Source organism: Larimichthys crocea, chromosome XXI (assembly GCF_000972845.2).
Source record: "Larimichthys crocea isolate SSNF chromosome XXI, L_crocea_2.0, whole genome shotgun sequence".
NCBI lineage: Eukaryota > Metazoa > Chordata > Actinopteri > Sciaenidae > Larimichthys > Larimichthys crocea.
Window position 1 is genome coordinate 5,968,021 of NC_040031.1, and position 114,552 is coordinate 6,082,572.

Sequence of the window (114,552 nt, forward strand, 5' to 3'; positions counted from 1 at the left end):
AGTGATTCTCAATGACCGGGTTGTAACCCTGTACTAGTCCGCAAAATGTTGGCTACCAGGCTGCATAGCTTTTATCTGACAAGATAAATGTGTGTTTGTTTTGTTGTAACTTCACTTGGAAGTTTGAGCTTCACTGTGTAGAATGATGGATGTGCAGTGTTTGTTATCACATTCATCTTCCAAAAGGGGGACGTTTCATCTTAAATCTCTGCAATTTAGGGGTCTGATGTGAAAATTTGAAGCCTTCATTGAACAAAAGAAAGGACTTTTCAGTGAAGCAGGAGATATCTCGTGTCCAACACATTTGCATATTCATAAATAATGTTGTGTTTGTTTGTTTTTTATGTGGTGGAATAATTTGCGAAACCACTATCAGAAACTGTTTGGAGAGGATCTTTTAAAGTAGACTCATTCTGGTGACCCCATACCGCACCCTCCCGCTCCCCCTACTGGTCCACAAGACCAAACTTTGCCAGCTTGCCGGTCCACACATCCACAAAGGATGAGAACTGCTGTTGTAAGGTGACCAACACATAATCTCACTTAGATGTTTCCTCAGTCAGCTGCTTGAGATCTGGGGAAGATCAGTCACAAGCCCACGCAGATGTAAGTCCTTGAGGAGGCCGTGAAAAAAGGCAGCAGTATTTATCCCACTTGTGGCTGTTTTCAGGACTGGGAACAATGCTGTCTTTATGGTGTGGTTTTATCTCTCTCCGGCCACAGCCAAGAATGGTTGCTGTCTTGTGATGGCCACTGCATAAATCAGTTTTGGAGCTCTCACTTGGCAATCTTGCCGGGCAAGAGTTAGATAAGAGGAGGACGAGGAGGGAGAGGGGAGAAACAGACCTGGGGGAGGCCATGAAGACAGACAGAAGACTTTCACAGAAAAATTGATATAAGAGGAAAGAGAAGCAAAGAAAGGGGGGCAACAGGAAAGAAGAGGAGGCCTTGCTATCAAACAGTCTGAACAGAGTGTGCTTTCAAAAACTCCGGTCCCCTAAGCTCCTTTTAAATAACTTGCCATAAATACAGGTTTCTGATCGACTTATTCATTGCGGGGGGTGGGCTTCATTATATGGGCCTGTCAGTGAGGTAGAATGAGGTGTTCCTTCAGATTATAACTCCTCAATTTGGTCTTTGAAGATTACGGGGAGTACAATAGAGTACAGAGGAGTCAGCCAGGGTGGGTGCTGCACAGATAAGTACTTATAGGAATCAGTAGAGGGGCAGATGAAAACAACATGTTTTCTTGCCCATGTATTTCTAGAGAGCCTCTCCAAACCAAAGCTGAATATTACTGTCTGAATATATGAACAGAGATATTTAACTGGGCTAAGAAGATTACTTTTCTAAACGACGTTAAGTGGCTCAGTCAACATTTAGACTTTTTTTTTTGTTTGTTTTTTTACTTCTCAGACAAACTGTACTGACTCAGATAATAGCTGTTGATTAACATCCAAGAGCTGAACAAAGCGCATTTATCAGATCCATTCACAGAAACGCATATCATAACTTGTGCGCATGCTTGTCTCTATGCGCGTGCATGTGTGTACACACACAAACACAGACACAGGGGCCTCCTTGATGCCTCAGTAACCCTTCATTAAGGCTAGAAAACACAGGCAAAGTGAGGAGACAGGCCATGCTTTGTTAAGCTGCAGAGGGAGTTAAGTGATGCTGCCGAGCGTGTGTGCTCAGTGGATTAGTCTTAACTGTCTTTGGCGTTGATGAGATTTATCATAAAGGCGTAATGTCATAACCATATCATCAACACAATGGCTCCTCAGCCACGATTAAAGGAGATTTGGTGCACAGAGATCTTTGAAGTCTCAGACGAGGTACACAAACACTGAAACATTATCCTGACGCAAGTGAGACAGAAATACTCCAATTCACAAGCTGTCGAAGAAAACAATACAAAGAGAGAAAGGTATGAATGGTAAATGGGGAGGTACATGTTGCGGACGCCCACAGGAACCCAGGAGGTGCATTCCCATTCACCTTATTGCGTGAGTGTGTGCATTTATGTGTCTGTTTGAAGTTATGTCAGAAAAATGTGACGTACGTGCAGCTGTATTGGCAGCAGTGTTATCGCAACCTGCTACACTGCACTACAAGGAAACAACAGCTCCTTTGTGAACATGTGTGTTTATGCGAGGTAGAGGGAGACAAGGGAGAGAGCTTTTTGGCAGGCCTTATTACCATACAGCCCCTCTCTAATCCTGCCCTTCCTCTCTCCACCTATAATATGGCTGCATATCCGTTAGCCAGGCTACAGACGGAGAGGCATCTGCAGATGCGGAGGAGAGGGCGATCAGAGGGCGCGTAATTGAAAACACACAGAAAGCACTCAGAGAGCCCAGCTACCAAGGGAAGGTGCAGTGTGTGTATGAGTGTGTATATGCGTGCCTGTGTGCCTGTGTGCGCGCGCGTGTGTGTGTGTGTGTGTGTGCAGTGCATTGAGTGAGAAAGCCCTGATGAACAAAGGTTTAAATTGCGAAAGAGACAAACTCACTCTGCGTGACATCTGACGAAATGCTTTCATTGTTTCTCCTGCTGAAAACAAGTATCAAGTATCGCAGCCGGGAATGCAAAGAGACACTGTTCTGAGACCTTCCTCATTAACGTCCTCCGACGTAAAAAATACTTTGCTGCAAAAAAATACACACTCTAATATGTCACTTCACATAATATTAAGTCTTAAGACATTTGTCTGCCACTGGGTTTAGATATGTCCAGCTGCTGCAAACCAACTTTTACTTATTTTCTTGATATGAGCAGAATCTTATTTGCGGTTTGCCTTGTTTTTGAGACGGATACTCTGAGAAAATTACTTAATTTTCTAAAAACAGTACTGAAATTGAAGGAGAACTGCACATAATTATCTCAGCTTGCTGAGTAAAATCTCGACTTGTTTAAGATTCTCAGATTCTGAGAATGAGTTGGATGCTAAGGTGAATTTTCTTGCTGTGTGTACACACGCTGTATGACCCTATGTGTGTATTTGTGTTCCATCGTCTTTTAACACCAATTCATCAATGGCAAGGAGAGAAAACAGTGTTTGAAGACTGTTTATTTGTATGAAAGGGTAAAACAATGTAACCCTGTGCACTACTACTTGGAAGCATCCTGAGGCCTCTTGGAAAGATTTAGTACTCAGAAAATGCAATTTATACCGGGGAGAACTTGAGGTTTCTTTCACCGAGGTCTGAAAAAATGCTCCCGGCATTCAAGCCATGAGGATGAAAAGCTATCGGACCAGGGAGCTAATTTAAATCGAAAAATCTGTGGCTATATGGTTGAATTCTATACTACCCGTATCACATTTCAAATGACTCCAGTGCTTGAGTGCAATTCAGCGTGTGGATTGTTTGATTGTTTGGGGCTGTCTGGGCTCTCAGTCATGTGGCAGGGCTCCTCGGGACACAGGCCAAACTCATAGCATATGTTGGAAGGGTATGACAGGAGTTCAGTGAGTATGTGTTTTTGAAGTGTACACACACAGACACCCACACACTGAGAAATGGCCTTTGTTTGAACGATATGTTTTTGGCAAGCATTCACACACATTCATGAATAATGAATGCATGTGTGTGTGCGCGTCTGCACGACGACGCACGCGCACACACTCGCTTTCACACACTTTCTCCTTTGTCTGTGTGTTTTACACGTACCTAAGCGCACACTAAATTCAGCAAATAAACACAAACACTGAGGGTAATTTGTCTTGATTTTTGAGCTCGCCTCTCTAATCGTTGAATAGAAAGGTCAAAGATTTTTTGATAGGTTGATCAGGACGTTGATATCTATCTACATCATTTTGTGTGAGCTGGGTTTTGGATGTGTGTGTGTGTGTCTATGTGTCTGTGTCTGTGTGTGGCTTTCAATCCCACATTGTTGCAGACTTCTGCCAAACACACAACCATGTAAGGTAATTCATTCGTCCTGGATGTGTGTTTTTGTGAACATTAATATCTCAAACATCTGTGCACGTCTGTGGTTCAGGGTTGGCAACGTCTCCAAAGTTTGCTGTGGACCCTGCGACACGATCAAAAACATATTTGTGCCAACCTTATCTTAAGAGTGGCTTTTATCCGCCATGCTGACTGCTGCTCTGGTATTTTTCTGTTTCTCATTCTTTCTTTCCCTCCCTCCTTCCTCCTCTTTTCCCTCCATCACCGGTCTCAAGGATTTCCTCTATTATTCACTTGTTTTTCCCCCCTTTTTCCCTGCTTTCCCTCTCGCTCTCTCTCCCTTTCTTCTTCTTGCACCCTGTTTTGATTCAGGATGTGCCAGTTTGGGTGGTGAGGATGGAGCTCCCCAATGTACCCTGGAGGGGTATTGGAGCCGTAGGAACACTGGTCTCCGCCTCTCCATGCGTCGCCATTGTGAGCGTGGGCTAATTGTTAGAGCGAGGCCTCAAAGAGAGAGGACAAAAGGTCATGGTGGGTCACTTTGGCGTCCTAACATGAAAGGAGCTCCCAGTTTCAATGAGGATTAAGCAAAAATTCCATTGACTGCAACACTATAGGAGCTGCCAGCATCTTATACATGTGAATTCCCTACCCATATGAAAGTAGCCTCTCTCCTTTCCTTCTCTTTCGTCTCCTCTCCTTCTCTTCCCCTTTCCTTCTCTTTCGTCTCCTCTCCTTTTCTTTCTTATTCTCTTGTCTTGTATTCTCCTTTTCCATCCTCTCCTGTCCTCTCCTCGCACACGTACAATCACACACATGCACACAGACAAACACACAATTCACACAACATTCAAGAGGGAGTTAAATGAGTTCAGTGTCGGCAGCACTAACGGTCAAACCCTGCCCCTTGACCTCTTGGGTGCCTTTCATTGAGTGTGTGTGTGTGTGTGTGTGTGTGTGCATGTGTTTGTTTGTGAGCGTGTGTGAGGGAATTAAAGTGTCTGTGTGGCCAAAGACAGATTAAGGGCCCCACGGCAGAGCTCATTTAGAGGTTAATGTGTCAGTGAATGAACTGAATGTGCATAGCTCGATGGTGCTATGAGGTGCGATCCCCAGGACTTACACATTAGCCTCCCTCTGTGTGCTACGTGGTGAAGGATGATGAACTGGTATCAAAATTCAGCCTTTTGTCTCACACCAAATGATTACACTAAGGGTGAAGGATGGAGAGAATGAGATGAGTGAATGAAACGGGTTACTGAACCATGGCTGTGCCCCCTGTGTAAATCTGTAAACTAGGGGGGCACAGGCAGCGACTTTGTGACCTTAAGGTGACATAAAATACACTCAGTTCCAATCATATGTGTTGCAGAGGCTGGCTTGGCACCCACTTTATGTCATGGGCAGCTCTTAATAGCTACATTCCTGCCTGACAGTCAGGTTCATGTGCCCTACATCCAGTGGGTCATTATGGCAGGGGCAGATTTCTTATTATCTCCTGCGTCACAACACCCCAACATGAACTTGAAATGGTAGCGGTGTTCAGCTCAGTTGGTAGAGCAGCCACCCCATGTGCGAAGGCTTAGTCCTTGCTGCGGAAGCCCAGGGTTCGAATCCGACCTGTGGTTCTTTCCTGCATCCCGTCATTCCCCATCTCTCTCTCCCCACATTTCCTGTCACTCTTCAGCTGTCTATCAAAATAAAGCTTGTAAAGGCCAAAAAAATAATCTTAAACCCCCCGCCCCAAAAAAAAAGGCCAAAAAAATAATCTTAAACCCCCCGCCCCAAAAAAAACATGAACTTCATTACATTACATTGCATTTAGCAGACGCTTTTATCCAAAGTGACTTACAGAGGAGGACATAAGCTGAGAAAGGTGTAAAGGAGCACAGAATAGTTGTTAGTTTTGTTTAGTTTTGAAGTTTTTTAAAGGTCGAAAGGGATGTTGCTGTTCTAGTAGCCGTTGGTAGGTCATTCCACCATTTGGGGACGACCACGCTTTGCGAGAGGCGAGGGTACAACTAGACGGTTTGTATGAGCGGAGCGTAACGCCCTGGTCGGGACGTGAGCCTTTAGTAAGACGTCATAACTTCAAACACGTTCCTCTGACTCGATGGGTCGATCATGCAGAGCCGAGCCCCATTCAGGTCCATTCCTTGAGCTGTATTGTTTATGACATGTTTTTTCATACTTGGTGTAAAAGAATAAGTTCTAGTGCATGTAATAGTGCTGACTAATGACTCCTGTAATCAAACACACACAAAAAAGCTACACACCTCACCTCTTCTTTCAAAGTGGACTCATGTGACTATTGGGAAATTTCACACACAAAATGAACCTTTTTAATATCCCAGATGTAAATTCATGTGTCATGAGTGTGATTTCAACTTGCAAAATATTGTTAATAATTGCAATTTTGCTGTCATAATTTCTTCTTTATCTGATAATGAGTGATTCATATTTTCACATCATTTTTAACATTTAGCTGGGTTAAGTAAGAAAAAAAGCGAATCCTCAAAGGGGCACTCAAGCATTCAAAAGTCCTGTACTCTAAATGAACACTACACAGACGTTAGAATTGACTAATCTTGTAACAGTAATAAATTGTTTTCTCCTAAATTTCCATGCAAATCAGAATAAAATCCTGGAAATTCTTTGGTAAGCCTGTTGACCTAAAGGCTCCGGGGAGCCCTGCTCACATGTGTGTCACTGATTAATACTGCAGGCTTTCCCAAAAAATGTGAGGCTGAGGAAAAAAGAAAACACCAACTATCAAAAGGAAAACAAAGATTTCCCATTAAATCCTCAGTCGCAGGCCAATGGTGAAAGTTCTGGGAAATAAGTCAACAGTAAAGCTGGTAGTCATGAATCAGTGGCCAACACCACATCACAGACAGAATCATCGTTGGCGACTGATAGTCATTTACTAACACACGTGGACTATGCGTAAACAGCCGTGATAATGGCGATGATAATGCGCTTTTTACTTTCATGCCAAAAGCTGTTATTCATGCAAAGCAGAACATACTGGCATGCAGAGTCACAGAAATTGAGGGAAATGTGTTCCCTCTGATAAAGTGATGGACAGGAGTGATACTGTGCCCCCTTTGTGCACTCCCAGGCTGTGTCGGGTGCAGAGATAGGGAATGGGGCCCAGTGAATCGGTGGCATAAGGGCAGGCAGGCACAGAGGGTGAAAAGAAGGGGGTGTCGGCATATGTTAGAGAGAGCATGGTGATAATCAGGACTGGGCTTTGATGACTGACATTCTTACAGGCTAGTCTGTGAATGCTGTATTATAACATGCATTATGTTCGGTTGCTTTAAAGTGCCATTCATGCCTACAATTTCTCCCTCGTCAGCTCTTGGTGCCCAACTCACTCAACTATGCAAGACCCCTGAAATATTTGTTTGTGCTTTTCTATTCTCTGTTTTCTATAACAGATTTCGCCTGCAAGATGCAATCTGCTGCTTTTTACGATCCTTACTGCTGTCTTTGTATTGCTTAATTGAATCCCCCTTGTCAGTCTGTCTGCACCGGTTTGAAGTTCAATTTACCACAAAAAATAGTGAAAATAAGAACAGATGAGTGGTTGACAAAATACAGAGGCATTCAATTTTTTACAAAAGTAGCTGAAATTTTGACAGAATATTGGTAAGGATTCAAAATGACTTTTAAAATACCTTGGATGTTTTTATGTTTATTTATTTTGACTAAAATGGTAAAATGGCATGCTGTGACAATATTGTGACCCCCAAACGGAGACCAGAGCAGCCTCCTTCTCGAGTGTTAAAAGTAGCGAGTCATGAGGAAAGATTTTATTGAGCGAACACAGAGAGATAAAAGAATAAGAGAGGGCACAAATTGAAAGAAAGAATGGCAGACAGACAGACACACACACACATACTCTTTCTCTCTCTCTCTCTCTCTCTCTCTCTCTCTCACACACACACACACACACACACATGCACACACACACACACACACACACCAATCCCCAAAAGGACAAACAGCTTTTGTTTCTGTCATGCGAGGCTCGGAGAGGCAGAGAGAGGCTTTATTGGAAAAAGGGCTGTGGTGTTTTCCTCTCCAAAATCACTAGGGCTCATTAGAGAAGACATTTCAGAGCTGGAAAGGACCACATGACACATCACACTTCAGACAGCTGACCTATTTACGGGGTGACTTGTAGCATATCTATAAAACACATTACAGCCCCGTCACCAGGGACCAGTCCATACAATTGGGGGAAAATATGAACTAATCATCTTCTGAGGTTATATACAGGGAAGGGAGGAGGGTGATGATTTAGCTGTCAAAGAGAGAATAACAAGAGCACTGCTCACACACATTAAACACACTTCAAATTCAAGTGACGCACATATTCACACCCACTCAGACAAACACACAGTTATTTGTGTACTGAATATCCATACACTTTATATGTACGCGTGTATGAGTCTGCAAACGGTCTCCGCACCACAAGCTTCTAGTGCTGTGCTGATGGCTTCCATGTGTTGTGTATCAGTGGTGAGAATTACCTTTTCCATGGTAAAGGAAGGGCAACCCGACACAGTGGCATCCCCCCAAAATGGCTCCTTCTGCGAAAAGCCACCATAGAAAAAGAAACCATAAACCATTCAGTTAGATGAGGTCATACATTTTTAGTATGGGTTACCCCAGTGGGAAACACAATATTGCTGTGGATCATACAAGCCTGTCAGCATTTCTGCAATCGTACCAAACAGCGTTACTCCAAATTGACATTTTCTTTTGGGTTATCATGTGGATCTGACACTGCCCAATGGTTACAAAAACACCTTTTCAAAGTATTTTTCAAACACTCTCTCATTTAAACGATATGGCTGGTCAGATTCTATTTTTTCTTACTGTCAACAAATCCCCCAAAAAAGACCAAAACCAACAGTCTCGGCCTCGCCATACTTTCCAACTTCCCCAGCATTGTTTTCAGCCCCTGAACCCATTGCTTTAGAAAAAAGGTGGAAAAATTTCCACAAAAGACTGCTGTAGTTTTTAGCAAATGTTCCGCAAACAGGAGTACATTTGTTGGGGATTAACACAAATGTGGTACACATGTATTTACGCCAGCAGGACTGTGCCCGATGTAGGACTGACACAACGTAAACTACAGCGTCCATGTTCATCATGACGAAGGGACACGTCACCAAGAGCAGCGTTGTGGCTCATTAACGTGATTTTAATCATTTTTAGACAACAATGGACTAAATTGTATCAGGCTTTGGATCCACAGACAAGTACCTGGTTGTAGGATGCATTGTAGGTTGTGGTCTATATAAGAGAAACAGATAATATCGTCAGACTTTAACAGCTACTGGTGAGGTGGCCTTGAGTAATAACCTCAAACTATATTTGCTCCAGTGGCTGACAGTAAAAGAGTGAACTGGGCAGGTCCCATGTGTGAATATGTGTAGCAGTGTAAATGTGAGGCAGGGTGTTGCCTATAAAGGGAATGCATGATCAGCCAACCTTTTCTCAGACAAAGTTTTTTAATATCATCTTTACGCGGCAGAATATTTATGTGCCCTTATGTTCCCACAGCACAGAAGCAAGTACTATATGTTCCTATCTTTCCTTGTATCAGCAGTGAAACCCCATCCCTTCCTCCTGTCTCGTTCCCACCTATCCAGTTCAGTCCAGTTGTGTTTTGAAAGGGTGGTTATATTCGCTGTTATTGTATGATTTCACAGAACCTCTCCTCCCAGCCTTTGAAGCGGGGAAGAGCTGACCGAAGCTGAGAGATCCCTGCTGTAAGCCCCAGTCTGGGCAAGACCTGAGTCCTACCACCAGGACTCTTCCCTCTCTCTCATACCCATCCACATTCTTCCTGCTTCTTCATGCAACTGGAACAAATTTATGTGAGCTCAACAGATTTTCAGGGCACTTCTGAGGCACACACAAGGCCGCTCGCCTGTTCAAGTTGACCTGAGGGTATTTGTCCAGGTTGAGGCCTTTGAAAATAAACAAGAGGACAGAGGCGCTTAGTCTTGTGAAGCGGTGAGATTTCAGGGGCAGAGGAAAACAACAATTACCCAAGGCGTTATGGACATTAAGTGCTGAATGAGAGCTGTCCAGAGGTAGGGCTCTCTGTGTAAATAAGCAAAATGGGGATACTATCTGCCGTACCGTGGACATCGATGAAAGGGAGTAATGGAAAAACATGAATAAACTATATCTGACTCTGTACTGACCTTCTTTGTCAAAGTGCTACCGCTGGGTTGGAGGTGTTGAATTTCTGTCAGCTAGACGCTCTCTCTCTCTGTGCTTCACACTATAATTAAGGCCTCATACTCTCGTATAAAGCCTTAATGGTAGAACGAAGGCCTCTTTTCTAGTCAACAACGACCTGAGGTAGCTGAAAACAATAGTGTGTGTGTGTTTATAACGCTGTGCAGCTGCAAGGCGATGGTGTATAAGTTCAGCAATGTGCACCAGGATTGCAAAACACTCTGTTTACTCTTCTTCCACCCACTTGTCTTGGCTGTTTAGTTCTTATACTCTTTCGAGGATTTGGCAGCTGATGGGCCTTCCAGTCTAACCTCAAATGGTACAATGACCTTCGACTGATGAGTTCCCACAAGCTTTAAATCCTCTGCAGTACAGCAAAATAAAGTGCTTTTCTACATACTGTATTTCTTCTCTTGAACTCTCTTGTCCTTAACTTGTTTACTTTTCCCCCTCCCTGTGTTTATCCAGGATCAGAGCTCGCTAGAGCACTCCCCAATAACATATGTATCCTTCAGCATGAACATACGTTATTCTCCCTGTGACCGATTTGACTTCGTTTATAAAAGAGCGCCATGAAAAACCTGTCTTTATGAAATAGGAAACAATTAGTGCAAGGCTGTGTTTTTGTTGTTCCTAATTAACACCACAGTTAATGACCTCACAAAGGTTTGTTTTCTGCACAAGACAAAAAAGCTGTTATTCACCCCCTAGGTGCCCCCTATGACCATGTAAACAAACTACAAGAACACAAAGAACTACAAAAGATTTGGCAACCTATAATTTCTGCCCACCACCACCACAAGATACCTAACATCAGAGCAATGCAAAAACATTTTTTAGGTTATTTTACGATAACCGCTCAAATTATGCCTCATCAGTATCCAACAGCCCTCACTACTGCTTTTTGCATGCAAACAATTGTTGTGATTCTAGGAACTGGGGGGATATCAGTGCAGGGCAATTGGCCCTGCACAGACACGCACATTTAGCACAGCAAGGAAGAGCACTGGCCTTGTCACTGCTATAATGTTGTGGCTCACTGGATCACCATGAGTTCCTAATGACCCAAACAAATCTCAAACGTATCTTCTATCCCCATGTGCTTCCTCTGCCTGCTGCTATTGATTCTATTCTCCCATTCGTGCCATTGCATGTGCCAGTGTTGATAGGGGATGTTTATGAGCAATTACCAACAATTAAGACTGTCAAGTTTGCTCCATTTGCACGAGAATGTTTACTTAATTGTGTTTATGCTAGCACCCAAGCATGACAAGGTCTTAGTCACAAGGTATCCCAAGGTGTGTGTGTTCTACAAATACAAAGACGATATAAAATGTTATTAATTAATCAGAATTTTTGTCATTTAAAGGGATGCTTTGGGTATTTTGAAGTGGGGTTGTATTAGGTACTTATGCATAGTCAGTGTGTTACCAAGAGTAGACGGCGTGGCAGTTTGGAGAAGGGATGGTGATCCCGGCACAGTAGCAAAGCTAGGTACTGCTGTCAGCAGAGAAACACATTTCTAGCCAGAATATTTATAAAGAATATTTTCACTGCTTTACCTTGCCATCAGGAAGCCTTTTTCTTTGGCACTACCTGAACATTGACCAACATCTACTATGGGTAATACACTATGCACCCTTATAAACGGGGCAGCTGTGGCTCTGGAAGTAATGTGGCCTCTAATCAGATGATCAGTGGTTCAATCCCCAACTCCTCCAGTCTGCATGTCAAAGTGTTCTACTGAATACCAAATTGCTTCCTCTAAGTCGCTTTGGATAAAAAACGTCAACTAAATGTAAATGAAGGAAGATGACCCCCCCCCCCCAACACACACACTTCAAAATCCTTTTAAAGTTTAATATTATTCTAATAATGTTCTTAGTAACTGATTACTTTAAAATTTCAAATGTAACCTGACACACTGGGAAACTGAAAATGGTGTCTGTTAATCAAGTAACACCAGCTGTTTTTATCATTAACAAAAGGAAAATTTCCACTAGTAGTACTCAGGGCTGTCAGACAGAGCTTGCTGCCATAGACGTCTTGGCCAGGAATACTGTAACTGATAATGAAAACAACATAAATCAGGTCTGGAATTTACTACAAATTCCTCCTCAGACAGACTCAAAATGACTCGTGTGCATCAGTCAGAGTTTTATATGAAAGTTCTACAATCTCTATAAAAAACCACAATATGTTTACTGTATATCCATTAAGCACTTTTTAAGTTTTTCATAATTTCTGGACAAATCTTGTTTCATTGAATGGGAATTTGATGAGTGACTGTCAAAGCATGCAATTACATGTTTGCAAGCAAGTAAGTTTCAAATGCCTCCAACCATTTTGGCAAATCAAAATAAGACTGTAGCTTGCTTGTATGTAAAGTTTTACCATTGCTCTCTCACGCATGACCGCTTACCTTTTATTTCCCTGTTTCTTTCTTGTATTGGAATAGAATCAGGTTTTCTTCTCACTGGTTGTCCAATCGTTGATGCTATTTCAGAGAAGCAAAATCCATGTGAAGGCACTCACTCTAGGCCGCACACAATCCCACATGCACATACATACTGAGACCTGCTTTTCTAGATAACCAGTTATATGTAGATACACACCAACTTGGACACACACTCACAGGAACCCACTCACCTTAGCTGGCAGGACTGCGAGTTCCCCTCCAAAGCACGCACATTGTTGGCTGGTGGAGGAGTTGAGGAGGAAGGGCAGACGTGCTCTGGCCCCATCTCCAGTCTCCTTCAATATTTCATAAGGAACCTTTCTCCTGTCCCCTGGAGCCCAGCGGCCCTTTGCCTGCATGCAGCTTCAGTTCTTTATTCTTCCACTGCAAACAGCTGTCACTCGTACCCCGACAGGAAATAAAGCAAGTTCCAAAAACCCTTTTGCATACTTTTACTAAACTATTTGCCCTGATCATTAATTTCCTCTGGGCTTCCCTCAGATTTACGCTTTGTGCTGCCTTTGGAGTCAGATAAACTGGTCAGAGTCATGTTTAGCCTTTTGGCAATGGACACTGTGGTCAGTAAACAGGCACAGAAAGCCAGGTAGCTTCATGCAGGATTCATACTATTCCAGATTAATGGGTGAAATCACTAAAGAAAAAATTAAAATAAAAGTATTTTAAGCACCTCTCTCCACTATACTGAATCAAAATCAACATGTAGATCCCTCTTGGGAATAAAGGAAGTAACTGCAGAGCAGTCATGCCATTCAATTGCACATAGGCTTACTATATTTAGATGGTAATGATGGATTAGATGTGTAATGCAATTCAAACTGTATTTTATATTTGTGTAAACACAACCTCTAAGCACTTCCTTGAAAAGCTGCACATCTCTAAAAGGCACAAAAAGTGTGGAAAGGCTGTGGGAACAACAGCCAGAAAAAAAAGTTCCTTGCTGTCACTGGGAAATATGAATAAACATATAAACACACAGAAAACACAGATTGAAAAAACTTACTAGGAAAAAGTCAGGGTCCAGCCAGAATATTCCCACAAAGTATAGTTTCTTTCTTTGTTGTGGATAATTTATGAGTTTCCCCCCCTTTCTGTGATTGTAAGCAATGATGTCAACCAGCTCCAGCTTGAAAAGTGTCTAGCACAGCTCCCCACCTACAAGTTGAACTGATTTAGACTAAGGAGGAGCCATTAAAGGTAAGTCAAATTCAATATGGTTCTCCTCAAAAAAGTTGGCTTTCAACTTAATGTCTACTTTGGAGCAGTTTTGAGTATAATTCTTCCACAAAGATGATAGACTTTTATAAAATAAAATTTTAAAAAAGCACATTTGCTGCTTTTCTTCACCCAGGCTTTGTCCCCTTTGACCAACTTTTTTTTTTCTTTGGCTTCAGGACCTGACTAGACAGCAGTGGTTGTTAAAACCAAATCCAGGCTTCAAAGTGTTCTCATAAAAACCTATTGGTGTCACAGATACTGTCCTTAAAGTTATGTAGTGTGCTGGGTAAAACAGAGCAGGTACTGTCTACTGATTTCTTTTATTAAGTATTTAGAAAATCTGAATATTTTCTGAACAAAAATATAAACGCACCACTTTTGTTTATGCTCCCATTTTTCTTGAGATAAACTCAAAGATCTAAAACATTTTCTATATACACAAAATAACCATTTCTCTAAAATATTGTTCACAAATCTGTGATAGTGAGCACTTCTCTTTTGCCAAGATAATCCATCCCACATCACATGTGTGGCATATCAAGATGCTGACAGCATGATTATTGCACAGATGTGCCTTAGGCAGGCCACAATAAAAGGCCACTCTAAAATGTTCAGTTTTATCACACAGCACAATGCCACAAATGTCGCAAGTTTTGAGGGAGCGTGCAATTGGCATGCTGACAGCAGGAATGTCAACCAGAGCTCCAGAGCTGTTGCCCGTGAATTGCATGTTCATTTCTCTACCATAAGCCATCTCCAAAGGCATTTCAGAGAATTTGACAGTACATCCAACCGGCCTCACAACCGCAGACCACGTGTAACCACACCAGCCCAGGACCTCCACATCCAGCATGTTCACCTCCAAGATCGTCTGAGACCAGCCACTCGGACAGCTGCTGCAAAAATCGGTTTGCATAACCAAAGAATTTCTGCACAAACTGTCAGAAACCGTCTCAGGGAAGCTCATCTGCATGCTCGTCGTCCTCATCGTGGTCTCGACCTGACTCCACTTCGTCGCTGTAACCGACTTGAGTGGGCAAATGCTCACATTCTATGGCATTGAGGTGTTCTCCAGGATGAATCCCGGTTTTCACTGTTCAGGGCAGATGGCAGACAGTGTGTGTGGCGTTGTGTGAGTAAGCGGTTTTCTGATGTCAATGTTGTGGATCGAGTGGCCCATGTTGGCGGTGGGGTTATGGTATGGGGAGGCGTGTGTTATGGACGATGAACACAGGTGCATTTTATTGATGGCATTGTGAATGCACAGAGATACTGTAACGAGATCCTGAGGCCCATTGTTGTGCCATTCATCCACGACCATAATCTTATTTTGCAGCATGATAATGCACAGCCCCATGTTGCAAGGATATGTAAACAACTCCCGGAAGCTGAAAACATCCCAGTTCTTGCATGGCCAGCATACTCTCCGGACATGCCACCCATTGAGCATGCTCTGGATCGGCGTATACGACATTTCGTGTTAATATTACTACGATTGCACAGTGTAACGGCTACAGAATAATGCAGCCTGGAATCACCAAATTCAGTACCATGCATTTTTTTATTTTCAAGTTTTATCAGTAAGACAGCGTGTCATTTTATGTCCCAATGTCATAGAGAAATATAATTTTATTCCCATATCCAGAGTGAAACCAAAAGACAATACTTGCATAACGTACGTGACATAATGTCTTCCTAAACCTAACCAAACTCCTACCATTTCACATTAACCACATATTAAAAGTTACCCTTTTCTGCACATTCAAGTTCAATTTTGAAAACCTAAAATACAGCACCTGTGACACCTGAAATGTCCTTCAAAGTGGTTTGATACTTATATGCCGTGCCATGATATGACGGTGAATAATGACACAATCCACGTTTAGAATATTGGTTTCTGGAGCCGCGCTTTCACTACGGAATTCTGTCTGCCACTGAGTATTCACCAGGAAAATGAAGGCTTCATTTCCAGGGACTTGTATATAGACAAATTGAATTAGCACACTTTTTCTCCATGTCTTCTTCTAATGTTAACGTTACTCCCCTTCCACCCTGATGCCTACTCCTGATGTAGTTGCTTGTTTGTGCGAAGCAATAACATTGCTCAAACTGTTACTATGTAATGCGCATTGTTATAATAGCCTGTTTTATCTGCCCAAATTTAATATAGAATTGAAACCATCTCAATTTGCCTCTTCAATGAATATGGTTATCTTCTCTCTTAATTTAATAACATTCACAGAGCTAGTCTTTGTGGCAACCAAAAGCATCCCGGTGTTTGCAACAGTGGCACAAACAATAATAGCACTTGGAAATGCTTCAAATGAAAAAAAGATGAAATATATAATATTGAAAGTACTAGTCTTACTTTAAATACCAGTCTTTTTGTGATTATGACAAACATTTTGCAGAATCATGGTGTTTTTATATTTGTGTGTGCGTGTGTGTAACACATAGTTGTGTGCGCACAAACACACAACCACGAGCTTCAAGAATGTCAACACAAATGTTAAAATTGTAACTATGCTCTTGGCTCAAACAGAGTGGGATGACTCAGCAGTTAGCACCATGCCCTCCCAGCTGGAAGGTTCTGGGATTGTAGCACCAACCTTTTTCTGTGCAATGTCTGTGCATCTCGACTTAACCCTCTCAGTCCAAAGACATGAAGATCAGAAGGACTGGAGAGTGAAGAACACGCAAAGGACCAGGTGCCTGATTCCCCTGCTCTTCACCTATTACATGCTGAGATAGGCTCGAGCACAGCTGTAATTTGTCCTGCCAAGAAAGGGAAGCCACCTATCACACATTCGTTGAAATAAAAGTTGTTTTTTTTACTGACAGAGTGAGAGCACATTAAATTCATGATATACTTATGACAAACATCTAAAGGCAGAAACTTTATGACACCTGGGTTGAAGTAGAACATCAGCAGACGTATTTCACTTGATGCAAAAACAACCTCTATTGGCCTCTGTATAATTATTCACAAGATTTTTACCCGCCTTCATGAGTATGTTTGTGTTTCTGACAGCTTCATCTATTTTGTAACAGAAGTTAAGTTTTGGATTACATTTGTCAGGCAGCAATGGGAGCACATTTACGCTAATACTTTTTATTTCAAACTGAACAATGTGTTTTTTGATCCTGTTGTGTTTCTAGACACCTGATGAATGTAATATTTACCCCCCTTTAAGCTCAGGCTTGGTTTCAACCATCTCTTGTTAAATATCTTGATCTTTATTAAGCTTGCTAGCTGCTCAACTGTGTGAACATAGCTTGCTTTGTGTTTGACTAGCCTGCAGCTTACCTGGAAGTGTTATCACCAATAGTTACAACTATGCTTAAACTTAAAAAAATAGCAAGGTTATGTGTTATAAGTTGTTAATGGTTTGTTAGAACACAGTAACTCATTGCTCTAATCCCATAGTGAAAACAAAGCTTCACAAAGTGTATTTTTAAATATATCATAGGTAACACCAAGGTTTCATTAAACAGACAAATTTTACTTGGTAATAATCACTTGTGATGCTACACAGATTTGTTTAAATACATGAAAATGCATTTACTTAAAATCAACAATGACAAAGTGTGCAATATTATAGATGTACCAATATATACTTCAGTTAATTTAGCACATATAATGATAACCTATGACACTGCATGGACTGCTATAGTGTACTATGGGTTGTACTTTATAACTTTTGACCAAACTCATAAATGATTATGACATTTTTGACACAGTTATAATTTATTATGTCACACCTATATTGTTTTATGGTTGCATCAGAAAGCATGAGTTTAGTCGTAAAGCATCATTTACAACTGATTATAATACCCCCATAACACACTATGGATGTGGTTTTTCATTAGCTGCTGTTGAAACATGAGGGTTCAATGGTGGGTGGATCACTCTTAAGCAGTTCACAACAACACTTCCTTGTTGTTACTAACTCACATGTGACTGAACTAACCAACTAGAAGCTAGGAGGCCTTTGAGGTAAATGTGAGGAAAACAACAGAGGTAGATCCAGTAGATTTTTTAAACATGCTGAGATGCAAATATGTACATATATTTTTGTGAATGATCTCAAATCTATTCATTAAAATGTATGTTTTCTTTGTAAGATGGATCTTTCCACTTCCATGTTTTACACAAAACGTGATGCAAATCTTGAAGGATAAAGGATAAAGGAACGTACTCTTGGAGACTGTCTGCATGTTTGTCATCTCGCTTATTTCGCTGGTCTGTCTCCCCCAGGCTTCCTCTCCTTTGAGGCAGAGGAGGATGAGACACAGATATGCCGTCCCATTGAGGACCTGATCACAGAGATGAAGGAATGAGAGACAATCAAAGATAAGAGAATAAAACAGATGAAAAGATGAAAGGAGGTAATCACTGAGTCACCAGTTGAATCGCTCATTAGATCAGACCACATTTTCAGAAACGCCCAACGTTACGAGAAGAAGACCGCGTGGTGTGTGTCTTTCCCAACCAACTTCTCTCCCTGTATTTGGCGCCACTCACTTTATGCATCCCTGCATTCTCAGTGACCAATGCATTTCCATGAGCTTCACACAGGCCAAGTCACAGTATATGAGGCACACTTGTGGCTACTGGAGTATTCTGTGACGTGGATGACAGTAGAGAGGCATATATTACGTTGTCATTGTCTGTCAGTCATCCAGCTCCTCTCCCCACTCGACACACTCCAAGCTAAAGAGTTCTGTCACACTCAATGTGAGCAACAAGCCTAATTGTTTTAAGTCAGCATCTGTGGTTACAATCTATCTGGAATTTGAACTCACAGAGTGACAAGGTCGCAAGATAAGATGTAGTGTGCTTGTAAATAACAAATACCATTGGTCTCAAGATGAGGGATGAGGTGACTGTTGACTGTGCGGCCAAGGAGAGGAAGCTATGGTTCAACGTCAAATCACAGCAAACAGGCCCTCTGCTCTGGAGTAAACCTTCAGCCCCTCTGTGCGGAAACATGAGTCCGCTTCTGCTGAGGCACGCCAGATTCACAGAAATCCTCACAGAGCGAAGGGATGGGTAAGTGAAAAAGCAAGCAGGGAGTGAGGAAAAAAATGCAGGAATAAAATGGATAGAGAAGTGTTAGGGGAGAGGGATTGATTTCATAAACCCTTTACCCCCTACTGCATCACCCTGTGCAACCCTTCAAGGTTAGATCTGTCCATCTGGCATGCCGACTATATAGGCCAGAAGGAAGGAAATGGCAGGGGATGGAGGATGAGAGTAAGATACCTTCACCGCTTAGCTATTATTCTTTGTTAACCAGTTTTTAGCACTGCTCAGCCTCTCTGGTGGTTTTCATTAAGAAAGGAATCACCTTGGTTTTGTCAGGACCTCTAATCAAAACCAGACACGTTGGAGTTTTTAATTGAAGCAAGATGGACCTCCACGTTGTACACAACTGGCTTAATGTGTCAACTTATCCCATCACTACAACAGTGTTTCCCAACGGACCGGAGAGAAAAACATCCCTTCACTGAGGGAAATCTAGGGGGTTTGTTAATATCCCTCTGATTTCAGAGGGCTGTTATTGTTGAAACAACTCCAGACTGCTATTTACTACCACATCAGCCTCTCCTTCTGCGTTACATTATTTGCATTGTGTTTTTAGCCTTGCTCTTCATCGTCGGCAAATGTTATGACCATTAGTACAGTTCCGTGGCGGCATGTGTCTGGTTCTGGCTGTTTTTGAAGCCTGAGCAGAGTGGAGTTTGCCAGTGGGAGAGCAAGGAACGCATTGTGTGACTGTGTGTCCAGTGCTAGCCAGCTCTCTGGCCAGGGGAGCTTGCTTTTAGCTGAAAGAAAACAAGAGTCTGAATGAAAACGACAAGCTCAGAGCTGAGGATGTTTTTTTAGCTACAGCCAAAGCACCAGTTCCAGCTCTTGCTGTAACCCTGCCATAAAGATAGTGTTTCATTCAGCTTTAAGTCTTTATATAACCAAGGCCACTACTGGGTTTTTTTCTTTTTCTCTCACATGTTGACAGTTCAGCTGAACCAAAAAATTGCACGGGGACAGATATTCTACCTGCTTCCTTCTCTCTCCCTGCCCCCTTTACCTAATCCCCTGAGAGTGTTTGGATTACTTTGAAAAACAATATTAATAATTTGGAAATGTGGCTCCTCTGGCTCCTGCTGTGTGCTTTTCTTTCTTTGCTCATTTCCTTCTCAAAGCTCCCTTGATGTGGGGCTTGTTGTGCTGTTCTCAGAGGAGTGTGAGACCTCTGTGAGTTATTACCTAGGCCCCTCACCATACACCCTCTTTAACCTCTGAGACCAGTACACACCGACGACTGAATACACCTGGCTTGAATTGAATTATGTTTCAGCACCAGGTCATGGTTGATGATAAACTTCCTATGAGAGAACGTAAAGTCCTACTTTCTCCATATTGCTGCGTTAGGTCAAAGCATGTGGAGGGCTGACAATAGGATAGAGATGTTATTGGGGGGAGAAGCTGAATGAAGTTGGTTTGATATGTAAATCCGGCGGGTGTGTGTATGTGTGGTGAATGTGCGCAAATGAACGCAAAGAACATGTCAACGGCCACAAATCGTTTCCCACCCAGGCAGATTTACACAGGGCAAGTCAATGAACTGTCTAGCATTTAGAAACCAAAGTCACCAAAGCCATGACCACAGGCATGAGCAGTATCCTCTGAGGGTTCAAGATAAGAGGGAGGAAGTGGAAGAGACTCTGCATATGAACAGTAATCCCTCCATATCAATGCATATTCAATGTAATTACTGATCATAAATCAAAGAGGCAGCTTACCCTGTCATCAAATAGCACTCTTTCATCTATTTGCTCTAGATGTGCAGCGTTTAATTTCTCCTCCTGTCCATCACTTCTTAATCACACTTCCTGCTAAATATCTATCTGTACATCAGTCTTTTTATGCCCTCCTCCTCTCTATTGCTCTCCTCCTTTTCCTCTCTGTGTGCTGCAGTGCAGCTGTGAGCAGGGACAGTGATGGAGGGTCAGATGGAAGGATGGAGGGAGGCCCAGAGGAGAGGGGCTAATTATTAGTAGGATAGAGAAAACTAAGGGCTTCAATATGTCCCATAGCATTTAAAGTTGGAGAGATTGGGTTAGAGAAGCCAATTTAGTCAGCCACAAGGAGAGAGTGTTTGCGTTTACAGATTGTTATTCTAACCACCCACTCTCACTAGCATCCTCAGACCCTCCTCACTCTCCTTTGCACACAATCTCCCATTCCCGCCTCAATTATTTTACCCTAAACCAATGTCCTGTGTATGACATGCAACAAAAACATTATTTTCTAGGGAAAGAAAGTTTGTGATTCACATCTCACTGGAAGCTGCACATGTGGGTAAATGTTTTATTATGATTAGCATAGCATGCAAGTAGAAGATCCTTCAAGGCTAAAGGTACTGAAGCAGTCAGAGGCAGCTGAAATACTGCAAACTCTCACTCAATGAGTCATTCAAAACAGGCGAATACTCCACATGCTTGTACCACACACACATTATCTTAGTGGTCCACCAGATGACAACAGGCACTTTTCTCCCCATGGTCCAACATCCTTGTACTGGTCCCTTTAGGGATGGGAGGGGAGCGGTCCCGCCATAACTCCACAACATCATCCTACAGTCCGCTCTGATATGGCAGCGGAGGACCTTTCAGCGCCAAAATGAGATTGGGGCTGCACCTACAGTGATAAGTGCATAACAGACATGAGCGGTTTGATGTGCATCCAGATTCATCTACAGTCTTGTGAGATTTTGATCAAAACAGGGAGTGGTGGAGAAGAGTTGTTGATGGCTGGCCTCCCTCTGAAGTTGATAGGCCCAAAACAAATAAATCCTAATATAATCCTAGTTGTGGTTAGACACAGCATGAAGAGACTTTTGATCTACCCCTGAAATAAAACACTACTGTACATCTGCCTCAGCGAATGATCAAACCCCTTGAGTTGACTAAACGCCAAAAATATCACGCTGACCACAAAAAACGCCTTGTCCGTTTTTGGATGGTATGTTATCCATAGTGGAAGAAGCAGACAGGACAGCAGACTGTAGATGAACAACCTTTCGTGACATGAAACACCCGTTCAAATGTACTGAATATCTCTTGTTAGCCTAGATTCCTTCTGCGGCTAGAGAGACCCTTGCTAACTCGGAGCCGTTAAAACAAACAGGGAGGTCCCTGAGCACAGCGCTTTGGACAAAGGTTAAAGCAATATCCCCCAGCACTATTCATTTCAGAGAATCCATCCCACTCACCGGCTTTGATCCTCTCTCTCACTCTCTGCCCCTCTTTCTCTTTTTCTTACCCTGAGCTGGTGAGGAGGTGGATGTGTGTGTGTGTGTGTGTGTGTGTGTGTGTGTGTGTGTGTGTGTGTGTGTGTGTGTGTGTGTGATGAGAAGCAGAGTTCATTGTGAATCCTTGAAAACATCATCTCACCGACTGCAACAGCCATCGGCGCCTGTGTGGCACCACAGGATCGTTCAATGCCGAGAAAAAAGCCCGGAGCTGAACCGGCAATGATAAATGCAAAATAGGCGTGAACAGTTTGATCTGCACCCAGATTCGAGGGCGTACATGTATGCATGTGGATGAGTGTGTGCGTGTGTGTCTGTGTGTGTGTGTGTGAAGTTCAGCTGCTGAAGGCCCCAGAGGAAAGCCTATCCCTCAGGCTGTTTACCTCCACCAGAGCTGTTTACTTGACCCCTGATGATTTAGATGCATAACCAAATAAAAACAGCCTGAGAAGTTCAAACAGCTAGTGACGCATAAAGGGTCCATGAGGTGGGACAGCACTGTGTTAGATGATGGCTCACAGCTGGACCTCCCCACGTCACCTACTGAGATGAGACTGAGATGAACTAAGTAGACCAACTACTCATAATCTTACATCAAGCCCATTTTCAAACACTTAAGAACTACTTGAGAACTTTATAAATCTTCATAACACATAATTCTTAACATGTTCAATGGAAGTTTGTGGGTGCCGGCCAAAAACTTAATTTCATTGAAGTTCAGCGTTCATGGGAGCGGACCATGATTCATACATTTGCAAAGAGGAGCTTTTTGTAAACCAGCGCAGTCTTCCCTTATGCGTGTACGTATAATCATGTATACCACCCCTGGGGCGGATTTCATCATATTTCAGCATTGTGAACATTTGGCCATTTGTACAATGTTGTTTATGTTTTGACAGGAGGAGCATTGTTGTGTAGCAACGGATCCATTTACATAATTTCTCGATGTTGTAAGCACTTACATAATGCCCCCATTCATTTGGATTGAACTGCAGCTCCCTTCAAGGCCCCTGGACCTGTAGCCTACGGGACACACACCCATACGCTCACTCAGGTCTGTGAGCTCATAGAGTTTCACACGTATTAACGTGCAGATACTTAGATTTACAGTGCAGTGGGATCAAGTTTTTTTTTTGTGAGAAAGTGGATGCAGAGAACAAGAATAAAGACAAGGAAATGCAGAAAATGAAATAAAGGAGCACAGACCCCAAATTGCCCTATAGGTGCACACAACTTCAGAGCATGTTATAGATCATGTGATGTACTGTAGAGTCATGTTGCTGAACTTAGCCGAGGGAACATATGCCAACACGTAATTTAGTTGTGGTGACTACTGCAGCAAGGGAAATATCTGGGACGGTATAGTTTAGATCATGTTCTCACATAGGATGATGTCATCCCCTTTAAACTAGCAGGCTTCACTTTACCCAGGTCACTTGCACATTTGATCACAGACCCGCATATAACCACACATCCAGTCATATTGGAGTGTAAATCCTTTTTGAGCACATGCACAGATATTCATGTATGTAAACATACAAACACACACAAAAGCAGATATCTTAAGCCGGATTTATACTTATCTCCGTTAAGCTTTAAATGACTGTCGGGTATGAACTGATTTATGGTCAGCGTTGAATTTCGCTAAATGCAGTAGCACCACAACAACACCAGGTGGATGCGTTGTACATTATCAGGTCATGTGGTGCATTTAAGAAATTGTGTTTATACACTGACTGGTAAGGGCAGAAAAACCCGACTGTAAGTCATATCAGCCTATAATCAAGCAGCAGCGTTTCATGGCGAAGCTGTGACAAACTTAAATTGTCTTTTCACAGATTTCAAGTGTTGGCAGATAAAATAAAGTACATTTTCCATTTTACAACAAAAAAAAAACCCATGTGGAAAATGTGTTTATTAGTCTGTATTGGTTAACAAGTTGTTGCTACACGTGGCATTTTGTTTAGATGCCGTGCAGAGCCATTGATTGAGGTTGTCATGATTGGTTTTTGGTATTTTGTGTACCAAATTGAAATGGAGTGGAAACCACACCCACTGTGCCCTATGATAGAGAGTGGGAGCAGTGGGTTCACTCTGGAAATTCCACTGAATCACAAAATACAAATTTGTCCAGCCACCAAAAAAGAGACAATTACTGAGCTATGGATTCTTTATTTACTTGAGGTAATCATGATTAAATGTTGTCCTTCACTTTGTGATAGAGAGAAATTGTCAAGATGAGCCCATGTTTTGGAATGGAAATTGCATCGCTACTGTATATCACAAAAAGATTAGTAAACTTCATATTGACAAAGCAGCTTATTTTAGCCAATCACAAATTTTGTGCTTGTCTCCACATCTGTGTGTCCTTCAGCCTCTACATGTAGTTATATTTTTGAGGAGGTGTAGTACATCAACACCATCAGCACCAGCAGCACCTAGCCTCTGCATCACCCTGACACAGACACATAAAACCGGCTTTACACCCATCCGGTGTTTCTCTCCCAGCAGCGGGCCCACGCTGTGGTAAGCTGTTCGAAATAGAAGAAGGAAAGAAAAGAAACAAGGAGAAGAGGAATAAGACAAGGAGGATACGACAAACACATAGTTACAGATGCATTTACCAGCCCAAGGTAGATCCGCTTCACTCTGATAGTAACCCACCATCAAAAATTATCAGCCAACCGTAGCAGGTGGCTAAATTTGGACATGCATGCGGTGGACACTGGCACAATGAGAACCATCACAGACATCAGGTAGAGGAGATGTACAGTGAACATCATGAATATGAATCCCCATAATCCCATTAAAGACCTCACAAAACTATGGTAGGTGATAAAAATGATGTGAAAATTGATATATAGTCCATGCTTGGCTGTTTCTAATGTGGTGATTGGAATACGAGGAGGATGGAAGAGCCACTAAAATGGTTTTGAGCTTTAAGTGTGTTGAGCTGTGTTCCATGACTGAAGCGGTGACCTTACGGCTGAATCCTGAGTAAAATCTGTCTGACATCACTCACTGAGGCTTTTCCATCTCACAATCTGAGCACTGTTTTATTTGGAGAATGTGATAGTCTCGCACTCTATTTTACTTCCACACACTCACTCTTTTATACCATAATGTGCAATCACACAAACACATGCAGCCTTGTGCATGCACTCACACATAGTAAGTGTTCTCAGACAGGGCGAGTGAGTGATATTCCTGGTGTGGTTGAAGGGTGGAGTGGGAAACAGTGGACCAAACCTGGTTTAAAGTTAGAATCATGTTGCCATATGAAAATGATCTCATTTCTAAATTGAGGGAAACCCTGATGGATACTTTGGAACACAATACAGTGGCAGGGCACCCTTAACGTCTCTGTCATGCATGATAATAATCTCATAACACTGAGTGATATGATTTTACAAAGACTTGGCAAAGAGGGATGCCACATGATGTCAGCTTGTGACTCCATGGCTCCTCTTTGGTGCCTGCGGGCCCGCTAATCACATGACATTGATGGATATAAGCAAGGATTTCATTGCAGGGCTCCTATCAAAACACGTCTTACTATACGTACAGTGCAGCATAGATGTCTCATGGCTGTTTTTACTCAAACTATATGATGAAGGAAGGAACATCTTTGTAATGGCTGTCATGGAATAAACCAAGAGTAATCAAGCAGATTACTTGGCTCTATATTGTCTTCGCCTTGCCAGCAGTGCGGCTTTTGTGCTGGTAAATATTTGCTGTGAGTTGAGTAGCATGGCATCGGCACATCACAGGGACATTTTGTGTTTCCCAAACATTAGGCCGGTGACGTCAGGAGGCCCTAATGATGTTTAACAAGCCCACCCAGTCCAGGATCACCCCATAAACAACCCTGATATACCCTTAGTCCCCTGTCCAACTTTTTGGGAGAACAATAGAACCCAACACCCACTTAACCTGGCCGTCCTCCATGTTATTTTAAGGTAACAAAAACAGACACTTAGCTCTGTGCAACTTCATTCTGATGTTCTCACCTTCACCAGGTTGCAGGCTGAAGGGTCTGTTCAGTGTTGGCCTACTGAGGGATATGGCTCAGCAATTTTGATGTGGGGAAACCCGATTTGATAATTACAAAACAAGAAAAATGACTGACTGACTGGAAAACCCACAACATTACCACTCCAAAGTGAGAAAAAAGAGAGGTCGGACACACCTTCGAGAAAGAACCGAGCAGAGGCAAATAGGAAGAGGAGGCGGAGGAGGATGGAAAAGTGACAGTAAAAAGTCATAATTTGTGACTGATTAGCAACCGTTTCCAATTAGAACAGCAGAGGACAGGAAAACCAGAGGGAGGGAGGGACGGGGTCGGTGGGGTTCATTTCCATCCGGCAAGCCTCAAACATACACACACAGACACACACACGCAAACAAGAACTCGCATAGAGCAGAGTTTTCCAGCAGGAGCCCAATTTGTGTTTGGGCTCACTTACACTATTATATTGGTCCAGTATGATCTCAGCTCAGACTGAGGCTAAATGTCTGTGTCTGTCTGTTTGTAGGTGGGATTTTGTGTTTGCGTGTGTCTCTCCCTGTGTATGTGCGCCTGCATTTAAGTGCATTCATGCATGCAAAATGTGCATGTGTGATATCCCCCCGTTTGCATGTGCAGCAGCAGGCATGCATATCTGCGAGCATGTGTGTGTGTATTTGTGTGTGAGTGCGTGGGGCTGCCAGTGTGTCTGACAGGAGAGCAGAGGTCATGCTAAGGTTGGGATGAAGTCAGAATGTAATTATGCTTCAATGAACCAAAGGGGAAGTAATAAAGACCAGCTGCATGTTGTGTGACTCTTAAAGTTCCACTTAAAGCAAGCTGCACATTCTCTCTGCTCTCCCGCGCTGTGAAGGGGAATACGCGGTATGTTAATGCTCCTGCCTCGAAAAAGGGATCCAAGGAGAGTTTAGAAAAATACACACATGCACGCACACACACTCACAAACACACACACACACACACACACACACACACATTATTAAAAAGCACAGTGTCAGCAGCAAATAAAGAGATAATAAAAATGGGCAAAATATTTCCTCTCACATTCTAATGGGGTGGGGTTGCCAAGGTGACCTGGCGTGCAGCCAGGGACGGAGATGGTCACTGAGTGCATATATGGGAGGAAAAGGGGGTAGGAAAGGGAGGGCGACACACCAGGTGGTTTCACTCGGGTGATCCAGTCTCGACTGCCTGTGTCAAAAAAAGAAGGGAAAGGAAAGAAAAAACATCAACTGGCCCGTCAAAAACAAGAGGGAAAAAAGGGAGAACTTTATCTTCCCCTGAATGAGCCTCTCTCTTTTCTCTCTCCCTCCTGTGATTTTCCCTCTCTTTTCCCTCCCTCTCTGTTTCACTTATATCCTAAATCTTTCTCATTCTCTTTCCTTTCTTTTTTTTCTCTCTCTCTCATCATCCTCTCCCCATCTGTCTCACTCAGACATGTTTTCCAAGGCCTGCCATCCATAGATACCGTATCCACCAACAGTAGCCCGCCAGTGCCTAGTGGAGAGCCCCTGGGGAAGGTGGAGAGCTGGGGGAGGGCCTCCCGGGGAAGGCTTGCTGGGTACAGGGTAATACGGGTGAGTTGGAGGGGAGGTCATGGTCATAAGCCCTCCTACCTGATAACCGCAGCAGCTCAGAAGTCAGGCACATAGAATTATGTTGTCCAGTACAACAATAGAGACAGAGACTAATGGGTCAGGAGTAGTTGAGTTTAAAGTTTACGAAGGGTAAAAACAATAATAATAATTCATGTATAGATAGCAATTTTCTTTTCACTCAGAGGCGCTACACATTGAAAGAAAAAGAGCTTAAAATCCTCTAAGAAAAATAAAATATATCAAAGCTAATTAAACCAGGATTGGTCAGAACTTCAGATGGTGTATCATGTACGCCATAATAATCTGCAAATATATGTGGTGACATTGTAACATAAATACATTTTATGGCCAGACTTTTCAAAATCTGCAATGTATCACTTGTCTTTGTATTTAACAACAAGCTTCAGACGGCTGCTGGACAGATCTAATCAGAGTAATTTGCTCTCTTACACATTCTTTTCCAAAATAGTTGTTTGTTTATTTTGAATTTGATTTGCATATATATAATTGTACATGACAACTTTTCAAACAAAAACATACATTATGTTCTGATTTCTCTTTGTATGAAACTTGAACAAACTCCATAAAGAAAGAAGCAGTGGCTTCTACTGAGTTCATACACATGCTTACATTATTGTATAAAGTCTTCTCGTAATGCGAGGCTTATGGGGTCCCATGAAAGTATTTATGAGTTATTGGGAACTTATATAATGGAGAGCGAGAGGTACAGCTTGGCTCTTAAAGCTCAGCTTGCTGGGAAAAGGACGACTGGATTCCATGAGCTTCCCGGGAAAAACAAGCAGGACTTTATCAGGGAAAGTACAAGTCACTGGGTCCTGATGTGGCAACTGGAGGCTGCTGTCAAAAGGGAGCTATGTTAACAGATACTCAGCAGTCACCAGTCATCCCCAAAACATGTGGTTCCTGTAAAAACAACCCCCTCCTAGTGTATGAACCCCTGCCACTATCCAGTCACACTGCCCAATCGACAGGGAGCGAGATGTGTTTTTTCCTGACGGTGTCCCCCATGTGTATGATGTATGCATGAGTGAGGATATGTGTGTGAGTGTGTGCATGAGTAAGACAGCGGCTGTTCATTACTGTGGTGTCAAGGTCCACACCACAACACTGCGACTGGTACTCATTTAGATCAGACTTAGTCAGTGAGGGGTACTGCTACTCAGACGAGGCTTTGTGCTAGTCTTGTCTAACTATTAAATGGAAAAGTGTAAACATTAACATTATGGTTTTGATTTTTCAGGCATTTTCCTTTTGTTCTTGATACTTTACGGAAAGACAGGGATGACTGGAAATGAGAGGGATAGCATGCAACAAAGGTCGTACATGAGTCTCTCAGCCAACAGACCTACCAGGATGATAACTCAATAAACTTTTTCATTTTTGTCTTTTAGCTGATGTTCTTATAAAACAGGGCTCTCATGGCGATTGTAATAGTATGATATAACTTTAGCCCCTTCACTGGAAATATTACAAGCAACCAACCCCAGTTTGTGCCTCTTTTGTGTATTACCATTCGAGCTGTAGAACTCAGCATCCAGTTTTCTGGGGGAAAAGGCCCCAGAGTGTTTGAAAAGACAGTAATTTAACATTTACTGCTGTTCCAAAGATATTTCAATACTTCACTGATCATCTGGATTAAAAGTTGAGTCTTCTCTGCAATAACATGTAGCTTTGACCAGTTTCCTATCCAGGTACCTAGAAATGACTCCTTCATTGTTTTGTATAGCACAAAATTATAGGTTATATTTGACTTTTTCAAATTTCTTTCTATCATTTTTATGCTAGATAGAAAGATATATAAAAAAGTCCAATATAGCACATACTAATGAAACCACTGACATATGAGTAAGGTCAGCCGTTTCATGAAGATGAAAAAACATAATACTTACATTCAAAGTGACAAATGGCCCCTTAGCAGCTGTAGTAGTTATGACAGCAGTAGGCTGATGGTACAAGCCTGCCATTGGCTGATTGTTTCAGACGGGCATTCTCCTACCATTCCCCCCTGATCCCATTGGACCCAGCTCCGTGACTTTGCGGCCGCAACACTGTTTTGGTCCGTTCTCCACCCTGTCAGACTTTGTTAACTTGCTCAGATTTGGTCATTTTCTCTTGGTTTTTGTGCTTCTACAATGAGTAAATAGGCTACAAAGTTAAATAGTTTCCATTTTGGCTGTTTTTACAATCATAAGTTTGCACAGGGTGTTTTATTTTAGACATCTGGACATGTGACAAAGAGCTACAACAACATTTATGATACTGAAGAGGCTGAGAACCAATGCTCTTGAACAATGTGCTTTATCTGTGCGATGTAGTGGGGTACTGGTATAAAATAGCAGAACAACGCTGATCATGATGGCAGCGCTGGAGGAAGCTGGAGGTGTGACTCTGTAGCCCTGAATACTTTTTGAAGGTCATCCCAAATATTTAGGAATCAGGAGGGAAAATATGTCAAGGCCAGAGGAAGGTGACCGGGTCGCTGCGAGGAAGTGCAAGCTGAGTGTCAATAGTTGCAACATGAACTCAGCAAGTCTTGTTCTTCCGTGATTTTCCATTCAACCTATGACACTACTCTGAACAGGGAACACAAGGGCATAAAAATCACAAAAAATAAATCCCATAATTAGTTTTGGCAGTGATGTTTAATTTCACAGCTTCTCTAACTATGTGAGCCACAAACTAGTAAACACATCCTTTTGGAAAACTCAACACCTGTCCTCACAATAGATCTATATTAGAAAAAATAGACAATCCTGGAAACCAAAACAACGGACTGGAGCAAAAAACACACAGCTCCTGAAAAACACATCAGGCTAAAAAAGAAAAACTCTGGACAAAAACACATCCTGTCTCATATTTAAACCTCACTGACCCAGCGGCTGATAAAAGTACATCCCGAATAACAGGCAGGTTGGTGTCAGGGTTGGCATCCTGGAGAGTATGCCCAGGGAAGAAGAGGGGGAGAGCGGACGCAGCTGGGTTCAAGGTGGGCCTCTAACCTCTGGTCCACCTTATACCAAAGAGATGTCTGCAAAGCGGAAATCCTCTCTAATAGGCACAGGAAATCAGACCATCTGAGTGAAATAAAAGTACATTTCCAAGTCTGCATGCAAGAATAGCTCTTTCAGACTGACTTTTGGCACTGCAGCAAAATGCATAGGTTTGCCAAATTAATTTCTCTGCAGTCCAATTAGTAACTTGATATGCAAAAATTACAATAATTTTTCGGCTAAGATATAAGTATGAATGCAGATTAATGTTTTAAAAAAGCTCATAGAAAGCTCAAATGTTGTCAGACAATAGCCACTGTGTTCTGAGATTGCATTTTGGCTCGTGTGTTCCACCTCTTTTGGTTTCCACACAGACTTTTAAGACAGTTTATGATGGACTGTGATTGGTCAGAGTTACTCGGAATACAATCGGAAACCAGAACATGTCCAAGTCCAAAGTACTGATCCCTTGTCTACAGATTCATATGCAGATAGAGGACAAAATATTTGCTGCTGTGACAACTTTCTAGTTGTTCAGTCTTGTCTTGTCCCACCCAAAGTAGGCTATAAATAATTGTGTTGTGTCATTTATAAGCCTATTGCATATTTCATATCCTTTACCTGCACCCTATAGCAACATGCCCACAACAACGCTGGCCCTTGCATTGTGTTTCCATGGTGCTATTGTTGGTTTAAATGCACCCTAAAGGCCATTATATAGTATGCTCTCTCAAAAGTGCTATTCGGACAGTCAGTGGAGATCATTGCCTGGACAGGAGGTTCAACTAACATGCCATGCAGCTGCACTGAAATCACACAGGTAGACCTGGAAATGTAGATTTTACCTTTTTCATCTTGGTGGACAATGCAGTTCTGAGCTTGTTTTCAGAGAGAGAGGACAGCTGAGTTACATGAAACATGCAAGGACACACCAAGGCCAGACTGATGGAGAATCAGACTGTCAGCCAGGCACATACAGTAACCATTGACGCACAAATCACACATGGTCTGTAGGATTGGAAAGACCCAAACCTGAGGCTAAAAGTCCTTTTTGAACCTTAAACTAGATGCTGGGATTCAGTACTAAACATAAGGTATCCACAGAACTGATGCTTATCCACCTTCTATCTATTTACTCTATGTCACACAAACACATTCACTCGCATATACAAATGTATTAAAACATACACAAAGGCTAATAAACCCACCCTCTTGTACTTAATGGCACACATTAATCAAGAAGACCCTGTGAGTAAAACATGTGGACATTAATAAAATCAGGGCCAAAAAAAAAAGAAAACGTAGCTAACAAATGGAGCATGTGCAAAATGTTTTCATCAAGCTTTCAATTCAATGCAGCCTTGCAGCTGAAATGTGTTTCTTTGCATATATCAAAAATGCAGGCTGTATAGATTTGTTAGTACTTTACTTGATAAATGGAAGTACACTGAGAGGTGGTCCACACTACAGTTGCATTTAAATGAGGACACAGAGTGACAGAGGCCTAAAATCAAACACGAAACCCCGGAGAGTCCCCCAACTCCACTATAAACTCTGTCAAAGATCTGTTTGAGGAGTTGTGTGTGTGTACATGTGTGTGTCCCATCCCACATTTTGGAAAGTTCTGCCAAACACAGATCCATGTAAGGTCATGAGCCCACCTCGGACGTCTCTGCTTTGTGTCTTAATGGCAACTTCCCAAACACTCAGCTCCTCTCTGCCAGGGCTTCCCACAACTCACACACTCTGTCTCATGTACACACACACACATGCTACACAGACACACGTACAAACAGAATACAACCTGGTTGCCATAGTGTAGGAGGCCTAGAGGAGCCCAGACATCAGTCTATAAATAGTGGCTGTTCTGATTGTGTGGTGCCCGGGTGAGGTGAAGTTATTTAAACTGACTTTATCTAGTTACTGGCATTATTTCCTCTACTGTAGCCAATGAGAGATTATTTCAAATGCAGCATTTCCTTTATAGCTGTAGTCTTGCGATACCAGATGATCAGAGGTCTCTGCGCCTACCAATCATCTGGGGACTTCTAAATGCAAAGCAGTTGTTTGTGAAAAGAAAGAAAGAGCAAGAGAGAGCAAAAGGAGTGGACAAAAGTGAAGCTTATTTTTTTTTTAGTCATCTTGTAATAGCTTTTGTGTACATCTATAGTGGCTGTGGTTTATATGTAACCACACTGCAGATGTGTGTAATGGTTAGGAAAGCTTTGTCACCTTAATTGGGCCAAATGCAAATGAGTCGACATTTAGCAAACCCTCCACCCAGCCACTGGTTTTTAATAGCACTGTGACAAACCCACTGTACACTGTCTGGCCACGTAATGGCAGACAATTTCTGATGATGATTCTTTGCCGGATTGCAATCGGGCAGAATATTAGCGCAAACATTTGACCGCCAAAATATAAAACTAAAACATAATTCCCTGCAACCATTTTAGTGCCAGCAGCTTCCTCAGCCGTCATTTTCATAATGGCAGCGGTCCCTCCCCTTCAGCTACTGTACATAGCCAAAATGGTGACCATTGGGGATGATAGGTCAGCTGTTCAAGTTAACCATTATAAGTACACCATCCAGGTATTCACAGTACACTCAAAATAGCAAGTTTAAGTATGGAAGTACACAAATTGAGACAGATTGAAGGCAGCTAGCTTGTGAAGAAAGTCAACCATCTATGAGTTGGTGGAGACCAAAATAGATCAAAAAAAGACATGAATACTCAACTTTCATTTGTCAGCTAATAACAAACATGACTCCATTGGGGCAATAATGTTGGTCAGTGTAGGCAACTGTTAGTTAACCAAACCAATTTTAAAGGGCTATAATAGTGTATGTTACGGCTGTATAATTATTTTTTAACCTTTAGTGTCGTGCTGGTGAAGAATGAACCGATTATTCTTTTCTACTGGTACTTTGGCCAGTTCAATAGGTACCAAACTCTTGTTTGATTTGTATTGATTGTACACCAAAGAATGGCAAAGAGACAGATGAAAGCTCACACAGTAAACCCAGTGCTCTGTTAGCCTTTGAATATTAAGCCTTTGTTAGGACTCCCTGCTCCAGTTTGGTTGATAGATCAACCACTTTTAGTCCCCTGTGGTGTTAATATCTGTCTTTTATCAACTGTTTTCAGGTGATTTAGCAGGTTTTTGTTCATTGATTGTAAATTACATCAATACAATTATAACAGTAAGAAAGGAACAGTTGATGTCAAAATGATGTAGCCTACAGCCCAATATTTTAAGACGGTATTGAATCCCATTGCTTTACTTGATAACCGCAAATCATTTCAGTGTGCCCTGCACTCTTGTGGCCTGAAGCAACATGACACTCAAACCTACAAGTACTACTCTAGAGGCCAAACATTCGTCACTATAGTTATAGGCAGAGGTTCAGCAGATACCAGATTTAGTAGGCTGACACTTGGAGACAAATAAATATTAATCTTAAAACATACACAGTATTTATTGTTTGAAAATACAATAACCCTGCACTGGAGACAATACAAATCCCTTTATGTTTGTTTACTAGACTTACCCTCTCTGAGGCTTTGAAAAGGGCAATAAATAGGGAACTTTTTGGCTCTAAACGGAGATGACCATCTTGCCTTTGATGCCTTCTCAACTTGCCTTTTTTGCCTTCAGATCTATTTTTCAGAAATACAGAACCTCAGGGAATACATGAACTGTGTGATAATGGACTGACCAATGTAGGCCAGACCAGTTCTTCTCACCTGCCACCAAACAGTCATGAATACTCAGAGGAGTCCAGTAAAAAAAGAAACAGGACAAGCATTTGGACAGTCTTTGTGTGTGTGGTTTAAGGTCTGTGTGTGTGTCCTGTGGAATAGGGTGCTGTAACACAGCTCCATCTCATTCACTATTGTACTGCTCCTCTTGTTATGTAGTAGGAGCTGGCCACGTCACTATCGATAAGACTATCTACTCTGAATAACAGATAGACGGAGATGAGATCACCTTCTGATGAGGCTGTGGGAAGGTTGTGCTCTTCTTTGGAATTAGACTATCGAGACAGGAGCCTGCTGTTCCTAAAATTCCTTAATGTTCACACCTCCTTCCCAGCACGGGAAGCTCTTTCTTCCACGTCAGAAGACGGATGTCGCTGATGTAGCTTAAGATTAAATAGTATTATTAGTACTATACTGAAATATCGCTGCGTGTACGGTGGGAGTGCATATTTTCATTTGGGAAATGATTAAGATCTGATCCTTACAAGGATACACAGCATGAGATTATCCTTGATATAGAAAGTCAACCAGTTAATCCACCAGTCTTAACAACATACCTATGCAATGAAACCAAATGGCAAAGTTGTTTTCGGGTGTTGCTGTTTTAGAGCGCAGTTCTACACTCATCACCTGCAGTGAATTTATTAGACCCCTCCATGGATGAGGTCAGCGTGTTTAAAGGAAGGGATATGCTGGGTATTTTAGTAACTGGAATACACACACAGACACACAGTCACGCACACATGCATTTCCACACACGTTTTTTTCACAGACATACACAACATGTACACACAGAAAACCTGCACACAGGCAACTCTCATTTGTGCTTTCACACGCGCTCTATCTCTGTCTCTCTCTCTCACACACACACACACATGCACGCACACACATACGCAGTATGACTCAGGCCAGCAGAATGTGTTTGCTGCCTGCTCAGCTCTCATCTGGAAGCACCAGACATGAGATAACATGGATCCAATGATGACTGTCTGTCTGACCGAAGGAAAACGACCCCCTGAGTTGAGTCCCGTTACCTACTCCATACTCTCTCTCTCTCTCTCTCTCTCTCTCTCTCTCACACACACACACACACACACACACACACACACATATAACTGACAGAAACATAGAAGTAGGCAAACGACCCCCAGCCATCTCCACGACGTAGTCCATCTAATACCAAACAATCACACAAGGCGGCGTGCGGGTGATCTCTCGCATATGGTGGAGTGGAAATTTACACACTCCATCCATTCATTTACTTAGCTGTTTATCTGTCCTGTTATCCTGTCACCCGCCTACAAAACAAGTCGTAGATCTGCAGGCTAATGGTCCGGCACAGTATTGTATAATGTTTAATGTCTGCTTCAATGGATTTATATATGTATAGATGAAGGATTTTAAATGAGAAACGTGTATGAAAGTGGATTCCATGAAGAATACTGGACCGGTGGATGACTTGGAGGATGTGTTACACCAAGGAGAGGCCTCTGTTACATGTACATGGCATGTAAGAAGAAGTTATATGTGTAATTAATGCACTGGTACATGCATGTCAAGATATTTTAGAATGTTTTGCTGTGCATGCCCTGCAGTACAGAGCTGCTGCAAAAAATCACTGATATAGATTGGATTTCACCTCAGAAGCTTGTTATGCCTCAGTCAGTACGTACACACATGCACACACACATAAGTAAGTACTTTTGGTACACTGCAAGTCATAGCTACAGTATATACTGTAAGACTACACACAAGCACCTGTGTTCTTAATTCACACACATACTGTATAAACTACGTATGCAAGTATCCCATTACAGATATATCCATGTTATTTTACCCCTTTGCCATTTTCCTCGCTGGCCAAACGCAACACTAGTTTGGAAACTCAACATGGATCGATTCCCATCATTGCCATAGTTGCCATTTTCATAGCGTTAGATTTTTCCAGAGTGGAGAACTTCTGTTTGTTTTTACTGCTACTGTCAAACATTCAGCTGCCCTGCAACCTGATTCATACTGCCGAACCTGACAGAGCTTCTTTGTATCATAAAACTGGCTCAAAAACTGTAAATAGTACATATTTTACACAGACATGAACACACACCTTTACCTGAACTTATGGAAATGTACCTTCTCATGCACTAATGGCAGATAACAAAGGCATCTCCTCAAACACATACACAAACACCCTCCTGACAGTAAGAAGGTAAGCTTTACATCAGAGTTTCCTCCAGTTGGGGAAATAATAAGTAGCATTTAACAGGCACAAAAGGAAACAGAGAGAGAGAGAGAGAGAGAGAGAGAGAGAGAGAGAGAGAGAGAGAAGCCACCGTGTCCACTCACACAAAGAGTGTGTTTGAGCGCCAGCTTTGCAGATGGAGCAAGTGAGTGCGCAATAACAACGCTGATGACTGATATTTCTTCAACACTGGAGCCTATTCCTCCACATGGAAAGAGCACGAGAGGAGGAGGCCGGGGAGAAAAAAACACTGTATTCACCTGATGCCAGACCATAACATTATGACCCAATCCCTGTTATATTTACTGGTGGGGAACACTTGGTGGTGCAGGAAGCAGCTATAACATTGTTTTTCCCTCCTGTTAAAAAGCCTGTGTTCTAGTAAAACTTTGGGGGGCTCAAACCCACAGCTCCCCTCACTCTGCTTCCAGGGGGAAAGCTGAGTCACCTGAGCCCGCCTCTGCCCTCTAGCTCTCTCCATCTATCTCTCAATCGTTCTTTTTTTCTTCTTCTTCTTCTTCTTTCTCTCCATCACTTCTCTCTGCCTTTGGAGGTAACCACAGAGTACAGAAAAGCCCAGCCAAAAAAAGAAGGAAAAAAAAGAAGACATTTTTATTGCAAATGTACCAACTGTAATGAATCCATAATGTAACCCATAGAAGAATCTGCTTTCACACACTGCACTGCCTTTAAATGGACCAGAAGAGTATATAGTGGATATATACATTGAAATACAAGCCAGGGCCTATTGTAATTTTGTAAATAGTCCTATTATGTAAGCCAGTTTTAAAGACTTGGAGAGTGACAGAGAGACAGGTCAAAGAAATACAATAGAGTCCCTTTTTTATGAGTCATTTAATGGGTCATGGGCTGCCTTCTCAAGATGTCATCAACACAACAGAGGGATCTTTCACACACACACACAAACAGATATTATGTTACAGGAACAACAACTGAGAACAGAAGGGGAAAGGAGAAAAAAAAACAGGCCATGATCATAACAAGGCCAAAGCAAGATGGATGTGTTGTTGTCTGGATGAGGACATCGCAGAGCAAACTTTTTAATTACAAATAGATTAGACCACTGTGATGTTGTTGTGTGGTCTCTGTGTAAACTCAATATTTTGTTTTGAGACTTGCGTGGATTCCTTCCCTTTTGTTTGTCTTAAGGAGACCCAGGAATCTCTCCCTGCAATGAGGGCCAGCACCACTTTGTATACAGAAAAGAGAGGCAGAGAGAGGGAAAGGGAAGGTGGGCCAGTGCTTAGGCCTGAGTGCACATCCTAAACTGCACTTTTGAGCAGCGAGACTTGCCAGGATGTTACACTGACTGTACACTTAAGCATTGAGTAAGGCGCCAACAGCAGTTCCAGTCACTTCAGAACCACAGATGAAGTGTCAGACAGGAACCACGGCGTGCAACATTAACAGGGCATCCATCCCCACCCCTCCCTCCCTCAGACTGCCTCTGACTCGGGTCCAGCTCCCAGGGCTGTGGGCTGATGTTATTATTGTTGTTTTTCGTGCTGAGAACAGGATCCCTAGCCAAAACGGACTCCTGTTACAATAACAAGACCTGGAGGGCCCTTGCTCTGCTCTACGCAGGGCTTTATTGGTACAGGGGTGCACCAACTATGATGTCTGTGGACAATCAACAACCAATTTGCTAAGGGGCGGGATGGGAGATCAGCCAGAGACTGTTCTCTTTCTTTGTCTTTCCTCAGGCGCTGAGTCTGTGTCACTGTTAGACAACCATCTCTGCTCACTTCCTCTTGTGTGTCATCGACCACCACAAGAGCCATATGGAAATGTTACTGGGTATTTTTAACATGTACAGTGCATAAGAACATTGTGGCCTGTCACAGTCAAACATAAAGAGGTGGATGTAAAGAAAAACATACACAGAGTAAACAGACATGAAATGCACCAAACACACATAAACGTGAGATTGGGTTACAAACACCACATATGCATACTCACTGTGTATGATTCACAGTTTGATATAATGAAACAATGGCATATGAAGCAATGCAAAGCATAACATATATTTTTTATTTGTTTTGAATCATAAACATTAGTGGCTCTTAGCTTTAAACTCAAGGCAGACATTGCATATGTAACAAACAAACTTCCACAGTCATGTCCCTGTGAAGGATCATAGAGGTGTCAAATCAAGTCAGTTTTATTTTTTTTTGTGACAAACTTTTTTATTGAACAGTTTGAACATTATATTACAAACATAGCGCCATTGTCTTGCCATTAGGGCCTTTTAAAGGAAAAATTGACAGCACTAATATATATATATACATATACACATATATTCATATAGATAGTACACCTAGGTAAATAGCAAAAGGAGACCTAAAGGATAGGAGATGTGCTGACCTACAAAGATAAAATAAGGAGGGGCATTTTCAGAACTTACTGCATTAGAAGTCAAAGTGTTTTGCAGTCAGACAACATAATTCCCAATAACACCATATACAAGCAAGCAGTGTTATATCAGAAAGAACCAATAAGAGCATCCCAGGCCCGCACAGTCAATGCTCGTGCTTTATGTATAACAGCCAATGACCTTTCTAAAACAGCAATGTCTCTAAAATGATTTAGCCATTCCTTTGCCGATGGGATGTCCAGGGAAAACCATGAATGTATTATAGTCTTCTTAGCGGCAGTCAATCCTGCAAATATAACTTTCTTCTGTGCCAATCTGATATTGTCACTAATAGCGGAGTCATCATTGAATAGAAATGGGAGGGGGGGTGCATAGGAATGGGAAATCCTAAAATATTTTCAAGGCATCTATGCACCTTGGACCAGAGACCAGACACAGAGGGACATTCCCAAAAAATATGAAGGTATGTGCCAACAATGTTCTGATCACATTTTGTACAGTTGGGATTGTCCGTCAGTTTCATTGTAAAAGCACCTGTATGGTGTGGCATAAAATTTGTGCACAAACTTATAATGAATAAGTTGGTGTGCTGGGTTCCTTGATGAGATGGGTATGTTGGTCCAAATATTGTCCCAGTCCAGATCACAACCCTGACCCTCAAGGTCACGGTTCCAAGAACTAGTCACTCCCAATGGTTCAACACCTTTAGATAGCAGTTCATTGTAAATGACGGACACTAAGCCTGTAGAGGGTGTTCGAGCGGAAATCCAAGTGTCCAACAGATGAGAGAAATAGGGGACCACAATGCTGTAATAAATTGTAGTTGTGCCAAATAGGAGAGCGGTCACAGAGCTTTACATTACATCGCATATGTTTCTGGACAGCAGACCAAATTCTCAAGGAGTTGCCTATAATTGGCCCAAACTTTCTACACACAGATCTAGGCTTCAACCCACAAAATAGTATGTCTTTTATCCAATGTGGTTTTACCATCTCCTCCTCTATCTGACGCCAGGGTGTGACAACGTTCTCTATACACCAAATTGTCAAAGTCAGTTTTATTTTTAAAGCCCAAAGTATTTAGTATTTATCCCAATGGGCTTTACAACCTATGGCATACGACACCCTCGATCACAAGGCATTCTATATGGACAAGGGAAAACTCCATTAAAATAGAAAAAAAGGAAGAAACTTCAGCAATAGCGACACATTAGGGATCCTTTTTCCAGGACATGCAGTAGTTGCATGTGTACATGCCATGTACACCTGTCTGTATGCAGGCAAGTACTCAGTAAGGACTCAGATCAGGATCAGGCCTTTGATTGAGCTCTTTGATGATCCAACAAGATGCTCGTTGGTTCTTAAGGACATCACATACCGCTGGTGTATGACGCACGTAAAGCCACTCACCTATCGTTTTCTATGTGCGTCCACACACAAGATGACGACATCTTGATGTTGAGGCACATCGTTGTGTCAGTATACGTCACTGTCCTAGTTTCCCAGCATTGGAACTGCACATCTGATGTGTACTGTGGGCATCAAGTGATGCAACACTACCTGACACAGCTATTGTGTGTTGGACTACAATGTCTGTTTGGCTGAACTGTTACAGGAAGGTAGGAAATGACATGCAGTAGATGGTCACAGGTCGGATTCAAACCCTGGACCGCTGCGGCAAAGACTGAGCCTCTGTACATGGGGTGCACACTCTACTTACTGAGCCACAGTGCACCAGATACAAAGTTTAAACCCTGCACCGAATGCTTTGGAAGACATACAAGCACCTCTAACAGAAGCTCAGGTATCAATAGTCCCTTGAAGACAGTTACAGTCCCCCCGCATCTAATTGATGACTTTGTACTGCAACATGTCATTATGTGGATACATAACTGTTAGGATAACTACAATAAGTGCAAGCTTTCAGCTAACATGGTTGACAAAGGGGTTACTGATGCTGAGGTTGAGGATTAAGGCCGCAGTGGAACCCCTCAGACCCTGCTATGCCCCCACATACTGGGGAAAGCCCACTCATTCCATCAAAACTATTTACATAACTCCATGGAGAAAATTGGCCCGTAGCAGTTAGCTTTTCCATGTGCGGCACACAGTAGAGACGCTGTTACGATAATTGTCCTCTTACACGAGCAGGGGGCATACGCAGTACAGTATTTACAGTAAGAAAATAAAGACAGGAGGGATGGTGAGAGACAGAGAGGAAAAAGGGAGAGAGAGGGAAAGTGAAAGAGAGAGAGAGAAAGAGAAAACTGCTGATCAGGAAACAGAGTGGGGTTCCACGGATATTCCCCCAACACAAACACATCCAGTGTTGATTTTTGTCATTTTCTTGGCCCTGTGAAGTACAGTAGTTGGCAGAACAGTAAGCTCTCTGATGGTTTGTATGACTGGCTGTCATGGTCTTAGAGGTGGCTTCCCGCTGCCTCAGCGTATGCCCTTCCCTCCCTCTGTGGCGACCCTCGCCTCTCTTCTACCTACTCTCTCCTCCATACTTTTCCCTCATTTGCCTTTTCTTCTGTCTCTCCCCTCCAATCCAGTTGAAAAAACAAATCAACCTGGGCCCAGTTGTGCTGCCTGCTACACCTACTGCCCAGCTGGCATCCATTGTTTGCAATTAGTTCCAAGGCATGTGTTTGACAGCATGCCTACTTGTATACGTGCAAACTTGCTTGTACATTTTTGCAGGCGTGCACATGTGTGTCAGGGTGCAAATGTGTGCACACATCTGGGCATAAACACATTTTCTGCGCATTTTATGATCAGCAGAAAATCAGGCAGCTTGGGAAAAACCATAGAAGGACACAGGTCTGAGCAAGTCCAATTATTAAGAACAATCCATCAATATGCAGGGCAAATCCTGGAGCAGGCTCAGCAGAAAAACATGGCAAAAAAGTGAAAGCAGAAAAAAAAAAATGTGGTTCTTACGAGGAGAGAGAGAAAAATCTGTCTTTACAATCCCCCTGTTCGGCTTGCCAACTTTCTGCTGGCTGTTGGTAGTGCGGAAATGAGAGCGTGCTACATTCTCCCCTCTCGAGAATAACACAAACCCCTCAAAGCTCAAATCAAACACAATCCACGTCACAGGAAACCATTTTGAAGCGTAAAACCTCCCAATGGGAGCACCATTTGAATGCTGCGGGTATGCGCTGCCTTGCTCGCCCCCTGCGCCTCCCCCTCTCTCCCCTCCCGCTCTCTCAAGGCTTCAACCACAACCTAACCCGAACCACACCACCTCTCAGACGACAAGACTCCCTTTCTCTCACTCCCTGTCCATTTCCCCCTTTATTCCTTCCTTTCCTTTTTTCTCTGTTGTTGTTTTTCTTTGCCTCTCTGCTATCAACATTTCTAATTTCATCATCATCAACAATAGACAGACAGACAGACAGACAGACAGACAGACAGACAGACAGACAGATAGATAGATAGATAGATAGATAGATAGATAGATAGATAGATAGATAGATAGATAGATAGATAGATAGATAGATAGATAGATAGATAGATAGATAGAGCCCCTCTCTGTTGAAGTACTCAAGTGACCTCTACTGCCACCAACAGCCCCCTGATCCACCCCCTTCGTCCATCTCAAACCCCAACCACAACCTCTCATACCCCCATCCTGCTCTCGTCAGTTCTCTTCCCCTCTCCCCTCACCCCTTTTTTCCTCCTCCTCTTTGCCTGGCAGTTGAAACGCAGAGGTCAGGAGGGCATAGGGGAGGCAATCACAGTAGTTTGTTTTGGCTCTCTCACCCCCACACCAAGTCCTTGGCTGTGCAGGAGCAATGCCGCCACCTTGCCTGCTTGCTGCCTGGGAAACAAACACATCCTTAATCACCCAGGCCCAGTATCCGCCAAGGCCACACTAGTTGAGCCCTGTCTGACAAGCTCAGGCCAAAAAACTCCATCTGATGAACTCAGGCCATACAAGTCAAGCTCTGTCTACTGAACCCAGGCCACATTAGTGGCAGCCAGACAGTCAAATCCAGGTCGCACTAGCTGAGTACCCTTTGTTGAAACAGAGCCAGCGAGGACATACTCTTGAAGCTCAGTGTCTGCTCAACTCATGCCACTCTAATCAAGCCCTGATGGTCAATCTCAGGCCACGGAAGTCAAACCCTGTTGAGTGAATCCAGGCCACAAAAGTCCTGCCGTGCTGGTTGAAATCAAGCCAAAAAAGGCTGATCTATCTTTGGCTGGGTGAGCAGTTCTGTCATTATGTTGGCTAAGTATTGGCTAACAGTGGGATCGTCTGACGTAAGCACTGCGCAGCTGAGGGCTGGCAGTGAAACGAGATGGAAGACAGGAGAGAAGACGTTTTAAGTAAGAGCCAGTGGCCAACAGCCATTTAGACCAGAGATGAGTTAGGCAAGTTGTCTTACGCCATCCATCCCATCCCTCCTAATCCCCCCAAACCAAAACCTACAGCTTCTAAATCTCACTCTGTTTTTCTCTCTGTCCATCTGTCCCTCACCAGTTCACGTTCTCAGATATTTTCCTAACTCCTCTTCCTAACCACTTACTGCCTTACCGCACTTTCACCCCTTTCTCGCATCTTTGTACATTAGTCACAGACGTGCTCAACATGAATGACCGGCATCAACAAAATTAACATATTCAAGTCTGAGAATGTGTTTGTGTAACTCTGTTTGTGTGTAAACAATAGGGGTACTAAAACCCAGGCAGCATTTTTGCTGCTCCCCCCACTACTGTCTGTTTGACAATGAGAGCTAAGGCGGAGCCTCAGATCTGTGTTATACTGTAAACCACAGCATTCTCAGACCTTAAAGAATCTCTCTTTTGGGATTTCTTATTAGCATGTATTGTATTAGTTTCACACGCACACTTTTGTCACCACATCCTCCACGTTACACTATGTCTCCATTGGGATTTCACACAATTAACCTCAAAGTTCTACTACCTGGGTGACATAAAGAGATTAGAAACCTTGGTTTGATTGTGCACAATGAGAAAAGACTTGTGTTAGGGTACATGAGATTTCATTGCTTGGAGGAAATGAATCTCTAAGGCTCAGCCCATGCTCAGTTCTCCTCTGAACAGTGACCTGCGGGCAGGCGCAGAGCAGACCCACTGATCCCTCATCCAGCCCACTGTGCAGCGAGGGAAGCAGCTGGAGTGCTGAGCAGGTACATGAAGCGCTGAGACCAGCCGGGTGTTCCAGGAAGTTCAGCATCAGGGATCAGCCTGTGTTATTGACTTGGCAGAGCCTACAGCCAGTACGATTCCACCATTGAGGGGTTCACTGACTGCACAAGTGCACATATGTGTATGTGTGCAGACCAGGACTCAGTGCTCTGTAGTCCAGATGGGTGGCCAGGCCCCAGTTGATTTCTGTTATTCTGTTTTGACAATTGAACCCATTTGAACCATTCAGTCTTTCTCTTTCTCTCCCTGAAACACACGCACACTGTATCACCAAACCAACTCCCCTCTCGTACTTTGCTCTTCTTATGTACGTATCACTATTATTAAGTTGTTTAAAATGCAAATGTGAGTGTTGAACAGCTGGTAAGGATAGGGACCACCCAGCCAGTAGAGGAGCATTGTGTTGATAGCAGATAAGCTGAAATGGAGTGTCAGGAGAAATCCTTCCGCTCTTTGAAACAGACGGCTATGAGTAAGCCTCGCAAACACTAACACTATGCAACGAAAAAAAAAACAAGACAATGCCAATGGTCCCTCCCTCTCTTGGTCACCACAAATAAATCTTTCAGCACAAACACAGATCAAAGAGAACCCACCATTGCCGGTTTAGTGATGAAGGCTGGCATGTGCCATCTTCTATTGTCAGGACTTCTAATTGATCCTAATTGATGTTGTGACAGGCAAAGACGGGAAGGATCTCTGGAGGAGCACGAAGTTGGAAAACAGCATTCAGCTTTTATTAAGCACCAGTACTGCTGAAGAAACCAGAATGCGACATGGCTGGCTTTACTGATTGATCCTTTGTGTTCCACTGAAAACCAGTGGACGAGCATGGAAGCAATAAGATGCTTCACGCAAACCAGACTAGGACAAGATGTTGACAAATTCTACAAACAAACAGTGGTGGAGAAACATTCAGCTCTCTAACTGAAGTAGAAATACCACAATACAAAGTATTAGTTAGCACTTATTATATATTATACAGAATGGTTATTTTATCATATAATTAATCATTATTAAGACAACATGTAACAAACAATTTAATGTCAGCTGGTTGATACATTATATCAACACTTATATCCTGTTGCATCAAATGTTTAACATATTACCATATGTTTTATATCTTAAATGTTTATCTGCAAAGCAACTAGTGACTGCCAAATAAATAAATGTGGTGGCACAAAGAGTATAGTATTTCCCTGGTGGGAAGTGACACTAGTTAAGGATTAACTTTAAGCCTAGCCTAACCCTAACTCTAATTTTGAGGTACCTGTATTTCTGTTTTATACTTAAACTCTGTTACATGTCAGTGGCAAATATTGTATTGTACAATTTTCTTCACTACACTTATCAGATACTTGGTTACTTATAGTTATATTAGAGATTTTACACACAAAACATGTGATCATTCTATATATAAAATCCAATGCATTGTTATAGATAAATGTTATAAATGCTCAAGTACTAAAATGCTGTTTAGATGTTAATACATCAATACTACTACTACTACTACTACTAATAATAATAATAATGATAATGATAATAATAATAACTCAGTTTATATGTTTAATTATTATAATTTAAGTTATTTTTAATTTTCATTATATTTCCTGCTTTATATTTTAAATGCACAACTTTTCGTGCACTAAAGTATTTTTCATTGTGGTTTTGCTCATTTTACTGAAGTAAAGGATCTGATTAAGGTATAAGTACCTCAAAGCTATGTTAAGTACAATCCTTTAGTCTTTGATCAGACATAATAGTATTAAATAAAATATAAAAAGAATAGAATAAAACATAAATGTTGCTATTTGTCAAGAGGCTTGTAATGTTAATGTAATTTTAAGAATGGAAACAAATATATCTAATTATGTACTTTATATAAAGTTATCAAATGAAATCCCATCCTTTTCAAGCTGATTTAATTAACTGTTTAATTCTGTTTAATTAACGGCATGTGTAGTTGCAGTATGAAGTAAAGTAAGAAAGTAAACCGTACTGACTCTTTGAAATCGAAGTAAACAGCCAGTCCACACATTTTCTACAGTGTCCTCCTTCAGTTGTTGCTCCTGGCACTCAGCCAACAAGTGTATAGACGTGAGTACAGTACAGCCGTGTATATACATGAGGGGCCACATCAGGGTACTTTTTATGTATGTGTGAGTGGTTCACAATGAGGCATGAACACGAGCATGATGTGTGCATGTGTGCCTGTGTGTGTAGTATTCTTGGAAAAACAGAAGACATGGACTCACAATAAAACAGACACACACATACACATATATACACACACTTATGGGGTGACAGAGTGCACTGGCTGAGCTCAGATGAACCAATGGCAACCTGGGGAAGGAGGAATGTGTATGGCGCTAGTCCAAGAGAGGCCGTCAGAATCCTCAGCAGGCAACCCCGGTTGTCTTAGTGAACACAAGTGTGAGTGCGTGGGAGTGTGTGCGCTTGCACAAGAGACTGGTAGGGGTAGTAACTGTGTAACTATATGAGTGTGTATAATTTTACAGACGGTTGGCGACTAATTGTGTGAATGTGCGCAACAAAACTTTCAGTTTAAACCTTCTTTTGTTTTTAGTTTAAGCAGGACACAAACTATATGAAACCCTCTCTTCATTTCTTGCATACAGTCATGCACAACCATCCCCTCGCAGGGAGGGCCATCACATAACAATGAGATAAAGTACAACATTATCTTATCAGCAGGGTTACTTGATCTGAATTCAAACAGCTACAGGATGCAGGGAGGGCATCTGTAGGTGAATTGTTCCCTTGCAAGTGAGCAGTTACTACAGCCAGCAAAGAGGAGATCTGCCCCCTAGGGAGGCTATAGAGAGCCAGGGAGGACACTCACTATACCGCCACTCATCCCACTAATCCCAAAAATACAGCATGATGTCATGCAGATTCCAAGTGTGGACTGCAGTAGCAGAAACAGGGTCATGTGTGCACTTGACTAATGCACAACCAAAAAAAAAAAAAAAAAAAAGGAAGGGAGAGAGGAGTAAGGAGGGAAAAAGGAGGAGAGTGAAGGGCTGTTTAAAATATTCAACCCCCCTTCCATTAACTAACCGTGTAGGGATGGGAACACGACCTGCACTGTACATCTCATGAGAGGGAGAAAAAAAAAGAGGGAGAGAGAGAGAGAGAGATGGTGCACTGTGGGAGTAGACCTCTTTCATCCAGTAGCCCTTGAATCGAGCTCAGCATTTTCTCAGTGATGTCATCTTTTTCACTCTCACTTCACCCTCTTCACTTTCTCCCTCACCTCCATCTGCTCTCTCACTCCATCCTTCCTGGGCTTTCTGCGTCTCGCACGCACATGCTCGCTTTCGCTTGCGTGTGGTGCATTACAATATGCAATGCATCTTGTTCAGCACAAAATGATCCCTATAAATCTGTGCCTGCCTACAGTCATCCTGAGTTCAGCTGGAATAGGATGTTCAGGGCTTGCTCGTTTATTTCGCCGCATACCTCTCCATCTCCTAGTGTTCCTTCACACTACAGCCACACAGCATCATCTGACAGGCAGGGAGGACTCTGGATTAACAAACAGGGAAATGGCTGCCAGCTGCATGGACAAGGCCGGACGGAACGAGGGGGTGCATTGTGCTTGCAGATTTTTATTGGGTATGAGAAAAAGGAAGAAGCATGGGGAGAACATGGAAGAGTGTATGGAGCCCAGGCACAAAAAAAAGTCTTTGAAGCTATTTAGCAATCATTATTTTTTACAGCAGTGGAGTAGGGGCAGGATATTTACAGTGTACAGTGTAGTGTTTGGCCATAGTGAAGAAAAATAAAAGAAAACACTTCCATGAGGGAAAAATTTGCACTTAGCTTTGTTACTTTAGCTTTGACACCTCCGCAGGATAGGTCTGATCCAAAACAGTGCTCATTTCATTTGCTGAACAGTGTAACATCCCCAATTAAGCCTGGTCAGGGATTTTTGTGGCATGTCATCCTGCGTCTCTTTCCCTTAATTTCATGTCTCAAATACAAAAAAGAAGAGTTACAGTCCCTTTACAACTCTACCATACTATCTCTGTCTGGTGTCTGGTTCAGCATCTTCCATATCAAACTCAAAGGCGGTTAATTGCATTGGAGAGTGAGCGTAGCAAATTATTCAAATAAATGTACATTTTTCTGACTATAGTGATCTCTGCAGACTCTGCCACACAGTTCTACCATCCCTTTCTGTAAATGACTTAAAAGTTAAAGAGCTGCAATGTGAAGATCCTCAAGTATGATTCTTACTTATGTTCTGCAGCTAGAGGTTTGCACCATGGTCGGTCTCCAAAGTGACCACAGCTCACTAAATGGCAAGACATTTATCTCTACACTACAATAACACAGTTCATAATTAAGAATATTCCTAGCTGGTGTATGCAGTGAGATGGTAGGGAGGTCACCTGGCAAGTTTTAAGGTAAGTGTTGCATTTTGAGGTTGACCCAAAAGAGAAACAATCATGAGTTTCATTCACATCCAAACTCTACCCAGGTTCTGGCAGGTCCCTTCACAGATGTTATCACTTAAAAATGTCTAACCTTCTTTAGCTCATGTAACATTTTATTGATTAGAATAATGTCCCAATTTATCTTGTCAGCAAAATTATCATCATGGGTAAAAAAAAAAAAAAAAAATCGTTATAATTATATTGTCTTTATTTTATTTCCAGTAGAATATAAATGATTTTGCGAAACGCATTTCTTCCCGAAACATTTGGGGTCTGGCGAGAGAATATCATGTTACATTGTCTCGATCGTGTTCAAAGAAGACCAGGATTGCCTGACTTCGTTTGTTTTACCTCTTCCACCAAGAATATGTTTCTTTTTACGAGTTAAAAAGCTGTTCCTGACAAATGTACTTTATAAAGAGCTAAAATGACTAAGAGACATTTATCTGTTTGAGCAACAGATGAGCTCATTACAGTGTGTCTCAGTCTGTCTGTGCACTATAAAATGTGTCATATTTCTGTCTTTAAGTAGCAGTATCCAAAATGTCTAGAGCACTGCATACACATACACTGGCAGCTGGCCTTCAACAGAGTAATAATATCAGCACATAAGCGCCAGATTAATTATATAACAAATGGCTGCAGCATGTATGTAAGTGTATCTGAAAGCACGGGGTATCCCCGTGACAAGGAACAGGAGAAGAACAGGGACAGAGATTTTTCCTTGGCAAACACCAGAACTTGATTTCCCAACTTTCATGTGGGGTCTGTTCAGGCCAAGAGGAGAGCGAGAACAGGAATTTGGTCTCCCTCTCTGCTGGTTGAGCAGCTGTTTCTCTGGAGGTCCCGGCTGGGCAACAGAGACAGAAGGAGCAGGCAAAGAAGAAAATAAAAAGCAAGAGTGAGGCAGACAGAAAAGAAATTGAGTGGCTGTGTAACAGGAGGCTTGTTTTGTTCCAAATCAGATTGCTTTATAGCGATGCAGGGGGTGAGTGGTTCCAGGCAGCAGACAATGGGCCAACAGGATCAATATTGACATTCTCCGTAGTGATAGCCGAGTTGGCTGGGTGAGGTCAGGGACTGGACCTTTGTATTAGCCAGCCAGCATTAGTGGTCACGGCTGGGGGACACTTACTGTAACCTTGGCCTCTCAGCATAATGGAGGGTCTGAGCGAGCCCAGGAGAGGTCCCTCCCCTTTATGGGCCTTATTACCGTAAGAGAGCTCAGTCCTCCAGTGGCCCGATTCAAACACAGATCATTACTTTGTCAAAACAGCTACCAGACCACGTTGGCACACGCGCAGGCCAGCTTGTGTGGCGAACAGTGTCTCAAAGTGCCAGTTGTTGAGCGCAGCAGCCGTGGGAGATGAGGCGAGGAGAACACAAGAAAAAGTAAGCAGAGCACTTTTGGACAAGTGACCGTTTATTAGTTCTTATTCCAACAGCACTTACAATTAGACAGATTCACTGGCAAGTCCCGCGTGCTAGGCAAACACACACAAACACTGGGTACAATCCTCTCTCAGAGTTATGGCAAGAGGTGCTACCACAAAATAATAAAACACTCCAGCAAATTCCATATTGTTGCTTTGCTGAAACAACATCTCAATTGTTGTTTACCTAAAGTGGTCAATTAATCCAAGGCAAACTCATAAAAGAGGAAAGGATGTGGGTTGTCCAGGTAGTCTGATCCAGCTGGCTCAGAGTCAGAGCTACTAGGGATACCACAGTTTACCACTCCCCAGCGTGGCAGAGAAAGAGGAGTGTGGGAGAGGGACAAGGAGAAAGAGGGACAGCAGGGGACACACAGACGAGAAGGAAAGGAAACTCCTGAAGAAAGAGGAGAGACAATGAAAGAGGAGGTGCAGAGGTACTGGTGCCAAGGAGGAGGAGTTAAAGGAGAGGTGGAACAGGATGAGTGGGAGGAGGAAGGAGAGGAGGTCATCTGAGGTGATGGAGATTCTGTACGGTGGGCTGGTTTCATGAAAGATGGAGCCGAGCCACTCTCCTCCTCCTGCGATTCTGTTCTGGCTCGGGTTACTGGACTGAGGCCTCACAAACTCACTCACACACACACACACACACCAAACACATGTCTCCAGTCTTACACACACACGCTCATTCTTCTTTACTACACACTTGTGAGTGTTTTCTGACAGAAATAGAAGTGACATCACAACAGTCCCAATCGTAAATCAATACATGTTGCTCCCAATGAAACACCCACGCACACATACGAGCACAAGATTTCCCGGTCAGTGGGTTGTCTCATAGTCCGAACCACTCAGTGACCCCTCCTCTCCTGGGGTCGAGTTTCTGCCTCTGCTTCTCGTCCTCCATGAACTTCTCCTGCAGCTCGTCCATGGAGCCCTCTTCCACCGTCTGGTCTTTTTTAGGGAAGATGTCAGGGAAGGTAAATGTCTGACCTTGGGCCTGGGATGCAAAGAAAAAAAGAAGTTTCAATAAGCAAAGAAAGCATCGCGTTCCTACCTAATAACAAGATGAATTAGTTGTTCTACTGTTTGTACTGTAAATCATTTCACAAAACAATTGTTGGGTGCAAAAACAAAAGTGTCAAACAGCGTTTTCCTTTTCTTATGCAGAGGCGAGCAGTGAGATACTGATTTGGAATTCAGGACACCGTTTCACCCTCTATACTCCTCTTCCAGCTACACAAACGCTCTCTTTCTCTTTGGCATTCAATTTCTCCCACATTTAATCTCTCATCTCTCTCCATTTCTCTGGTCTTGATTTATTCAGAGGGAAAGGATGGTATCCATTATTTATTCCATACCAACCCATCTCTGGCCTAATGCATCACTGGTCCAACCATAGTCTGTGTCAGGCTCGCCATAGAGTACAGTACAGTACACACACACACACACACACACACACACACACACACACACACACACACACACACATATGCATGCTTGCACGCCCACACACAAAAAAATAACAGAGAAGTGGGTGCAGGCATGCACACATATCCATAGCCTCTCTCTCTCAGCCTCTCCCATGGACACCTGGCAACAAGAATTTACTGTTATCAATCTCTAGTGGAGCAAAATCTTTGTCATCCTTAAATGACTCAACTTCATATGAAGCCCGATCATAACTTTTGGAGATCACTAAGTGTTTGAAACTGCTAATTCCCACAAATGTCACCACAGTGAATAATGACGTTACAACAAACAACAGCTTCCACTTCATAATAACAAATAGCCAAATGTCATTTTATGACTCATTATCTTCCACATTATTTATAGAGGCCTACAACTATAAAAATGAATTGCTTGCTTGAACGCAATTGTCAATCAACTATTCTGTTTAAATATGTGAAATATTTTGTTTGGGGTCAGTGTGTAGGCGTTAAGGAATGGTCTGGCTCTGATGTGAAAGTTACTTTGTCTGTCTCCAACCCCCAAAATACCAAGAGAAACATGCATATAATTACCACATAGCATGGTTTAATTCCCAAAGGAAAAGACAACATCAAGCTCACTCAGCCAAAGATGCAGAATGGAGCGGCCGAGACAACCTACAGCAGGAGTCCCGGGGTGTATATTACTGTATGTTTAGACTGGTGGATGTATAAATGTGTATGCCCAGGTGCATGTTTGCACACTTTTTTGCTTTTGCTTGTAAGGTCATAACCAGGTAAGAACATGAAAAAACATCAGTTTATTCATCTTGCAAAAACAACAACTGATTTTGCAAAGCAGCAGACTTGTTTTGAAATGCATTTCCCCTGTAGCTTTACTTCACTTTATTTCCTCGCACGTCCAAATGTGTAGTCCCAGAGGACAGTGTTAATAGCAGAAATTTAAAAAAAACTGACAGCTTACAGTATGCTTCCAATGACAGAAAATGTAGAGAAAATGGGAAGGAAATGTAAATCAGCAGGTGATCATGTATCAGAGTGCCTTAAATTCAAAGTTAAGTAAAGTTGAAAAAAAAAAAAAACATTGACAAAGTTCTTCATATCAAACTGCAAAAAATAGTTTTTTCCCCTTCCATCTGTATAATGACGTTTGAAAACTGTCTCAAAATAAAGTGCAACAGATTAGCTAAAAATAATGAGCCCAAATAAGACACAGTATTTTCTCTTTATTTGTTGGCGCTTCCACCAGTATTTCTTTCTACTGCCTAATCTTAAACAAGACACCCTGGTGGGAGGAAACTGGCTGGGTTTTGGCCTACAAAGATCCAAAAGGTCATTGCATTTATTGCATTAAGATATTAACCACAACCCAGTCTTTATGAATGTGAACTATAGTCCAGGCATGACCAGGCATCTAACTACATCCAAAACACAACTATTATGGAAACTACTATTTTGGTATGATACTTTACACAGACTTGAATTCATGTTACTCTCTAAAACCTTGCCATTTCAGTTTAAACTCTCTGATACCAGCTTTGAGGAGCAGCTAGAGCAAAACATGCACAACCTTTAATCAAAAGAAAAAGCCACCCTGTTCTTGTGTTCCTGTCTTTTGGCAACGCCTGCATTGCAAACTACAGGAGGTTTTCTAGTGAGTGTAGTAATACAGGAAGAGGGACAAGAGTGCCGACCCAGTGAGGAGGAGAGGGTTTAGTCAGTCACAAGCAGAGAGCTGCCAAACACCAAAGAAGCACCTGGAAACCAACGGCACTGCCAAGACCCTTGGTGTCTCTGCACTCGCACACACTGCCATCGAGGAATGCAGAATCCAGAACACAAACACTGGACCAGGCCAAGGGAATGTTTGCTGCAGGAGTAAGAGGAGAGAAGGAGGCAACAGGGAGTATGATGTGGGTAGACGATGTGAGGAAACGATTGGGAGAGGAGGAAGAGGAAAGCAGGGGTGACGGAGGAAGGGGTCTACCACAGCACTATAAACACCAGACCTGGCAATGGAAGGAACAATGAAGCAGTGAGCCAAACAAGACTTCACCCAACTTGAACCAAACGTTGTCGCATGACAATTCCCAGTTATACAGCGTAACGCTGGACACCTTGTGTATACACACGGCGAAGATTAATACCGGCTTCAGAGAGCGCGATTCACAAAAACAACAAAGCCTGAGATTGAAATCAACAAAGAGCTGAGACTCGTTAAACAAGTCTTATTGTTGGCAGCAGGCCGCGCCCTGCGTGTTTGTGTGTACGCGTGTGCACACACGTATGTCAAACGTCTGCTGGACACATTTCCACAGTGAGAGAAAGTGTTGGCAGAAAGCGTTCATACTTTTGTTTAAAATACATACATTGCACCACAGCAGAGGCAAAGTCCATGTCCCTTAGTCTCCATGTGCTCCGAGCCAAAACGAAGTTTCCTGTGTGTGTGTGTGTGTGTGTCTGTCTGTCTCTCAGACTCTCTCTACTTGTGTATTTGCGTGTGTGTAAGAGAGAGGCAGTGTGTGTGTATGAGTGCATACTGAGTGATTTATGGAGAAGACAGAAGCCTAGCCAAAAGGGACAAAAGTGGAGAAAGACGGTCGGGCATTATGTGCCTCCAGGGCTTTTCTTTCTGTTACCTACTACACTTCTTAGACGACAAATTGTAGGCATGGATATTTTTCCTCACTCTGCCATCATCTTCACCATGCTCCCAATTGAATCGAGCTGCCATCCAGGAATATTAAGATGAGGCCCCACGCTGCTAGTGATGTAAACATACTCCTCTTACGCACATGAACAACCCATTACACCCACAGTTTCCCTCTCAATGGGAAAAGAAGGAGAAACACTGGAGGGGGGAGAAGGGAAGGGAAATGTTGTCATTGACTCACTACCAACCCGTCTCACTTTCCACATCTGTGTGTATGTTTCCTTATTAAGCTCTAATTCAATGTCTTGTTCTAGTCCAAAATGTGTGTATTTAGGGTGTGGGTCTGCCCTGTGTCATATTTGGGGACCACTGTGTTTTAACTGTTGATTGGGGACACCTGTTAAATTAGGGACAACAATCAGTGTCCCCGTCTTGTTTTCACAGCAGTTACATTCAGAAAATGCTTATAATTGGTGTAAGCCTCCAGGGTTCCAATGTACTTGAGTGAAATAGCCTCAAATCAAACCTAGGTTTATGTACGTGCACGCTCATGTGACAGAGTCATACACAAACCCCTAAGTAATCCTGTTTGTGGCCCCAGAGGGAGGAAAGGAAGGAAGGAAAGAGGAGAGTGAAAAGAGAGAAGACCAAGCGAGAGATGGAAAGAGAGACACAAAGGACAACTGTATTATATCTGACTGACCTTTGCTTCTGATCTGTGACAAACTAAGCATGCAGTCAAAAACTCAAAAACAGCCACATGGGGGGAAAAAAGACCTGGTGTGTGTTTGTCTGTGTAATAATTTCCCCTTCGGAGAAGAAAGAGAGAGAAGAATGTTGAAAGAATGGACAAATGTGTGTCCGGCAACCTTGGAATGCATGTGAAATCAATACAGGGAAAAATGTGAAGGGGGTGACTCTTTTTATTATTCAGAAACTTTGATTTAAATGAAATATGAAAGCCATAGTTGTTCTGGCTTGATGTGTTAAACTGTCTTTGATGAAAACAGGAAGGTGCCGGTGCTTGTTGCTTGAATAGAACATTATGGCACAGTCAGCAGCTGAGGACACAAAAGGCTGATTCAACCTGCTGCTCTGAGAGTTAAAACATACGAGACATGAGTGGACTGGACCGGGCCCGGACCAGCTGTGGGACCAGACATCGCCGTGTGACAGATGAGATACACATCAGCATTGCCTCTGAATGGGCTGCACAGTAAGAGCTACGCTACAAATCCGAAAATAAAAAACTAGAAGGTTACAAAGATGAATACTCAACTCCATTGTAGTAGGTTTGACTTCATTTTCCAATATCCCCAATTCACAGAATAGCCTTCATGGTATCAGGTTTTATGTCCTCTGGAATGAAAGGATCTTGGAGCAATATTTTATTACTTTGAAGACTGTTTAACAGCTGTAAAACTACTCTTGAGGTCAAGTGGTGACTTCAATTCAGATAATCTAGACAATTTAAAAATTCAATCCATCAGAAAAAGCATTCTAACCACTCTTTTACGACCCAGGATCAGACTTTCTTTTGTGCTTTTTTAAAACCTCGAGCACCTAGAGTTATTGTGAAGCTAAATAAGATGTGACTGAGGGGTGGGGGCCAAGTACACTGACTTCTTGAATGACCACACTTGACCGAATTAACGAACAGAGGAGCTCTCAATGTGGTAACAGAGACTGGAAAGTCTTTAAGTTGTTGGAAAATGTGAAACCGAGCCATTCACACCCACCCTAAGAGACTGTCAGACAAACTACACATCGCTTTTTCATTTGATGAGGGACAATCCAGAAGGCATCTAAAGATAGAGTCATTCACAAGGCAGTCAATAAAATGTTTTTTTTTTTTTTTTTTTTTTTTAAATCAACCAGATGTTGGTGGTTGCCATTAGACTACGGCCTAATCTGGGCCGCACACTGAAACAGAGAGGTGTTGACGACGCGGTGAGAAATCTCATAAGGTTGTGGCTCATGCGGCTGTGGTGGCAGTGTGGTGGGGTAAACTGTAGCAAACAAAGACATCTTGAGTACTGGTGGTGGTGGTGGTGGTGGGTCTGTGTGTGTGTGTGTGTGTGTGTGTGTGGTAGTGAGAGACAGAAATCGAGGTGTTCACATAGCGGTAGAATCTATTTTGACCGCATGGTAGGAGAGCCTGGCAGACTACAGAGGGTAAGACCACAGTGATGAGGTTACCAGGATTAGCGCTGAGGGCATCCCCCTGCTGAGTGTGTGTGAGGGATAAGTGTGTGTGGTGTGTGTGTGTGTGTGTGTGTACACCCTTTTTATAAAAGGAACTGTTGACCGAGCATGCATAATGCATGTTCTTTCAGCATCTCATGCAGATGTACACGTTGACACCTGAAGCTGTTAGAAGCACCAGTTCCTTCTGTTGGCCAGTAACCAGCTCCTCTTGTCCAGTTGAAGGAGGTCACATGCCTTGCTCAAGGGCAACTCAATGAGCGGGACGAGCATTTACTACACTCTTCCCAAATCCTCACTCTGGATTTTAAAAGGTGCTACCACACCTTTGTGAGTCTGTTTTCTTTGGTCTCAACCACCAAACCAAATTTTGTTGCATTTTTCTATTCGGTTCATTTAAGTTCACACTGCCTAATTACAAGTGAACCGGGGCTTGTAAACGAAAGTCAGATGGACGCACAAGAAGCTTGTTTATTGGACAGAGTTTTGGCAACCTGTCATCCTGCAAGATTACAGATTTTGGCAGCCGAGGGGCAAGAGGGAAAAAAAGGGTTTAACTAAGCATCATGAATTTGTCTCCGATTTTTTTTTTTTTTTTCATAATTTAGCATTTCTGGTCTTCATACCAGATAAGAAGGAAATAGCTGACAACACTCATCCGTACAGGCTGTGGTTTGCCCTTGGTTCATTTTGTTATGCTAGGCTTTCCAAGCATGAGTAACTGCTGGCTATCCGATGTCAACATCCGTCTCCTTGTACCCATAAAATCATATGAAAAAATTACCAACAATGGACAACATGTTCATGAGAATGTTTTTGGGGCTGTTTTGTAGTTAGTTCAGATTACATTCCCTGTTCTAACAAATTGTAGTTCGTTTGAAAGCCGACCTGTCAGGTTTGGTTTGAATTATCCGGTTCTTCCTTAACTGAAACAGAACCAAAAGTAAGAAGGCTTTTTCACACTTGAGACAACACCAGGACAGTTTTCCCCAAGAGTTATGGATGTATTGATTATGAATGTTGCTTTCAGACTCTTGCAGTTTTATAGGGTGTTCTGGTGGTCACTCCAAAATGGTTGCTTCCAGACAGTTCTGGTGTTGTGCCATAACGTCCTCACATAATGTCAAAACCATCATTTCACTTTTTCTGAAATTATACTATGGTGATCATCTTATTATATTATAAAACAGTTAATAAAACACCATTTTTTTTGTTTGTGTGTGTAATTTTGCAAAAGCTGTGTTTCAATGGTGTCATGTTGCACAGTACATCCCCAGGATTTTTCTGTATACTAACAAACCCACAGTAATGACTCCCCCCTCTGAATGTGGGGCTGGGACAATAACAGATGAGACTTTTCTTGTTCTTGAGAAGCTGCAGTGTTTATTAATTGACAAACTGTAACCTACACTGTACATTTACTGCCAGATAAACAATTTACTGCCAAACTTTACCTCTACTCTGCACACTTTCACTGTCTGTCTCCCGCACACACAAATTACACAGTGCACTATGTATGACTGTAAGGATACACTGCTTTTTCATCATGGTAAGAATGAATCCATGTCGTCACAGCCCTATCTAGATCTCTAGCTCAGCCTGGTACTGTATTATCTAGGAGTGCTTTTGTATCTGTAATCACAGAAAGAAAGTCAAAGAAAACTGGGAGAGGCAGGAAAGACGATGGAAGAGGGCAGAAGAGGAGAAGAGATGTAGCCTGATGACTGTAAACAGCTCCCACTGCCAGGCCCCTGGGTGGGCCACACATTCACTCTCACTTTATCTCATTGACACACACACGCACACACACACACGCACACACGCTGCCTTGTCATGCCTGTCCAGACCTCCTGGTACAAACCATTCCAGGAACTGAAAAGTGAGAGATGGAGATGAAGATAACAGGGTTCTTGCACAGTTTTTTTTTCAAAGTCAAATTCAATGCTTTTTAAAACCTTTTAAGACCTCAAACAAATATATAAAGATAGATAGATATATTAGATATAAAAGAATGCATTTTATATCTTTAAGACTATAAATAGTTTCTTTGATCGAGAAGAGACCATTTATTGAGTCCTACCATACGTTATCATTCAATGTGAAAGAATGGTGCGACATGTGAAGAACCCAGAACCTCAGCCCTTCGTGTTTGTGGCACAAAGTTGCTTTATGCTGGATGTTGTTAAGAAGTTGCGAGGGAGCCAGCAAAAGTTTCAGGTGTGCTACATGAAAACAATGCAAGCATTAACACAACTCTCACGAGTTGTTGCTGCATACCGCTGGTGTTTCCCAGATTTCATGTTGGATTCAACAGCTTTCTCCCACATGGTGTCTAACAAGAAAAGTCCTTCAGAATAAATTGCACCAAGATAACTGAACTGTTGTTTTCACAGGAAAGCGTGAGATGATTTTGCATACAGCGAAATAACAGCTGAGAGAAAAAAACAAAGTGAAATCATCTCTCAGTGTAAAAGACAGATAAGTGGCAGTGAGAGTACACCACTAACCAATAGCATCCTGCTGCGGGTTTGTTCGGGGTCATGACCCTGGGCCCTCCCTCCAATTACAATGACATCTCCTCCACAGCCTGACAACAGCCAAATAACTTGGTCAGCTTTGGCTTGCAGCAGTGTATGTTTGAGTGCGTCTCCATGTCATTCATTAATATGGTTGTTATAAACCCATGGTTCTCATGATGGAGACAGACAATGTTTTGTGTGCACAGATGTGTATGTGCATGTGGGGGTTATTAATTGCTTGCCATGTGACTCTAGATTCAGCAATGACGCATCAACTTCTTCTGGTTTACTCCATCGCCCAGTGCCGGCTATATAATCACCTACTCACCTCTGACTGGTGGCCACTTTTATATTTTTAATATGCTGCCATGACATCAGACTGTCTGGGCAAATGTCTAAAGAGGAAACAAGATTATGAACACAGCGTCACATCCAGCATCTGCTAATAGATCTTTTTTAGTTAACCACATTTAATTAACTAATCTTAACAACTACGCTATATACTCTGCAAAACCGCACGTTTTATTCTCCTTTCTGACGCAACAGTCATTTCTTGCTCCATGAAGGAACTTAGTGCAATTAATATACTTTGGTTAAAAATCTAGACAAATTAACATTTATTTTTTATTATGTGGCTGTCATTTCTTAGTCGAGCCAAACATATGGGGCTCCTATGCACATGTCGAGTTAATCCAGCACTCCACTTTGAAACCAGCATGTGAACAGTGGACTTCCATCTAGAGAGGTAATTACTGAATTGAAAAACCTTGGAAGGCTATGGAATAAAAGAATGCCAACCATGAATAACATCATCACTAGGGTGTGAGTTCATAAAAATCGGAAGGATTATAACATTAAAACCTTGTTTCTGTAATAACATAAAACAATTAAAATTATCTCACAGCTAAAACAATGAAGCATGAACCAGCTTTAGCTAAGAAGATGTGAAGTTGTTTGGAGGTAATCAGTTCATCTCATTTTAGGTAAAGTTATTATCCAGTACCATATCGAAGTACTGAGTTTATATTAGATTTGTATCGGCAGTCAGAAAAGGCTGGTTGAGTCGAAATAAATTCATCTCATATTTTTGTGATGGATAATAAACAATTTTGCTCTTAAAGACAAAGTACTTAACGTCAGATGCATGAGGTTGTGAGACTGCTATCTATTTATGTGGTACCTAGAGATTCCCAGCCCGAGTATGTTTATGCTTTGTGAGACAAAGAGCAGGAGTCAGGCAGGTGGGAGAACAGCGGCTCTGGTGTCAACTGGAAATACTTTAAGATCTATCACATGGACCCTCTGGGATACTAGTCTAAGGCGTCCAGTGATACATACACAAATATTTCTGCCCAGAGACAAACAGAGTGAGTGTGAGTGTGAGTGTGTGTGTGTGTGTGTGTGTGTGCGTGTGCGTGTTTGTGCAGTTTTCATGTCTGGGCATGTCTGCTCCCAGCCTGCTACTGGAGACATTGGATCCTGGTAACAGTTCTCAGGAAAAGATCATCACCATCTAAATACACACCCAGCCACCCACAAAGACGTTTACATCCATCTGGTCTTGAACTGGACACTTTGAGGATATGAACGACGACGACGGCGACAACAACAACAATGACATCAATGACACAAACAGCAACAGCCAAGAATAACACAACCAAATCTGTCCACGTCAGCAATAATGACTGACAAGCGGTGAATCATATCGCTTTCGGTTGCTAACCCAACCTCTGTACCTTAAAATCACACCTAAACCTCACCAATCTCAGCCATCCACCCCCATTACACACACATACACACACATAAACAGCTGTTCACTATCATTATCCCCTCCATCTATGTCATTCACCCCCCAACCCCCATGATGTACCCCATTTCTCTCTTCCCAACGCATGTAAACAACCATCACATACACTCCCCCACTCAATTTCAAGCATCCCCTCCATCCACCCTGCCCCCTTTCGGCCCCAGACCCAACTATCTAGGCTACCAAACAAACATACATACAAACAGTTCAGACCCATGCACACACAAACACACTCACCCCTACATGCACATGCAACATCCAGGCAATGCCCCTGCCCCCTCCCCAACTCTGAGGAATGCAGGGACCAGCTGGTGGAGAAAATAAAAAACGAAGAAGCATACCAAAACAGGAAATGCATCAGCAGGGGCCTATCAGAGGGCTTTATCAGGCCAGTGGCAGCCCCGCTGAGAACCTGGGTGGCGCCGCATGCTGATTGGCCGATCAAAGTGGCAGCTGTGTCATTACAGGTCAAGAGGTCAGGGGTAATCAAGAAAGGTTACGAGCATGCGTACTCGAATATGTGTGTGAGCACTGGTATGCATGTGTACACGTGTGTGTGTGTGTGTGTGTGTGTGTTACCATAGCTATCTAAATGAGGGGAACCTGGAGGAAATGTGGGAGGAAATGAGGGTGATGAGGGAAGATGCTGCGGAGGGAGATAAAGCAAGAATCAATCGAAACCGACAAAAAGGAAAGATGGAGGAAGAGATGGAGAAACAGAAAGAGGGAAAGAGAGGATGAGCTCTCCAGACCTGTGTGTTCATACAGCTGAACTGTGCTTTTCATCTGTTGCTACATTACGCTAGACTTCGGTTCTGATTTTCGATTTGTCCTGCTTGTCTCTCTAGATAAAAATCACCAGTGAACCTTTGCTGTGGCAATACATCTGCAGCACAGTCACGTCATTAAAGCCTGTGTCATCTGAACTGAATTGAGTGCAAAGAGTCAAACGTGTGAGAGAGAGAAACAACAGAGAGCCTCGACTGTAGCCATTCAAAAAAAGGTTTGCGTGTGAGATTCCAAACCGGATGGTTAAGACCCTGCTCGGATCTCTATAATTCATGTTCTCTCTCCACTAAGCTCTTACGAAACCTACACATACACACACACAGGATTTTACTTAGGAGTGAATTTTCCAAATCAGGAGACACATAGGAAGATGGGGAGGGGGGGCTTTCAGCGAAGCTTGATTGCCAGGAAAAGCTTCTGCTTTTATTAGGCTCACTAGCATACTCGCACGTCCGTGCACACGCATATATATGTACACACACTAATTAGTGTATCAGCCCATCCCTTCCTTCCAAAGATATATACGCCTAGAGTGCTGACAGATACATTTAAGTGAAAGTAGGGCTGCATGACTCTGGATAAAAAGGAGAACCGTGATTTTCTCACTTTGAAGATCAATTTTCTCTCCCAGCTTGTAGTTAAAATATTTAATAAAAAATATTTGCCTCTGTGAGCTCACTGGACATGACGGTGATGATGATGCCGAATAAGGCTCTCATTAAAGTGGCCGAAATTTGCTGTTAGATGCTCTGCCTTTGATAGAGTTCAGCATATTGTATTTTGTGGTGATTATATAAATCTGTGGCGTTTTACTATGGACAAGTGTGTTTCTGACTTTCATCAATGTCTTTCTAACCATAAGAGTTAGGCACAGCAGAATATGACCTGTTATCTACATATCAAGTGTGAGCACAATTGATACGTGATTTTTTCCAAGTCAAATTTGGCTGTGGGTATATAGTAATTGCAGAAAAACTTTTGTTAGACAATACGATTGTGCTTTTTTTCAGTAATGCTATCAATTCACAAAAAAATGAGGAACACTAATCAAAGAAAATGCAAAAGACAGAACATTATACTAAAGGACTAACTATTCTTGTATTGCTTCTTCAACTGAAGGAGAATGTCTCTGCTACTAAATAGGAAAAATGGGTGTTGTATGACATAACTGTATAAACCAAAGAAACCTGATTCGTACTGTACAGACTATGGATACCTGCAGCTGCTACTGTCTTTATTTATATTTTTTGCTCTGTTGTCTCTTTTTTCATTGTATATATGAACGAAACATGTATAGGAATAACACAAGGGGATGCTCTTTGCTGTGAAAAGTAGAGTTTCTGACTGTTGCATTGTCCGCTCCTCCTACTCCTCTATTCATGGGCATGCTTGCTTTGAATTACACTAAGATTTACAATATTTATTGTATTAGTGGCTACTGGAAAGCAGCTAGCTTAAAAGGAGTAACACTGTCGTGTAAAGAAGCACAAGCGGTATGAATTCAAATGAAAAATCTCATTTGATGAATCATCCAGCCGAAGAGAACGAATGAGACAAACTGAGGAGAAGAGAGCACTGGGAGAAAAGTGGCAGAAGTTAAAAATGTTAATTGGCGTGATAAGCAAGGGTGAGGCAGCACGAGGAAGGGAAGGAAGCAGAGCGGCAGACAGACAGACAAGGCTGTGTGAGGAAAGCCTGTGTTTGCGTGACAAGGTGGAAAGGAGGAAGAGGGAGGGAAAGAAAGCAGGAGCCATCATGATCCAAATGGTTGAAAATAATAAAATTCCACACAGATAAGCAAGATTTCCCCCTCGGTCCGACCGCCTGAATCAGCACCTCCAGCTTCAGAGAGCAGGGGCTCAGAACGGAGAACAGGAATGGGAAAAGTGAGGGGGGTTGGGATCATGGGAGTTTGAAGCCCCTCATCCTGTACCCCTCTCCACCACCACCAACACCACCACCACCACCACCCCCCCTTTAGCCCAGCCAGATACACACAGTCACATAACTACAACCCTGGAGGGTCTATTGTTAAGCAACACGGAGTCAATAACCGATAGGAGGTGATGGGAGGCTAGTGAGATAGCTGTACAGCAAAACGTTGCCATCTAGTGTCAGTCAAACAGAGAGGAGAGCCAGACTTGGCCACAGCTTCCCTCTCATAATCACTCTCAATACAGCTGTTTCTTTCTCTCTCCCTCCTTTTCAGCTGTGTCACAACTCCTCCATGTTTGTCTCTCTCTCCCTCTCCTTCTCTCTCCCTCTGAGAGTGATGCCTTCCCCGTGGGCCAAGCGGGGGTGGAGAAAGCGACAGAAAGAAACACGGGAAATGAGCAATTTGAATGAAGCTACCACTTATTCTACAACTGTTGGTCCAACCCCATATTTTGTTTTGTTCTGTGGTTGTCGGGTCGGGACATTGCTTTGGGCCATCGAGCAATCTGACTGGTGCAACTGGTTTGCTGCATTGTTGTTAGTGACCAAGACCCTGGAGAAAAACCTTGACACCTTATTAACTGCTTTTATGAAAACGTGGCCACCGGGCACATAAACAATCATAAAGAGCTACTAGTGGTGTGTGTGTGTGTATGTGTGTGAAAGAGCTTTTTGCTTTTAATCCATGCAAGACAAAATTACCATTTCCCAGACCTCCCTGGGAAACACACCGAGTGAACTTGTAATATTATAATATTCTGTATGGTTTCATTAAACTAAAACACATTTAAGATATGTGTAAATGATTCTAGGCTATCGCCTACTAGAGTGTGTCTACTCATCTAGTATAGTAGTATAGTGACAGCGTTGGTTTATGTGTAAACAAAACTGGCTGCTCGCTTCATGACAACTGAAGGTCGGTATCGTGACAACACCTCAGACCATCTGTGTGCCTGCTCTCCCTTCTGCTGCAAAGTTTTCACTCATCGTCTACTTTCACTACTTTCGCCCTTAGTCAGACTCTCCTCTGACTGCATGAAGTGATCTTTTGTCTACAGATAAAACTCTGTTGAATGGAGCTTGTGTGGGATTGTGCAACCACACCCCACACAAAAAGGACGGACTCACGACGATGCTTACAGACTCCCGACGAGTCCAGATGACTGCTGATGCACATGACTTTAAATCTCGGTGTATTAGGTGTAAACACAGTGTCAAACAACGGTTAGCTAGGGTGGTTGCAAGCATCCCACAGGTGCCTGGACGTGCCATGCAGTGGCCAACACGCAACAAAAACAAACTGCCGCTCCTCCCTTCTGACTTTCTCTGAACACAACTCCAGGAAAATGTCTGAGATTCCTTTCTTTACATGGATAACATCACAGTCTTTCAGGAAAATGATGGTGAACCTTCACCTAAAAGCTAACAAACCTCCCCATGTCAATTAGAAAACAAGGTTTTGAATACATTCTGAATTTGCAAAATATTCAGTTAGAACAATCATAACGCTCCCTTTAATGGAGGTTTAAACACATAATGCAAATGAGATTAACAAATAAAATGTTAAATGTTACAATTAAATCATGTCAGATTAACAATCTGACAATCTGCTGATGAGATAAAAAGTAGAAACGTTTATAGTGTGCATTTGACATTTACAGCACAATGTGCCACTAAACTGGATCATTCAGAAATGCTGAGACTGGTCAGGCATCCCATTCATATATTCACAGCGTCACCGTCCGGGAGCTTTCAACATGCACTCTGAGCACTCAGCTCACTGAAGTGCTGCAGCTGGCACCAGCCAGAAAAGCTCACTCGCAAACTAGCTGCCACTCCAAAGAGAGAAAATAACTCCTCCTCCGACCAAAACGCACCGCAGCCTTTTCATTTACATGCCAGGCAAGAGAGTACTTTATCGTAAATGTTTGACTGACAATAATGTTGCAGAACAATGACTGAAAACATTCAGAACTGACTATAATTTCAGGAGTGGAGCGCTTTCTCTTTTATAAAAAGCAGCAGAATGGGTTTTCGAAAGGTTTTCGCATTGGAAGCGAGGTTTAACTGGAAATGATGGCACAGTGCACTTCAGCTGTGAGATGGGCCAAGAGAATTTAATGAGGGTAAACCACAGGGTCAGACTGATGTATTACGAACATGATGGACTACACAAAAAAAAAAAAGAAAAAGAAAAAAAAGCCTTCTTCTCTAGCAGGCACATTCAAGGAAACTTTGAAAGAAAATTTGCTGCAAAAATAGATTTTGTCATAATAAAAAGGTGATGTGAGCTGCTAAGCACATGCTAGAATATTCTTAAAAACTAGAGAGAAATGTTATTACTCAAAGATACAGTGAATCTAATTACACCTACTGTACATGAAGTAATGTCTACAACAGAGGTCAAGTAGTGCAATGTAGAATTGGATTTCCCAACATCGAACCTTTACAGCGTCAAATACAGAGTTTTTAGCCCTTTTAGACTCAGCTAGTCGTAGCAGTGCATGAAAGCAAGTCTGACTCTATACACACCAGTCCCCCTGATGCGTAGCCAGACCTAAAAGTAGTCTGATAGACTGAAGATTTCTCATTTTGTACTGCTGTTTTTGTCACCCCAGCACCAGCCCCACACACACACACCCCCCAATTGCTTTGCCCCGTCTCTGGACCTCCCAGCTCTGGCATGACTCCATCATGCCCTTAGTCACCTCTCCTGTGTGAGCCCCTCTCTCACACACACACACACACACACACACACGTGTGCGCGCAGACGCTATCTCCTCCCCCCGTTACTGGGGTCCCCCACCCCCTAAGCCTGAGGAAAATGGCCGTCACGGAACCCCGCTAACGGGAGGCCTCCCCTCGACCACAAACCAAGAGTAAGGAATATGAGAGAGAGAGAGAGAGAGAGAGAGAGCAAACGTATTACTGCTGCAATATTAGCTGATGGAGGGAGTGTGGGGGCGGGGAGAGGAGGGTGAGGGTAGAATGGGGGGACCGCGGTGTGAGCATCGACCGGCAGAACACTCTCCCACATGTGGAGTCAATTAGGAACAATCTTGTTTTCTACCCACCGCTGCAAAGAAAGGAGGGTTTTCTGGGGCTCTGTGTGTGTGTGTGTGTGTGTGTGTGTGTGTGTGTGTGTGTACACAAGAGAGAGAGAGAGAGAGAGTGAGTGAGGTAGGAAAGGGGAGTTGAGAGAGCATGTTTTTCCGAAAACCTGCCAGAGAAATAGGCCGGATATTCGGTTTTATATCAAGCCATTTTAAGCACAAAGAGTCTGCATCTCAGTGTTTCTGCCCACTGTTCACCGTCAAATGAGCATGACTTCAGAAAACCGCAACGTGATTGTGACTACAGAGCAAATGACACTCGGAGGAGGGAGGGGGGGGCAAAAAAAACATCAGTCTTCTAGGGTTAAGCATGCATGAATGATGCACACATCTCATAGACTGCGTGTGTGTGTGTGCTGTTCCGCATTCTCACACCTATCATCGTTGTGTGCGTCTGGTGAGACAGAAGCATCACTACTGACTCCGCTAGGAATTCCAGACGCACACAAAATCACAGGCCACTTCCTTGGTGTCAGACAAGAGGAAGTCTCCCCTTTTAAAAGATTCATGGCTGCTTCAAGTATGTATCCTCTTTCAAATTGTCGTGTTTAGACAATTTTCATTATTCATCCGTTTCAAGATTGATGGCTCCCAGTCGGGTGGGCGGCGCGGCGTAAACAAGCGTCTACACCGCTGTTGATTTATCTGGGCAAGATCAAAACGGCAGGCACAAAACAAAGGCCCCTTGCTTTTCACGTCTGCATCAAAGGCGCATTAAAACAGTGACTTTTTTTGACATTTGAAGGGGGGGGGGTTGTTTGATTTCAAAGAGTAACAGACTTCAAACATTGGCAAGACGTGCAGGGAATGGGCCTTCCTGACCCAGAGCTCACCTCAAACACAGGTGTGAATGGCCGTGATGCAACGAGGGAGCCTGGGCTGACATGCCAACATCAGGAGTGTCCCTTCAAAACCTAAGTGCACATGATTGCTCACATTCCAGCCATGGCACAACACAAAAGCACAGAAAAAGAGAGGCATACTAGATGATAACCATATCTCAATATTTCCTGTAATAAGTCTGGCATGTAACCAAAGACAACCTCTCACCCTCAGGCCCTGCAAGAACCCAGACTGCTGCTTTCTCAAGAGGGCAGCCAGAGTGTGTGAACCACACCGGAGAGAGATGCAACGTGGAGCTGTGTGATTTGTGTGTGTCTACGTATGTATGTATGTGTGTGTGTGAGGCTTTTCTCATGAGAGCAGGGAATAACATGACAAACAGTGCTTGTTACATGTGTGTGTGTGTGTGTGTGTGTGTGCGTGTGCACAGTGATGTTCATTCTTGTTGTGTGTCTATTCATACCAGGGTGTGTGTCTGTGTGTGTGTGTGTGAGACCTCACCTTCAAAAGGCCGCCTTGCGCCTCAGGGCTCTATAGGGGGAACATCAACTAACCCGTCTCACCTCTCTCACCCAGCAAGCCCCCCCCACACTTCAAAATGACACAAAAGCTGAAGGCTCAAGGCCCCCAAAATGCCCTTTCCCCCTGTGTATTGTCTTTAATAATGCAGCCTCCACAATTAGAAAAAAAAAAAAGTGCTGCGTGTTCGAGAGAGAAAGTTATTGTGGAGAGGTCTCCACCTCCCACTGTGTACTGGACAGGAGTCAATGTGCTAATGCTCCTCTAACACACCAACCAGAAAAGACCAGGAGTAGCAGTATGAATGTGTGTATATGCGTGTGTGTCTTCTTACCAACTGAACGTAGGCTACTTTATAGTCAGGCTGCTTAACCTTCTGGTGTAGGTGATTCCTCTTCTTGTTGGAGCCTGAGAAACAAAGAGAACAGCAGGTATTGCATTTGTTTGCAGGAAGAAAAACATGAATGACTAAACATGAGTCAATTCTGGTTATGAGACAGCAGACAGTGGGACAGAGATGATGATGAGAGTGATGATGATGCTGGCATTTATGAATATGGTCAGAGTAGGGCTGGACAAACATTCACCATTCACACCTACGGCAATTTAGAGTCACCAATTAACCTATTAAGTGCATGTCTTTAGATTGTGGGAGGAAGCCGGAGAGAATGGAAACACTCAGCCGAGGTTCGAACCCAGAACCTTCTTGCTGTGAGGCCACAGTGTTAACCACTGCACCCCCTTAACATTATCGTAAATTAAATATTTTTGAGCTAGGAGACATATGATGGCATCACCTAGAGCCCTTGAAAACAGTGCTAATCGTTGCTTCTGATGTTATTAAGTGAATAAACGATTAATTGATTATGAAAATAATTGTTTGTTTTAGCCCTGATTACTGTTATGATTGCATAGGCTGTGGATCGAGGTCAGCAAAATGACTAAAACACCATGTTGACATATATAGCGGGTAAAGTAAGTATTGAACATGTCACCAACATATTTCTAAAGGTGCTATTGACATGACATTTTCACCAGATGTTGGTAACAACCCAAGTAATCCATACATACATGAAACTAAAACAAATAGGTTCAGAATGTGAAATGACAGGGAAAAAGCATTGAACACATGAATAAAGGGAGGTGCAAAAAGGGATGGAAAGCCAAGAAGTGAAATCTATCAGTAATTAGAAAGCAATCTTAATAAATTAATATCAGCTTGTTCAGTCCCAACTGATAACCTATAAAAAGGTGTCTCATGACCAAGGTGTCACACAAGGAACGTCTCTTCATGGGTGAAAGCAAAGAGCTCTCTCAAGACCTTTGCAACCTTATTGTTGCAAAACATACAGAAGGATTTTTAAATTTCTGAATGTTCCAGTAAGCACTGTTGGGGCCATAATCCACAAGTGGAAAAAACATAATTTCACCATAAACTGGCCACGACCAGGTGCTTCTCACAAAATTTCTCACAGAAGAGTGAAAAGAATTATCAGAAGAGTTGTGGTCAGCTGTGGAGAGCTTCAGAAAGATCTGGAATTTACCAAGTACAACTGTTTCAAAGAAACCAATAAGTAATGCACTCAACCGTCACGCTCACCACGCAAGACTCCATTACTGGAAGAATATAGTCTGGTCAGATGAGAGCAAGATTGAACTCTTTGGATGCTATAATACACACTGTGTCTGGAGGACAAAATGCACTGCACATTGCCCCAAAAACACCATACCAACAGTGACGTTTGGAAGTGGGAACATCATGGTGTGAGGCTGTTTTTCAGCATAAGGTACTGGCAAACTTCATATAACTGAAGGAAGGATGAATGAAAAAATGTGCTGAGATATTCTTGATAAAAATCTGCTGCCATCTACCAGGATGATGAAGATGAAACGAGGGTAGACATTTCAGCAAGACTGTGATCCCAAACACACAGCCAAGGAAACTCTCAATTGGTTTCAGAGAAAGAAAATAAAGCTGCTAGAATGGCCCAGCCAATCACCTGACACCTGACTGATAAATTTTAGTAAGCGTGTCCAATACTTTTTCCCTGTGTCATTCCACATTACTTATTTTTGCACTTATTTGTTTTGGTTTCTTTGTATGCATGGATTACTTGGGTTGTTACCAACATCTGGTAAAAATTTCATGTCAACAGCACCTTTTAAAAATATGTTTACTGAGAAAAATTGTGTGTTTAGTGCTTATTTTGCCCACTGCATTTGCATGCAGTGCATTATCACACTATCTATTTCATACCTGAATTATCTGAACAACTAATTTTTGTTCATTTTCCTGTACAGTAGAGAATATTTTGTGTGTACACATGAAGGAGCAGAGCTTGATCTTGTTGACTGTGGAAGGCAGGTTAACTTCTTCCCCAGCTGGAGATGATGATGATGATGACATCATCCTCTCTCCTGTCAGACCTTTCCAAGTCTGGAAGATAGGGGAGTGTGTGTGCGCGCAAGTGTGTGTATGTGTACAAGTGTGTGTATGTATGTGCGGAGACTGGCTTCAAATAAATCAAAAAATAATTTTATTAAATTTACAGTCCAGGCACTTCACACAGATATCTCCATCTTCACGTTAAGGCCTGACTATCATTGATGGATAGTGACCAGAGCATCAAACGGTTCATCTCTTCCTTAGAAGTCTAATCTCAATGAGACCCTGGTGGTCAAGTCAATAGGCCCTCTGAGAAACCGCCAGTGCCATGGGAACGGTTTATGACATGAAAAACAAGGGAAACATTCCGCTGTAATGAGTCATTAGTGTGTGTGTGTGTGTGTGTGAGTGTGTATACGGTGTGTGTGTGTCTATGTGTGTGTGGTACGTGTAGGTAGTAATCACAAGCCAGGCAGCCCACTGCTCAGGGAAAGCCCTGAGAAGGGTTATAAACCCTCCCTCCCCCCCGCACCCCTGGCTAACTGGAGGCCCCTGTGTGGGTGGGAGACAGAGGTAACGAAGAGTGTGTGTGTGTGTGTGTCTTTGTGTGTGTGTGTGTGTGTGTGTGTGTGTGTGTGTGTGTGTTTTGTGTTGTGTGTTGTGTGTGATTGCTGAGGAAATCCACAGGCAAATGCTACAACCTTTGAAACACCAAGGTAAGGCAGTGACCTGGCCCCCTGCCCAATGGACAAGAAATACACAGGAGACACACACTTGAACACCTTTAAAAAAAACAAGGTACAAAGTAGTGTTTCTCATAATTCACATGGCCCTTTCCTAACACATACAGACACACAGACAGAGCTTTCATACAACACTTGCAAACGCAAGCACAATTTCTCCCACTTTGAGATTGCGGTTTGGCAGCCAGCTATCATGTTACAAATCCCAGGCCGGAGGGGTAACCATGGCAACTTCTTCCAAAATACCCCTGCCGCCCATGGAGGGAAGAAAGGGTCGTTTGCGCCCCTCGCTCTCCTCTGCTGGTTCCCGTCTTTACGCTGCCAATGGAGTGGAACTCCTGACGTGGACAGGGATACCTTCTCTGACGCACCTCGGGATCACCAGGGCCCCCGAGCTGCCCTTTCTTCTCTATCCTCCTCTGTCTCCCCACAGCTCACTGCTTTCCTTCCACCCACCCTCCCCGAGGGGCTTTCCTTTTCCCCTAGCTTTTAATGACACAACCCTAATAAACAGCGTTAATGGGTCCTCCACACTGCAGGCTAGGCTAAGCTAGGCGCCTTTCTCCTCCTCCCTCCCTCCACGTCTTCTTCCCTGTCTCTCCTCCAGAGGTAGAGGGGGCTCCTCGTGGCCCTTCAGGCACAGCGTAAAGGGGGCTCGTGCCTCCTCTTCTCAGCTGTTACTCGGTGTCTCTCCAACTTAAAGCTACCCATATGTCCTCTCCTTCTGTTCTTCCATGAACTTGCAAATTCCTAAACTTGTGGGGAGCCCCCTAAATGGTCCATGCAAACTTGAGCTGTTTGCTCCCCCAATAAAAAGTCTTGGAGTATTACATCAATGATACAACACTGGTGATCATCCTTGGCGAGGGGGCAGGAGGGGATAGGGCACTTTGGGCCCTGAAGCTGCAAGTTTGTAAGTGAATAGTATGTGTTTGTGTGGAGGGAGCGTGGGGTGTCCTGGGACAGCTGGAGGCTGGAATGCTGCAGCAGCAGATTGTCAGATAAGCAGCTGTGTGTGTTAGGGGAAAGGAGAGCCAGGCACGCTAACCACTACCGCAACTAGCCGTTTGGAATACACTCCCGCTGCTGCATGTCAATGAGAAGATCGTCTACATCACGAGCTGAAATTGCTAATCGCTGCTAACCGCCATTTACAGTCTCTGAAACTGAATCAATTTGACTTATGCTTTCAAAAACAAAAAGCATCTTTCTGTGAATTCCACCAAACCACAACCAAAATTTTAGTTGCAAAATTGTTTTAAAGGGCCACTGGGATGGATAAACCATTAAGATAAGATGTTAATTCAATTTGGCACAGCAGCACAGAGGGTATGAGGTGCAAAATAAACCTTAATATGATGTCCATGTTGTTGTTATGTGGACAAAAATATTAATAAAACCTCACATTAAGTCCAGGAGGTTTATACATCAACCCCAACAGTCAATCTTCAGGATTTTTCTTCTTCTGCATCCATCAAAAGGCTCATAGAAAAATAAACCAATAGGTGGACAATGCTGCAGGAGTGGTAACAACTTTAAATGAATACTTTGGTAACATTTTCTGTCATAGTTCTCATTGCAATTTTCAATAATGGACTGCAGTGAGTAGTTTTGCATTTTACTTATGTAATTGTTTCATATCAAATTTCAACACGTCTTCCATGTAATGTAAAAGTATTGCATATATTTTTTTTATTTCATGAGTTTATGAAGTTCCCTTTTTTCATCAAGTTATCAATTTAACTATTTATTATTTTGTTGTTTTGTTAAATAAACTGTGGAAGTCAAGACGTACTGAGAACAGACATACTCACAACAGCTGCAGTACAGCTTTAGGATTTTAATTTGGGTGAAATGTTTGTGGCTTAGTATTGCATACCATGAATTAAGGGTTTTCACCACTGCCTTAACACACTCTCTCTCAACTGTATGGATGGGTTCAATGTCTTTATATAGATGTACAGTCATTGTGCGTGTGATGTGCTTCCACCACTAGCTCTCCACGCCATAAGGTCAGTGACTCAGGAAATGGTGTCTTCATTGTAGGTTCTCAAAGAATAGTGCACTTAATGTGATGTTACCAATGTTAATAATTCAAAGATAAAAAGTTCATATAATGATGATGCACAGACTGGGTAATGTTCATGCCAGTTGTTCCACCCACTTCAAGCCTGAGAAAATTAGGGATTAATACAACTGTGTAGAAATCTGAAATCTTTCATTAATTAATTTTATCTATCTGGAAATGTGTCTTAAGTTTTTGGAATTGATCCAAAACTGACCCGTGGATAGTCAGACCGGACACTGACCCGAAAAACCCCAACAGAGAGAGAATACCAGCCCTTGCAGCAGCATGATGCAGCAACAACTAAAGAACCGTTGCTGTCGATGTGGATTCATTCTGATATTAGACGGTGGACACATAGATCCTACATTCTTGGCAATAACAGGATCTGACCTGACTAAATCAGACTAAATATGGACCCGGCCCTTACTCTGGTTCTGGTCCAGGTCTCAGTTACTTGGACCATGTGAGGTACAGTGTGAGCTAGTGCTCACACGTCTATAAATCAGTAAGCCTATGAGAAATATGAAAATTTTATGAAGTAGGGTCAACCACTGCAAGTTCTGTACATGTAACAGCATTCTGTCTGTGCTCGTGCAAAGCAGTGAGGACACTCACCAAACTGTATCCTGGTACGAACAGCTCCTACAGGGACGTTATAGATCTTCTCCAGGTAGTTCTTTACGTCACACTTGGTCATTCTGTCCAGAACAGACAGAGAAGATACAAACACACAAACAGGGAGGGAGAAAGAGAGAGAGAGAGAGAGGAGAACAAGGGTTATGCAAGACTTTCCAGCATTAGTGTTTGCATGTGGTAAGGAGTGGGAGATGGAAGAGAGTGAGGAAAGGATGTCTGAGGTTGCAGTCCAGCACTTGTAAGGTTAAATGCTGGATGACTGTCCATCAAATAAAACCACATTCACTTAATTGACACAGACATAGAAATGATACAGCCTGTTTCCACACTGCATTCCCATAAACTCTGCTGTTATATTACCTACTGTAACAGACAGGACACTCCCATATGAACCCATATTCAGCTTTTCTCTGGACCATAAAGTGGAGAAAGAGAAATGTGAGTGTCAGTGTTCATCCAATTAACTGTCTGCATGTATTGATCGCGCCCGGTGAAACCCTACACAGGAAGTGGGCCTGGCACCAACTGATCCGATGGGCCAGCCGAGCTAAAGCTAGCCCACTGGGCAGCATTTGGAACGGATTTCTCCGACCAGAGGAAGAAAGGCTTTTAACGGCTAATCAATCTAGCCAATTGGATTAGCCTGGTAGAGAGCACTTCCCAAATGCGTCTGACAAAGTGCTTAATAGCGACGCCGTGGTCTGGCATGAGTGCCTCGGATATGGCGTCTTCTATCACCTCATATGTTTCTTTGATAGGACAGGATAATGTAATATTCCCTATTTTTCAGAGTAAACAGCACAATACCTTGAGCTGTTGTTACAATATTAGGTGAGGCAGACATTTGCATGAGAAAATCCCATCTGTGAATACAAAGACTCTTTGTACCCAAGAATGATGTAATATATGTTTCCATGCTGTACAAACAATTGCCTTTTCCTCTATAATACGCTAAATTTTGGCAAAGCTGACACTGATGTAGACGTACAACACTTCCATTTGACCTGCAAAGTTCTGTTTATCGAGAGAGGTAAGCTTACATTTACGATACTTGTGTAACTATTTCCACATTTGATTCCACCATTACAGAAAGCAGGGTGGTTTGATGTGGTGATCCTAGAGTATGATTGTTTTTTTTCTAAAAACACCAACTTCAGGCAACTGAACTCACTGAGTTTTCCCTCTCAGAGCCAGGACCAGTCCAGGACCACTTGGGGTGTAAGGTTAAATGAGTTTCTGCATCACTGTGCGAAGAAAGGTGTATTAATCTCCCCTGACCCAGCTGAAGAGAGAGATGTCTTTCTGGAGATGTGGCATGCAGATGCGCCATTCTGCTCTATTTGCACCCACCTCCCCCCATAACCTCTGTCTCAGTGTGTGTGCCAGAGGGCAGTGAAGCAGAGCGGAGTGACCGGGGTACTTGAGATCAAAAGAGAAAAAAAAAAGAGAGAGTGATTATACTGAGACGGGTTTCCTAGAAAGCAGGGGCAAGGAACTAGAAGAGAGGAAAGTGGCTTGGGGACTGTGAGGTCTCCTCTGGATCATTAGCCGGGGGAACACCGATCCTGATTAATGAGGAACATTTCCTGATCTAAATCCATCTGCTTTTACCACTCCAATTATTGAGCCTCCACGAGCATACATATGAATCATGTGCAAGCGCAATCATGTATTAGTCTGCACAAGATGCCCATGCATGCACACACACATATGCAAGGCTGAAAACACAAATATATGAATATATAAAACAATGAGAAAAAGGAAAGAGCAACACACATCAACCTAGGGATGAATCGTTTATCGATATCAGTAATAAGTCAAATAGGAAATATAACTAAGAAAATAATTTCTACATATATAGCTAGATTATGAATTTTCATATAGACACACTATATATTTATACTGCAGATTTACTAGGAATACACCCGCACAGACAAATACTGAACGCTAGATTTACAGGGGTTAGATTAGATAGCTGTTTTTTCTCTGACCTGAGTCAATACATGACTCCCATTTCAGCTACAAACTGGAATAGAACCTTGGGCTGAAAGCTGAGGAGAAAATGTCAAGTTAAGCGTCTACATAAACAAGGCTAAACTTAGACAAAGGGCGTGGTGTCTCCAATAGTGATGCAGGCAGCATCTGATCATCATCCCAGTATAAACACCCATCTGACTCCACAAGCTAACCTTTCACACTTCTGCCTCACAGGAAGAATGAAAACCTGTCTTCAGCAACTGCCAAGGCTAAAGGCATCGTTCCTCAGCAACTGGTATATATTTATACACAAACACACATGCTACAAAGATTCCTCACCCAAGATGATGAAAGAACTCCAAACACAAAACCTAGAAGGGCATCAGATGACGCAGGCAATGGATTAGGTTCAATTATGGTCCGTTGTTGCTGAGCAGTTTTAGAACTGGCACACTGGCATCATTGTCAGAAAACAATTATAAAAAGTTATATTGTTCCGCATTGTTCAAGGGGAGGTGTAGAACGGAGATATAAGACCTAAATCTGATATCAAGTGGTGCTAAAAGAAACAGGTCTCTGAAGGGATGCAGACATGGTTGAAGAAAAAGAGTAAACTTGATGCCTTTGTTTCGCCCTGCTGTGACATAGTTGTTTGTGTGTGACAATATAGCAGACTAGTCAATCTGCAGATTAACCCGGACACCTCTGTCAGCTGCTCTCAAATGTAATCCTTCCTCTGCAATCAATCTACATGCTCCTAGATATTTCCTTGTCTCAAATGTGGGCTAACTCACCCTGACCCAAAGAGATTTTGAGTATCAGTTCCAGTCGTTTCAGGCCATCCATTTACACCTGTGCCCCGAAAGCATACGAGAGAAGTAGGTGAAAGGGCATAGTCGGAAAAGTGCAAGACAGGACAGAGGCAGCTTTGACGGCCTTTGACAATAAGGACAGTGAATGTATTCTGAAAGCTGAGAGACTACTGCATGCCATTTGTCCATTAATGTGCTGGTGCTAAAAGAACATCTGCCAGGTGAATAGGTAATGCCTCTGTATGTACATAAAGGATGTCCTATACAGCCACCCACCTACAATGATCATCAACCACAAATAAAACCCAACAAATATGGACCAAAAAACTAAAACTTAGCAGAGCTAACTGAATAATGTTTGGAAATGGTTGAAAAGTGTCTTTATAACTAGCGTTAAAGAAAACAGGAAATTGGGACATCCTAGTGGTCTTAGATGCATCCCATAAAACCACAACATGATAGATACAGACAGACAGGTTTAAAGAAAAAAGAAGATAAGAGTTTTAACTAAGTGTAAAGTTATTTTGCAGCAATGTAATTACTAATTAATAATTGATGTACTGACTATTAACATGCTAATGTATGTCACTCTACGTATAATGCTCTGACTCAAAAGACTCATTTAGGTAAAGTACTCACAATTAAAATCTCTATGTATGCAGATGACTCAGCAATATAAATGGCAGCAACCTTAACTGGTAATTTGTTAATGCTTCATGAAGGGATCCATGTTTTATGGTGGAATGGGTTGTAATACCAAATTAATCCTAAATGTTTCAGCCAGTTTTGAATAAACTTTCTATAGGACACAATATGTTAAAATTATTACTACTGAAAGAGTTCATGAGACTAAACTTAAAAGTCTAAAATGGGATTTTTAAATGGTTATGACCTGGACAGGTTGATAAAATATGCAAAATGACAGGAGGTCTGACAATTGTCACATTTAAGAACAGCATTTTTGTAAAATACTTTAGTACACTCAACTATGACCATGTGACATACTTCACCAGTGCACATTATACCCCCAAAATGGCAACAACATGGTTTCAGTCAAACGATTCCTGAGGCATCAGTTATCTTCGATTTAATAACGTAATCAAATGTGTATGTATGAACATGTTAGTGCTACTGCTGTACTCAGTGTATTGCTGCCACCTGCAGGTTTGACCCATAATGACCTATTTTCACAGAGAGGAGAAGACAATGCTGATGTAGAGCCTTTTATCAGGGTAACAACAAGCAGTTCGTTTAGTGGCGGGAAAGTGGGCAATTGAATAAATGTTATGTGAAAAACTATGTTTATCTGGTAGTTTTGTTTCATCTTTGGGTTGGATGAGTAGTCATCATGGTGAGTCATGTTCCAAAAATGGTGTGTGTACTCCACTGTATAAACTGAATGCCGTGCCACAAGTCCTTGTAAATTAGTAATCGCTATAACAACATTTCATCCAAAGAATGGGGGTGTTGCTGTTGTCATGTCCTCCTTGTTTTAAAATGAACATTACTTTGTATAGGGATGATTCAGTGACCATCATGCTTCTTGTGGCTACCATGAATCCTCCTTGGAAAGGCTGCTTGTTTTAGCAACTTGACTTGGCAAACCACTGGAAAGCTTTTAATGTGGCTCCTTGTTTGATAGAAACTGGGCTGCATCTACATTTTGGGCTTTTTATGGTGCCTTCTCGGTTGGCAGATCAACTTTAAGTATTACAAGGGAATGGAAAAGAAGAGAAGCAGCCACACATAGGAGTGATGCAGAGTTGCAGGCGACAGGCGCTTACTGCAGTTTCGAGGAACCTCAATCCTTCAACACATCATCAACCATCTGGCCTTTTTTTTTTTCTCCTGTGTGTAAGTTACCTTATGTTGTCCTGAAAAATCATTTACAAAAATGGCAAGTGCCAAACCTCTAATAAAGCTGACACAGATGTTAATTTGTTGACAGAATCCCGTGTCTTGCATCAGCTTAACGCTGCAAAATTATGCAATGGCACAAGTGGAAAACATCATGATGACATACAGTAGATGCCAAACACCAGAAAAATGCATTAGTAAAGAGACAGGCAACTTTAAACTACAAATTGTGGTCTCATAAGAGGAGGAGCATTCCTCCGTAACACACAGCTGAATTGTCCCACTGTCATGTTAGCTATGTGTGTTCCAATAAGCCCCTCAGACATTACTTTATGCGTAACCTTTATTAAAACACACGGCAGGGTAAACATCCAAGGTACACCAAACAGTCCATACACACACACATGCGCACACACACAACATCAAAGTACATTGTGTCAGAGCGGCTTAGTGGTGAGAATGAAACAGGAGAGTTGTTTTCTGTGCAGATGAAAGGCAAAAGAAAGCCGCTCCTCATTGTAAGTCTGCCCCATTGTCAGGTTCGAGTCGAGATACGCACACTCACTACTTTAACCCTCCCATCTACACAGACAATACATGCACAGAAGTTGCTCAACACTAAGTATCAAGATCATAATAGCAGACTTTGTTTAGCGGGAAAGCCATTGAGGAACCTGAGACTTAGGGAGAGAAGAGACAGTTGAGAAGTTGAGAGTATAAGAGCAGCGTGTGAAGGATTAGATTTATTGTTCAGGTTTTGGTCTGACAATAGAACAGAAATAGATCAAAGAACAGGTCACCAGGAGTCATTAAACTCCTTCTAGAGAGACAAGTTAGTGAAGACTCGACAGCTAGTTACACTCCTCTACTGGCTCCCTAAATGACTTCCTATGACATACACTGAGGTTAATTGGCGTGAAAAATAACCCAGTTTTCAACTTGAGCCACACGTTTATGAAGTGGAACAGGCGCACGGAAACAGAGTGACTACCATGATATTGTTTGATCCAACAGGTGCTTAACAGTTGGTGCAGGGAGACAATGTGAGCCGCTGTGCAGCAGGGTTAGTTTGCTCATGTCTGATTACAATGAGAAACCACAGCATGGTCTGATTTCATAGCTATTAGACAGCGTCTTAGCATGAAATGTGACTGAGTAGTAGTGAATACAACATTCAACATTGTGGTCTTTTCTTTCTTCTGTGTGTGTGTGTGTGTGTGTGTGTCTCAGCGCTGGCCTCTAGCCATGCCAGGTGAGGCACAAGAGGTGTGTGTGTGGGTGTAAACCTAGAAATTTGATGATGTTCCTTCTGGAGCACAGAGGAAATACTAACATAGCACAAAAGGTTTGAGAACAATCAAAAAGACAAACAAATACTTCCCTCCAGCAGGTAGAAAGAGAATTACACGAACACAGGCCAGGTGTCTCAAACAACAAGTGCCAAAGAGGGATTGGTTTTGGACGCGTTGCAAAGCGTTTAAGAAAAGCACAATAAACAGCAGAGTCCAGGGTGGGACAGAGGGAGAGGACAGAGAAAGACATGCGCAGATTATAGCAAGTGAGTGATACTGCAAACAAGCAAGAAAACTAGAAAGAGAGAAAAAAAAAAAAGCAAGAGAGAACAAGACAGACAACCACAGATATCCAGCTCCCAGGTGTCATTGAGATAAAGGCCACCTTGTGTTATTGCCCTGAGAACGCCAACATTACCACTTCTCATTAACAGCTGCTCCGCACTACAACTTACCCACGCCAACACCGCCTACCCACGAGAGTCATAACTACAACAGCTTTCACTGTTGTAATGACTCAGACTCATCAATAAGCTGGGAGTGGGAGTGATATTTGTTTTGTGTCACTGTCTCTCCGTGTGTGTCAACCGAGTGTATGAAAAGTTAAAAATAACAGTGTTTCAAGCGCACACCGAGGCCCCAGCAGCATATCAATCAGCCATGCACCTCTCCCAGGCATCAAAGACTCCAAAAAAAAAAAAAAAAAAAAAAACACCTTACACACCCTTATAAACACACACGCACCCTGCACTTACCCACTTTTGTGCATATATACACAAAGACACACACCATTCTCACAAACTGACTCACCCACACTGACAAGCGTGCACACAGACACACACACACACAATTACATAAGCACCCTAGGAGTTTGGCAGAGAAGAGGCAAAAATCAGAGTGGGAGGCCAGGCACCTGGATGAACAGATTATCATCTAAACCCCACCAGAGACACAGAGATGATCTGCCTCAAACTTCAATTTTTTCTCCCTAGTGTGGGCTCTGGCCCTCTCTTCGCCTGAGGAGCACTGCTAACCTCAGTGACCTTGGCTCGTATTGGTAGTCAAAATCAGCTCATCTCTACAAACTGCTGACTGGTAAGGACAAAAACAACTTCATCAAAATTAGGAGGCAGTAGAGTGGCATTGTGTATAGCATACTCTATTGGACACGAGTTTTGGAGGATGAGCAAGATCAGCGTGCTTTCATTTTCTATGTAGATATTAATATTGGCTTTTTGAGATGGCGATAATGTTTGACGTCCTATTGTCTACAACAGGGCCCAAACCTCCACTGCAGCGCCAAACAAAAGCACTTTGGACCTCACCTCCCACCCCAGCTGCCCCTGTCAGCCTTTCACGAGTCATCACTGCAAGTGAGCACATTAAATACAGCCATAAGACGGCAAGAACTGTCTATACTGTTGAGGACTGGCACTTAAAATTTCTGTTCCTGAGGCTGGCATGCCACCTGGTGGCCATGTTGTGCAACTCCGGCTACGTAATACTAGTTCAGAAACTCTGTTACAGTGCCAGTAAAACCAAATTATTGCTTTCTAAAATGTGAAACATGCTCACAGTTTCATTCTCAGCAGACACACATTAGTCACATTATATGTGGACAGTTATAGCTTAGTAGTAATCTACTGAAATGCATATATGAATATACATAATGTCTACATCACATAAAGTCTGACTTCCCAAAGCTGCTATATACAAAACAGGGTTAAAATGACCCAAACTTGACAATATTCTGCTACGAAACCTCACCCCACTGTTAACATTAGAACTGCTGAAACAATTGCTTGATGACTGAGTATTTATAATTTAAGTTAATTGATTAAGTCATGGAGAATGTGGAGAGCAATTTAAGTTAATTGATTAAGTCATGGAGAATGTGGAGAGCATTTTTTATAGGAAAACTGATTCATCTGGTAATGAATAAATGAGGAGATTATGCACTCACCTGTAAGCTAATAAAAACAAAACATTTAATGGAAAGCTTGGCCAACAGTATATGATTATATAACAGTAAAATACTCTTTTTGTATTTCCTTCAATGCATCTCTACATGGTTACTGGGAAGATCTGAAAGTTAAAGGACTTACTCCATTGGGACTCGAAACTGGACAGTGTCAGGAGGCTGCTCTTTTCCCGGCCTCACAAGGGTCAGGAACCAGTTTGGTCTGAAGATCCTGAGCTGAGGGTTACCCAGCTGGTAGAGAGGGTATCTGAGAGAAGAGGCAGACTGTTATCACTGTACTGAAGCATGCTGGAGCATTCCCTGCAATCATGAAAACCCACAGTTTATGGAAATACTGGGCTTAGATAGATAGATAGATAGATAGATAGATAGATAGATAGATAGGAATGAAAGAGAGAGTTTATCAGATCTTTTTGCTCTCTTTCCGCTTGTGTCTGCTTGTTCATAACCTGTCCGAACTGCTCTAATCTCAGTCATACTTCATTGTAGTCAGTCTTCATACATGCCACATATGAGCAGTTAACCTGGAACTTGCTGTTATCGTTGTGTAATCATCACTAATAGAGACGACAGTCACAGTAAACCGAAATGATCAGTTAAGCTTCTGTTGAACCTGCTAAACTATTTGAAACATCAGATGTCGCAAAATCACAACAGTCATTAATAAAAAAAGGCATAACATCAACTCACTCTCACAATTCAAGTGTGCACTTAAACCCACCTGTTTATAATAGCCTTTTGCATCTGATTCAATTGCACTGTCCTATTTTAACCTGTTTTGTATTCTTGTAATCTGACATACTTTTATGGTTCTTTTTGTCTGTTTCTGTTATTTGCCGTCTACTTTTGTTTATTGTAAGGTGTCCTTGGGTGACAGAAAGGCGCCTATGAAATAAAATGTATTATTATTACAAATGTTGGCCTAAATAAAACTGAATATGGAATAACGTGGAGGTCAAGTGTTGCTGATTATTAGTCCAGCCACACACACACACACACACACCCACACACACACACACACACACACACACACACACACACACACACTCAGGTGAGTCATCGACGCCACGGGTGTCATAGTAACCCGCTCAGCTGCTGTACTACGACACTTGCTGCCTGTCAACGGCAGTGTGTTTTTAGCCTAGCTGGCTAATGCTGGTTCTCACATTCAAAGCAGGTCACAGAGTTAAACACTGACTGATAAGGACCGAGACTGTGTAAAATAAATAATAAAAATACAACAACAGCGTGTGTCAGGAGCTACATTCAGACAAACAGGTCCAGGGCTGGGACATGCTAACGTTAGCTGGGTTTGCCAGAAAAGATTCAATCTCCGGCTGTGGCGTCATTTTAACGTTTTTATTCCTACAAAGGGAAATAAAGGTTGAGATACTTACAGTAGTCTTGTTACTGGCATCGCTGTGACGCTTCGTTGCGAGACATAAGCTACAGGCTAGGTGTTTTGTAGTCTTTTCAAGGTTGTCAAATGCTACACGTGCATGGATGTACTTCCGGTAGCACTGGCACCGCGCATGCGCACTGGATTTGGTCCATGTCCTTGAGGACAGCTTCATGCTGTGGACTCTGCAGCATGGCAGCTGTGACACAGGGACTCACTGAGCCGGAGCCACAGCAGAAAAGTTTGACCTGTTCAGATTCAAGCTCTGTCACTGGCATCCGTCTGATTCAAATGCACCAGCGCACAATAATAAACAGCTTGTGGTAATAGCCAGTGAGAAGCTGTTTTATGATGCAGTGTCAGTCTAATGCCATTTAATCTTGCAATTTGAGATAAGCACATATGTAGAATACATACAGGATATATTTTCTTTCACTACATGAAAAGAGACATAAATTACTACATGGACAAGTACCGTCTGTATTAATTACAGTTGGATAGATGAAGGGGTAGATATCCATAAATAGACATTTAGATATGTGATAATGAAACTTTATCAGTGTCTTATCATGCTAAACATTCAACTGACACAGTTATGCATCATCAAACTCCCCGAGCGCTATATCTTTCAAGTAATAAATGTTTGCCATTTGGACCTGCTGCTTTAATCTCCTCAGTGGGTAACAGCAGAGTTCATACCCAAAAATGGGTTTACAATTTGGGAATGTCATTGCTGTGTGTATATTTTCAGGGCACATATGATGAGACAGCAGCAGAGGGAGACCTTGTCCCATGTCTCCTTCAGATCCTGTGCCCCGACGTCTGACCTCACACCCACTACGATGTGCATGCAGCAGGGGTAAGAATGATTGAAGGCCCCCTGAGTGGAACATGAGTCCCTGGCTCAGCTGGTTCAGACCTGGCAGGAAATCTACCACACTGACAGCCCACACTATGCCAGGGAGGGAAGTTTCCATCAGTTAAGATGCCATGGGGTGTGTGTATGTGTGTGTGTCTCTATGTATGTGTGTGGAGGGTGCTGGAGGGGAAGTTAGGCATTTGATTATTATGCAGTTGTTGTAATGTTTACCAGTTGGTGCAAGTATTTTTCACACTGTAACCGAACGTCCTGCCATGCCAATAATTGTCCAGTTGTGTTTCTTGCCTCAGGAAAGAGAAAAAGTTCTCTGCTGTTGGTTCATTGGTTGTTTACTTGTTTGTTTGGAACTGGTTCATCTGACAGCTGATATGAGAGTGTACTGGAGATTCATAAAGGCAGTGAAGTGCTGGTGGAAAGGTTTCTTTCAAAACATATACTGTAATGTTTACTGGCCACTGCATATTACAAATTTGATTGATGAGATTGTTCAGCTAAATAAATTATGAAGTTAGAATGAATTCCATTAACTCTAAAATCCATGACTCAACATTCGTAGAGGCTGTTTAAGAGAGCGTAATGTGCAAGTTGTTCCAGTAATATTTTAATATCATTTATTAATAGTATTATTGTAATGGTTCATGACTTGAGGGTTGATAGTTCAACCCCGGATCTACAAGAAATATTATTTTTCTTTTATAATGCAGCCATTGAATGTGCAAAGTAATTTCTGATACTAAAACCAATCCATTATTTCCAAAAATATCAGAACAACTATAGATGTCAGCATCCAAAGACACAAAAAGGTGACTGATCCTTGTAGAAATTTTTTTTTTTAATGAAAAGAAATAATGATGAATTATGAATTTGCTAATATGTGGTGATTTTTTTAACTGATTAATAGTTAATGACAAGGGCAAAAGAGCTGAATGCAACTCCTGCATTTTTGAAGCATTTTGTGCTCTGATGGAAGCCTGACTGGGTTTGAAGCAGGGATGTTGTGGTTCATAGTCGGCACTTTAAACCCAAGCTGGTAGAAGAACACTTTGTGTAAGTGTCTTTTTAATGGTTTTAATATTACCATTGCTATTAAGCTCATATGGTAAACAGTCTTTTATAAATTAGCATTTAATCTACTTAAAAGCAAGTTCGGGAACAAGTTGGCTCACCTTTTGTCCCAAACCCCAACTGGTTAATTCAGCTCTGACTATGTAAATGTGATTTGTGAAAAAGTGAGTAAGGATGATTTTCACAATCTTATATACTCTACCTTGGCTTCAGACCTGGGGTGCTGGGGTGCCAATGTTTAGTAAGGCTCCATCCAGTGCAGACCAGGCCAGGTCTAAGGGAATCGGAGGGGGCCAGCAACATGAACCGGTGCAACCTTCAGCCAAAGTTCCGGTCTCACACTGTTATCCAAGTGTGCCATTTATAGATGCGATTCAAGCCTTTTTGTTAATACACACAGATGGGTTCTTTGATGGAAAATAAAAGTGAACTATATGATCTAATTTCATTGGTTGCCATAAGAATACAAACCTGATTAATGAGGTTTCATAGCTTTTCAAATGGCCGGGGCAAATGCCTGCAAGAGTTCTGCTGCTCTCACTACTTTTTAAATTTGCTCTTTGTGAAAATTATTATTTTTTTTTTTTTTGCATATAATTCAGTTTTGCAGAAGTCATATTCTGGTTAATGGCCTGGCCACTTAACTGCCTGGCCTTTATAGCTACAGCACTTAGTGTGCAACACGCACATATACACAAAGCTTCTTACACACATACTGTATGTACAGCATGCATGCACACCCATACCTCTACTCAGTTCGACATGCAAGGTTAATTTTCAGCTCCATCACTGATATATTATTACACATTTCAATACAGGTTCCAATGATGTGTGTGTGTGTGACAGAGAAGGAGAGAGAGAGAGAGAGAGAGAGAGAGAGAGAGAGAGAGAGAGAATTGGAATGAAGGTTCAGGTCTGGGGCAGTGGAAAGTGGCTGTTTGTGTCACAGTACAAAAAGGGAGAAAGTGAGGGAGGAGGAGGGAGTGCTCTAACAGCAGAGGTGGATAGACGGAAAACAGTTCGGTCTACAGCGGGATTGTCCCGCCAAGACCGGCGCTGGGGCCGCATGGAAACTTTCCCCCTCCGACTCTCAGGCAGCCGGAGGAGAAGTTGTCGGTATTGAATATCCTAGAGAAGAAAAAAGGGAAACGGTAAATTGAAAATCCAGACATGAAGATGGAAAAGTTTGTCAGTGAAAGTGAATAGTTTTGCATGTAACAGGACTCACTGTCTTAGTGTTTCCTGCTGAAGCCAGTTCATCCTGCCATGAAGAATGGACCATCCTGATGCCTTCAATCTTTTCCCCAACTAGTTGAGTTTTATATAATTCTTTATGTGCAAAACACATAATCTAAAGATTCCATTACCAGCATCAGTAACACTTTACCTTATTGTATAAAGTTACAGAGAAGCAGATGAAGAGCAGGTACAGGAACATGACCAAAGACAGAGACAGCAATGAGTGAGAAAGAGTTTAGAGTCCAGATCAGATATAACAGTGGCCTGTTAACTTCTGCTCTCACGGGTGAGGCTCATACAGTAGGCTTGTGCTACAGTGTGTTATGTATGTTATGTACCACAGTCAGGGATGAAGCACAACTGTGTCCGGGGAGCCAATTATCATTTTTGGCAGCAGTTGTTTATAAAACCATTCTCATCCCCTGTTGACAATCTGTAGCAGATGTTTCATAGATACAAGACTGTGGACTGTGGCGTGTTATCTATCAGGAGTCAATGAACAAGTCAATCAGTAGGTTGGTCCACCACTTTGGTCTAGACCAAAAAATTGTAACACCTATTGGATAGGTTGACATGGATTTTGGTACACACATTCCTGGTGCCAAGAGGATGAACCCTATTGACTTTCCCCTGACTTTTCATGTAGCGCCACCAGCTGATCATAGTTTTCACTTATCCAGTCGAATATCTCAACTATCTCTATTAAATGGATTGGAACAGTTTCCAGATAATGCACAATGCGTAATCACCTGACTTTATATTTAGCACATGATCTGTGTCAACAAATAAGTGCTAATTAAAAAATCTTGGCATGTTAAAGCACTAAACTACATGGTAAACATGGTAAACAAAACCATCAGTGTGTTAGAATTGTCATTGTGAGCATGTTGGTTTTAGCATTTGCTAAAAGCACTGTGTGCAGCCTTACAGAGGTGCTTGCATTGTTTTGTAGGATAATTTATGATTAATCAGGACTTGATAAATGCCAGGCAGGGAATTCAACCTCTAATGACTAAATATAAAAATATGTTAATGGATCTAAAACCATTCTAAATTATTTTTGTCGTGCTCAAACAGCATTAACAGTGAGTTTTTAGTGTTTTTAAGTGTTGAAAGAGTATTTGGTTCATGAGATGTGAAACACCTGAGTGAACGTTGCCACCAACTTTTAACTTTCTCTGGCCTGAACATATCAGTAAGTCCACTTGACCAACAAAACATAAACCATTAGCCCCTCCACACCACACCTAATTAAACTCTTGCCCCTTTGCCAACACTAAATGAGTGGTCAGATGTAGTGGCCAGTTCAGGTCAGATTCCTCTGTTTTTTCATGTCCCATGTTCACACTCTCAGAGGGAGCGGGTGCATGCCACGCAGCAGTCTTCTGCCTATTAATAGCAGTGAGGGATGAGTTGGGGGCAATCTGGATGGCGTGTAAATTTAGACCCTCCCCCCTGGATGTTCCGTTGATGTCATCAGCTTGACCTCTGACCCGGAGCCTGGCTGCCACACGGCCCACGCTAAACTTGAATTTCAGGGGTCCGAATGCACACACAAACACTTGCAAACACTCTCTACAGCACATGCTGAACATAAGAATGAACATGAACATAACACATTCTGTGACTACACATCTTTGAGGCAAAGAGTTGTATAAACATGTCAACATGTCAAGATGCTCTGTGTTTTGTGCATTCATTCACTGTGAGAAACAAACAACAACTGCAACACTGACGGTGTATGTGTTTGTGTTTCATTCTCAAACTAGTTGCTGTGAGGATAGAAGCACTGTTTGTTTCCTGCAAGAAACATAGTAACAACAGGATAATCTGTATCATTCTATCCTGAAAGTTCAAATTCTCAGAAAGTCACACATGTCTGATTTCCGGAGATTCTGAAATCGGCTACAGTGGGAGCAGGGTGATTAGGTAAAGTGCTCACACAGGTTCCCACAGCCTTATCCAGTGTCTCTGCCCCTGCCAAAGTTATGCGATGGATCGGGGGGGCTGACATGCATAAACGGGGACGGGGGCAGCTGATCTTCAAGGTATGTCAGCCGACACTCTTGGGATATCTTGTGCACAGCACAGGAAGACCTTAACCTACAAACATAACAACATTGTTCAAGTGATGATTCCTCTTGTCTTATTTTTGGGTCTGATAAAGTTGTTGCTAGATACCAATAGAGCCATGACCATGTTAAAGTAACACCTGTGTTGAAATAAATGTATAGTGACACTGAATTAAAATGAGTTGACATGACGCTTATACAGTTTAGGTTTCAGAAAGGTATGACAAAAGGGTTGAGCATTGCTTTGTGTTGTACAACCACATTGCATGAAGATTGACGCAGCACACTCATTTATTGCAAACAGCATGAGTCAGTCCAGCTACTGAACGTTGACATTATAACTCCAGACACAATGGATGTTGACAGTCCAAATGCCAACAAATGCCACCTTCGACCAGTCACACCACCACCCTGCTACCCTTGAGGACCTCATAAACAACATTCCTGCCCTCTTCTGCACAGCACATGAGCCATACAACGTTAAACCTCACATAATACGTTTTGATATGTCACAGCACACGTTGGATTCACCACAGATTATTGGATGTGTTCACATTTTGTTTTTTTGTTGTACAATTGTACACACATTGTTATTTGTTATGCAAAATATGTAATAAAGTGCCTAAAATGTGCCTGGAAAACTAATAATGAACACAACACATATTATGCAGGCTGGGAAAATCTCTGTTGGTCAGCTATTTGGCTAAACTGCTGCATGTTTAGATCAAATTTTCGACTGAAATCAAATCCTAATCGTTTCGAACAGCACAGTCTCCTTTCAGCATCCATTTGGTTATTGGTACTTGGTTATGATGAGCCACAGGATGAAGGTCTGATCCTGGACAGCAGGGATGGATTCTGGATGACAGGTTTGTAAACTGAAAAAAAAAAAAATGTCAGTACGAACCGTCCAAAGCCATCCAATCCAAATCTTTAAAACCAACTAATTTCCTGTAAAATAATTATTTATCCATGAAAATATATTATTAACCTCTTGGTCAATTTGATTAACAAGCCTATTAGATGTAGCCAATTAAACTAAACACAGCCACACGCATGGAGACATGAAGACAGTTTCACTCCCAAGATCGGTGCACATGTGATTTCAGACATCACCCTCTACTCTCCATCACCAACACAGCAAGATCAAGACGAAACCTTATCATGCCAAACCGGATGACAAGTCTCCACAGAAACTTTACGCACGGAGAGCGCGCACAGAGTTTGCGACCACGCGTGGGGGTCCCTCCCTCCCAGGCTGTCCGTGGCCTGCTTGCCCCGGCGGGTAGCTCCAAGACTCAGTCAAACCCTCCTGATCCCCCATTTCCCTCTCTCTACCTTTCCTCTGAAGAAACAACCCGGCGTTACGTCAGAAAGTGCAGGGCAAGCAAGACAGCGTCTTAGGAGCTATTCGCAGGCATTGCTGCCAAACCCGGCTTGGGGCTGCTCACGAGCTCACTGCAGCCAATGCAATTGACAAATCCAACTCTTTTAAAACAGCAGCAGTATGTGGTAAGTCAATTATTCATTCATACTGTTTTATTTCCCCGCTGGGATTTTTTTCTCACAGCTTTCTTCACATGACAGGTCTCTGTTGCTGGCACAATTGCGCAAAAAAAATCCAACAGTGTAAACGGTGTAAAGATAAAGAGTAGGCTGGTTTACCCTGTAGCCTCACTGAAAAAACACCATAACATGATGAACCAACAGAGATTTTTGACGCACAAAGATTTCTGCAGCATTTTTTGTGTTTGATTCTTTGCTGATCTCAAAAAAAAAACAACATGCCCCACGCACGAAATAGGAACCCTAGCCCCATCCCTGAGGTAACATGGGACACGGGATTGAAGGAGATGAACGAGACCTGGAAGGGAGCAATAGCCTGTCTCGGAGTGGCCGTCTTCTTTGTCATGACCATCGGGATCATATACTGGCAAGTGGTGGACCAGCCCAACAAGAACTGGATCCTCAGGGGTACTTTTAGCGGACTTATTTGGGAGAGAAGAACCCATTCGCTGGTCATACAGACCTTGACGGAGGACAAGACCTATGTGGAGATAGACGTGGGGAACGTAGGGAACCCAGACATCGAGGTTCCCTTCGTGAGGAACCTGTGCTGGCTGAATAAAACGGAGTTCTGCTATACGTGGGACTCGGTGGCCGAGGTGAAGATCTCTCTGGAGGTGAACGAGGAGACGGAGACGGAGTGCTACAGTATGACTTGGGCGCCGGTGCACTGTCATGTGGAGTTGAAGGTAAGGTTTCTCACTCAAGAGCCAGTGAGTGTTATGAAAGGGTCATTTTACTTACTTTACGCGTCAATTTGCAGTCTAGGGTACTGAACTTAGACTACTGACTTAATTAGCATGTGATTGGGCATGACTGCTGTGATATTGCTGCACAATCTATAGCACATATGATAATGATCATGATATGATATGATAAGTAAGCCTTATATTCACATTTATACATATGGCCAAACACAATATCAACCACATTTTCTCATATAAATCAGTTTGTTGATTATGTTTCAGAACTACATTCACCTCATTTCAGTAAGCACCTGTTAATATCAAGTTGATAGAGAGAGAGAGAGAGTTAAACAAGTAGAATGCACATAAAATGTTTGATTTAATAATTTCAAACTGTTTCTGACATCCCACTGAATTATTTCAAACAAAACACAGTCATGATGCTTGAATGTCTCATTTGAGTTGACACAATGACCAAAAACATAAATGAGTTTGCGTGATTTCCTCATCCTCATCCTCCTTTTTTTAAAATTACAGCCCTTGATTTAACTGCACTCAGTGGAAAACATCCTGTTTAATCTGCCTCGTCACAGTTGTTATGCTAGTTGACGTGCACAATACTTACTGTACTTTCCCCCCAGCTTAATTATCAAAGGCATTTAACTATTGGGATGTTTGGGGAGGTTAATCTGTCCCCACTGGAACATTCCTCGCCATAACTCCATGTCATGTGGCACAGAAAATCTTTCCAAACTTAAGTCGCCTTAATTTGTTTTTTTTCTTCTAATTTCTAAAAACTCTCAGGTGACCACTTGGCACCTGTTTTCAAACTCTCTGACAGAGCCGGGGGTTTGCTGACGTGAAATAAATGAGTTTGCGCATTTGTCCCACATGCGTAAAGACGCTTTGAGGAAGTACGAGCTGTCTCTTAGAAAACACTCTTGTCATTCAATCCTTTCTGCGGGTGATGCTTTCTGAGACAGTCCCCAGTACCCTGCGTTAAAGTTACAGTAACTTAGACTGAATGTCAAATAACACTGGGAACATTTAAAGTCCAATTCACCTTACAGACACTCATAAATGAAATCTACACTTATCATTTGCTTTTAAGTCTGCTTTTTGAGTGCTCATATAAACTTTTTCAAATGCTCACTAAATGGTGGTGGTGGTTTAGATGTGTGTTTGAGGGTGTCGAATGAGTAAAAAACAAATGAAACTTGCATTTTATTCTACCCTCATTTTAATCTCAACCCTGCCACTAATTTTTATATACGCCACTTGTATTTTCCTTTTTTTTCCAGTCAGTATCAATTTCATATGTTTCATATGTATGCTGTGGTTTCCATTTTCACTCTGTCCTCATGAATGAAAAAGTGTGTGCATAATTTCAGGACTGCTTCTCCATGACCAATGTATCCTGGTACGGCGGCGCCAGTGTCCGGGGTCAGACCTGGCCAATTAATGATCAGAACGCCACAACGCAGCCCTTCACTGTGAGTGATCTTAAAGACAATCCCTCTGGCTTTGGATCTGCCCTGGAACGCTACTTCCTGGGCTCATCAGGTAAGAGATCGTTGATGGAAGGAGATTTACTGTTAGTGGAGAGTGTCTCATCAGCTAAAGTCTTCTTCACATATAAGGTCTGTTACAGCACGAAAAAAACATTTTCAGGTCTTTAAAATGACACAGAGTCAGCTGTTTTTGCCACACATACCATTGGTGCAGGGTTAGCACAAGGGCTTGGGAAATCTGACCCCACATCAGCGGGTATACAATGTGTGGCGTGAATACCAGGGCGTGAGGGAAGCCCTGTGGATGTTGTTGTGTCTTTCCACCTCCCCTCATGTTTGTTAGTGTTTAAGCTGAGAAAAATGTCCCGACCACCTCCCAGAACCAGCATCCCCATAACACACACATCACTGACTGGATAGTACAGCTGTCCCACAAATAGGAGTGAAACACAATACTGTCTGTGGCATCTCAGTTTATTAATTTAGAGCTTAGACTACAAAGGGAAGTAAACCACCTTTACCATCTTAAATTAACTCTTAGGGGATACCGAGGTAATTGCCTTTTGTTGCTATTAAAAGGGCAGGTTGGATGAGGGCCCTGCTGACTCTTATAACTCACCAGGTTATTTTGGGGGTGTTAGATTTTATCCGGGGGGGGCAAAAGGGGGAGGCTGGCGGATGTGAATGGTTAATGTAACTGATGAGGAACGTGTGGTGTTTGTGTGTGCGTGTGTGTGTGTGTGTGTGTGCGTGTAGATGTGTGGTAGCGGGTGTAGCATTAACCTCAGGGAGTTTGCTGTTGGGGTTTGCTTACTAAGCTGCTGCTCAAACTAACCAACTTTATGCTTTGATTTGACATAAATCTTATTTTACAATCAGACTGGAAACATCGCAAAGAAATGCAAGACATAGCAAAATCCTATTATGCACACGTGCACATTGCGCAAATGTGCTTTTTTTTCCCAACGTATACAATTATGTGATTGTGCATCTGTGTGTGTGTATTGAGTAGCTACAAAGTAAAGTGCCAGCCAGCGTCATGATCAGGGCAAAGGGTGTGATATCAAACAATGAGGTGATACAAAGAACCATCAATTTCAGACACATTCATTTACAAACTGACAGAAACAAATGCATACACACACATTTTTGGGATGTTATGTAACACAGTGGCAGGTTTAACAGGAGAGTCACATGACTCAAATCCCTTTCCCACCTTACGAGAGGACGGCGGGTAATTATCAGGACCCTGTAACCCTTTGTGTCTCTGTTCAGCTTTGGTCAGAGAAAAAAAGAAAAACAGATGAAAAAAGCAGATGAGATGAGAACAACTGTTTGAACGTTGCCAAGTAACGACTCACAGACACATACTGTACATAGCCCCAAACATAGCAAACTGATGCTCAGCAATGACAACGATTCCTATTGGAGCATTAAAGGTATATTTATCATGATATCATGCTTTAAAGATTTTGTTTGGCTTTCCCATTCAAGATGAGCAGAAATTATTAGTGATAAATGATCTTTGATCAGGTTGGATGTGCATATCCCCTTATGCATACAGCTCATGAGTTACAAACTCATGACAGCCTAAGAATGTAGGCTTCAGATTTGGCTAATTCAAGAATATGTCACGTTTCAGAACATTACGTCCACAGTTGTTAAATGTCCTGACTCAAGGTGCACTAGGTAATAATCTGATTCAAGTAGGTGATGCTGTTTTTGCATTACATTAAGACTGACACAGAAGTGGTAAAAAGGTGTGCACACCTTTCATACTTGCAAAAAACAGACTGTTTTATATACTGTATGCATTGATAATCAGTAAATACATCTGGAACAAAGTTTAAATTAAATTATGCCAAAGTAAACTACTGCAAGTGTGCATCCTTTATGAGAACCATGATTGATTCATTTCAGGGGTAGGTATATGTTCTATTTTTTAGTCTCTGTTTTGTGTGTAATGCAAATTATTGCAAGATTTGATATCTACTTGTTACTTGAACAAATTATTGATAAAATCCTGTATAAGCACCACTGATCTCCTGCAAAATAACCATGCAAGCATATCTGTGCTCTTGAACTCATCAGACAAATGTTCCAGACAGTGAGAGAAGGTCTGGACTTCCATTTAAAGTTGAAACACATTTATCTCACTTTTCTACATAACCAAACAAACCCTCACATTATTTCATCTCATCTCCATCCAAAAACATCAGAACATCAGACTGCAAGAGCTGCATTTGCCATCTTCTTCTTTCCTACAGCTCTAACAAATGTGGTACCTGAGGTATCACTTTTTAAATTGCAGTAGATGACTGTGGCTGTGCCAAACAGCATGATGTGGTAGAGTCTTAACTGTGTTATTGTTGTGGTTAATAGTGGTGGGACAGGAAACAATTATAGCAGCTTTTATGGAGAAAAAAAATCAAAATTTATGTGTGGATAGTAAACAGGATTATTATTGGGAACTGTGAGTTTATGCAACCGTGTGAAGGCTTAATCAGATTATTGATTTGTTCCTAGTTTTGGCAGCGAAACGTTATTATTTCTGCATGTAAACCGACCAAATCTAATTGAATGCAGGACTGGAAAATCACTTCCAGCATGTAAAACAAAGACAACATACAAAATCAATCTTTTTTTTAATGTTGACTTGATGTCATTTATAACTGTATTTTGTGTTAATTGTTGTGTTGCACAGAAAACTCAATGACTGGGTTTTCAGTGTCCACAAAACAAAAAAATATTAACTGCACTTGAGGCACATCTCAGTCAGTAATATTAGTTCCTTCTTAGGAAAAGCTGCTTTGAACTCACATTAAGCACATAATTTTTTTTTAGAATAGTAACACTGCTTTTAACAAGGAGAGAGGAGTTGGATTGACTATGTTTGAAACAGATCTTCTTAATTAGCCAGCTGGCTAACACTGGCATGTTTACAGAAATATTGCTGAATGTGTGTTGTCCTTATAAATAAATAAATTAAATTAAATTACTGTCCTTTGGACCAATAGAGTCATTAAAACTGTATAGCGATGCTCCCACTGAATTCGGTTTTTACTCTCATGAGTTCATACGAGATGAACTGAGTTTCAGTCCACAGAAAAAAGAACTTGTTTTCCACAAAACAGATCCGTAAAAGGCAGCACTCCAGTGGTAATAAAAAAGTAAGAGTCACCACATGTCTTGACCATTTTGGTGAATTTTATTTATAATGAATGGACTGACAAATCTCTGTTTCGGCATAAAGCCTTTACGAGAGCGATGATTCCAGAAAACAAACTTACTTCAGTATTAGTGCAGTATGCAGTTCAGTAATATCAGGCTTCACTGCTGTGTGAACCAACTGACTGTTAGTAAAATTTCTGTCGTACATGTGAGCCGTTTTGTGTGCATGGGACCTGTCTTCACTGACTCTAGTTAGTCATAGGAGCACATTATAACTCTGGTAGGCAATATACAGTTGTGACTGACGTTACTAACTTAAGAAGACTCCTGGGGACGGTTAACGATCAAGACTGATAGATTGAAACATAAAGCGACAGAGCAACAGAATGATAGTATTTCATATTAAAAAGAATCAGGAAGAGACAGCAAAAAATAGCAAAGTAAAGAAGAGGTAGACAAGTAAAGCAGAGAGACAGGAGAGAAAATATATGCAACAGTGCAGCGGAGTGACATTTGAGAGTGTTGCCAACTGGAGAACTTGTCATAGCCCCACCTGTCTTTATCCATACAAAAACAACTGGGCTACTAAGAACAGATTAGATATCACCGAAGCCACATCCTGCATTAAAAACATAAGAAGGGACTCTCGGGGAGAAGTTGTCCCAAAGCTTTAGGGGCTTATTACTACATTTACTCAACGGGGGGTTTTCGGATTGCAATTTATCATTGGGGTTCTACTGAGCAAATGTAAGCTGAACTAGTGTTGGATAAACTGTCGAAATGCAGATAGTTATATTTTGGAAAATAGTTACTGAACATGATCGAATCACATGACGTACCATTACAGTGTCCATGCCCTAAAATAATCAAATTAAACTAAAGATTCACCAACAGTAAGTAGATGCCATCATTATGTCTTCATTACTACTTCTGGTTTTCAAAATGAAATAAAGATTTTTAAATCATTTCATATATGGATAAACATTTTATAATTTCTTATAGTCATCAGAACAGTTTAGTCACACCCTTTTCAATGTTATGTGACATAACAAGTTGTCAAAAGGGGAATCAGAATATTGCTGCCATTACTAAAAAAAAGGGATTAGAAATAAATACTTAACATGTTTATTTTTAAAAATCTGAGATTTTACATTTCAGATTTTATATTTTATTTGTATCTGAGTAATTTATCCACACACAAATATGAATGTATTATCTTGGATACTTATATAAGATCTGGTATCATCCTGTCTGTGATATTAGCACACAGCGAGCAGCATATTTTTGTAGTTTTATATTTTAGGGTTAAAAATAAGAGAGTGGAAAAATTCTCTTATTAATTTAATATGGGTACATAATTCATCCTCAGAAGGCCTCATTCTTTCAAAGTCCACATACACTGATACTGGATGTTTACATCAGACAGATAACTTGGCTTCCAGTATTTCAGAATAAGGGCTTGAAGAGATCTATTTGTTTTCACAGCAGGCTGTTGTAATAAGTGAGAGTATGATAAGTCTAACTTTGACATCACCTAGCTGTCTCTTCAGTCTGGATCCAATAAAGGGTCATTTATCTACTGTCTCTTTATATTTGCTTTTTTGCTATGCTTGCCTAAAGCGAGCAGAGATTAGAATCAAATATCACTTCTGCAAGACTCATTAGACTCGACAGCAACTCCTTAAGATATCAGACCACCTCCTACACACACATGTATATATATATATATATATATATATATATTACCCCCCCCCCCCCTCCTAGTTCTCGGCTCTTTCCTCTCTTCTCCTCTCTCTCTCTCTCCCTCTCTCTCTCTCTCTCTCTCTCTCTCTCTCTCTCTCTCTGACTCAATCTTTCCATGTGGGATCCATAGAAATAATACTTTACTGCTCCTTTTCATTTGTTGTTTGGTCTCCCGGAGGGGAACAGCCAAGCTCAAGAGACAGATATGGATAAAAGTTATGTAACCGTAATAGGTTTTTGATTTTTTTATTTCATTCAGATAATGATACTTAATCTGCTTTATTTCATACAACAGAAGAGAAAAGAACAGAACCTTATAATAACAAGGATGAGAACAATGAGTAAAAGCATATTTCCATTATGATGCTTAATGGTGAGGCTGTTGCTCAGGAAGCAAGATAACCACAGACAAAATAATAGTCAAAATGTGATTGCTACTCAAGAATCTGAGTCCAGAACATCCACAGGAAAAGAAGTTTTAAAAATGCATCAATTTGAGCTATTACTTTATTTTTCGAGAGGAGGGGAATCTCAACTCAAGGTTCACATATGAGTTTTGTCCGGTCACAGATGATGATGAAAAACTACAAGATGCTCTTGAAAAAGCCAATAAGTGGACCTTGACTTATTTTCAAAAAGGCCAAACATTTTCACCAAGTCGTTTAAACACACAAACTTGAAGGGTGTCAATACTTTATCCTAATTTACAGAGCTATAGGCAGAGTGAAAGTGTGTTTTTACTTCTCTGATAGCTTGTGTATTTCTTTTTGCCAGTCCAAAATCATTTAGTCCTACATCTATGGAAATAAATGTTTAAAATATTCGCTAGAGAAAAAAAAAAAAAAGCTGCCCCAAAACACACCCATGTGTTACTCAATAGGTCACCCAGAGGTCCCTGGGCAGCTGCCCTGAAACTTCGACTCCCTCCGACAAGCAAGAGCTAAAACACTTTAACAATGACTCACTTAGCCAAATGAAGCCTTTGTTAAAAGCAAGCTGTCATCTCCTGTATGAGAGAGCTACTGTATGAAAATCAACCCTCAACATTTTCCACAGTCAATGTCTTACCTAATACTTTCCATCAAGACAGTAAAGAGAGAGGAGGATTGATACAACGGCTTCTGTCCGCTGGTGTAATTACAGCTCAGTATGTATCAGCTCGTTTGCATCCTTCTACATAACGTAGCATGTAATCAGTCTGCAGTTGTTCAGGTCAGTTGTTTCCTTCCTTGAATACGGAAGCCCCCCCCCCCATTTCTTTATATGAAATTAACCAAAATGTTGCAGTTAAGTTGTGTAAAAACATTAGTGCTGAGCTACTTTAACAATATGTCAAGTTCACCAGCAGATACTGAAGTAAAAAAAAAAAAAAGGATTATTGAAAAAAACATTTTTACATTACTTTAAATGTGGGATATTCTTGTCTGATCAGGACACATATTTGCTTGTGATATTTGTACTGAACACAGTGTCTCACCCTCGAAACAATAAAACTGATTGATGGTAGAAATAGAGCAGAGAAAATCTCTTTAGTGTTTCATTATTTTTTTCAATAAGAGGAATTGGAAATTTACTACATGGCAAGATCCCAGTTTTGTGGCCATCAATTTCTTGAGGTTGGGCACAGAAACTAAGTTTCCATTGTTAAGGAAATGCATGCCTGAACACACACACTCGCACGCACATGCTCACACACACATAGTTAGTGTTTGAATGCATCTTTTATAACCCTGGTCAGGTCTGTAAGTGTGCACAGGTGTCATAAATAACAGTATAAATATGACAGGTAAAAGAGTGCAGCCCATCTGGTCCACAGCAGCAGGGAGGCAGTGTTTTCCTCCAGAACAGCCACTCTCCAAGGGCCTAGACGCCACATTAAAACCTTCCTGACCCATCAGAAGGTGCATGGGGTCACCTCCGCTACCACCTCCAAACGTTCAGCAGACGGAGCAAGAGGAAGTGCAGAACCTTTATGGGTCCTATAAGTCCTGCTCTGTTTTTCTTGGAAGTCTACGGTTTCCCATTAAAGAAAGTGTGTGTGAATGTGTGTGAGAATGCACATATGCGTGTGACGAAGCGAATCCAAGTTTGCTTGATTTGTGTGTTCACTCAACAGCTGTAAAACTGAGCCATGTGTGTGTCAAATCACTCAAATCTGACCAATAAACTTTCATTTCATTCATTTTTTACCTTCGCCTATCTGCTGCTTTGAAGGTGAGCGGATACGGTCGGTCAGGCATATAATTTCGCTTTTGAGAGCTAGTGGAAAATATTTCGGGGGAAGCTTGGAGTGTTTAAGGAATTGTTCTAAAAATAGGAGCCCCCCCCCCTTTGCTTCCCCCTCATCTCCCAGGCACCCCACCTTGGCTGTAACTCAAGGCTTCAAACCTGCTTCACTTTCTTTAAATAACACTTATTGATTCCTGCTTCTGTCTGATATATGCATCTAGAGATACTGTGCAGTCAAAGATGAGCGTTTGTCTCGTACTGAGTTCTGCACTTGTATAACCAGGGTGAGAAGTTCATTTTCAATCAGGAGTTCTCCTATACGAAAAATGCTTACGAGTGCATGCAAAGAGCTTTGAGTAGAGCTGTATAAACACAAGTCAGGATTTAATACATTCAACATTAAAATCTGCATGTTTAGTTAAAGATGGAATAAAATGTACAGCTGTTTTTGACCAGATTGTCCCATTTCCTTGAGGCCCTGCAGTGTCATTTCCCATAAAAATTAAATATGACTCAAGAAGTCATGCTTGCAAACTTAAACTCTACTTTCCACCCTGTGTGCACTTTGGTAAAACACACTGTTTGCAGCCTGCTGTATCTGCACATCATTCTACAAGGCTGCTCGGTGTCTGGTGTACTCTGGTCGCCTCTATTTCCACTGCCTGCATTCCACTTCCATCCTTCCATAAAGCTGTAACATTTTCTCCCCTGCCCCACTTTCTACAACACTGTATATGCACATTATTGTTTGGGTGCACCCTTGATTTATTAAGAAGTCGTTTTTGGCCGCTCACTCCCTTAGGAGTTTAAATATATAGCAAAACTTTACATTTATCTGTCATTATGAATCTGTAACAAGCAGTTAAGTGGTGACCTAATACCTTGTGAGAGGCAGCTGAGGAGTTACCACTATCTCTTTGACATTATCCGTTGCAAACACGTGAGAATTACCCTGAGGTTGAAGGCTCTTCACTAGGCTTTATGCAGCACTTGAATACTGATCTCTGAAACTATTAATCTGATTATAAACCAGTACATGAGTATCCTGCCTGCTCCTGGTCCCTGCCTGCATGAGAACAGTAAGCCCATTGAAACTAGAGAGGGTGGCTGAAGCGAGCCAAGCTCTCAGCCCAGGTTCTCAGACTGTCTGCCCGCTTTGGAAACAGGTCTTGCACCCAGATCAGCTCCAAATCCCAAATCCCAAAACCCAAATCCCCTCCAAAAAAAAACTTGAGCAAGGGCACCCAGGGTCAGAATCTGGGTTGACAAAGCCAATGATCGATACTGGGTGGTTTCTGCTGAGCCGAGATGGGACAGACCCACATCAGAGCAAGGTGGTTAAAGCTGAGAGGGAGAAGGTGGGAGTCAGGACGGGTGAGAAGTGGTGAGGATAGGGGGTAGGGGTAACCTGAGAGGGACAAGGCATTCCTTGCAGGGCAACTACATCTGCAGACACAATTATCTGCTTCACATAATAAATCTTATCATTTCACACGGCCTCTGAAAGGCTGTATATACATATAGTAGTAGTAGTAAGGGAGTCCCTTCGTTAGAGATTTTTAGAGGGCTGATTACAGTTGTTCTTCTTTTGTCACAGAGAAAGAGAGAACAAGAGATGTCATTTAATGTTCTGAAGCAGATACTGATCTTCAATACCAACGTGACTTTCGATATATATCCCTGCTACCTAACCCTTCTCTCATTGGTGTGGAGTGTAACTTACCTACTCAGAAGTTGCCAGCCGTCCCAGGATAAGCTCATCTAACTGCATACTGCTATATCTCATTCTAGGGGGTGTTTTTCTCTCATCTGAGTGGAGCAATATCAGCTGACACAGCCCACACTCTACCTCCCACAACACTCTGTCAATCCGTCACGCTCATCCCGGTCTCAGTAACACTTGTGCGCGATGTCATATCAAGAGGAATCTGCAATGGACTGTTTTACCTTATGTCTGTTAGAAGTGAAACATTATATTATCTGTTTACCTGATTCTCTGAGGCATCAGTTTTGAATTTCTGACGCGCATGATGTAATTAACTAATATCCTGTAACCTCTCCCATCTGCTTCCCGTCATGCAGGTGTTGCAGTGCTTGTATCTCCTGATATTCCCTTGCAACTGGGATTGGACAGCAGACAGCAGTTTTGCCTACAGTCGCTGCCCAGTATGGAGCGTGTCCCTTTACAGTACACTGTGTGTGTGGCCCACAATGTAAAAGCTGCTCACCAGGAAGCAGTGCAACAATTCTCTCAGCATACCAGGGAGCTGCCCAACACGAAGGCGCTGTGGTTAGTTCGATTCAAATTCAGTTTATTGTCATAACAGCAATAAGTCAAACTGTGGTGCATCTGTCTGACTGAAAAATTGTGGGTATTTAGGGAGTCATAAAGTCTATCCATGTTCTTCAGAGCAGCAGGTGCTGTATGATCCCTCTGTGTTAACCCACAGGCTGCCATTCTGGAAGCTGCTCACCAATGTGGATTCAGGGCAGAAGGTGGAGAGGGAGCTGAGGACCTTCTCTAATCGTATAAGGAGACACCAGCTTGGGGAGGGAGTCATCAGCCTCAATGAACATTCCACCACCCTCCTCTCTGATATGGTACGTGCTCATCCTCACTGCCCACTGGACTGCAATGTACTGTTGCTAGCGCCAGCCTCAACATCTCCACGTGCTCTGGAGGCATAAAAGATAAATAAACATCAAGAGATCAATGATTGAAGCCAAGTGAGGATGGCAGTCATGGTTCAGGGGACCAACATGGGTCAACAAAAGGAGGAATAGAATATACATAAGTATTTTGACTATTGACAATAAAGACTTTTTTTTAATCTTCAAACCTAAAAATAAAACATTACTCAGTGGGGATTCTTTCGGATTGGGTGTTCTGTGCATCGATTGGGGAATTCTTGACATGAACCCTCAGTTAAGAACATGATGTTCAATGTTCATCTTACTGTGTACTAGTTGTACAACAATATATCTTTAAAGATTTCTACTGAAGTCAATGGAAAACATCTGAAAAGGAAATCTATTCAAAAAACAAGACACATTTTTATGACACACGGTTGGCTCAGTTTTCGCTCTTTTGGCCACATTTATTAATTATCTTCCACTTTGAGAGAAAAGCACACTTTCTTTGGCTCTGAAACCTCATTAGTCATGAGTCTAATCAGGAAGATTAACTACAATATATACAGAACAATTGCCTACTACTGTGCGTACCTGTTTTGGTACAAGTGTTCTTTGATTCATCCTCTCTACATTCAGCTACTACTTGTGCTATGTAGCTGTAGACTCTCTTAATCCTCCTCGTCAACCATCTGGACAGAGTCTGGTGAGGGTTCATCGGTCAGAGGCTCAAAACTGGTCAGGGATAGAGATGAAAGAGCTTACTTAAGTGGATATCCAGAGTCCTGGAGATGGGGAGCAAAGGAGGGAGGACAGGTTCACAGAAATGTCACGACGAAGAAAAAAGATTGTTTCGGGCTTCGCCTTCATATTGAAAAATTTGTTTCCCAGAGCAGAGAGTTTTTTGATTATGCTTTAAATCTTGTAAAGGTGATAAATCATGGTTTAGGTATTTTAAGCTTATTTCGCTTCTGCCATATCTGGTGTGTTTTAATACAAAAGGACAGGTGATATTATTCACATGTCGATGTTTACTACTTGCTTCACATTCATCCAGTTACTTTCCTTGAATGTTATTGGGAACTGCCTGGAAACAAGACCACCAGGACCACAGTCAAGGGAAGCAGATCTAAGTCAATACCTGGTGATATTCCATTACAAAACAAATATAGCCAAGAGAAGACAAACAGAGATCTCAGGTTGCTCTTAGCGTGGTAACTGTAGGATGGCGAAGAATTGAGTGTGTTGAGATTAAAAGGGATTCTAGCCAAGACTAACTTGAGTAGGTGATCCTGACACCGTCTTGATGCTGTGATCTGACCTGGTCCATGCAACAGAAGAGGAGGCAGTGGAGTTACACATATTCTGTCCATCAGGGAGGTTCAAGTTCAGGCATCTCATTATATACATATACATTGCTAACAGTACACTCCCATTACCATTTCAGAAGGTGTGAAAGGATAAAAACGGGGGAGAATATGGGAAGAATAACACACGTCGGTTGATAGATGCCATTTGGCAAGAGTTTCCGTTACCCACAATTTCATGACATCAAAGATATTAAACACCAGTTTTGTTGGCTTTACATCCCCTTCATACAGTAAGTGCTATAAAGAATTAGCCAAGTGTACAGTGCTGCATGGAAACTTATGGAAGAAGAAGTTGTCCATGAAGTGTAAGGCTCAACAGAAGTGTGACTTGCAACAATGATCCTTTTAGGGTTTTCTTTCACCCCAGTTTTACAAGTATTCATAAATTATCAGTCACACTATGACCTTTCTTTTCTAGTTTCCGTATTAGTTTGGAATGACTTGCTGGCCTTGGAAAATTTGGGTTAATAAGCCACGTTTCTAAAGTTATTCCTAAGAAACTAAATAATGCAGCTTTTGACCAACCTAGTTTAGATAATTATATGCATTTCACATTTAAATTCATAAGATCAGAGGACAAAAACAACATTTTAATAACTTACATAATATGTGTTAATCTACACTTTCTTCCCATGGCAGGTTCACCTTCTGGGGTCAACCTTTGTGTTCTTAAAAGGTTTTGTTCCACAGTTACGTAATCTGAAATCTCACTTTGACTTTACCATGATTATAATATACTGCATGTTAAATGCTTTTGACAGAGGTCATATTGTCACAGTGACTAGCTTACAAAGCAATGCACCCACATAGAGAGACCATTGTGTCAAATGTTAAGCCACAGCACGCCCCCCACATCTTACCAATGCCACAGCCCAGAACCTCAAACACTTTTCCACCTACATCAGACCACACGCAAAAGACTGGCTGTCATATATGATGGTTGACAGACAGGTCAATCCTTCCTCCAAATCAGAGGTACCTCCAAAATCTTTACACTTCACTAATATGATCCAGGCTGGACTACTGTAATTCACTCAACCTATATCAGGCTACCATTTCCCATCTACAAGTCATTTACAACAACTACAATGTAAACTTATTTAGATTAAATTTAAGCAGCTAATTGATGCTGGTATACATTAGGTATACCATCCTGACTGATCATAGCTCTCTGTATCTCTACAGGACCATGACTACCTCAACAGCAGGAAAAGGGGGATGTCCAAGAGACTGACCAGGGACCTCCCACTTGTCAAGCTTCTTAACATTTCCATCACCCTGTCCCCTTTCCTTGGCGTGGACACCACGCAGTTCCACAACTCCCTCATGGACGGCACTGAGGCCTACTGGCTCAGTCTCCCGTCAGCCCCCCAGGGACAGCTGGTAAGACCCGATTCAAGCGCACTCATCATCCTGTAAAGCACAGGTTTCTTCAATTTCTCACTCAAAGACTCAAAGAGTCTACAGTGTGACATTCCATTCACTGAAAACATATTCCACGTTTAAAACATTCAACCTTACTCAACTTATGAGAACATTTTAAAAAGAAACCAGACACAGAACAATTTCCAAAGCAGACACTTTCCATCTGCCCTGCAGCCTGTCTCCATTCACTTTGTTGTAGTCTGATAAAAAGCAGAGCAATGTGAACATGGCCTAATGCAGAAAATCTATCATTGCAATGGCAGAGGCACCATAATTCTTTCAATTAATCACCAAAATAGAAAATGATGGAATAAAATAAACTCTGTTCTTCAGATCCCTGTGATGAGTCAGTGGCGAGGAAAGTTCTGTGTAAAGCTAAACATCACCAACCCTGGAGCGGTGAGCTGGTTCCTGGACAGAGTGGGGTCCCTGCAGGCCCATTTGGGGATGGAGTATGTCATGCTGGAAGGGGGCGAAGGAAATCTGTTTGAGGAGCAAGCCCTGCGACCTCCACAGGCTTTCAGTGGAGACAAATATATCAGTCTGCTGGCCGACCTGGCCACAAGGATAGGAGACTCCACCATCGTGACAGCAGGCACACGGTATCTTATCTTGTCCCATCTTTACCCAATACCAACTACCATATCTGTCCATTTATCTTTTTAAAGCAGAGTTGGTGCTCTTCATGTCTTAGGTCAAGCCACAAGCCTCTGTTTGTGAGGATGACCCCCTTGCAGTCTGACTGGAGCCCAATGGGCCTGAAGGGCATCATTCCCTCCCTGCTGCACCATACTCTGCTGGGATACAACTTCCTCATTCCTGATGCAGTAGGTAATACCACAGCCTATGGGTCACTTTTCTCACCTTTAATAGTGCATTAAGAGTACTTCATAGTTTGCCCTTATATGAAAACAAAAAAGAGCATTATTTTTCACTGGTTCACAAAAAAAAGACAAAAAACACATGTGATCTTTGGCTCAAAAATGTCTTCCTGTAATATTATAAATTCCACAGCCAGTGAAACAGCTGATGCCTGTAAGAAAACTATTTACTTTGAAGTAGAAAAAACAGAAAGCTGTCATGACAGACAGATGACCTGATATAATTGCACTCAGACTCATTGGTGACTATTACATTTGTCCACGTACACCAAATTCTTCAGAGGATCTTTCACTCATTTCCTCTATCACCATATGAGGTAAACAGAAAATCACTCTTGAACAAATAAAGTAACAAAACAACAAGACCTGACAATGGCAATGGAATGGATAAAGCGCTGGTTCTCTGACACATGGGACAAGACAAACTGGCACAGGACAAAGAGAGACACGGACTATATATACACACAAGGTAAGGACACAGGTGGAAATAATCAGGGCGGAGAAAGGTAATCCCAAGGGCAGAAATTATGATTGGAATATGATTTAGGCATGATAACAGATAAGACTGACCTGTTTGCTCTGTTCCAGTTGCTACCAGTTCTCTCATAAGGACTTGGTATTTGCAACCAACACTGTTGACCAACAGCTTTACCTGATGTTCATTCCCCTATCACCCAAACTCTGTGCTTTTCTCCACCATTTTGGCATTTTAAATGCAAGTAGCACTGCATATAGACAAGTATATATAAGTATATACAAGTAAATGTGACAAGGATCAGGAGATTTAGTCGTTCTCCAGTGTGTTGTCTAGTGTATTTAGTGTATTTGGTTGTGAGGTTTATGCTCTTCCTGACAGTCCTTCTGGATATTTTTGAATCTACAACAATACAATACCAGTTCTCAACTGTTCAACTAACGTCTTCTCTGCCTTTGCCCATCTCTCTCTTTCCCTGCAGGTGGCTCTCAGTCTGGAGACCTGGTCACAGATGAGGAGTTGTTCATCCGTTGGCTAGAGATCACAGCCTTTCTCCCTGTTATCAGCTTCCACACACCGCCATGGGTCTGCGGAGAAGACCGGGTACATAAATAGAACTTGATTAAAAAAACACACACACACAAATCAGTCCGAGCTCCTCATGTAGCTACAGTAATTCAAGCTATCTACTCTATCTCTGTGTAATTACAATAGCACCATCATTGTTTTCCACACAAAAAAAGATTTTTGTGAAGATTTACAGAAGAGAGATCAAGTGAAATGATGCGTGAATGCTGCTAATTAGAAGTTCTAAAAGGGAGTGGGAGATTATCCTCCCATCTTGAATAGTGGCTTATGAAAAAATGTGAGAGAGGGAGAGTTTATTGACCCAGCAGCCTCTCCTCAATTCTGAGAATCAGTGGTGAGAAGTTCCCACCGGTGTGTCTGCGGAGACCTGGTGTATCAAAACTCAGACCTGGCTCTTCACCCAGCAGGAGAGGCAGGACTGAACCCTGTACCTCTCTGCTGGAAATCGGGAAAGCACTGTTCACCATGCACGGCAGGAAAACAAAGCCTTTAGTCTCAGAGAGTTCGGTGACAGATATTGATACTTTTGACAATGTGGGATGCATGCTCAGATTAACAAACAGAAAAGCACTTGCTGCTTCACAAGAGGATGAAGGCTCTTTTCCCTCCTGCCCTTCCCGTCTTCCCCTCAATAGGAGCGATTGTTTGGCCCTATCCCAACATCACCTGTGGTTAAGAGTCCATCTGTTCTGAATTACAATCCCTCCTCAAGATTTATGGTTCACTCTCGAGAGCCACTTCAGCAGGAATGATAATGAATTTGAGGACAAGTCTTGGAAAAATACTTTATTGTGGCAATTAAGATTTCCATGAGTAATTGACAAGTGTGACAGAGTGGGAGTGATCAACTGCTTTATTTCCACTAGGAGAGGACTGAGGCAGCAAAATATATTGGTTGTGACTTGTGTTGCGTGACAAAGATAAAAATAGGCCTTTTCGACAGCTAGACATTTGACAGCAGCAATGTTTTCCATTTTGGTCTCTTGCATGGCCTTAACTTATAAAATGAAGTGAGACTGAGTGGAAATTTTAGAGGAGAATTGACTGCTGCATTGAACGTGATAAATTAGTACTTTATATGAGTGTTTTATTGCAGTTTAGATGTGGCGCACCTTTATTTCCAGAATACGTGATACTTCAGTCAGTCATAGACAGGTCACAGCAGCGACCGCACTGGAATCAAATAGCAATAAAACCTCAAACCCACACACACGCCTGGCTTCTCAATTAGAGAAAGATCCACTCAAACCCCGAGCTGTGACTTCAAGCTCATTCCTACAAATGTTCTCAATCCCAACTCATAAAAATACATTTTTTATAGATGCGGTCAAGTTTTGTTTTTGTCATGGGACACTGAAGAGGATGTGACCCTTCCAGGAATGCTGAAGTAGTATGGCCAGAGGGAGACAGGAGAAAGACTTGGACAGTGTTAAACCACTAAGTCAACAATGAGCTGTCCTTAAGTTCTGTCTGCATGACTCAGTGAGTGACTGAGTGTAGAGATGGCACAAATGTCTTTTGCAGATTTCATTGTCAATATTATTCTTGTCTTGAAATCCTTGTGGCAGATGATTTAGTTAAGGAAATGGCTTTTTTCTTCTTGTTGGTTTCAATTCCTCAGTTGCTCTACATTTCTTGGCTAGACATTAATAATGTATAATAATATGTTCTGAATGAAAATAAAGCTCCACAAAAGGGCAGACAATGACTCTAAATAGACACTTAACTTTTATAATGGCAAGATCAGCTGGGACATGGAAAATCTGGTTATTTTTTACTGTAATCCTCATTATGTATATGTTCTTCTTTCCATTTGTGACCCATAGGTACTAAACCTAACTCGGTCCTACATTGCAAAGCACCAGAGGGATGTGGTTCCACTGATAGAAAAGTATGCAGAGGAGTGGCTGATGACGGGTAACCCCATCTACCGACCAATGTGGTGGCTCAGTCCCAACGACCCCATGACCTTCACCATCAATGACCAGTTCCTCATTGGAGACGAGGTGACTTAATGATGTTCTGATGGGAACGTATTGAGTTCTCTGTCAGCATCCGATATACTTGGCATCCGATAGTTCATGAATGAACCCCCCCACCCTGGCTGTAACCTGATGTCTTACTAATTAAGCATACAATCTCCATGACATCTGAATTTCTTTGACAAAACTGATGTGTATGTGCGTTTCCAGGTCCTGGTGGCACCAGTGGTGGAGAAGGGGGCAGTGCAGAGGGATATTTATTTACCCGATGGGGGCTTCCAGTGGCAGGACAGCCAGAACGCTCAGGTGTACGATGGAGGCACGTTCCTACAGGACTACCCTGTGCCCTTGGAGGAGGTGGCCATTTTCTTACGGAGAAGCTGAGTCATGTGACTGATCCACCAAGTCACCTGACTTTTTTTTTAAAATACTTGTGCTGTTCTCAACTTGCACTTTTCCACTAAAGACCATTGACCCTGTCTCAAGACCCTGTCTTGGGATGATATGTAGAAAGATCTTTTTATACTTGCACTTTACAGTTCAAAATGATTTGTGTTTTTTCTCCTTTGTGACAGTTTTTTCTTCCTTTTTTAAAAATGTTAATTAGTTTTACCTCTTGGCTGATTTGTTTCCGGAATTTTTGATCTGTTCTGCTTCTTTTTTTTTTCTTTTTTTTTTGTATGTAAGTTTCAGAGAAATCTCTGCATTTACATACTGCATTTCTACAGTCTTTAAATTTTTAGCTGCTGCTGGCTCTCTTGATAAGGAGGAACAAAGCAAGCCCCTTGTTTGCTTAAAAAAGAATCTGAATCTTTCAAGAAGACCAAATGAAGATATAGAAGGACAAAGGAAAATGTTTGAAAGGGTTTTTTTTCGGGAGAAATGCTTATTGGGAGGAAGTTAGCTCACAGAGAGCGTCATACCAAGACCTACACACCGTGGTACCGTATGTCTTGCTTACTCATCACAAAGGCTTTTACTTGAACCTATCAGGCCAATGGGCCGATGTTTTATGAATGTACCTCAAGTTATGGTTTTTCACTGCTTTATGGAATCATCACACACAACAACCCCTTAGCACTTATTCTTAGAGTAGTTTTACTTAATTTATCAACATACCACTCTGTTGGACACATCTGAATGTCCCTTAGTACTGTAGGCCAGATAAACATGAGGCCAAGCCACTGTAATTATAACTCTGGCTATGTTTGAATTAAGATGAGATGTTACCTTCTTACTAACCTGCTGTAGTAAGGGCTTTTAAATTGGCTGCTCTTTTCTTTTTGTTTTTTTTTGTTGGATGTTGTGTTGATTTGCTCTTTCATCTTCATGGGTGCAAAATTAAGCTCTAAAGAAAGCCTTGTTGACGACACCGTAGAGGTCGAAAAGGAGATTTTTTAATAGATAGTCCGACATGTTGGGAAATACACATATTTGTTTTCCTGTAGAGACTTAGATTAGAGTAGATTGATACCATTCTCATGTCTGTACCATTAAATATTAAAGGAACACTGTGTAGAATTTGGTGACATCTAGGGGCAAAGCTGCAGATTGCAACCAACTGAATACTGCATGTAGGAGAACCTACAATGGCAACTTGCAGAAAACTGGTCTGTTCTGTGCTACTGTAGAAACACGGTGATGCACATGGCTCTCTGTAGATATAAATGGTTTATTTTAAGGTGAAAACAAAAAACACAGTGATTATTATTTTCAGGAGATTATGCACTAAACTGACTTTAAGTTGCCACAAGCAGCTGGTTAGCTAATCTGGTCCAGTTTAACAACACCTACCTACCAGTACCTCTAAAGCTCACTAATTGACAGTCTACAATCTCTATATATTCTTGAATCTAATTAAATTTCATTTCAATTTACTTATATAGTGTATAACAGAAGTTATCTTACTTTCCATATACAGCAGGTTTAGACTATACTCTTTGTAATATTATTTACAGAGACCCAAACAATTCCCAACATGAGTAAGCGCTTGATAATGGTGGCAAGAAAAAACTTCCAACCACTTAATCTGTACAAGAAAGCTTCGTATTTATCATACAAATGTAGAAATGGTATCATCTTTTCATCTCCTTTTCAACAAGAAATCGAAAAAACATATTTCCCAAAATGTCAAACTATTTTTTCTAATACGTGGGCGCAAGAGCTCTTCAGACACCAAATACAATGATTCTCTCACATGTAAGAAATGTCTATTGCAGCCGTCTTGGATTTAGTAGAAATCTTTGAAAGCATACCTGTCATTTAAGGCACAGAGGTGCATCGGCCACTTGAGATAAACCCTGACGAGTAATCAAATTTCTGCCCTCGTGTGTACCTTCACTTTGCTTACTCTTTGGACTATCCTTGTAATCCACTTCCATCGCTAACTTTATTTCAGTAGCATTACTTATATAAGAGAATTGTTTTTATTTGGTTTGAACCCTGACTTAATGCTTTAGCCAGATGTTATGTAAATTAGATTACAGATGTTCTTCTGTGATTATATTCAAAACTAACCCATGAGGAAATGTAATCACTTTTGCACCATGATATATTGCTCTATGTGCAGTTAGTTAGCTTTTCTTTATTGATTTGCTCCTCACAAGACAATCTTAACTGGCCAGCAGTGATGATACAGACTCTTTGTCACTTAGTGAATGCTTTACCACTAAATTGATTGTGTAACTTTGATCTATCAAGTTTACTGTATCAACTCGAACACTCAGGTCTACTGAAGCTTATAAAATCACCAAATGTCTTAGTGCAACACAGTATGTTGTGAACACATTGACGTCTTAATCTATCCTAAAGCTGAATGTACAATGGACAAACTGTGATTTCCCAACCGAGCCCTCCGTGCGAGGAGCTTTTTGAGCTCCCGTTCTAATGCTTTTATGGAATGCTGTGGTATGTTCACGTATAAGTTGCAGGAAAAAAAAAAGCTTTGATGTGTTTATTCCTTCCCTCTACAGACTGAGCGAACCATGTGCCTTAATATGCCACTCTTAAATCTGGACAACAACGAGTGTCTGGATTATTGCATTATCAGCAATGTACATATTACGATGACTGTGCCATTACAAGTGTTTTTCTCTTCTGTAAATCAGAGAACTTAGAATGACAAAGTTGCAATAAAGTTTACATTTTCTTACTTCACTTCCTCGAGTAATTTAGTTTTCTTTGAAAGCTTTATTTCACCCAATCCAAAAAAATATACCTCAAATGCCACCAAAGGATTGTGGGATAGGCTGAAACACCCAGAATCACCCTAAATGGAAATATGAAAATAAATGTCGATTTCATTATGTAATTGCTTTCCCTTGTGGTATTTGTTGCATCCATGTCCGTGTCTGCTTGCACATGTGCATGTTCATGTATGTATGTGCATTATCATTAACACTCCTCGCTCTTCCTTCTCATGTCAGAAAGTCTATGTCTTTATATCTTTGAGCATGCTGACGACTCACGTTTCCGCTAATTCCACTTAAACCCAATAAAAGTTATTTATAGCTCTGGTGGGCATGCGATGGGAGAGATTCTCAGGGGAATCACATTCAGCTCAACCTCCGCTAAGGTTCTCTTCCTTACCTTCTTCTCCTGCTGCCCCTTGGCTGAGTTCCACCTTGGGGCCCCAGACCCTGCTCCTTTAGCGCAGTTAGACAGGTGCAGCTGGCCACAGACATTCACGGACCCTCTACGCCAACCACCGAGCTCACCCTCTCCGTTTACACTCTCGCCTTAATCACTTAGATTCATATGGCACTTTAAAAAAAATAAAAATCTGGGCGCAGTTCTCGGCCAGATAAAATTCACAAGACATTCTAGTGTGGCTCCATGGTTTGTGAGGTGATGAAGTTACAGTGTTAGATGCTTGAGAGGACTCTGTTGCAGAGGACAGTAGAGGTTAGACAGCTAGAGTCCTGAATTATAAGACTAAAACCTTATGTGACCTTCATCATTCCATGCCTTTTTTCACTTGACAAAGTTAAATTTATTACAGTTATTTCCAGTATTCAACATATACATAAATCCCCTCTAATCTGGGCACAATAAGTTTGTTATGTGCCTGATATTTATCCTTTATTCTGAAGAGTGAACATGTTAACATTCAACCCAATTAGTTTAGGGCATAACAGAGCCAGCAGCAGTGCAGGAAAAACAAATTGTTCTGCCAAAACCTCAAATCAAGAATGACACGAATGATCTACATACAGTAGCTGCAATGAGAACTATGTTACTCTTCACTGTTAACAGCTACCGGCGATTACCACTAGACAAAATGGGAACATCCCCGCTCCTGTGTGAATGATTAGCTTATAAAATAGGAGAGGCAACATTGGCTCCCCTCTTTTCTTTGAGGGTGTTGTGGAGCAAGTGGCACATGAATTAAACTGGTGACAAGCAGAGGCCGCAGATCTCTCTCAAAGTCTACTTTTAGAAAGTGCAAGTCAAGGTTTTAGGTTTCAGTGTCTGCTCTTGAGTGAATGGGTTTTCCAGCTTGCCAATTAGGTGTACAATTTAAAGGCTTGTTGTCCAGAAGCCAGCTAGTTCAAGTCTGTTGATGGTGCTGTATGGATTTGTCATAGTTTGTCTTGGGTTTGAATAGTCAGTTAAACAGTCTTGATGCACAGAAAGCCAGCGCACACTTCATGATTTTGATAAAGAGATAAAAGTAAAGTGAACATTTTTCCCCAAGTGACCAAATTGCAGTTTCCCAGAGTAGATGGGGAGTAAGCAGACCTCAGGAACGCAGTCTTGAAATATTAGCCTCCCATCGGAAGCCTAGGGAAGGGTGACATCGGGGCGGGTGTACCATTGTGGAGGTGTGTGTGTGTGAGAATGAGAAAATGAGAGAGTGGTGGACAGCAGCTTGACGTATTCCCTTCCTGCCTATGCCTTCCTTGGAAATTTGTCACCTCACTATGTCTTTGGATGTCTTCCATTTAATTCACGTTAATCTGTGAATATACCCCGAGCCGCCCCAGCAGAGGGACTTTTAAAAACCCTCAAAGATGGAACTAGCTCCTGGGTGCTGTCCACTTGAGCCCAACATCCTGGGCAGATGGCAGGCTATCACTTCCCTCTGATTAAATAAACACTGAGCTAAGGAAGGAAAGATCTCATTTTCACACCAGACCGGCTTCAGGAGGTTTACAAATTGTCAGAACTGAGAAAGAGCGATAAACATAGCCATGTGATGCAGATGAGGACTGAGCATCCAAAATAAACAAGTGCTAAACCAACCATGGCGTAAAGTGACCTTTGTGCTTCACAGAGGCCATTTCAAATGTCTCACGCAAAGCCTCATTGATTCTCAGGGAAGGAGATGTTTAGACTGACTGAGCTAATGGATACAGATAGGAATACAGCAGTATACCACGATATACTGTGGTATGAACACTGGCATACCATGCTTATCTACAGTATTTAATTCTACTACAGTATATCAGTGTTATTTAAAAGAAATGAAGGTTTCTACTTATTAGTGTTGTTTAAAATATAACATTTTACTAAACAATCAGACATAAAATTGTAATAAAAAGTTATTTTAATTCCTTTAATGCTCATTAAAACCAAAAATTATAATAAAAAATACCCTAGTCAGTGAATGCAGGTTTTAATACAATACAACCAAGCAAAAAACCTGCTGAACGCTCAGTTACGACAGCAACATTAATTATTTACCATGTTAGTGGCATGGCTCAAGGGTTGTGAATGTTTGACAGTCCTCCATTTTGATCCAGACAGA

At 42.0% G+C, this 114,552-nt stretch overlaps 2 protein-coding genes across 3 annotated transcripts; one reads left to right on the forward strand and one right to left on the reverse strand.

Annotated features, from left to right (window-relative positions):
• Window positions 1-50,273: 50,273 nt before the first annotated feature.
• mrpl23 (mitochondrial ribosomal protein L23) lies at window positions 50,274-83,437 on the reverse strand. Its single transcript, XM_010732742.3, has 5 exons — window positions 83,288-83,437; window positions 82,015-82,137; window positions 73,951-74,033; window positions 68,473-68,546; window positions 50,274-51,304 (listed from the first exon to the last, which is right to left on the reverse strand). The coding sequence occupies exons 1-5, from the start codon at window positions 83,305-83,307 to the stop codon at window positions 51,140-51,142; spliced, it is 465 nt and encodes a 154-aa protein (XP_010731044.1). The 5' UTR covers window positions 83,308-83,437; the 3' UTR covers window positions 50,274-51,139.
• A 6,276-nt stretch (window positions 83,438-89,713) lies between these two features.
• Window positions 89,714-112,001, forward strand: si:ch211-236l14.4 (SITS-binding protein). Of its 2 annotated transcripts, XM_010732762.3 has the most exons (11): window positions 89,714-90,057; window positions 90,133-90,800; window positions 92,189-92,360; window positions 101,534-101,741; window positions 101,902-102,052; window positions 104,638-104,835; window positions 105,211-105,479; window positions 105,572-105,708; window positions 106,715-106,836; window positions 108,648-108,827; window positions 109,014-112,001. In XM_010732762.3, the coding sequence occupies exons 2-11, from the start codon at window positions 90,330-90,332 to the stop codon at window positions 109,185-109,187; spliced, it is 2,082 nt and encodes a 693-aa protein (XP_010731064.3). In that variant the 5' UTR covers window positions 89,714-90,057; window positions 90,133-90,329; the 3' UTR covers window positions 109,188-112,001. The 2 variants fall into 2 exon arrangements, with proteins under 2 accessions (XP_010731064.3, XP_027128604.1); XM_027272803.1 differs by having other exon boundaries at window positions 89,714-90,800.
• The last annotated feature ends 2,551 nt before the right edge of the window (window positions 112,002-114,552 follow it).

Coding starts and splice junctions, on each gene's coding strand:
- mrpl23 (XM_010732742.3), bottom strand. CDS start 83,307: ATGCCAGTAACAAGACTACT. Junction 82,138..83,287: donor ATGCCAGTAACAAGACTACT/GTAAGTATCTCA, acceptor CTCTTCTCTCAG/ATACCCTCTCTACCAGCTGG. Junction 68,547..73,950: donor TCGTACCAGGATACAGTTTG/GTGAGTGTCCTC, acceptor TTTGTTTCTCAG/GCTCCAACAAGAAGAGGAAT.
- si:ch211-236l14.4 (XM_027272803.1), top strand. CDS start 90,330: ATGCCCCACGCACGAAATAGGAACCCTAGCCCCATCCCTGAGGTAACA. Junction 90,801..92,188: donor ACTGTCATGTGGAGTTGAAG/GTAAGGTTTCTC, acceptor GCATAATTTCAG/GACTGCTTCTCCATGACCAA. Junction 102,053..104,637: donor CCACCCTCCTCTCTGATATG/GTACGTGCTCAT, acceptor GTATCTCTACAG/GACCATGACTACCTCAACAG.